Source organism: Apostichopus japonicus, chromosome 13 (genome assembly GCF_037975245.1).
Source record: "Apostichopus japonicus isolate 1M-3 chromosome 13, ASM3797524v1, whole genome shotgun sequence".
Taxonomy (NCBI): domain Eukaryota; kingdom Metazoa; phylum Echinodermata; class Holothuroidea; order Aspidochirotida; family Stichopodidae; genus Apostichopus; species Apostichopus japonicus.
In genome coordinates this window covers 8,267,480-8,376,209 of record NC_092573.1, presented here as the reverse complement: position 1 = coordinate 8,376,209, position 108,730 = coordinate 8,267,480, and the positions used below count along the sequence as shown (strand labels likewise).

The following is a 108,730-nucleotide window of genomic DNA, read 5'->3' as shown; positions in this document are numbered from 1 at the left end:
AAATATTTAAATATACCCCTCTCATTCCCCACTTTCAGAAGCACAAGGACGCCTTCGCATGAAAAAGGTTTTGTTTCCTACCCAAGGGCGTAGGAACGGGTGGGGGCTGGGGGCGCCAGCCCCCCCCCAGTGAAAAATGTGGAGGGGCGGAAGTATCATTCCGCCCCCCCCCCCCCCCGCTTCGCAAGTCAGAAAACCCCTTTTTCATTTCCAAATGAGAAAAAAAATCTCATTTGGAGCACCAAATTGCATCTAAGGCCAGGTGAAAATACAAACTTAAGTTTACAAAATGGAGTGGGTGTTGAAGTATGCTATATTGCACCAAATTGCATCTGAAGCCACCTGGAAATGCAAAAAAAAACCTCCCCCAGGCCGGCCATCAGTCTTCAGCCTCCCTCCCCACTCAAAAGTACCTTCCTACGCCACTGTTCCTACCAGTATGAACTGAATTTGTAAAACAGTCACAGGGACCCTGTCGAACATGCAAACAAACAACATTTTACCGTGCTTCGTGGAGGTAGCCTGGGTGGTTAAAGGAGGGGGTGGGGGAGGGAGTAACAATTGAAACAATAGTTTTGTAAAAGACATGGTTACAAAACGACGTCATTATTGACTCCAGTTGACGGGATTGTCACAAATTTTCATTTTTCAAAGAAACTTCAAGATGGTCTTCACCTGTTTTGCGTTTGTTTGTGTATTATTCGTATTGTTTTCCTTTAGTCTACGCACCTGTTTACTAATGTTGAGGTAACCGGAATGCTAAACAGTGTACACATACTCGGTAAAATCCCATTATTACCGGGTCACGTTTTCTTCTTTCAGACATGAAAACTCCAGGGGATTCTAGCACCGAATTTAAGATTTAAGTACAGATTCATGTCAAATATTGCCGATTCCATGTAATTTCTGTGCCCGCGGCCTTTTCATATCGAATTAATCAAAATATATATTTTTGTTATGAGAACTCCCGAAGATTTGTCTTTTCTAATGGTCACGAAGGTCATTCAATAAAACAGCACAATACCTTATTATTCCATTGTGTGCAAATCAGCTTTGTAAAAGATTGATCCTCGATTATAAAAAAAAAAACGTTTATGTGTGACGAGCCTACCGTGGCTGTAAAGAGACATTTCGAGACTTCGATATTTCGACTTTGGGGTTTCGATATTTCGACTTTTTGGTCTCGAGATTTCGATGTTTCGACTTTTTCGTTTCGCAGATTTCGACTTTTTTGTTTCGATGTTTCGACGTTTTGGTTTCGAGATTTCGACTTTTTCGTTTTAAGATTTCGATGTGACGACGTTTTGGTCTCGAGATTTCGAAACCAACAAGTCGAAACATCGGAATCTGAAAATGTCCTTTGACAGCCACGGTACGAACCTGTTGCATTCTATATATATATATATTTTTTTAAATGGATGTAATTCATAGACGTTCTCCACCCGGTGGCATGTAGTTTAACCCATGAGAGGATTCAAATATCACGGGTACTCTACAGGCGGTATATATATATATAGTATTGTAAGTAGAATGTACCAAAGACTCGCCGAATAACCCATAGTGAGCGGACTTTTATAAGAACGTGAACTTACAAAAGTTACGCGAGACATGCTGTTAGCTCCTCCAGGAAGAATTCACCTTGTTTTACAGTCTAACTTGGTCCAGGGAGTTGCCATAACAACTCCCTGGTTGGTCCATGTAAATACTGCATGGAAACATAGTGGAAAGGGTGGGAAGAGGGCGTTGTTCACTAGAGATAAGATGGGGGCGTTGTTCTCGGGGTTATGCAAAAGCGTCCCACAAGTCATATGTTAATGATATATTTCAAGACTCATACACCGATACCCCGGGGAGTGGGGAGGGGTTGGGTTTGGAGGTTGGGAACCACACTCGCCCAAAGATCCTGTTCATAACACAACATCCGCAAGAAGTCACCACAAACTTGTGGGTGATGACTGTCACGGTGATAGGACGCCGGCCACCCTCCCCTTCGAGAAATATTTGTTTGAGGAAGGGATCTTAGATTCACAATTTTGATATTATTTCCATCATTGTAAAGATATTATATAAAGATGGGTGTTACTGTTAGTGTGTGTAAACAATTTTGTGTGCATGTGATTTATATGTTAGCCGTTCGATGGAAAGTGGGGATTTGATATGAGGAGGGGGGTGGAAGGGAGGAGCCCGTGCCACCATCGTCCTCCCAGGCTCTCGTGGATGCTGCCCTGCCCTGCCCCCTCCACTCCACTCCCCTCCCTTTACACACACACACAGAAAGGCAAACTAACAGACAACTAAAAGTCAACATTCATTTTGAATTTTGTATATGGATACTTCCATCAATACGTATCCCGTCTACTTTCACTGCAGAACTACAGCAGGTATCAAGTTAAATTTTCAGGCAATACTGATATTCTCTTAGGTGAGGTTTTCAACCCCCATGTCATTTCAGGGAAGTGAGGGGACAGGGACTGTTTATCGTCGTTACCTTCAATCTGATCCCACCAACCCCCCCCCCCCCCCATCTTCCAACTAGACTCTGTTGAGTCTGCTCAGTGACGCGAATGAGTCTCTCTACAGCAAATTACAAAAATGCTACGGCTGTTATATTTCCTCCCCCATTTTAGGCGAGTGCAATCACAGGAATGAATCGCTCATAGCGTGATGAACAGTAAAGATCGACCCAGCGCATTTGGCAAAGAAAAAATGGTCGTTACGCCTTAACAAATGCTACCTTCCAACCAATCTCAATCCTCACATGTACGGCTAGACCAAATATTTTGCATATGCGACTCGCGCCTCTTGAATAAACGGAGGTGTACTTTACGCATGTAGTGAAAGTTGAAGGACGTATTTTCCCGCTGGAAGGGTGAAGGGAGGGGGGGGGGTGAAGAGTTTGGTATCGATGAGAATTTCATTCCGTCCAACACTATAACAAGAATTACATCATAACATACTTATCCACCTCCAAGCCCTTACACACCGTCGCATTAGCGACGTAATCGAACCACACCTGGCATGGCTTTCCCGCCATTCTAATTTATAAGGGGAAGATAATGGAGATTTTTGTCCTTCTTGCTAAAGCCAGTGACTCTCTTTGATGTGAGCTTTTATTATTTTAAAATGTCTGAACTTGTCTTATTCAGCTTTCTTATGCTGATATACAAAACGCGTGTTATAGAAACTCGAGTTATTTATGTGGAGTTTATTTGTACTGTACGGAAGCTTAAAAATGCCATCAACATAAGAAAACTTTGCCCCAATAAGTCAACATTTTTTCAGTAAATTGTTTAGATAACAATATAATATCTTATCAAAAATCAGAAAAAAAATGGTGGATTGCTCTGTTGCTCTAACTTAGCAATTGAAAAAATTTTGCAAATGTTGATAACTTATCAGATCTCGTCAATTCAACACTTTTCTGCAAAATGTTTAATTGTTCACTTCATTCCATCTGAGCAATCGAACAATTTCTGCAAAATGTTTAATTGAAAACTTATCATATGTCGTCAATTCATAAAAAAAATCTGCTAAATGTTTAATTGTTAAGTGATGAATTAAGTGATAATATATACTGAAAAATATATATACTGAAAAATGTCAACTTATGGGGCAAAGTTTTTCTTATGTTGATGGCACGTATAAGCTTCCATAGCACTGCATAAACCATAATGCTTTATATATATTGATATAGTACATGCGGGCTACTCTGAAAAGCACCTTCACGACTGGTACACATGTCAAAATCATATTGCTTGTTATATTGGTACGTGCCGTCCGTCTGCTTTACAGCTTATCTTATACAAGGCAATCTGAACTTTTGCGACCTTCCGACCGGGGGCGCTTGTCAATGTCGCAAAACAGCGCTCTGTGCGGATCACCGACATGCACATCGGATTTCGAAAGTCGAGGGGCCAAATTCCAATTTTCCCCCCACTGATTTTCGAAGGGGATGAACTTTATGGCGCCGTGCTGCAGACAGAATAAAAAAAATGTCGAATGATGGGTGTGGCTGTGGGGTCGTTGAATACAGCTCCCTTTTAGGGGATCTGTATGGGGGTCTCCCCAGTAAAATGTCTAAGTATTGAAGTCAAATTGTGCATTCGGAGGCATATTAACACCACTTAGCCTATTATAGATTTGGAATTAGGGCTAAACGCTAGGTTGTGCTAATAAATACCCTTGAGCTTGAAAAGGAAAACCCTAACGACTGAATGAGTTGCCCCCGACTGACGGTGAAGTGCTGTGGGCATGAAGGGTATCATGCCACGGAGCATAGGCCTATATAAGCCAATACAACCAAATGAGGGGGGGGGGGGAGTTGGTCTGATATTATGCAATATTATTAGTTGGTAGACCAATTCAAAGTGTTGAACCGGAAGAACAGAGTTCGCAATAACAGGTCAATTACAAGCACGTGCTATGTTCTCTGCCGGTTACATCACTTCCTGTTTTGATCAATTTATCAGCTGTACGACCAAAAAAATAAAAAGAGGGAGAAAAAAGGGAAATAACGGTAAAGTGTTCAACGCATGTAGGCCTGTATATTGCAAATTTAGAACCGTCAAGCACCCAATAAGAAGTTTTGCACACATTTGCAACCGTGTGAAAACCAAATAGGCCTACATTGATTTGATTGTATTTTTTTTTTAGTTTTTCTTGAGTTTCCGAATTTAACCAGGCTACTCTTCACTGATGACAAAATCAGCCAGCAAAACGTGTAATTATACCTTTAATTAACTTGCAACACGTCTGTATTGTGCCATCTTTACAAAGAACAATATCCAACATTATTTTGACACCGTGTGTTATACTGTTCATGCCAGACTTCCCACCACGTCGAAAACATGAAATAAATTATGTCGAGCTTCCAAGTAACATTAATTTTTCATTATTTGACACCGCAAAACACACACAGAATGCGCCCCTTTTTTTTCTACGTAGATACACACACATACAAATCACAACATTCGTTTACTTGTCAAGTTATAGCCTATACATATCAACATGATAGCAGTGAGTAAACCGGTGACAAACATACTCGATTGTCAAGATGTTGTCTTTCACAGGCGAAACGCTATAAGAAAACATGATAATTTTTGACATGTCAAAATATGCTAATATGACGTTCTGTCGAGATCGTGTGTTATATTAAAACCTTAAGTCTATTATCTCGTGCGTCCATTCTGGATTCTCATACATTCGTCCCTGCGCCCCCCCCCCCTTCTCCATTTCCCTAGTCCATGGGTTCATGTGAAACGTATACTTGGATATCCGCGTCAACGAGCAGAACAGAAATGGATCGTTCGTTATAGTTGATATACGTTTGATCACGCTTGTTCGTCCGCTTATGGCAAGCCATATGGGACAAACACCGCATAATATATCCGCGTATTAATTTGAATATATAATACGCGTATATATTATAAGCCAGTATAGCTGACATTTATCCTCTTATTAATTCGAATATAAACACGTATTTATTCGAATTCATATGAGGATTAATTGGAATTTATACACGTATTAATTCGAATATATACACGTATTAATTCGAATATAATATACACATATTAATACCGTGATTGTTGTCTAGATCAAGTACGTTTGGCCTGGGTCTGGGTGGCCTACGTCAATAGAGACTAACTTTGCAATCTCTCATTTATTGCACTGGCGCGCGGCTACAACGTGATAACTCTCGAAAGTCGTTTGCGAAAGCAGTTACTGTCTGATTTAATACGCGTAAATATTCGAATTAATACGAGGATATATAGTATGAGGTGTTTGTCTCATGTGGCTTGCAATAGACACAGGTGCCCCAATGATTCAAAGCAATGATTTTCACCACAGTTGATCTGACTCCTACCCCTCCCCCTGCTACCCCCTCCTACCCCTACCCTCCCCTCCCCGCCCCACATAATATATAATAATTTCAATGATATATATATATATATATATATATATATATATATATGCACTTGAAATTGAAGCGGCCTCCCCCTTGATATATATAACCACCTATATGTGGGCCCCCCATAAATCAGCATACCAGAATCCTACCAAAGTAAAGGGCAGACAGTTTACTGGGAAGACCTAGGAACACTGCAGGCCCATGGGATTGGCTTCGGCATACCACGTGGTTATATAGAGACAGCAGTATATTTAAAAGAACAATCCGGTGGCCATATAACTTGATAAGTTGAATATTTTAAAGCCAAAAAAAAAATAAGAAAAAAATAACATGAAAAATACCACTAGGCCTATAACAATAGTAGTTTAACATGTGGTATAAGCCAGATGAATTCAGAAAATATCACCAATGATTTGGAGAATTCATACCTGCGCCGAACAAAATGCTGCACATGACGATATTGTTTTGATTTAAAGTTCCAAGCAAATGAACTTTAACCACTGGAGTATCTCTCTAAATACTCGACAATAATCAATCGAGGGAAAGAATGCACAGTTCACCGAACTAGGTCTATACCTCTTTCAGTCCTCAGTGGACAATGCAGTGCACATGATTTCAAAGGTGGGAGGGGTGGGATTTTTGAAGGGTCGGTGAACCTTTATGGACGAACTGCCTGCAGACGGATCAGATGGTGCATTTCTGTGGCATATGTTAGCTATAAATTAAGACTATCATTAGGTGACTCTAATGCAATGTTGTGCTACTAGATAGACCTACATTTAAATGTTGAAGAAAAAATTCCACCGACTGAACGTTTTTCCGACTGAAGATGGAGGTGGAGGGGCCATTCCCCCCTCCCCCACCTCCGCCCCTTGCGCACGCCATGGATCGTTCTATCGAGAATGTGAATATGGTTTGTCTAAAGCATCATCAAGAGATTCTGTCTAGAACTCATGTCGCAAATGATATTAGCCAATTCGGCGTAGCTGTGTAATCCAATGTAATATATACATATATCATCGTTTGCGTTGCAAAGGCATGCCTTAATTAGCACTAGATAACGGGAAACTGATTGCTTTTATCTGAACTACGATAGCTTAGAAATGTGCGGGTATTTCCCTCACTGTCTGGGACAGTCTCGTTGTACATTAGTCATCTCTGTCGCCTCAATCCACTTCAAACCGCTCTGAACCGGTTCTTCAAATCGAAAGCCGCAAGCGCTATTCCGGTAACTGTGAAGCCTAGGCCTACACACTGTACATATTACAGTCTATGAATCAGCCCTGATATGAATAAGTGTAATGTCAATACAACTGTCCTGTGTATGATCTATAGTGGAATGTATACTGTGCATGATGCGCTCGCTCCCTCCTCATTGACAAACTATTTCTAATGGTTTCGCAATAACTTTGTTAAAGCGGAAGTGATTTGGGTTCAGTGTTTGACAAATGTATGAGTTCATGCCCGGACAAAATGGGGGTTATCGGGGTTCGAACTACCCCTATACCCAAGGGCGTAGGAACCGGAGGGCTGGGGGCGGAAGTATCATTCAGGCCAGGTGAAAATGCGAAAGTTTTTACAAGATGGAGTGGGTGTTGAAGTGTGTGCTACATTGCATCAAATTGCATCTGAGGCCACCTGGAAATGCCAAACAATTCCAAAGGGGAGGGGGACACCCCTTCCCCTTAGACCCCTCCCCCAGGCCGGCCATCAGGCTTCAGCCCCCCACTCAAAAGTACCTTCCTACGCCACTGCCTATACCCCCAATCATGCTGTAGATTCTATGTATATGTTGTGTAAATTATGAGATGTGTGTAGACTTTGACTGCTAAAAGTTTGATAATCTCAAAAAAATTAAAGAAATATTTGTAGGCCAACAGACGTATTGAAATTTCCTTAAAATAAAATCTTCTTTGAAGGGGAAAATATAGCACCATTTCGTATTTGAGCATTAATAATTAGGGTTAATTAACCCTAATAATTGTTTAATTAAATTGTACAGCCAATGGAGTAGGCCTATAGTAGATCTACAGGAACACTGGTGCGATTTTCAAGAGATGACTGTTCAGTCGCCCGGCCTTTAGACTTATTAGGCTACAATGATCCGGTCATCGCAATGCACATAAGTATTCCGGTAACTTCCAATTTATAACAAGTCTTAAATAGTTACCATACTTGGCCCCAATATCTTAGCATACTCATAGTATACATGCATGATTTTCATAAAAAGTACTTTGTCGATATATTACAACTCACTGTATAGCTTCAAGTTTTACGACGTACTGCGCCCCCCCCCCCCCTCCCACCCATTCCCTCCCTTCCCGTTTGTTTTACCTATAATGGGCTTCTAGCAGATTGAGACCACCAAAACTGTTCTACTTGGTTCATTCAAGCATGGAGTTAGAAGATCTCTTCTAACCCCATGATTCAAGTGATTCATCTGGTTATTGCACACCTCAGGAGAGCGAGAATATGACTCCCCACCCCCTCCATACCCCTTATAAAATGACAAGACAGCTGATAGAGTGAACGCCAGTATTATACTGCAGCTGGTATAAACTGCAGGCAAAATCCCACTACGAAGTCTTCCCACGAATGAGAGAGAACACGTTGCATTGACACTGACCATCAACTGGCCTCAAATTTTCCTCCTATATAAAAACCTTTATTCTAAAAGTAAAATAAAGTATTTTTCGCCAAATTAAAGTTGTCACGAGATTTTGTTTTTCCCGACCCCGGTGTTAGCAAGCAGCTATTGTTAACTTTCATTGAGGCATAATCACGCACACGATATTGTCTGCGCTGTTTACGTATTAATCTCAATGGTTGGCACGGCGAGACCCTGCCGCACCGTTACAGCCGTAGCAACACTATATGTCACACAATGCACAATGGTGCAACCTCATGAATATTTAAATTTCTCAGTCGTTGGAGGAAATTTCCAATCACATGCGGTAACTCTCTACAGCTGATCACACTGAAGTCTGTCTGTTCTAAGGATCGCAGTCGTTCGCTGTGCAGTGTAGCTACTGATCGTTTTTCGTGACTTAGTGTCGTAGTCGTCTGAAGAAAAGCCATGATAGTCAGAAGATAGCACTAACCGTCGAGTTGAAGTTAAAAGGGAATAGTTTGTGACAACAATCAAGTTCTCAACCAAGAGAAAATCTTGTTGGCTATACAGAAATCAGGACGCGATGGAAATCGACGGAATTTTCGATAAGCTTGGCCGAATAGGCAAGTTCCAAGTTTTGATTTACATTTTCTGTGGATTGCAAGGAATATCTTTTCCTGTATGGGATATGCTTTCTGTTACAAGTTTCATGGCACCATCGTCAGAGTATTCCTGCCGTACGATAGCCACAGAAGACGAAAATGTTGAAGATTTCACTGGTTACATTGCTAACAACAGCTCGTTGACGAACGAAATTTGTGAAGATGGAGAGGTGATGGTATTCAATCTTGATACATACGGCAGAACAATGGTTTCCGAGGTAAGAATTAGAGACGTTTAATTACAGTTTTCAATTTCATGGACCCTTTGTTAGCTTGTACAATGACTGATATAATTTATTCAATGTCTGGCCAAAGATTGTCCGATCGCATTTCCCATTTGCATAGACTATATAGTATTAGTACTTCGATTAGATAGTCTTAATTCTAAAGTAAAGATTATTCTTAACCTACTATAACTGGATTAGGCGAAACGCAATTGTTCCAATTGCTAATTAATCACATCCTTAAGCCAATGTGAAAATGTAATTATGGTCTCATTTCGTGGAGAAATAATATGATACATCATTCATATTTAAAAATATGTTATGGATTTAATAATATTTATCCCATCCCTCCGAGGAAGGCGCAAGTTTTAGTTCATTAAAGTTTCATGATTATTACCATATTAATACATGTAGCTAACGTGTGTATGACGTGTTTCTCATTATGATGTAGGCTATTTGAACGCTTAATCGTTACCATAAGTACAAGATTTTTCTTTCAGTGTATATTAAGGCCATACTCTTCAAATCGACCGCTGCTCAAAACATCAATGCAGTAGGCCTATATAAACGCCTTAACGCCTATATATATGATATCGTGGCAGCTTCGAACCAGTTGGTTTTTGCCATTTCTTGCGCAATGTCTTAATAAGTTACGAAATTGTCGTGATCCCATGTGACCGGAAATGTTGTAAACGCACAATTAATCGCTTTGACGATGGGCGGGATTCGACTTTTGTCTTGTGGTTTATATCTTCCACTAAGTCCACCTATAGTGATAAAGGTCTATATGCTACGTCACGCCAAACAAACAATAAATTGGTAACACCGCATGTTTTAGTCCCATTATTGATACCGCACGTTTTCTGGTGTAGTTGAACTTGTTCTTATATGCAACCCTTGTTAAATAAACCCGGGAGAACTGATACATTCTTGAGGTTAATATAGGCCGACATAAAATATATGCTTAAAATATCAAAATTAAGTCCACAAATTAAGTTCTACTCAATGCTCTGTATAATCCATTAAAAGTTTAAATAAAAATTGCTTTATAAGAAAATGTCTTCTAAGGTTAATTTCGTCTCTAATTCGTGGAAGCATTTTATCTTGTTTATTCAAGTAATGGATCTTATGATCTTAAGTACACATATATATACAGCCGTTGCTATAGTAGGAACTTCGTACAGATTATTATGCCGATGTTACATTGCTATTTCAACACAGTCAAATAGCGGTTTCTATTTGTACTATCTTTGAATGCGGGCATCTATACCGCTATATTTCATCATCCCAAGTGTACCGTTATAATCACTCCAAACTGACAAAGATCCCTGGGAATCGATCGTTTGCAGCTATTGAACAAAGAGAGTGATTTCGTAATAACAAACAGGAAATCCAGCTGAAACCGGTTCCCAACTGGCCTCAGAGCGTGGTTACTATGTAAAATGCAATACGTGTGCAAAAGGCGTGTCCCTGTTGCTACGACAGCAAAAGGTCATATTTCCCGTACTGTCATGTGATTGGTGACTCGATAAACCTGCTTGTAATAATTTATTACTTTTGTTCCTGTTGCGCTAAAAGTAGCTTTCTATGACGTTTTTGCATTGAAAGTAATACTTTGCATTGTTTGCGTGTGTGTGGTTTTTTTTTGTTGAAAGGTTCGTGACAAAGTGAATTTACAAGATTAAGCTCACCAAAGACAGTTGACTCAAAAGAGGTGTATTGTAAATTTTTGGTGTATTGTTAAGTTTCGTCCAGGGATTTGAACAATAGGAAATAAATCTAAATCAGTATAAACAGCTGGGAGTTGTTATGGAACAACTCCCTGGTATAATGGAGTAGTTCAAATAAGATGAGATGGTTTAAAATCGAAAAAGAATTTGACGACCCGCTGTCAATGCATAAAACAGAATAGCGCAAATATGTTATGGAGAGGAGAATGAAATAGAAACAAGAGTGCAAGTACTTCTGGTAGAGATTTTTACGTTGATTTAAAACCACATGCAGGAGCATCAGTTAGAAGGGGGAGGGGGGGGGGACGATGGTCTTCAGGTGGGGTCGTACAGAGGTAGAGGTAGAATGGGTACTACTGGTAGTCCATCTTTCAGTTAAACATCACAGCCCGGTCAACACACATTTTGAGCTATTACCATACGTGACGACCAGTTTCATGCATGTAACGTTTACGTTAATCTCGAATTTCGAAACAACCAATTCATCGTCACCAAATACAAAGAAATCAATGTCCAAAGAAATAAGCAGAAATTTGATGTGCACTTTTTGTGACATGTTTCTATGAGACCTCCGTGGTAGTTCACATAGGCGTGTATCATTTATACCGTGTCTGACTGGACCGTTTTTTTCATTGCCACTAGGATAGGAAGTTCACGTGGTTCTTGGTCGAGCCGAGGTTGGTTGTTTGGTTGGACCTGCGCGACACCGAGGTTTTACCCGTTATTGCCCCCTTCCCGGCCCCAATTACTATGATCCGTTGCTACACGAGGTTTCACACACTTGGTTTCCTTGAAGTAATTTGTACATGGCTTTTACATTTAGTTATAACAACATCTTAATAAAGTAATGTAATGTAATTGAAAGTCAAGTCAAAAGTGAAAGTCACTTTGTGAGTGAACAGCGCCACCCTTCTGTACTCTTCATGCATTCGGTCTCAATATTGTACAATCGCGTGACTACTCTGTTTTTGCGCACTATTTTGCGGTTTTCCGCTGCTGGGGTAACCCATTGTGCGCTAATTTATGTTTCATGGTAAAGGGCATCATAGACCGTAACAGGACGGGATTGATGTTACTGCATGTCATTTGACAAACAATGGCGACCTTTACAATTACATGAAAGGAAGCATATTCGCCTAATAGGCCTAAATTATACATCTTGTCTGGTCCAGCCGCTCCCCCACCACTACGCCCGCCCAAACTTCTTTAGCGAATAATTGTTGAAGTTTCTATAAAGAAGTAGTATGTACCTCAGGAATACCTAACCTAAGTATAAACCAACAATTATTTTTCATTTTATAAAATTGAATGAGATATACATCGTTTAAAAAAAAATATGGCAATTGTTTGCATATGAGAATGTTATTAATATCGGTCGAGGTGGTACGGTATTCATCAAGAAACGTCAAAATTACTAAATATTATATGAAAATGTGACAGTTTCGTATCTGCATATATATTTACTCCATCTAACGGTTGTGCTGTCTATCTTGTATTTCACTTCTCTGTATCCCTCCCCATACCATACACCTCAGACCGCGAGCATGTACCCCTCCCAAAACCATACACCTCATGCACCTCAGACCGCGAACATGTACTTAACTTGAGAACCCTACCAGCAATATTCTGTATTGATTAACATTAGGTGGACGGTTTTATTATCCTCCCCCCCCCCCTTTTTACCCTCTTTTTGTAAGTTAATACATTTTTGAGACGATTTTCGCGGAAAGACCGTCACATTGTGCTGCCTGCTGTGAGCAGTATATGCCCCATGATAGAACAGTCTTGTCACACTCCGGAAATAGGGGGAGGGGGGGGACCCTGAAGTAGATTGGAAAATGGTAACGGTTACGTACGTGATCCCGAACATAGTTATTTCGTAATTTTAATTTTGTTTTTACAATTGTACGGAGATATATAACACGTTAATTTATTACCGATACCTTCATATGGAATTGAATGGGCAATCTATCCTATAACATAATCTATTCATATAATACTAAAATGTTATTACTTTGTTCCTATTTTCAGTGGCAGTTAGTCGGGGACAAGGCCGTGCTGGTAGAGTTGTCCCAATCATTATTCATGGTTGGCATGATGGTAGGGTCCATTGTGTTAGGCCAGATGTCAGATTCTTTTGGAAGAAAACCGATCTTGGTCATGTGTGTAACGCTGTCTCCTCTATTCGGTCTTGCCTCGGGATTCGTTCCAAACATTTGGCTCTTTGCAGCATTGCGAATCCTTATAGGATTCATTTGTCCAGTAAGTACTCGGATGACGACTAGATGAAGATGTATATTTCACTCTCAAATAAATACCGTATAACATTGTATTTGGTTAGGTAAAGAGCCATAGCCACGATGACCCCCCCCCCCACCGACCCCCTCTCCCGGTGGCTTAAAGTTAAGCTAACATTTCTCGTATGGGTCCGAATATATTAAATATTTTCATTATGTGATATACTTGTGTCCATACTGTATGTATTATAAGGAGAGGCATTGGGTTGCAAAACAACGTTCGTGAAGTTACAATTGAGTACCTCTCAAAGAGTAACAAAAAGCATTTCCACTTCAGCTTGTGATCTCCCCTCTCTTTAATAATTAACCCCCACCACACCTCTTAGATAAAGTCGATACTCTGAGGTGTTATCATAAAATGGAAACTGGAATATTGATATAATCATGACTTTGATATAACGTATTCCCATAACGTTGAGCCCGACCGCCTACCGAACTATAATTTACCACGTGTTCATATTTCTGTATACAGGGTGCTATTCTCACCGCATATGTTTTAGCTTTGGAACTGTTTCCGTCCAAGAGGAGAGCTGCAGCTAGCATCCTCCTCTCAAGTTTCAACAGTGTTTCATATGTTGGGTTGGCCGCACTTGCCTACTTCATCAAGGACTGGCGTCATCTTCAAATCACCATAAGCGTGTTGAGGATCATTCTTGTACCGCTATGCTGGTAAGGATCAATTTAATCTGTTTAATCCCTTAAATTACACTTGAAAGTCTAAACGATTACTACAATCACAACCCTGAGGGTTTGGGCATTATATTCGAGTATAGTCTCCCCCCCCCCCTCCTCCCTTCTCACCCCTACAGTCACTTCACAGTTGTACACAAGTGGGTGGGTGCCTCTTTCAGTCACAAACGTCTGTCGGGGTCACTGTAGTCGTTAATATTCTATCGGGATAATGGAGGGAGGGAAAGGGGATTCAACTGATCCTCAATCCACTAGTCAGTATCAAGTAAGTTTTACTTTCTTTTTTATTCTTAATGGAAGCAAATACAATGGCTTTTGTATCCAACGTATATAGTAGGGGTTACCCTTTCAACTACTGCATGGATTGTAGTTCCAACTGTGTATACAGTATATGCTTTTATTCCTTCTCTTTTTTTTGTTACCATTTTAGGTTTGTGCCAGAATCAATTCAGTGGCTGGCATCAAAAGGCAAGTACGAAAAGTTGGAGGAGGTGCTGCAAAGAATTGCCACCGTGAACAAAATCGACGTCGCTTTCCCTATTTTGGAAATGAAGAAGGGCGAACTCACCGACGGAGCGACTGATTACGACGAACAGACTACCTCAGAGAGCGACCTGCCACGGAAAGAAACTGGTAAATCCGTAGAAGATCTCTTCATGTACGATTCCGCTGTCAGTCTGGACAGAGACTACATACCAGCAGAGGACAATTATAGCCTTGATAATTACAGCAGTGAATCGGAAACCGAAGAAACCACCCATCTGGCGACTTCTGCCAACCTGTCCTTTTCATCTACCTCCATGTCAAATCTACCTTCTTCCCGTTCTTCACGGAATGGACTTCAACAGTTTCCTGGACACTGCGAGAAAGTGAATGTCACCAGTGATTTGTACCGTGTCAACAGCTCAATCTCCATCCTGTCCGAACTAGTCGAGCAGAATGAAATGCTCCTCAGCAACGAAAGTCTACCTCAGCAGCAACGACGACAACCAGAGGAGAATGCGATTCCCTTACCACAGAAAGAACTCAAACAGCAGCCCAAATTGTCAGTAACCAAACCCCTTAGGAAAAAGTCAGTCTCTCTGTGCAATATTCCCACTTTTTACACGTACCAATCTGAAATTCATCAGGTTGATAGGACCAACATTGGAAACGATCTTTCAGTTGAATTGAACAATTCCGGCTTCTCGAGAACTAACTCGATACCTAACATTACAGTCTGCCCTTCTGAAATTGCAACAACAGGAGCAGCTGCCAACCCTCCCCAACACAAAAGTGACCACCGGTCAAAGGTCAATAGGAAGCCACCTAACTTGACCCTAAACGCAAACGACCAAGCAGATTCGTCATATTTGTTGTCAGTTCCCACTCTCGCATTGCCATTTGGGTTTTCCCAGAGCCTGTTTCCAAATATAGGGGCGCAATACGAGAATATGGAAAGTACTCAAAGCGAGGAGACGATTGAAGATGACACATCGGGCTTTAATTCCTCGACTAGTAACGTCGGCCATTTATCTGATTACGATTCCTTGGAAGAAGGATTCAGTAGGCAACCGAAGAGGGTTGGCTACACAGAAATAACGACAACATTCGATGATAAAATGACGGAGAAGATTACGACGGAGAAAGTTAAAGAATATAATGCCTTTGATCTGTTTAGAATGTCATCCGTTCGTCTAGTCACTATTTCGTCCATGGTTCTATGGTAAGTGTTAAAATGGTGATTTCGTCTTTAAGTCTGTTAGTTATAGCTGAAAAAGATTGAATCAAAATTAAAACCAAAAAACCAAAACAAAACAAAAACAAAAAAAAAATAGACACGCTGTACTGGCAATGGGTTTTCGAGAAACATGACGTCAGGACTGCGATTTGAAAACAAAAACGTTGATAATATCAACATTACAATTTGCTGTTGCTTTCATGTCATTATCAGCAGAGGTCAAGGAATTTGCAAAACTGCAAAATTAAATTTTGAACAAACTTTCAAATTTGTTATGTGAATCCACCTTTGTAGGTTCATGACCACTTTTGTTTGTTATGGAAGATCAAAGTTTAACAATGTTCTTCAGCGAAAAAACTGTGAAAACACCATAACTGCTGAAGAGTATAGTATGTTAACAGATCCGCCTTTGTGAGTATAAGCAACTGAATTGTTTGTATGTGAAGGTCAAAGGTGATTTTAGGTCAATATTAGAGTCTTGAATCGTAAGGAAAGTATAAAGCTAGGATGAACTTTATACTTGATATGTATTGCAATTATCTGCTGTTAACAACAGTAAAATTCTTGTGTGCATTGTCATGTTATTTGTTGGCTGCTTGTTGGCTGCCTGGTTTGTTCTATAATATCATAAGCGTAGAACTGTTATTCATTGCACCCGATACTCATAACTAGTACAGTAACTACTGTTCATATCCTGTGACACATGTTACCGTGTTACAAACACACAGTAGTAATTACTGATACACGGATGTGGGATTTGAACAGTAGTTGCTGTACCAACCTTCTAGTGTGAGTTCATTAATACGCGATTCTAAAATGAAGTATCTAATCGATTTATGCTATAAGGAGGCTTATGGATATACCCGAACATGGCCTTTTCTTCGTTCTCGGCAAGACGAATTGGCGTAATTTAAAGAGAGACGCGAGCTTGAATCAAGCGGTACCGTACCTCCTTTACTTCATCTTGTAGGCATTCTCATCTTCATAGACTCCTTGTCCAGTCGCGCAGTTCTTTGTCTTACATGGGAACATGTTAACAGCTTTACAGTTGTTAACTTGTTACAGTTTCACCTGTAACGCATGTTACCATGTTACTAACACAAAGTAGTAATTACTGATGAACGGTTGTGGGACATGTACAGTATAGCCAGTGGCGGAGCGTCCATACAGTCAGGGGGGTGCCCCCCCCCCCGACGGACTCAAATGGACTGCTGGCGCCCTTTTCAGCTTTTTACCACTTTTTACTTATTCGCGATTATTGACTTTTTTATTGCGCTCTCATCTACCTATTGACATTTGTCACATTTTGTTGGCAATGACACCTTTTATTCTTCGTTTATCTGCAAATTAGCAAGGCCAGGAAAGGGTCATTTCCGGCGATCTAAGAAGTATATTTACTCAAAAAATGTATGTACGCTCCGCGCCAATCTGTGGTGGCGCTCCGCTTAGATAGTGTCGAAAGCGCCCCTACAGACCATTCTCGCCCCCCTTGACCAATACCCCTAGCTCCGCCACTGAGTATAGCTGCTGTAACAACTATGAGTATCTTCTGTTCAATATCATTATGATACTTGAAGCAGGCAGTACGGCAAAAGCCTCCAAGTACCCAGCTGCTTTCGACAGTGTAATGGTAGATTATCTTTAAGGTAACGTTGGACATCAATTTTTGTTGGCCACGCATCTAAAATAAATAAAAACACTTACGGGTCCGCTATGGATCTTTTATATTCCCTTATTGCAGTGAAAACTTAACCTATAATAATAACTGCAACTGTTGATAATTGCATCATATTAAATGCATGTAATGTTTACACCCGCATTATATACATTTACCATCATTCAATTTAACGTATGTATACTCCTAGGTTTTTTTTAATTTATCATTATTCACATACATGTTCAAATGAATAAATAACATAAATGAAGGTATTACTCTCCCCACATTTTGATTGCTAACAAAAAGGGAACAATGAAAGCATTATGTAGATACTGGGGTGGGCTATGGTCTCCCCCATATTGTTAGAGCCCATTTTACCTCGCCGACCGTGGAGGTTTGGAAAACTTCACACATCTTGTATGCATGGTGCTCCATTTTTCGAATTTCTCAGGTTTGCAACATATTCCGTCTACGTGGGGCTGTCTATGAGCTCTAACGCCCTAGCTGGTGATCCTTACATCAATTTCTCTCTTGTTGGCTTGGTGGAAATTCCTGCTGTTATTGTCGCTGCAATTTCTGCTGTGAGGTATATTAACCCGTAGCGACTGGCTAAGTTTTACAGTGGATAACAAATTTACCCCATTGGTGTATTGTATCACGGGATAGTAAAGATCTGCGGGGGGGTTGGGGCGGGGATGGGGAGGGGGAGGGGTGCACCGTTATCCCCTGGACTTGTTCCCAGTAGTAAATGTTGTGCAAGATATTTATATATGATTAAGGTCAGTTGTAGCTTAGAAAAAAAAAATACTATGACTGCAATTCACTTAAGTCGTTTATGAGATTATAACAGTATTTAATTAACACACTAAACTGACTTGTGCGTGTGTGTATGTATGTATGTGTGAAGTGATGATGTGATGTGTGAAAATGACTTTCCATTAAAATAACCATGAATATATATATATATAAAAAAAAAAACATGTATTACTGACAGAAAGCGGTGGTGCAGAGAAAAGAATATTTTGTCCATGGTGTGGGACATTCAAATGAAAATCAAAGAGCCAAAGGAAAGAGAATGACTCAATTTTAAAATGGTTTTGTTTTGTCTTTCTTACAGAATTGGTAGAAGGATTCCTAGTGGTGTCTTTCACTTTGTGACCGCCTTGTCGTGCTTCGTTTATCTGCTTCTTCCAACAGATGACGGTAAGTTTAATTTGGTTTCACTGAATCCATCGCTATTACCACTCTATACTGTCCTCTCATATCATGGTTCAAAACAATCGTACTGACAGTATGAACTGTTCCTTACCTCTATCTAATAAAGACAGGTTATTTCTCATACTTTTCGGCACCTTATGCTAACTTCCTCCTGGATCCATTCAGTTTGCTGCTCTCGGTGTGATGTCAGCTTCCATGAGCCCCTTGCCGAATTGTCACTTTATGTTAAATTAAGGCATGTAGTCGTCGAAAAACTTTCCAACCTTCTGTCTGGAACAATCACAGTGTATTTTGTCGGGTGAATTATCAGCACACCCCCCACCCCTTCCACCTCGCCCATCCCGCAGTCGACGAACCATCGTCACCCCACCCCCACGATTTTATTCCTACTAGGGGTGTAACTATTTATTGTACATGTCGTTCATCATTTCAGTTCCAACTTGGGCGTCCGTGGTGTCCGTTGTAGCTATTCTACTTGCCAAATGCTTCACGTCGGCAGCATATAACGTGGAATGCTTGTTGACTGCCGAAGTTTTGCCAACACCTCTGAGGTATGTTAAGAAATATACTCCTTATAAGCCTGTCTGTACTCGTCTTACATCCCATTTGTCGTTGCTATGGAATTTATAGGATATTTGCAAAGGCTTTGTGTTTCTTGTTATCGCTTTTGAAATGTAGCTGCATAAAACACAAAATAACGTACATTCAAGCGAGATCTTCCAACGTCACCATACATTTTTTCCTCTTTTTTTATGAGTAGAATTTTGCTAAACTGAAAAGTTAGCTTTTTTCTGCAATGATTGCGTTGGAAGGTCTCGACCAGTGTTAAAATTGCACTTGACACTCTTAAAATGAATAAGAAAAAAAAAACATTAACTAACAACAAATTTTCTCTCCCTCTTCTCTCTCTAACTCTGACACTAATTTTACTTTGCAGCAAATTAAATAATTCCGGTAAGTGAGTTTCTCTGTAAACTGCTGTTCACGGTTATCACAGCAGTGGTTCTATAAAGAATCCATCGCTTTTCTCTTTTTGTCAATCGTAAAGCAGAATTTTTACCAGTCTAGCCCTACATATCTTTATACAGTACAGCTTTTGCCCCCTGGGTCCAAGCACTTTCCATTGAAGAGATCAACAAACACCATCGTCTATGCTTCAGCCACATCACCAAAGATGACGACGGTTGGAAACGAGATGACAGAACGTCATTCCTCTCCTGGTCATCCTCCCTGGATACGTCATCGGTGTGGTCCAATCAGCAGTGTCTCTCCTCATACAGAGTCTTCCTATGCATCATGGGATAAATTGTGAAACTCTTCCTCATCGCTGGGATGTCAGCATCTATACCACCAGTTTTCATCAACTCTGAAATATGTCACCAGCTGAGGGGTTGGTTGTAGTCAGTTTTCATGATCAACGGGCCGGAACATCTACAACGCCTCGACTACCACTCTGCCGTAGTCATCCTAACATCCTTTCTGGGAGGATGGAGTCTGTTAAATCGCCCATTCATAATCTGGCCATCATTCCTCACGATGTATATCTAAAACTTATCTTTCTGATAAACGTTATATGGAAGGTGAGCATATTCATATTGCTCGGAGGGAGGATGTCATCCTCTCACCGAGCAGCAGTAAGTCCCCCTGGTGAGAAGATGCATTTAAAGCAGCCACTTCAATTAGTGGCTTCATTTTGAGGGTTTTAAATGGTATCTTTGAACAAATATTCCTTTTCTTACTGTTTTGATATTCTTAACTTTATCCTTATCTGCTTTGCTATAACTCGTTCTGTACTGTAAACTAATTTTATCTCAAAAAGATAATGAAACACGTTAATTATAAAAATTCGTCTGCTTTTGTTTTGTCTTATTTTGCTCCTCCCAAAAACCCCTCAACCTCTCCGTCGTGTTTTACAGCTAACTTAAACGATCACATATCCCAGAATTCGTATACCCTATTTGGTGTGATGTCCACGTACATAACAATCTCCTCCTTTGAAACGTGATCAAATGACACCACCTATTTAGATCAAAGTAATGGACAATTTTTGCCTCCCGAATTTTGCATTGATTCCTGAAGAAGGAACATCCCATGTTCATAGTTTCCAGAGTACAATATATCTTAAACAATGTTAAGCACTATTACTATTACGTCAAAAATTGCTATGGTATTTGAATGCCTAGTGTTCTACCGCTGTGGTATATTATTTGGGTGTGTTTAAGGTAAACGACCACGCACGTAATGAATCAAAGCGCGTTCGTCTCCATGGTTACTTATTTTCTCTTTTATTATTTCTCGTTGCCTTTTTAGATCTGTCGGCATTGGTTTGTTTGTTCTCTGCTCCCGCATTGGTGGAGTCATCGTTCCTTTTGTTTTAATTTCGGTAAGTCTGGTTTTTCGAGTTCTTAATTCTCCGGTTTTTCGGCTACCGGGATATTTGAGAAATCAATGAGAGCATACCGATGTCAGAGAATAGTAATTTAGACCCAAGATAATCTGTAGCTAGCTAGAAGATTGAAGCCAGTGAAGGTGTTCCTTGTCCAGAAAGTCCAAAGAGCAATTGGAGACATGAACAACACATTTGTGACCTATCCCTGAGTTGTCTTTAATAGTGATAATGTAATTCTTCCACAAACAGACGACAGCCTTTTTCGTGGTATCTCATATCGCCACTGGTCAACGGGTCAGTTAATATTGGTCGAGTTAATATCGATGTGATGCTGGGTTTGATTACAGATAGGAACTAGTGCTTAAGTCTATGCAATGGTCCCCTACAAACATGTTGAAAACATGATTGACAAAATGTTCTAATTTTGTTTGTTCGTCTACAGGGAGAGTCATCGAGTAAATACCCAATGATGATATTTGCTGCCCTGTCAGTGATTGCAGTTTTGATGTTACTGCCACTGCCCGAGATGATTGGAATGCCTCAACCTCAAACACCTGACGACGTCAAAAGAATCAGAAAACTTAGCAAAGAGAGGAAAACGAGTAAATCACAGCCACCTGTGTCTCTTGTGTGAAGTCAAGTGCGTGGAATACCAGTGTGAAATACACCTTGCAAAAGATAACGCTTGCGCAGTAATGGATGTCTCAAATGGCGATATCATATTGTGGCGCAATTGGCCTTCCAAAGTAATATGGTCGGGCTATAGTGTTTCCAGAAAAGACAAACGTTTTAACTTGGAATGATCTATATTAGCACAGAGACATGGTATAGTAATGACAAACGTAAGAATAATATTTTTCTTTCAGTTTTAAGGTGATCATGTTCAAAGTTAGAAAGGTTAACAATATGAATATGCAGTCTGTACAGTGACGAGCTAAATCAATTAGTATATGTGATTAGGTTTGAAATGCGTTGCATTTAACCGGACATGGACATTATTTATATATCTCCGGTGAAAGTGATCAAATTAAAAAACTTAAAGCAACAACCACAGAATCATTGCACAATAAACGAAAGTTTTGCCATTTTTCATGTGGTACCGTATATGTTTGTTGTAATGGTTATTTGTTTTTAGCAAAATATAGAAAATAACATGAAAAAACCACTCTGGAAAAAATACATTAACGCAGCAAGTAGATACATAAATATAGAAACTAGATTAAGCAATCTTTTCCTTTCAATAAATTTCATCTCCTAAAAACTGAATAAATATATAAAATATAACTATCCTGTTTGATGAAGTAATCAAACAAAAACGTTATCATGAAGTTAGTCGTATTTAAAAAGAATAAAAAATCGTTTAATAATTACAAAATACGTACACCATCTAAGTGATATTATGACAACTTTTAAAGTTTGAAACAACTCTTTTAAGATTAATTTTTATGTTATTAATTTTTGTTTATTAGCAGACGACGACAATTGCCCCTTGATTGAACAAATTTTTTACTATGACACATTTATTCTGTCACATTGTTCCATTTTAACATATTTCTACAATTTTATCAAGACTGAATGAAAATTTAGCATCTTAACCTGTAAGTAAGAAGCCTTTATTTAAATAATTTTTCATTTATTGAAAATATTCGAAATGAAAAAAAAAGTAGTTGAGTAGAAGTGATTACCTTTACCATATGGATTTTGACGACAGTATCTTATTTGTGCATATCGAGGTCCAATTGTATGTTTTGATGCTAGTGTGAAAGCCTATATTTACATGCTTCTCAGTTGGTATCTTAGCCTAACACGTCAAAGTATACGCTATTATGCGGCCTAACCATCTCGTATGAAGTAAATAACGGATGTTCGGTTAGACATATTAATTTATTCGATCATCGTTTTAATTCTTTCATTATTTCCCATTTCCATATGTGAAACCGCTCGTTATTGCCTGATTATGACCGGCTGGAATCCAGCTACTTGTAAAATCGCGATAAAAATATTTATTACAGAAGTTTGATATAGTTTCCTCTATGAGGGGATCATAATGAAAACTAAGCATTAAAGTGCGCCAAAGGATTTATATAGAAATATATTTTGTGTCTTGCCACTTACAATATGTTACATATGTTTCCATTCGACTTTTCCATATATTTTTGTTGTTGACGGATATCCAAAGGTACTTTTATTTAGCATTTAATACCTTTCTGGCCGTAGCACGGTGAAATATGCAATACCATTGCTTTAGCTTTTTAATTTATTTTCGCAATTTTGGTTTTTGGATAGTCAGTTGTAGCTCTTCTTTCTCTGAAATTCTTCGTCTCATGTTAAGCTTTAATTTTGTATGTTCATCAGCGAAAAGCTTCGGTTTACTATTAACTGTTTTGACTTCCAAGTACATTCCTATAGCTATGCAATTATGGACTTATTATGTGTTCCGATAAGCTATTGCTGATGTTCTAGCATGATGTTAATTCTTTGTGTCTAAAGAAGGAATCACTGATATTAACACCAGAATCTATCGCATACAGTGAAATGCCAATAACTTGTAAAAAAAGTTTAACAAATGATTGCAAGAATAAGTCATGTGTTTAAAAGAAAATCGTCAGTTTGAACTTGAATGCTCATAAAATTTATGCCGTCATTTCAGGGACAAACCTCGGAATGTTGTGTGTGTGTAATTTATGTTTTTTTTTTCTTTCTATTTTGACATGTTATGGTTTTGAAGGTCGCAAGGAAACTCTCCTTTGTATGTTTCACACTTGTTTTCGTATTAACTCAATACTGAAATGGCTGCTTCATATTTAAGAATGCCAATCAATAGTTGAATATTTGTGAAGTTAACTAACCGGGCGTTTCAACCGACAGAGACATTTGTCAGTGATGAACCATTTCAGATTTGGTGTGAAATTTTATATTAACGGAAAGTTATTGAAATAATGTGGAGAAATTTGAAATCTTTCATATGCTTTTCCTTTCTGTTACGTCATAAAAATGTTGGTGACAATCGAGCAGCTGTTACTAGAGGCTTTTTTCTTTCTCCATAACGTCTTATAGAAATATAGTTGTCAATATTTGTGTATTTATTAATATTTTGTTTGTAGTATTTTAGTATTTAGGTTTCGGAAAGACATGTTTTAGCGGTGAAGAATCCTTTACTTTTATGTTACCGTTAGTTGTAGAAAAAAAGGCTTCACCCCCCCCCCCCCCAAGAAAAAAAAGGGTAAAATGGTGCTTTGCCTTTGTATCAAAGGTGATTAAATACGTTATTTTATTGAATAATTTATTTGATGTATAGCTTTGTCAGATTTTGCGAAGGAAATATTGCAAGGTAAACAAACTAACCAAAGCCCATTTTGTCATATTTTAGCGTTTTATGGTTTGCATAGTTTCGAGTACCAAACTTTTATCATTGGAATATTGGCATATAATTTAACATTCACGATTTTGCAGCATAAATGAATGCTTTAAGAAATCGGTGAATGTTAAACTTATGATAGAATGATGTCTTCTTCTCATTTTTATTCCTTTTGTTGTTGACTTTTTACAAGTTATACACATGTTTTTAATTAAGGTCTTTGTTCCAAATTTAAGGTGTTATTATTACTCGCTCTTTTTGTTTTATTTATTGTTATGTCTATTGTAGTTCGTGTACCTGTAAGAAGTTTGATAGTGATTATTACTAAGTTACTATGTAACTTTTACAAGGTCGTCTTTCCTATGGATTCATTCATATTTTTTTTTTCACGAGTCTATATTTTGCTCACTTGCTTTTTTAAATGTGACGTAGGCTTTATAACTGTGACGTAATCTTACAGACTAGGAATCCAAGTCATGGGCATATTCTTTTCTATGATTACAGAGATTTTATTTATCAAAGAATTGTTGGATGTGTTGAAATGAGAGACCAACAGTGGCAAATAAAAAAGAGGAAATTGCCTCTACCAGATGAAAATGATATTTCTGCTTCTTACGTTTTTTGCGTCTTAATTTTCATACTCTCCTGCAAACCGACACCTAGAGCTCGGGTGTAATAGCACTCTCTTAATGTTCAATTTCTAAAATACAACCCACATGCCGACGTATCAATCACATGATTTTTTTTATCATAGATATATTTATGTTGAAGGAAAGGGTAATCTCTTTGTCATTAATTCATCTCTGAAAATAATCCCACCGCCCCTATCCCTGTCACACAACGACAGTAAACATCCCACCCAGCGATGTTATTTCAAATGTACTGACCCATATCACTCATCGAACTTTACCCTTCCATCAACTATATATCCCTGCCATCCACTGACCACATCCCTTTCACCCAGCGACCCCACCCACTGACTCTAGTACTGCCACCCACTCACACCGACGCTGACTCTTCCCACCCACTGACACTACCCTCCAAACCCCCTCCCCACTGACACTACCCTCCAACCCTGTACCCACCGACAGTACCCTCCAAACCCCCTCCCCACTGACACTACCCTCCAACCCCCTACACACCGACACTACCCTCCAATCCCCCTCCCAACTGTCACTACCCTCCAACCCCCTCCCCACCGACACAACCTTCCAATCCCCTACCTACCGACACAACCCTTCAATTCTTCCACCCCCCACTGACACTACCCTCAAATTCCCCTCCCCACCGACACAACCCTTTGTATCAATATCTGACTTCTTACATCCAGTGCCTCAGATTTACTACAAGCCGTAGTTGTTTTGATTGAAATTATTGGCTGCACAGACTGTAGAATATAAAATCGGATTATTGAAAGATTAAGTCAAGTACGACATTGAAACCTCAATGTTTTTATGTCAGGATTATAAAAGTGGAGACGCTAAAGATGGACTTGGGATGGGGGAGGGGTGGGGATGGGCAACATACCCTTTATAAGCCGACCTAATACATTTTCCTGCTCATACACCTTCATAGATGACGATGTCAACCCATCATAAGAACATAGATACTCAGATGACATCAACATTATTACGTTATTTACTCTAATTCATATGGCTCGGGAAATATAGGAAAGTAAGGTAAAATAAATGAAATAATAAACTTATTATTATCGAATTATTATTTAAATCGAATAAATGAAATCGTTTTAACGCTTTGGTAGTAAAAAACATTACACCATGCATCTAATGCCTACGTAGGTTGTCCAAAATGATAGAAACCACTGACGTGCAACAGACGTATAGATGGCGCTATGTGTAAACCCAGGATCGATTTCTGATAACCGCAATCACAGGTTTGATACAATTTAAATCTACTCCTTACTAAATTAATACTAACCTACCCCTAGCTTACCCAGGGGCGGATGCAGGATTTGTGACAGGGGGGTCCGACTGGTCCAGCCGCGCCTGAACGTAAGACTATCTAAGCGGAGCGCCACCACCGGTTGGCGCGGAACGTACCATAAAATTTTTGGCTTTACAAACCCCCAGATGGCCGGAAACGGCACTTCCCGAGTATTCTAAGCTGCATGTACCTAGCCTGAAAATATGGATCTCATGTCTGCAATTTCTCAATTGATGAGAAAAAAAACAATCTATGAAATATGGTAATACATATCAGATGAGTTGAGATGATACAAAAATCATAATGCCTTTAGCCCCCAATCCCCCTCCCGTTCCGTCACCACTGTTTGATGCAGGGCCGGATCTAGGATTCTGGAAGGGTGAGGGGTTTGGTCTCCAGTGATCCTAGGGTCTAAGGGGAGTGGGTTTCCCTCTATCCATTGTGAAATTCTTGGATATTTAAGTACAACAGGGAACCCCTTCAATTTAGCCATGCAAAGCACCTACAAAAACTCACTCGAAATGTACCTGCATCAGTACGAGTTCCTATGCAGCTTATACCGCTCTGCCACCTCACCGCCCAAAAATATTCGAACAACACCTCAATATTGAAACTTTGCGGTCTGAAAATTGAGATTTTTAGGCATTTTTGCACGTGTAGCACGCGTGCACACTATAGTTCATTTGACGGAAAAGACACACCTGGCTGAAATGTAAGGATAACCGCCCTTCTGACGTCCTACATGTTTAAAATTGGCGTTTAATTTAATTATTTGTTTCTCTCTCTTTTTTTTTCTCTTTTTTATTTTGGCCATGAGCAGGGGGGTCCGGACCCCCTGGACCCCCCTCTGGATCCGCGCCTGTAACCCCACCCACCCACCCACCCACCCACCCATACCCCACCAAACCTAGAGATTCTATCAACCGATTACCAATTATTACAAACAAAAGTCGCTATTGTTATTATTATTATTATATACCAGATTTATATAGCGCTCTTTTCATGCTTAAGCATGTTCAAGAGCGCTTTACAATGACAACAAAATGACAAAACCCTTACAATATGAATAAATATGATAAATTGTTGTTTACTTTGTCACTTTCTTACATTCACCACAAAGAATAGTAGCTGTATTGATTTACAAGTATATAGCTATATTACAATAACGGTACTATAACAGACGGTTGCAAAATAACCTATGAAGACTTAATTATTTTAATTATTCGCATTTTTATCCAGGGTTGCTTATTCAGCAGAAGCCTGGTTGCCAATAAGGCCCTGCTTTTTACATTAAACGTTATACATAAAAAGTAAATCATAGCAATAAAATACAATTAAATGTACAGATACAAAAAAAATTAAAGCTGTAAAGTAGAGACAAATACAAAATAGATAAAAATGGAAATAAAAGAATTATCAAAATTATAAGAATAATCTAAAATATAAGAAAAATCTAAAATATAGAAATTATTTAAAAAATAAGAATTAGCAAAAGGTGTCAAATATTAAAACGATAGAACAGTATAAGAATATAAGACAAGCAATTAGCAATTAACAAACAGAATGATGAAACAGTACGAATACTTTACACACTTAACTATAAATACAAATATTTATTATTACACTTAATAAATGGCACAAATATGGTGGAATAAAATACAAACTTTGAATAGATAATAAGTTAATAAATGAATGAATGAATTAGTTTCGAAAGGTGCTAGTGTGAAATTCAGTAAAATTGAACATAAAAACCAAAACTGAATATAAGAGCTTATCATTGCAACGTTCAAGTGTGATTGCCGTTTAACCATCTATAGAGATAACTTGTCAGTAAACTGCCCTTTCTAAGCTTCGGTAACTAACGGTGTTACGCATTGCTTGAGGTCGATAACTGAAAATTACTTTTATTCCGTTACCGAATTTCCATGTTAACTATTTGATATGTTTTATGGAGCTTAATTACTCACGATTTTGTTCGCTATAGCGTCTATGCATGTCTTGCCTCTCCCACACCAACAGTCAGGGGCCGAACCATCGTTTTGGCCAGTACTGGTGGGGGTGGTGTGGGGGTGGGATGGCTAAGATGAAGAAAGTCCATATGAAGGGTATACGGTAAAGCGCTTGAGAATATGGGTTAAATTGAGCATGTTTCATAGCAAAATGGTGCTATATTTTGCAAATCTTGAAACAATGTAGACGAATTTTCGACTGTTTAAGTTGTACCGCAGCAGCAAACATTTTTTGTACTAAGGTACAGTATATACTTTTTCATTTTATTAGCAAGGGGGGGGGGAGGGTGTGGTGGTGGGATTCAAGCTACCATTGAAGTACACGTGGTTACACCCCTGTCAAAAATACAAATACTTCCTTTCTATGTCAAAGTTCTCTTCACCAGAAGGTTTAATATTTTACCAGATAAATCACTTAACTCAGACGATAACATGTCAGGTTTTTCTAACTCGGGTGTTCCAATAAAGAAAAAAAGGGTCACAAACACAGCATAAGATGTCGGGAAAATGAATCGGCAACATTGATCTATCTTACTCGCTATACGGTGGTAATACTGGTTAAGTGCATCTCTGTACGATGGACCGTCTTCGAATGTTTTATTAAAATGTGTACGGAAGAAACAACCTAACCAAGTAGAATCGTTGACAAATGCCGGCTTAGCAGCTTCATTTGTTTCCTTACCCGTGTCGTCATTGTCCATATTACATACGTCAGCATCTGCTCGTAGCTGTTTCTAAGGGTAAGAGAGATCAATTGATATGAAAGACATATCCAAAACGATATATCACACTCTGCGCCCGTACCCTACTGCCAGGGGGGCGTCCCCATACCCTATCGTCAGGGGTGCTTCCCCATACCCTATCGCCAGGGGCGCGTCCCCATACCCTATCGTCAGGGGTGCTTCCCCATACCCAATCGCCAGGGGTGCTTCCCCATACCCTATCGTCAGGGGTGCTTCCCCATACCCTATCGGCAGGGGTGCTTCCCCATACCCTATCGTCAGGGGTGCGTCCCCATACCCTATCGTCAGGGATTCTCCCCGTACCCTATCGCCGGGGGTGAGACTTCATACCCTATCGCCAGGGGTGCGCCATCATACAATTTCATGAGGGTATTTCGAGAGCGAGGATGAGTCTTTGGGAAGAATTACATCACCTTTCCCTTTTTAATGAGTGCGCTTTTTCGTTACGTATATTATGCATATGAGATACAATTTTCTGTACTTCATCTTCCTCTTAGATACTTTGATCCCTAGATCCCCCATTTAACCCCGGTCCCAGGGGACGTAGCCCCCTCTAACCCCGTTTTCCTTCACGTAAGGCATGGCCCATCGCCAATTCTGGTCTGGATTTCTGAACAAGACTGATCCACACGAAGTTTAGACCGAAACAGATAATGAGATGTCTTGGAGAGAGGAATACATGGATCGTCCATAATTTGCCAGTTTTGAAAATTGGTGACCAATAATGATTTTCTTTCTTTCATATTTGGGGCTATATTATATAATAACGTTAAGAATAGATTGTATTTGTAAATTATGCCATGCAATCTATAAAAAAATATTAAGTAAATCATGTTATTATGTTTCTTTCCCTATCATCATCATCATCATCATCATCATCATCATCATCATCATCATCATCATCATCATCATCATCATCATCATCATCATCATCATCATCATCATCATCATCATCATCATCATCATCATCATCATCATCATCATCATCATCATCATCATCATTATTATTATTATTACACTTACCTCGTATCTCTTTGTGGCCTGCAAATATTTTGTGGACGGAAGATGAATAGCAATAAAATGAACGACAGCGTATTCCATAAGAGCTCCAATCACATAGATTAAGTTCACAACAAACCATACGTCGATAGCCTGGTTTAAACAAAGAAGTTAAAACGGTGAAGCCTACTGTTCGTAAAGGAGAGAATTTTTACGTCTTTCCATCTCATTTATTCAACATTTATTTTTTGACGTAGTATTTCAGTTTCAATGTTTCAAAATTGAGTGTTTACAGTAATAACGAAGCATGAACATTATCTTTAAGTGGTATTTGTAATATAAACATAAAATTAGCATAAATTATGTATTAGTATTTACAGCCCTTAAATTATATAAACATGATTGTTAAACAAGATGAGAATTGTAGCAATTAGAAGTATAGGAAGGCGTAGAGAACCCAGAAAGCATAACAAGGGTGTGCCCTTGGGTAATTTTCCGGCACTTTATAGTAATTCATATAGAAATTATGTAAACTTACATCTAAGTGCAGTTAAAACATACGTAACTTCAAACAATAACACATACCTTCACGTATGCTACCTTTGGCAGGTCATTTTGTATCCCTATGGTCGTGGTCAGCATCGTCAGGACTGTGGTGACACCGAGGGATACCCTAGCAGATACACTAGTTATGTCGATCATAAATGATACCCAGGAGAGCATCACTAACATAACAGAAGGTACGATCGAGTGGAGGAGATAGTAACGGTACTCTCGATGAAAAAAGAATATCGCCCTCACACAGGAGACATTACCTGTAACGAAAGGGAAATATTCAGATTGCATCATAGCCGATGAGTAAACGTAGATATCATTTATATTGTATGTGGATAGATACAGTGGAAAGGTTAGGTAGAGGAGAATGGGGGGGGGGGGTAGGTATTCTTATTCCCAAAGAGAGGAGTGGGGAGGAATTGGAGCCTCTTACATATTTTTCATAGAAAAGTTGATCAATATGTGACCTATACTCAGTAGGCGGCCAGCGGCACAAGTATATATATCTCGCAAGAGTTTTAAATCCGGCCCACAATTTAGTCAAATATTCAGTCAGGGTTCATATGAGTACAATGTAAGGATGCACACCTCTACATTGTTGAGACACGATAAAATGATCTTACATACGATAAAGTTGCAAAAACTTATTATTAGTCAAATGTATATATGCTACATTGAAACTTGCAAGGGTTTCTTAAGGATTTTTTTTTTGTTGCTACATGTTTAGCCAGTTTCATCATCACAAGCCCCACTATGACTAGTCTTGACCAAGTCGTTTGTAATACTCTTTTTCTCGCGTGCAAACTCGACATGACTCAGAGTCCGTTTCTGCCTAGCACGAATGTGCTTGCCCAGTGTATTTTACATGCCCGAGCATCTGTCCGATATTAATCAAAATCGTTGCCGTGGCGTTCTCTGTGCAGTACAGCAAATAGATACGGGAAAATAGCTTTGTGAAAAAGAAAGGTACACTAGGCTTTTCATACTAGGTTCCTTAAAACTATCATATGCTGAGCTATTCGATAGGTCGTTTGTATAATTTTACAGACAATATTTTCTACCTATTGTAAAAGCAACGATGCAATCCCAAGTACTTGCTCCCCGAATCTTAAACTGCGGTAACTGCAAGTTTTCTTGGAACACGAAGATTGGCCGCTCTTCGAAATGAAACCTTAGGTCCTCAGTGATGTGCTCAACTGCAGAATGAAAACAAAACCCATTAATGGTGATAACTTAATCCGAACTGAAAAACTCTCTATATGAGTATGTCTATTTTGTATCAATACACATTATCGATAGTTTTTAGTAAAAAGTAAAACTATAACTCCCTTGAACTCTAAATGAAAGTTCCATATATCTATGGTAATGTATATATTCAACATAACAGGATATACGTTATCTTGGCAGTCGGCTGTTTTCATTAAGTTCTGCTCTAAGAAAAAAATTACTTCTATTTCATGTTCCTGTTATAACCTATCGTACATTTCACATATTACTTTCATTAGAATGACTTAGCTTTCCAAAATTCATCTGTTTTTAAGTGCAAGAAAAAAAAACTTGAAACAATTTATCATAAAGATGCAAGATTTAACTTTTAAGTTTTTTCGGATCTGGTTAAAAAACTAGGAAAGAATCCTTAAAAACATTACTTACAACTCGTCATTTCAATTGGACACAACTGTTCGTCGAATGGAAAATAAGTGAAATCCATTGCACAGGCCAGAACCAATCTTAATCTGTATAAATTAAGGAAAAACAAAAAATTCTATCTTCTCTTTTTTTTTGGTATCAAGTTTTTCATAACAATAATGAAAGTTTTTGCAAGTTAAAAGTCAAATTTATATGTAAATAAACATGATAGCTCGGGTAGGTTTTCGGTTCAATTATTTTTATTGATTAGAAAGTACCCTTATTAAAAAAATTGGAGATTTATCAGGTTATTGTCTGAAACTCTGAAACAATTAAACACAATGAAAGGAAAGCACAAGTCCAAATTCAAACTTGATACCTATATTGTTCACAACGTAACAAAAGAAATTTTTCGTGAGGTGGGGGAGTGCGGGAGGGGTGGGAGAGGGCGGTCTTTAGATATAGTTCACGTGAGTTGGTAGGATTGGGAGTAAAATTTCCACTTATTGGCAAAATTGTAGGTCGATAGTTGTAGGTCGGTTGATATTATTAAAAAAAATATTAATGGGTGATATGTTGCAAATTGTATTCATTGTGTCAATAAATATCGAAAAAGTAAGCCAAACTGACCAAATATTGCAGAAAAGAAAAAAAAATTAACAAATTATTTTCAATAAGTGTATATATTTATTTATGATAATAACCCAAAATGAACCATATTGGGAGCCAATTTGCCAACACAAAAACCTTAAAGAAGCTGATTTAAACTGATTTTGGTAGGTATGGGTGTCACGATTAACCACCCAAGAAATGCGGGGTGGGGTGGGGTGGGGTGGGGTGGATTTTGCCTTTTTTCGGGGTTAAATGGTCACCGACCTCATCCTAAAATTGTAACAATTGTATCTCGGGAACTAAATGCTGCACGTGGTGGATCTTGGTGTCCAAATGCTCAGAATTGTAATATGATGCGGATGCACAAAAACAAAAGCTGGGATCCAGTGTAGTTAACTGGATCCGTAGAGGGATTCTTATACTTCACTTTCAAAGTATAGGTAAATATTAAGATTTTAGGAGTAACAACGAAAGTAAAAAAAAATCAACTCCAAACTAAATGGGGCAATACATAGTTAGAAGATTTCGGTTATTTATCTCAATATTATAGAGTGTCATGAAACAAGTTAAAGAATGTTTCAATATAAAACCAAGAAGGTTTAAACGATTGAAAGATCATTGTTAAAGGCCGCAAGTAACTCGCTCTAAAGTCAAACTATAACTACAAAGAGATAAGGGACAACTTTCTGGTGGTTTTCCGCCTAAGCCTTGTGATATTTATGGGATTTTATTTCTGACACCATCGAAAATTTACGAACACTATATAAGCCGCGAAAGTCATCTTAGCCACAAATCAATATGGATTCATCACAGTCGACAATCATATCATGATCGCCGTCTGGTTCAGGGCAAAGTTTTTTTCCTTTTTTAATCCTTAAAGTAAGAAGACACATCAGTTAGTGATACTATAGGCCAAGGTATAAGAAAACAAACTCTCCGCAAAAATATACAGTGCGTACTTCTTGCATCATAATTACCATTACAGATTCACAAATGGTATTGATGATTATAGAAGAAGAAAAAAATATAGACGATTTTCACAAGTATACCTTTGACTGAGATAGACCAATCCATTCGAGCTGATTTGTACTACCCTGTTCTCCAGTGTGATCTGGTGTAAGGTCGCCATCTTGGAATTGATGAAGATGAGATCAGGTAGCCATAGTTCATTGTTGAGGTGAGAGGTTGGAGGTAACTCGAAAGGGGCAGTGTATCTTAAACGAGGGTCAATCCAATACTGGACGAGGTATACGTTCACCGTAAAATCCTGGTAATAAAAAGGAAAGGGCCAAAATAAAAAAAATAAAAAGTTGGTGTTTTGTGATAATTAACGACGGCTGCACCACATGCATTTGGGACATATTTATTTTATATACGGTACGCTCATCTAACGATTCGAAGCAAAATGAACACCATCAACAAAATTGAAGACAAAAAGGTCTCTTCAAGTTCAGGATAGAGAAAGCAATTGCCTTAAACTAAAACTCTTTAAACCATTCTATTTAAAACAAAACAAAAAAGCTTTCAATCGTTACTAAGGAGACGAACTATACATTCTATTTAACTCAACATTTCCACTTCATTAAACATCACAATTACAGAGAAATTGACAACCTGGCCTTTTTTTATATCACTATACATTAAACTGAAATTAAATTTACATGTAACCATACGACGCTGCTGCTAAAGGCTGAATAAGAATCGCGGCAATAATTCTTTGTAATTGCAACAGAAATGATTCAAGCAATGGGTTACATTGTACAAACAACGGTGATGCTAAATAGCCTAGTTTTCCGACCCGATAGTTTATTATAAACAATAACGTTCTTCTTTTAATGCTACTTATTTCTAATATGCATTTGGATGTAAATGTTACCATGACGACCATGGCTGTCACTATATCCATACGCAATATAAAAAAAACGTATCTTAACAAGTTTTATGAAAGGTGTGGTGATTATGATAATGCCTAATGTGTGGAAGCCCAAAGACACACGGAAATCCTATGACTAACAAAGTCCCTGCATAGGATATTGTCGAGAGACGATGTGTTTCTAGCAACTATCAATTATGGGAAACACGTTTTGTAGAAAAAGTACGTGTATAGACGGTGTAATGTTATACATGTAATGTATGTGTATACATATCTTCCGTTATTAATACAACGAGGACATCGCGTAAAAAAAAAGGCAAGACTTATACTTACTAAAGTCGTTTCACTGATGCTCTCAAAGTTAATAATACCCAGGCTTACGTTTACGTCAACTGGTGTATCGGCTATTTAAAAAAATAATGAAAAATGAAAAAGACAGTACAAACGAAAGAGAGCAAGCATAAGAATGGTCAGACTGAGAAGAGGGTCTGGGGAGGGTTAGTATGGCACTAGATTAATTGCATGCAGGGTGAAACTTCGTCCCACTTCATCCCACTGTATCCCACATCATTCCACTTTATTAATGTAGTATTGGGTTTTTGCAACTGGAACTTTTCTGATCATTTCTATCATACAAGTATCCAGAAGCCAATGAAAACAGCAAAGCCACTATTTTTTTTTATTTCTGCGGAAGAAATTTTCAATTCGAAACAAGATCGCTTGTTACAGCACGTACCAAGTTGACAAACTTTGGAAAAGGGCAAAAGTGATTATTTATCAATCCCACCAGATCGTCCCTGCGTCGTACCGATTCATCCACTTCGTTGCAACGTACCACGTGTATCCACCACGTCTCACGGAGGCCCACTCCATCGCATGTCCACTCCATCACATATTGTCAAATCCATATCATATCGCGACATAAGCATGTTGTTCGTTAAAGCAATATAAGGGAGCATTATTAGGACTTATTATATAGCGGAGGATAGTTCAATTTAAAAAAAAAAGAACGGTTCCAAAACCTAAAAGGGGAACTTACTTCCAAAATATGGTCTCATCCGTCGATCGTAGTTCTCGAAGAGTTCTTTCCAAAGTGAAGTTGTCCGGTTCTGTTTCTCAAAGTCTCTTTCTACCAAGTTGTCGACTGCCATGGTAGAACAACTGACAGAGAGACAACCAGAAAATGTTGACATACAGACAGAACACAAAAACAAATCACCAGAATTTGCAGACGTATTATGCCGATATAAGCTTACCAGATAGACAATGTGGTGTTTTAACTTTGTTATTTGTAGGTAAATATCATTTACTGATAATCTAATTTTTAAGGTTTATCTGAAAAATATTACTGATATGCTATAAAACTCAAACTGAAATGATGGCGTCTGTTACTCGTTTAACTAAAAACATGCATATCTTTAATGAAACCTAAAAGAGAAACTTGTTAAGTTTTTTGTGTTCATCGCCAAAGATAATCAGTTGTAAAGACCAACAATTCGACCGATGATGTGTTTGTTTCAGGGAAAAGTAAGGGGTCGGGAGGGAACTAAGGCGATGAATTCAAAATTCAGCCGACTGATTTAGGTATAGGAGTGAAACTTTATGGAAGGGCGTCCTGGGCCCGGAGGTTGTGGTCGTATTTTTCTCCGACTGAATGTAAACCCTTTCCCGACTAAACGTTTTCCCAACGCTGATTTATAATCTAATATCGTACGTCATGCATCTCTGGTCGGTATTATTCATGTCTACATAATCCTAATTAGGCGCGAGAACTGGGTTGTACAACCAAAACCACCCTTCATCCACCATGCACACAAAAATATAAAAGTAATCATTGCGTGTAAAACTAATTGTAGACAAAGTTATAGCCTCAATATTACTCAGAAGCACAATTTCAAGCCGAATCTTTTCTAAATACGGGGGTGCGGTGGGGTAGGGGGTGTGGCTCCAATGATCTCAAGGCCACACCCTCATGTTAATATCCTGGATCCGCCGCCTCTGTTAATAATCACAGGGTTTCTAAAGGTGGAGGGATGGGGAGAAGTTTCCTTCGACTGAGTTAAAGAGGAGCACGAGCCTTTATGGACGGGTTTCCTGGTGGATCAAATCTTTCACGAATGGAGGGGTGTGGCTGCGTGGCCGTTGAAAGGGGGTGGGGGGGGGGGTGGGGGGTCTTCCCGCAGAAAAGTAAAATAACAGTTTAGACGTCAAATGGTGCGTTCTTGGACATATTCAGACAATAAATGTGGTCTAAGGCAAGGTTGTGCTAAATAACTCTTTGAATTTTGAAAAAGTCCCCCAACTGAACTTGAAGTTTTCACTTACTATCGAAGAAGGTGGGGGAGTGGATCATGCTAATAATCCAATTCTGGTGTTTATCGTGCCACCTAACCATATATCATACTTTTGCTGTGGCAAATAATAGCATCCAAGCTAATAAAAATTAAAGAGCGCGACTTGTTTCTCTGTATTAAACTGCCTGGCATGTTTATAGCTCAAAAGTCAAGCACGAACTGACGTACATTTTGAAGAAAATGTTGCCGTTAATATATGATATATAATATGTATAAATATAATTTACTGTACTCTTCACATGAACGTCGTGTTTTTTCATTCACGATAGCCACAAAGTAATTTTGTAGGTTGACATGGCAACCGATGTTAAGTTTTGAATAGATCTAAATTTTCATGGTGTACCGTATATAGGCTACAAACGTATACAATGAGTATACACACGCACATATCAAGCGTATATTAGCTTTCAGTTCCTAGTTACGATATTAAAATTTCAAACAGAATAGACTCGTGATTTTGGCGACTTTAATCGATCGTCTGGTAATTTTCTCTATTGATACCATTGTACATGTAAACCTTGTAAGAGAAACACACTGTAGACAGGTGCGTATCCAGGGAGGGGGGCGTTGGGGCGCGCCCCCCGGGTAAGGAAAAGAGGAGAGAAAAAAAGAGAAGAAAAAAGGGAAAGGAGGGGAAAAAAGAAAAGGAGGAGAGGAAGGAAGGGAAAAGAAAAAGAAAAAAGAGAGAAAAAGGAGAAAAGTAGGGAGTAGAAGATAGCCAAGACCTCGGGAAGAGAAAGAGGAACAGTCATAGTTGAAGCGCTGATCCCTATTATATACACAGGGTAGCCAGTGACAGATCAAGGATTACGGAGGGGGTATGCGCCTCACCCTACCCCTTACACCGACAACTCCATTTTTGATGTTTCCATTTTTCCTCTCTCACTAATGTATCTATATAAATACTATATATGTTCTATCATAACCCGTGTGTGTGTGTATGAACGCCATAAACAATTGTACAATTCTGCTATATGGAACCAACTGTGGCTGGTCTTGAACTCGACCGAGTCGTCGGGGAACATGACGCATTTCGGGAAAGGGGCGACCGCCCCCCCACCCCGAGCAAATTTTCTTTATGACATCGCTAGTAATTTCAAAATAGACAATGCTTAGATGCAACTTACAAGGCCTGCGAATTTCCAGCGATCTGGGAGGCATTTTCGGCCAAAATTTTTCTTGTACGCTTCGCGCCAACGCATGGTGGCGCTTCGCTTAGATAGTTTGCCTACAGGCTTCGCCCCTCCCTTGGCAATTACTCACTACACGCCTGTTCGAATTTGTAAGCAAAGAACAGATATAACATCATATCAGTGAGCATTGAAATACATGTTACACGATGAACAGCCTCAAAAACTGTTTATGTGTGTAGTTAAAGGCGTAGTAGCCCAATTGGATTTGGGGGCTGTAATGACTTGCCCGATAAAAAAGCCAAAATTTTTCGCGCGCTGAGCGCCCGTTCAACATATCGATGCCAATATCATATAACCAAGCATCGGTCATTACATTGCATGGCATCGTGTACCGCACGGTCCGTGAAAGTTGCACAGTATACCGCTGGATGCTAATGTAAACAACGAAATGTCTGATGTAGATGGAGAAAAAGCATACAGATCCATTTATGTCAAAACTCTCTTTTACAGTAGTAATGTCGGCCAAGCTTACAACTTTATTTTAATTACCAAGGAGATCATTTTTAAACTATTCATTGCTATTTATTTTTCTTTCAGTAGGTGCCCGAAAAATGGGAAAAAAAATTGGTTGCGGGGGGGGGGGGCTGCAGCCCCCGCCTCCTACGGGACCTACGCCTATGTGTGTAGTGTTCGGTTTCGATATACCTGATATCTGAAATATCTGCTATTTTTCATTTCCTTCAACCAAGTTTTATAATAGCCATTATAAGAGGTTGCAATATTTGTACACCAATAAATTAAGTGTGTCTGAATTTTCGAAAATTTCCTCACCAAAATTCTTCATCATACTTTCCTCTACTGGTGCAATTTTGACCTGTCTGTTAGGGGTTGAATGAGGTTTTTCTATATTGGTTGTCCATAGATTGAATTTTGTGCAACATTATGGGTATGTTTTGAAGTGATTTTATTCACGAGAAATGTGAATTTTCAAATTCTCAACAAATAATGGGCTTAAAACCTTGAAAAGTGGGGCTTTCGGATATTGTGGGCCGTGACGTAGAATCACCTACAAAAGCAATGATCCATAGGACATGCAATGAGGTCGAACATGATGTGTGACTGGTGAAAATCTTCAAAAAGGTTATGGATGGAAAAAAACTTTTGGGAAATACTTGGTTCTCAGGCAAAAGTGTACATCTGGTTGGTCATTTTCAAGCCCGAGAAGTGCCATTTCCGGTGATCTGGGGGGTATCAAAACCAGAAATTTTCTTGTACGCTGCGCGCCAACTGATGGTGGCGCTCCGCTTAGATAGTAATTCGCGCCCCCCGGGTTAGAAAATCCTGGATATGCGCCTGGTAGAACTATAGGCTTACGTATTGGACTTATTTTGCTCTTCTGCAATTCTATATAAATGAACGACACACTTCCTCATGGTAGCCTACCATATCCGTTCTCAGTCAAAGGTGGAGCTGAGGGTGGGGTTGGGGGGGGGGGTAAAAGGTAGAGAAAGTGGTGGTATAGATAAAGTCCGGTATTACCTGCGTCACCTTTTGCACGACGTTCTTTATTTTAACAATCGCTTAGGTCTAAAAGGTATCAGTAGTAGTATATATATATATATATATATATATATATATATATATATATATATATATATATATATATATATATATATAGCCTAACTAAACACAGAGTCCTGTGGGACAGTTATCGACATAAATCGGTCCGGTGATTCCTAACAATGTCTACACGCTCCAACACAAAAGAAAAGGAAATCTCAGAGATTGTCACTCAAGTGGTTACAAAAGTAATCGCAAGCCAAGATTTCGAGCTAAAGCTGCAAGCTTGTATTGATCGAGCTCTGGATAAAAAACTGGATAAGTTTTTGAAGCAGATCGAGATCAATTCTGGCAAAATACATGACATCGAAGTGGAAGCCGAGAAAACTTCTTCAGAACTGAAAGCCATGCAGGACGAGATCTCGGAATTGACAGACAAACTCAACAACTCAACCAACCAATTGAACCAGCTGGAACAGTACTCCCGAAGAAACTGCATTCGTGTGTTTGGTGTGGAGGAGAAGCCGAACGAAAATACTGACGTCATCATGATGGACCTCGCATCACAGCATCTGGGACTCAACCTGAATCCAACAGACATTGATAGGTCGCATCGGATCGGTAAGAAAGAGCCGGGTAAACCCAGGGCAATAATCGTCAAATTCCAGAACTACAAAACCAGAGAACTATGCATAAAGAACAGGCGAAAATTGAAGGGCACCCGCCTTGTAATACAGGAGGACCTAACGAAGGCGAACCAAGCGCTACTACAGGCGACGAAAAACACCACCCTGGTCAAAGCAGCCTGGTCACACGATGGGAAAGTCATCGCACTGGTAAGCAAGAACAACACCGAGTTTACGAAACGAATCTGGGGGCTGAATGACTTGAAGCGTCTCTAGCTCTTTGGCACTGGAAAATGACACTTTAAATCAATAATTAATCCAAAGGATGTATACATTTACATATTTTTGTACTTTTTGTCTTCCTTTTTTATCACTCTGATCGAAAACAGGTGATGTTAGTTTGTGAAAATTGTAATCTTATCATAAGTGAAACGTATAATAAGGTTAAATGTGAAAATTGTGGTACTTTTCGGCATACGTGGTGTATCAGTAATAGGTGTAATTCTTGCATTTGTGATTCTTGTGACTCTGGTTTGCCCTTTCAAAATCTTTCAAATCACAATGATTTTTTGGAGGCACTACATGGACCAAGTCCGCAGTTCATGAATAATAATTTTTATGACTCACAAAACCTAAACTCACAAGTTCCTGTTAGTCTTTGTCGCTACTTTGACATTGGTTCCTTCAATCAACTCACTGGTAAACCTCATGTATTCTCTCTGTTTCATGTAAACAGTCGTAGCCTAAACAAAAACTTCAACTCAATAATTGACTTTCTTTCCCTTCTTAATCATGAGTTCTCAATAATTGGCTTCAGTGAGACGTGGTTAAGTGACCAAATATCACCTTTGTTACAAATAGATCAATATACTTTTATAGAAAGTCACAGGGATAGCAAGAGAGGTGGTGGTGTTGGTCTTTTTATATCGAATAATTATACGTTTGTAAAAAGGACTGACATATCTTTTTTCAATGAGGCGATAGAAAGCATTTTCATAGAAATAGCAATGAATAAGAATAACATAATCGTTGGAGTAGTCTACAGACCTCCACAGGGTTTGACATCTACATTCAATGAATATATAAATATTATACTCAATTTAATATCTAGTGAGAACAAACATGGTTATATCATGGGGGATTTTAATATTGACTTACTAAAAAATGGAACTTCTGACTTCATAAACACTGTGTTTTCAAACAATTTTTTCCCTACAATTTCCAAGCCTACTCGAGTAAGTGGAACCGTGGCCTCACTTATTGACAATATATTCACCAACAATATTACTGATATCACGCCTGGCATTCTACTAACGAATATAAGTGACCACTTCCCCGTTTTCATTCAAACTTCAGTAGAACAGAGTAAATCTGATTCTGGCTACTACGCTAGGAACTATTCCGACAAGAATACTACGTATTTTAATAATTTAATACATAATACCGACTGGAATTTCATATGTTCTATTGAGGACGTGAACGTAGCTTATTACAATTTCATTACAGTTTTTCAAAATATTTATGATGAATGCTTTCCATATATTTATATCAGTAACTCAAAGCGTCGTAAAAAGCGTCATCCTTGGATAACGACTGGTATTTTACAATCAATCAAACGTAAAAATAAACTCTATCGCAAGATGTTGAAAAACCCCAATATGGACAATTCCGACAAGTTTCGTACTTACCGTAATAAATTGACCCACATTATTCGTATTTCGAAAACTCGGTATTATTCTGATAAGTTCAATAGTTGCAGTGGCAATTCTAAACGTACTTGGGCAATAATCAATGATGTATTACATAATAGAAAAAGTAAGTCGTCTATTCCCGACACGATGAAAGTCAGCAACGGTAAAACCAATGATCCTAAGCAGATTACAAACGCATTCAATGATTTCTTTATAAATGTTGGGCCCAACTTAGCGTCAGATATTCATAGTGACACTAATCCAAATCATTACCTAAGAAATTCAAATCCTTCAACCTTTTATATGTCTCCTGCAAATGAGAGTGAAGTATTTAAAGTTGCACTTGCTTGTTTGAAACCAGATAAATCTGCCGGCTTCGATGGCATAAAGCCTTCAATACTAAGAAAGGTGCTACATTACGTTGTTCACCCTCTTACTCACATTATAAATTTATCCTTAGCAACTGGTACTGTCCCAGATCATATAAAAATTGCGAAAGTTATCCCTGTTTACAAAGAAGGGGATCATGATGTTATAGGTAATTATCGCCCAGTTTCTGTACTAACAGCCTTCTCTAAAATCTTTGAAAGAATAGTTCATAATCGTATTTATAATTTTATCAGTAAACATGATATTATGTACAAAAGTCAATATGGGTATCGGCCAGGACACTCAACCGAACTTGCTTTGACTGAGGCCTTGGAGGTATTGTATGATGCCATAGATAATAAAAGGATTTCCGTCGGTGTATTCTTGGACTTGTCCAAAGCGTTTGATACAATTGATCACCGTATTTTGTTTATAAAATTGTCACATTATGGCATAAGAGGCACAGGACTAGACTGGATTAGAAGCTATTTATCAAACAGAAAACAATTTACAAATTGTCTTCATACGGATTCTGATTGCATGAATGTTGTTTGTGGGGTTCCACAAGGATCTATATTGGGGCCCTTGCTTTTTATAATATATGTAAATGATATTTGTCATGTGTCAGATAATTGTACTATCATATCATTCGCTGATGATACTAATATTTTTTTCTCTGGCTTGGATCCTGTGGAAATGAGGGCTAGAGTTTGTCATGTGCTTGATGAATTTCATGCTTGGTTTTCAGCTAACAAACTTTCTTTAAATGTAGGTAAGACAAAATATGTTGTTTTCAATGAAGGTAGGAATAGGAATATTCTGTCTGACATACAGATGTATGGTAGTAGTCTAAAAAAAGTGTGTTTTACCACTTTTCTAGGGGTAACTATTGATTCTGGTCTGACATGGCGTCATCACATAAATACAATATCAACAAATATTTCTCGAGGCGTTGGGATTCTTTCCAAATTGAAGCACTACTTACCAAAACATATTCTTCGTTCTTTATATTTTACTTTAATTTATCCTCACCTTACTTATTGCATTACAGTTTGGTCTGGCACGGCTGCTTATAACATTAAGAAACTTTTTGTACTTCAAAAAAGGGCTATTCGACATATATCTTCTGCCGACTATAACGATCATACTAGTAAATTATTTGCCTCACTTAAGCTACTGAAATTACCGGACCTTGTGAAAGTTCATCTTGCTACATTCGCTTATCGCTCTATTAATGGGTATAATCCGCCCACATGTAAAAATTTATTCACTGTTAATAGGGAAATCCATGATTATAATACAAGACAGGCTGGTCACATACATAGACTTTTTCCCCATAGTAACCTGGGTAAACAGAGTATACGTTATCGGGCAAACACTTGCTGGAATTATCTACTTAATCATCATGATCATATACAAAATGATTCTCAGTCACCACGTTCCTTTAAAAGTCAATTAAGCGAGGTTTACATAAGTGATTATTGATCCATAATACTTTTTACGAAATCTTTGTTTGTTTATATCGTTAACTCTAATAACTTAATTATTTTCCTTTTTTAGGGAGTGGCTCTACTCGATAAGCCTTTCAGGTTTTTAGATCACTTCCTTTCTCTTTATACTCAATTTCATATCTGTAAACGTTTGTATGACATACAATGTACCGTATATTGAGAAAAAACAAATAAATGAAATGAAATGAAATGAAACTATATAGCCTCTAAGCCATTAACTATGGAAATTTACGTATTTCTATGCAATAGGCCTGACTATATGCTTTCAGTAAATTAAAAACCATCAAAGATAGAAAAAATGTACATTACCATCTGAGCGTATCACTTCAGCTATATATACACCGAAAAACTGCCATTCATTATTGATAATTCAAGCCGCGGTTTGATTATAATCTTACCTCTTAATAGACAGTACTAGTAACAGCACAAGAACGAACATCCTGTCAACTTGAAATTTTCTGTTTCGTTTTGTTAAGTGAGGCTTGTTTCTCTTGCACAGTTTACACACCGGTAATATTTGCTACTGAATGGTTTCTGTTCTTTCCGAGTAAGATATCCTGGTATACACTATAACTGTGCGGATCACGATTATCCTCATGAAGACTTTGTTGCTGTATATATAGACCTATATCAGCCAATCTTTTCGTACGCGATTTTATTATCATTGTTTTCCTGTTTTCTTTGTATACATGATTTGTACAAGAGTTTTCAAAATTCTCCCAACCCATTCAACGAAGTATTAATAATCTGCAACTCTTGATGTAAGATATTCATGCTGCACTCTCAAGGTCATCAATGATGTTGCTATATGTACGGGCTTTCGTGTCTGTAAATGTATGTGTGTGCGTGCTATGTGCGTTTGTTTTTCTATCTGACCGAGGACTTGAACAAAAGAATTCCAGGTCCTCGGTTGTGATTTGTAAAGAATCACCACGTCCTCGGAAGAATTCTATTGTTTGGGGTATTGTTAAGGTTAGGGTACGTGGATTTGAACAATGGAAAATGCAATGGGGTCCTCGGTCTGAATGTAATACAAACATATGTGTGCGCGCGCGTGTGACGCCTTGCTTGTAAACACGATATCAGAAGGGAAGCTCGGACCAATCTCATATTTGGTGTGTAAGGGAACCAAATTGAGTAAAAGAAGCCTATTGTTTTTTTTTGGAGGGACGGGGGGGGGGGGGGTCAAAGGCCATTTGAGGTCCCCATGGGTCAAATTGTTAAAACCTTGTAAACACGATATCTCAAGAAGGGAAGCTTGAACCAATCTCACATATAATATAACATAACATAACATAACAATTAACATTGATATAGAACTATTCCATCTAGATCATAGCGCTTGTGACACAGACACAAAATAGCATGGAAAGAGGTGAGTCTTAAGATTACTACAAAATTGAGAGATATTGTCAGTTTCTCTTATAGTACGAGGGAGATTGTTCCATGACTGTGGACCGGGCTGCACTGAACGATTTCTGACCCAAGACCTTGTTCGTTCTAGGAACATTCAAGCGGGTTATGTCATGAGTAGAGCGGAGAGTTCTTTGAGGAGTATATGGTGACAGTAGATTGGATAAATAAACAGGTGCAGTATTGTTCATGGATTTAAAGACAAAGAGACAGAGTTTAAACTGAATCCTTTCCCTTATAGGCCTCCAGTGGAGTTCTTTAAGTGTTGGAGTAATGTGATCTCTCTTGGATATGGAACATACCAACCAGTGGCGTAGGAAGGTACTTTTGAGTGGGGGGGGGGGGCTGAAGACTGATGGCCGGCTTGGGGAAGGGGTCTAAGGGGTCTTTGGAATATTTGCATTTCCAGGTAGCCTCAGATGCAATTTGGTGCAATATAGCACACTTCAACACCCACTCCATTTTGTAAACTTAATTTTGTATTTTCACCAGGACTTAGATGCAATTTGGTGCTCCAAATGAGATTTTTTTTTCTCATTTGGAAATGAAAAAGGGGTTTTCTGACTTGCGAAGCGGGGGGCCGAATGATACTTCCGCCCCTCCACATTTTTCACTGGGGGGGGGGGGGGCTGGCGCCCCCCAGCCCCCCGGTTTCTACGCCCTTGATACCAACCGGGCAGCATTGTTCTGCAATCTTTGAACTCTGTCCAATTCATGTTCCGTAGCACCAAAAAGAAGAAGATTTCCATAGTCGAGACGAGAGATGACTAAAGCCCTGACGACACGATGGAGAGTTTCTTTATCAAGATATCTCTTTATTCTCCGGATGTTTCTTAACTGGAAATGTGTTGATATGTGTTGATATTTGCATCAAACATTATGCCCAAGTTCCGAACCGACTGTGTTGGTTCAATATGTGCATCACCGATTTTCAGTAACACAGGTGGCAGTTTCTGAAGAAAATAGGGTGATCCAAAGCACAATGAACTCAGTTTTGCTCTCATTTAATTTTAACTTGTTGCAAGTCATCCACTCTTGGATTTCAGCAATACACAGTTGAAGCTTCTCAATAGCATGCTGCCGTGCACCTGGTATTTTTGGGTCAAAAGAACAGTACAACTGTGTGTCATCTGCATAGAGATGAAAGTCTAAGGCATGACGACGAATGACTTTATCAAGAGGGAGTGTGTAGATTACAAACTTTAAGGGACCAAGGATAGAACCTTGTGGCAGTCCATACTCTAAATCAACAGGATCAGAGTAGTTGTTGCCAATGGAAACACGGCTTTGTCTATCAGACAGGTAGGATTTGAACCATTGGAGGACAATCCCTGATATTCCCAACTCTGTATCATTCTCTTCAGCAGTACATCATGGTCTATAGTGTCAAAGGCGGCGGACAAGTCCAATGACACCAGAAAAACAACATGAGACTTGTCCATCGCCTTAAGTACATCATCTTTAACCCTCAAGAGTGCTGTCTCAGTACTGTTATGATAATATGTAGTTGTGACGCGTTTAAGTCAATGTAACCTATTGGTTTTGGTGGAGGTCAAAGGTTATTTGTAGTCACCAAAGGGTCAAATTGTGGAAACTTTGTTTTATAAGAGAGGCTGTTGGCAATTAGAAATTAGCTGAATAGCATCCGTAGATAAAAATCAGAAGTCTCGACCAAATCTCCATTGACTTAAGTGTTTGGAGTTGCCATGTTCGTCGCTTACGAACATGGCAACTCCAAACACTTAAGTCAAAAAAGTCATGAAAGTTTACTGTTGGTACATACAACGTTGCTATTGGAATGGACGATATCATTGTGAATCATCGGTATTATATCATTTTGCTTCCGCTTTTGAACTTTTCCGTCGTATTTCGCAATTGTCGAGATTCAGTGCCAAATACAAATTTCAGGTTTGGGTGTAGTAACATTGGGGAAATGAACAGGCGCCGTTAACGAAAATGAACTGTCGCCTAGGTAGATTATTTAGAGGCAAACCAGCCGCAAAAATCTTAGGGACCAGGGAGTACAAATCGCCTGGCGCCTGTTAAATTGACTGTTTTCCTATGCGAACGTAACATAATGGTTCTCCCGTTGGTGATTTTATGATAGCATTAGAATAACTCAAGTGTATACTCAGACATGGTCTCATCAAAGGTTGATTTTTAGCCGAAGTTAGCCTCGTTAGTAGCAAACATATCGCTGACTTCCACAGCTTTCCGCACCTGTGAATATAGACGATGATAATGGGCAACGTTTTTTTCACAGCGGTTTGTTGCATTGATAACATTCTCAAGTAAATATGTTATACGATATTTGGAATAGGCCAAATTATATCATGGTCAACCATTTAATAGAATGGAAAACATCATCAAAACAATTTGTACTTGTTATTTGCATGTTATGTACCTCATATAATTCCAGGCCATTGTCGGTTACGTCACTAGGCCCCGCCCACTTGATCAGTTCTCTTGGTCTGATTGGAACGGGAGGTAGCAATTCGACAAAATCGTCGCCGTAGACAAAAGCTGTTGTGAAAAAATTAAAATATCGTTATCATTCAAAGAAGCTAGGAAATATTGGCCTGTCTGTCAGTTAAATGTTCGAGACACTTAACTCGATGGTGATGCCATCATATACTCGGCATGCTGTGACACTAGAAAACCCGTCGCAAGTTTACCCCAACCCCCATCCGTCACCAGTAAAATAAAATAGTTAGATATTAATGTTATATATATATATATATATATATATAGATATAGATATATATATATATATATAGATAGATAGATAGATGCGTGGATTACTTGTTATTTCTATTTAATGCGATGGCATGTACACACTTCAGTATATATAGGCTAGTTGACGTGATTATAATTTGATTACATTGTTGTAGGTACTCTGTCATCAAGTGACCGCACATAGGCAACCAGTATCATTAGAGTCGCAAGTTATAGACAAAATCCTACAGGTGACAACATTTCCCAAGTTGACAAAGTAATTGTTAGAGAACGAAAGGTTCATATCCATAAGGAGAATGGCTGATGGGCAAGAATTTAGACAGAGGCTCGTGTTGGTCGTAGAAGTATTGTTACTATTTTTTACGTGGTAAGTATACATTCAAATCATTTCCCTTCAATGTGGTTTGGACTCCGTAGGGTATATTAAAGAATAGTTAGATCATCGGATTACATATAGGTAAATATGGTTCCATTTAGCCTTACACATGAACAATCTGTGTGTCTCTTAGTAATTAATTAAGTACATCGAAATGTTAACAACGGAGGAGCGAACAGAAGGAGGGGCGGTGCTGAGGGGGGGGGGGGGGGTAAACAGTCAACAGTGTAGACGCATATATGAATGGGGCGTTGGAATTTTGTAAGCCGACCTTTGTGTCATCTTTATCGGTTATTTCCATACATATCGTGGATGTGTTCCTTTATAATGTTACCACCCCATCCCTCATCCCTTCCTCGTCTTCGACCGTCTTTCTGATTATTGTTTGTTTTGTTTTTACGACTTCATCAAATTTCCAATCTTTAAAGCAATACGTTACATGCTTCAGTCTTTTTTTTGTTTTGTTATGCATGCAAAATTTAATAAATTTTGAAATTGAAAAAGCTACGACTTTCTGACCAAAATATGTGTCATATTGAACATATACACCTATGATCAAGGCTTCGTGTATGTCTGTTTGACAGTTTGTCTACTGCAGCTGATGTATACTTGCATGAGCATAATGTCAGTGTAGAAGAGGAGCAGACAACAAAAATCTGGACGAAACTTTTCGAGAATTACGATAGACGAATCAGACCATATTTTGGAAGTAAGTTTAAGGTTTAACTAATGTTTTTTTTTTGTCTTTTGGACAACATCTTTTAGTTTCGCATTGTTTGTAATTTGCATGCCAAAGTTTAGTTATGACTATGGTGCGCATGCGCTGAAAAAACCTCCCCTCCCCTCCCCCCCCCGGCCCTCCAACGACATATACTTTACTTTGCTAAAACATGCGTGGATTACACTCTGATGTCTAATTCGTAGATTACACTTCAGAATTACAACTGACTCGCAAGATTACTAATTTGGTCATGAACATGCATGTTAGCCTATTGAATCAGCCTATTGAATACGCATGTTAGCCACACTCTTGCTATGAAATATCCTTAGGAAATGTTCTTCTTTATGAAGGATATCTGCGTAGGAAGTGTATTATTTTGTTCATGGAAAAAACCACGTTCTATATAGTCTGGATATATCTTTGCCATTAAGCCTAAGCTGTGATAATAATTAGCTGGTAATGCAGGAGCGGGGGGTTACTTCAAACATCATTCTTGCCGAAGTTTCGAAATAGCTATCATGCAATTTATTGTTCTGCGTAGATGTAAAACTAAGACCAAGTATTAGAAAAGTTTTACACATAAGTACTAAATTCTCGGCCTCTTGGCTAATATCATGTGTAGTAGGATTCTGTTCCCTTTCGAGGGGAATGGTGATGCACACCCGACGATGAATCAAGATAAGCTGCACATCACGAAACGATAACACGGCATCTAAGAAAGAAGGAAGCCCAATCGATCAACATTGCTCTACTGCGGAAAAGATTTTTTTTCTAATGAACCACTTCCCAGAACAGCTAAAGGAAATCTACTTCTATAAACATTAGCACAATTTAGACCTTCTTTCCATACACACGCGAGACTGAAGACTTGAGTATGTCTAAAGATGACATCATCAAACAACAATGCTTAAATTGTTTAACTGTTTCCTTATTCTTTTCTTTTACTACTCTGTTTAAATTGAGTTATGGCAAATAACCTTTGGCAAGTTCCAAAAGTGACCTTATGGCTGACATTGGTTTACGTGTCAACACAAACCATGAACAGAAAACAAAGGAACAATTAAAATGTTGCACTTCATTAATGATCCTCATTACGTGACATCACATAATGAAACAAATGTAGGCCCTTGAAACGACCTACATTCCTTCATATCTCCATAGAGGTGCAATATTTCCCTTACATATCTGGGAGAGCGTTAGTTAGGCGTGAGAGGGGGAGGGGCGGGGGGGGGGGTGCGTGGAAGGGGACGCAATGACCGTCAGTCCGCGCCTGCCGCAGAAAATAACAGTCACGTCATTGAAAGTTGAGAGTCAAACCAGATATGTATGTAACTTCCTCTGAGCGCTATTTTGCTTTCTTCTTATAATCTGCACGAACATTTATGTAGGCCATTGATGTGTGCTTCAAAGCATTATTGTGTTAAATCTGGAATACCAAAAGGCATGTCTTGGTGCCTGGGATTTTTTCCAAAAAAGTTGTTTATAAGTTGCCTGGACTGGTAGTGTGAAGTGCAACCAGATTCGAGATTTTCGTGCTTACCGTGCCAACAACAAAGACAAAGGTAACTGCAGTGTACCAGTCGTGATTGTCAGCATTCCACATGTTTTCACATCTCAAAGTTCACTTTGATGTGTATCTTCCAGTTTCTGTTAAAAGGATTATATCCTTTCATTTCACCACTACTTGTTTTGATTGGTTTGAATGCTAATTCAAATTAAACTAATAATGAACAAATCACTGTGTATGTAAAGTTGTTGCTTCTTTTCAATTGACTTCAGGAAGAGTTGTTTCTTTGTCATTACATTTTCAGACCCGTCACATCGAATGACTTGAGGGATTGTTGTTATTGTAAGAGTGTTTAGATTCGTTGTGCTTAATACTCAGCAGTACAATAATAAATCCAATCAATGTGATGATTGTGTGTTAAACATTGTGAATGTAAAATTTATTACACAAACAGTAACATAAAATTGATATAATGTCATAGCATTCAGTGTCCCCAGAATGCTAATGATCAGGTTAATGCAAATATGTTTCATGTCACAAAGTTCACTATTGTTCCATTTCTGTCAAGAAGATTATATCGGTTCATTTCATTTTTCATTCTTTATTTGGTACTGGTTGATTATTGACTCTTAATTGAAATTAACCTATTATCTGCAGCAGATTATGAAAATACTGCTTATATATGGGTGACTAGAGGAAAGGTCTTAACTTTGTCATTGTCTTCATGGCCGACAGTTGATTATGATTTAAGTTTATCTTTAAAATGATATTTACTATAAACGTTGATGAGGTGGGGTATTGATATGAAAAGTGAAGGCAAAATAATTTCAGTGTTTAACTGGCTACCACCAAATATTCAAGATCCTTCCTCTTACTTGAGGATGTATAAGTATTGATCCATTGTGCTTAATAGTATTACATCATAATCATGTCAAAGAGCTGATAGTACGTTTAACTTGTTGGAACAGTACTATACAGTGCTCAATTATATACCAGCATGTTTAAGTTGCAAAGCTCACATGACATAGAAGATTATGTTTTTATTTAAATTTTATTGGAATCTTCATGGGTTGATGTTTTGTAATTGAACCTAAAGTAACAATGAACAGATCATTTTTTTTTATCTATGCAAGAAATTTTAGCTAATGCTGCAGGTAGAGTTGTATCTTTGTCAAATTTTACAATCAGACAGTTGATTATGTTAATTTTGGTGAGCTTTCAAATATCTATCTACATGTCGAGGGAGTTGGTTGAGAATTTCTAAGTCGACCAAATGCTTTTTGTGCATGCATCTCAGAAACTAAAAACTTAAATCATTAACATTTTCGTAAGCATGCACCTTTAAGAGATAGTACCTCTTGTTCATCTTTTTGTTATTACCTTTTGTTTATGTTTATTTTTTATTTTTTATAATGGGTAAAAGTGGGAGTTACATTGCTGAAAGATTTCAACCGTTTGAAAGTATGCTATCAATGTCGTTACGACCGCCATGTATCTGATGCAAACTGTCATCCATTACTGGACACAAAAGTTAAAATATCATGGCCATAGTTCACTATTCATGCATCATTGTAGATATACAGGATACCCTCATAAGTGTTGAAATAAAAGGTTTGAATTCATCAAATGTTCTGACTTATTTGTGTTGTCATTCCTTTTTGTTGTCTCTTAAATGTGCCTTTCTGTTTTGATTGACTTAATATAAAAAAAAAGGTGCATCAAGCTGCATTTAACAATTAACCTGATACATGTGTAAAACGCTTACTGAACGGGTGCTATGTAGAAATCGCTGGCAAAATTTTACATAATAATTTTGTAGTTGCGTTGCATGCTGATCATGTTAAACTTTACAAAACAGCACTTAAGTAAATTTTACTTTAATGTTTTAATGTTCTTATTTGACATGAAAATCAAGTAAAATTTTACTTAACCTATGTAAACAGTTTTCTGAGTGTATACATTAGCACAATTTCAACCTTCTTTTCATACACACACACGAGACTGAAGACTTGAGTAAGTCTAAAGATGACATCATCAAACCAACTATGCTTAAATTGTTTAACTGTTTCCTTATTCTTTTCTTTTTATTATTCTGTTTTATATTGAGTTATGCAAATGACTTTTGGCAAGTTCCAAAAGTGACCTTATGTCTGACATTAGTTTACGTGTCAACACAAACCATGAACAGAAAACAAAAGAAACAATTAAAATGTTGCACTTCATTAATGATCCTCATTACGTGACATCACATATTGAAACAAATGTAGGCCCTTGAAACGACCTACATTCCTTTACATATCTCCAAAGAGGTGCAATATTTTCCTTACACATCTGAGAGAGAGTTGGTTAGGCTTGAAGGGGGGAGGGGTGCGTGGAGGGGGAGGGGTGCGTGGAAGGAGACGCAATGACCGTCAGTCCGCGCCTGCCGCAGAAAATAACAGTCACGTCATTGTAAGTTGAGAGTCAAACCAGAGATATGTATGTAACTTCCTCTGAGCAATATTCTGCTTTCTTCTTATAATCTACACTAACTTAAGTTGTGTAAACTTACAATGTTTATTATTTAGAAACAGAAGAATACCTCATTAGCCATATTTCATTTCACCTTTGAATATATACATATTTCATTTCCAGTTTGTTATATTGTTACTTGATCTTGCTTATTGTTTGTCTTTTCCCTGACTTATAGGTCATTACAATATACGTCATATACACATCTGCTCACACGCATTATTTCCTTGTTTACTTAATATTTTTCTTCTTCTTTTTACTTTAGCTTTGTTGTTCCCTTTGATTTCATTTCCTTATTTAGGTTATAAATAAATATGAACATAATGAGTTTGAACTATAATCCTGTATCACTGATAATCGTTTTAATTAAATAAAAAAATGATTAGCTAGAATCGATTTTCAAGGAACGAATCCCGAGGGATACAAATAAACGCATCATAGTTATCAACGGAGCTATCGTTAACGCTCCATAAAGTTGGTTACCCTATATGTGTTCACTATGACGCGTAGTGCAAACACGGGTACCGTTACTGACACTAGCAGAAGCCATAGTATAGTGTATATTGGTGAACTAGTGATCAAAACACAGCTTATTTCCTATCAATTTAACAGCAAACTGCAAGCTTTTCATTGCTTTATTATGCTGCATGGGATATATTCATATTTGCATGAGAAAATATTTCCATATATACAATTATTGTTCACTTCGAGGTCCACTCACCTACTCCTTCCCAATTCATTTTATCTCTCTGCAAGTCCGTCCTCTGTACCGCCCTGCATTGCCCCTACCTCTGCCCTTGGCCCCATCGAGTGCCCACACTCCCTACCCCTGTTCTCTGCCCTTCCCTATGCTTACGCCTCAACGATAGAGAAGTATGGGAGCGGGGGGGGGGGGGGCGGGGTGGCGGCTCATGCTTCTCTCTCCCAACTCTTGTCGATTCGTATACGTACACTTCTGTGATATTAAAGCAGGGTTGTCCAACCTTTTGCTGAGGAGGGCCATATGTAATAATTATGATGAAGGAGGGGGCCGCATGAACCCTACGCTCGATATTTCGATTTTTTGCCCGAAGCCCAAGGCAACAAAATGTGAGCACTGCGCGCGGAGCGCACTGATTTATCTTCCTTCCTGATAAAACAGATGAATAAAGTCCAGCCGCCCCCTCCCCTCCGCTGAGAGTGTCACACAAACTGACCTGTGTGCAGTTTTTTGGACCCAGAAGGTTCGAAAGATTGATTATAAAGCTTCAAATTGTTATCAATAAATCTGCTCACTAAAATTTCGCACCGTACAGAATCTCTGGCGGGCCGGACGCAACCCTGCGGCGGGCCGGACTGTGGCCCGCGGGCCGTAGGTTGGACAACCCTGTATTAAAGCCTTCCTTCTTTTGCCTTCCATTAGCCAACAGATCCGTTGATGTAGATATCAGCTTAGGTGTTGTCAACTTCGAGAGCGTCAGTGAAACGACTTTAGTAAGTATACGATCAATTTATGCTTTTGTCGTATATTGTACCATAAATGAACATAAACAAGTATCATTTACACTATCACATTACGATTTAATCCGGTTCAGTGTTATCTTAGTTTGCTATCAGTTTTTTAAAGGAAAAAATGCCCTTATTCACGCTTCTAAACTTGCTACAAATGTCTGGGACAATAATAACGTTAGCAGCACATTTCCTTTGAAATTTAAACAGATAAATAAAAATATCCAAAGTTTTGTTTCCAGGTGTGAGCTTGCCTCCAACATATAAAGTTTTGCAAAACTTAAAGCAGTTTATTGCATTTTAGAAGTATTGTTATTTTCTTGAATTTATGTCACAGCAGATTGTTAAAGGGATATTAGACAACGTGATATTTGATATATGGAATCGAAAAAAAAAATGTTCTGCACTGTTAAATACATCCGTCTCAATATCTTTCATTGTTTTTCTATTTCTCTATTAATGTTTTATTTGCTCTTTATTGCTCTTGACATTACAAACTACATACAGTGAATTTCAATAATTGATAACATGAATTAAAAACAGTAAATAAAAAAGATGAACTTTATATTAAAAGGGAATAATTAAAACCTGGAAGCCAGTATTTCTTCCAACAAATACCTTCTGATATATATTTTTTTTTTTTGCGAAATATATTTTTTGTAAAACAATCTACTTCCCGAACGTTAGTGGAGACGTCCTCGCTTATGAAATTCTCCTTTGCCCCCTCAATAATTTACCTCTTAATGTCTTTCCCGCAGCCTTTAAAACTTTTTCTCTATTACTGAATCTTAGAAATTTTTACGTGAAGTGGGCGCAGTTTCATTGCTACTGTTGGTGCTCCTACAGGGGTCCATGTATGCTCGTTCTATTTTCCACATTCTGAAACCTCATCATCATGTTGGCTAGAATATTAACTTTAATAATTTCTTCAAATTTTTCAGTAATGGCTTCTGGCGCACTATGGAAAAATACGTTTTTGTCGTATTGATCTGTTCAAGTCCAAGTATTATATTGATTATGATAGCTTTTGTGATAAACGCTCCGAATCGTATACACTTTCTCTTAGAGATTCAATGCCCCTCTGTTTCAGCCTTCATCTTTAGCTTTGCTTTAACAGATTCGACTTCATTTTCCATAAATTCTACCGACTCCCGCCATATCGATTACAGCTGCTTTGAGTGCCTTCATTTCAGATTTCATTTCTGGAAGTTGTGATGGAAGTGTCTGTTGATCTATAATAATAATAGGTCGTTTGTTTTCTATAGCGAAGTCATGCCGTCGCCAATTCGTTCCGCGATTGCACTTGTCGTTGGTGTAGGCCTGTGCTTATTAATGTTAGTATTGCAGGGCAGTTGTGTTCCCGGAACGAGCTGTCCTCCCTCTGTTTATCTCTCAAGAAGTATTCCATTGAATTGTCTTTCCATGCAGGTTATATTACAAAGTTTATTTAACCAAAATCATTCTACAATCTACATAAACATGTTGAAAAGTCAATCATAAACATCCATTGAGAAATATATGATGACAAATAAAGAAATGAAAAAACCGTAAGCGCATTCTCCACACTTCCTTATACCGTATGGGCGGCGCCATCTTCCTTTCGCCATATATTGTTCCTAACTTTTGATATGATTAATTGTTTGAATGAAAATTAGTTTTATCCAGAAATACTCTTTACAATGTTCTAGTTGATTTCTCCTTGAGAAATGTCATACATTTTTTTTTTGTTGCTTAGTTATTAACCTTCTCATCATTTGTATTCCTTGCAAAACATTTAGGATACTCATAAGTGAGATCATTAATTTCTGAAATAGCGTCATCATTTTCTTCTTTCTTTTTGCTATGTCACAAGGATTTTACGGTCAACGTTTACCTCGTCCAGCGTTGGATTGACCCTCGTTTAAGATACACTGCCCCTTTCGAGTTACCTCCAACCTCTCACCTCAACAATGAACTATGGCTACCTGATCTCATCTTCATCAATTCCAAGATGGTGACCTTACACCAGATGACACTGGAGAACAGGGTAGTACAAATATTCTCGAATGGAACGGTCCATCTCATTCAAAGGTAATAGTAACCAAAATCTACTCTTGGTTTTTTAACTCTACCAGATCTAAAGTTTATAAGTGTCACATATAAATGGTGGTACTTTTCGGAATAAAAATATTAATATATAAGTATAACCTGATATTTTCACAGATTAAGATTGGTCTTGGCTTGTGCTATGGATTTCACTTCTTTTCCATTTGACGAACAACTCTGCCCAATTGAAATGGAAAGTTGTAAGTATATCTTTAATTTGAAAGATATAGTTAACCGAACATTAATAATAGTAGTGAAGTTTCATTATCAAGTCACTGCTTCATAATATGGATAATTTGTACTATTATTAGTGTTACATTTATTAACGGATGCAGGCACTGGTAAAGACTTTTTTTTTTAGTTGCTTGAGGAAACGGACAAAAAAAAAAGCAAGGAAAAAGGGCACTCTAGTATATATTAAATAAACAATAACTCCTAGACTGTCTCCCCCCGCCCCCTCCCTCCAGTTTCAACAAATGTGCCATAATTCATATACCCGAATTTTACCTCTCTGTTAGTGAAACGTAATTCTATATCTGTAGAGAAAAGAATGGATGAGTAATAAAAAAAATAGTAATAAAGAAATAACGACAGTTTTGTTGAAAAACATTAAAATCCTGGGACTACTGATAAGTAATACACTTCAGAGGGTCTCTTTGTCGGAGCAATTTGAGGTGATTTTTTGTTTTGTCCCCTCATATCAAATCATGTTTCCCACTGCCCTTCGAAGTTTGTGTCCCCCCCCCCCCCCTACGTTCACTCCACCCCACCTTCCGAGATAGAACCGTCTTCTACCTCCTCTGTGTAATATTTTTATGAGGTAAGAACTCAAAATTGTTTCACAGCGTTCGCACACGGGAATATTACATTATTCAAACTCTGTATCATTAGGCTATACTTACGGGACGCTGACTAACACACATGCAATGCAGTTTACATAGCCCTAGGCCAAATCCTACTTTGAATAATGAAGTGAATAAGAAACTCCGCTGTTTTAGTTGCGCAATATAGGGAAAAAAGATAGGATTTGTTTTGCTTCAGTCATTCATTTGCAAGTAAGGGTTTCACTTGGCTTTATTTTCAAACTTAAATCGAAAAGATGATTGGATGACTTTCAAATGAATATTAGGAGAGATTTCAGCAAACTGTTATATTTTATTATACGGCATTTTTTTTTACGCATGAGCACATTTGAACGGCTTAATTTGAATTTTATCCAAGGCTTTTAAGTACCTCCATTCATTCATCCCTTTAAGGTAACCTAAATGGAATTTATTATTCATTTTACAAATAATTGTTGACTTTTCGTGCGGTGAACGCTTTCTGTTTTTCTTATTGTGACTGCCTCTTACTGAGAAAGAGAAGAGGAGAAACAGTAATAATAACAATTTTATAACGTTATAACACGACACATTCATAGAGATGGATACTATTTGTAATTATCCACATATAAATAGGCGTTATAATATATACACACATAAATATATATATATATATATACATATATATATATATATATATATATATATATATATATATATATATATATATATATATATATATATATATAGCATAATAACTAACAAGAACTGTACTTTCATGAACCTGATAAAACGGGTAACTACTTGTCAACGCACTTTTTTATAAGACCTTTCAGATCAGTTTTGTTCGGTTAGAAGGAAAAATTAAACGGATGATCTACAGAAAGGGATGCATGCATCCTGTTATATTTTAAAAAAACTACAGTAATCAAAGCCGCTTTTGAGTAGAAAGAGATATAGTTTATTTCTATTCTGAATATATATATATGTATATATTTTATAGTTGAGTACACCACCAAGGATCTGAGATTTCAGTTTTATGAACGGTTACCAATCTTTGTATTTGAAGAAGATCTAAAATTATCGCAATTTAATCTTCGTGGAGCCAGTCTGGAAGATTGCTCTAAAGACCTCAAAATAGGTAAATATTGTTATTATATATATATTTTTTTAATTACTTACGATTTGATCTTACTTAAGAACTTTGTCTTCTTTATAATTTGTTGTTGTTATCGGTGAAGGAAGAGGGTGTGTCAGAGAGGGGATGTCCGGGTCTAAAGCAATGGGGCCCAGGAACAATTTAAGGCGTGTAAAAAAAAAATGAAATATCGAGGGGCCGGAAAAGTATCGGATACAAAAAATTATGTATTCTCGTTTTGCCAAAGATGCTTAGACAAAACTTGAAAGGGTGACCGATGACATTATTGTACCGTGGGCCCTACCTGGCTTGCGACGCCACTGGTCACGTGAATACAATTTTGAAAATTAGGGGTGGGGGGGGGGGAGAATAGTATATCTCGGCTAGGGATACCTACATCCCATCCTATGTAATCCTGCCCATAAATACATCAATATAAAGTACCGAGATCCTGTTACTAAATTTTTATGATTAATCGCAGAACCAATACTCCCTTGTTACAGGTAACGTCTCCTGCGTCCGAGTGAAATTCTTCTTTCACAGGGAGTTTCATTACTATCTTCTTCACGCCTTCATACCCTCCATTATGCTGGTGATGCTCTCGTGTGTCTCATTTATGATCGATCTAAGGAGTGTAGCTGCTAGGGTATCCCTCGGTATCACCACAATTCTGACGATGCTGACCACTACCATAGGGGTACAAAATGACTTGCCAAGAGTAGCCCATGCGAAGGTATGTCAAAATGTCATCCGAAAGTTATCTGTTATTTTATTCTTCAATTTGACCCAAATAATAATGGTAATAATTGGAAAACAATCTTCAAATAATTCATTCGCCGCCATAACTGAACCAATAAGTTTTGTCATTCATAATTTATTTTCTTCAAATTGCTATGGTCGGTGATCAACTGTTGGTATATTGGCTACTCACGCCCCCAACTGTTTGATATTTGATTTTTCACTTCATTATAACATATGTACTTATTCTTTATAAAACCTGTAAATAGTGTGGAGGAAAGTTTTAAGGAAGGAGACAGGGTGGGGTGTCGCATGTGGGGGGGGGGGTAGGGTAGAGGTACATGAGGAGTATGAGGGACGCTTAGACACATGACCAGATCTCTTTACGGTACACCATTATATATGAGAATAAAACTGAAATAGCCACGGTGCCGTTGTCCCGATATAGGTTTTAGCATTTTCTGTAAATCCACTATACCTGCAGCTCAGCCTTGGCATTTTTCTTCTCCGGTATTAGTGAGTTTCAAGAATGGTCCAACCGAACCTGCACTTTTTTATCTTTGTTTTTTTTTGGTGGGGGGGGGGGGCGGGGGGCGGTCGATCGTGAGTTATTTGTCATGAAGATATTGCAAAATTGTTCTACCTTTTGTTTATTTGTTTGTTAAACAGGCTATCGATGTATGGTTTCTGGTCAACTTTGTGTATGTGCTTGGTGCCCTTCTGGAATACGCTCTTGTTCATTACATTGGTATTCAACTTCCATCTGAAAAACATTTGCAGGAAAGCGAGGTAAATGCCAGTAACAAAACATTAAAGATATATTGACCTTGCAAGATTTATCGCTATATGCAGAATTTAAGTGAGTAACATTAGACCATTTATAAATGCAGCAACTTTGAGAATGCTTGTTCGTAACATAATATAACAATGGCGCTAGTATACGTGGCTGTCACATGTCATACATTATTTAATACATTATAGTTGTAGTGTACACTAGTGTAAAACTGTCCCTGCACTAATGTAACACTGCCCCTTCACTAGTGTAACACTGATTCTACACTAGTGTAACACTGCCATTACACTAGTGTAGCACTGCCCCGAGTACAATAGTGTAACACTACCCTTACAATAACACTGCCCCAAAACTAGTGTAACACTGCCCCAACTCAAGTATAACACTGCCCCTACACTAGTGTAACACTGCCATTACACTAGTGTAGCACTTCCCCCAGTACACTAGTGTAACACCCCTACACTAGTGTAACAATGACTCCACACTAGTGTAACACTGCCATGCATTACACTAGTGTAACACTGCCCACTACACTAGTGTAACACTGCCCCTTCACTAGTGTAATACTGTCCCTACACTAGTGTAACACTGATTCTACACTAGTGTAACACTGCCATGCATTACACTAGTGTATCACTGCCCCAAGTACACTAGTGGAACACTGCTCCCAGTACACTAGTGTAACACTGCCCCTACACTAGTGTAACACTGTCCCTACACTAGTGTAACACTGATTCTACACTAGTGTAACACTGCCATTACACTAGTGTAGCACTTCCCTTAGTACACTAGTGTAACACCCCTACACTAGTATAACACTGCCCCAACAATAGTGTAACTCTGACTATACACTAGTGCAACACTGTCATTATACTAGTGTAGCACTGTCCCCAGTACAATAGTGTAACACTACCCCTACACTAGAATAACACTGCCAATACACTAGTGTAACACTGCCCCAACTCTAGTATAACACTGCCCCTACACTAGTGTAACACTGTCCCTACACTAGTGTAACACGGACTCTACACTAGTGTAACAATGACATGCATTACACTAGTGTAGCACTGCCCCCAGTACACTAGTGTAACACTGCCCCTACACTAGTATAACACTGCCCCTACACTAGTGTAACACTGCCCCTACACTAGTGTAACAATGACTCTACACTAGTGTAACACTGCCATGCATTACACTAGTGTAACACTGCCCCAGTACACTAGTGTAACATTACCCATACACTTGTGTAACGCTGCCCCTTCACTAGTGTAACACTGCCCCTACACTAGTGTAACACTGTCCCTACACTAGTGTAACACTGATTCTACACTATTTTAACACTGCCATTACACTAGTGTAGCACTGCCCCAGTACACTAGTGTAACTACCCCTACACTAGTATTACACTGCCCCTACACTAGTGTAACTCTGACTCTACACTAATGTAACACTGTCATTACACTAGTGTAGCACTGCCCCAGTACACTAGTGTAGCACTTCCCCTACACTAGTATAACACTGCCCCTACACTAGTGTAACACTGCCCCAACTCTAGTATAACACTGCCCCTACACTAGTGTAACACTGTCCCTACACTATTGTAACACTGACTCTACACTAGTGTAACAATGACATGCATTACACTAGTGTAGCACTGCCCCCAGTACACTAGTGTAACACTGTCCCTACACTAGTATAACACTGCCCCTACACTAGTGTAACACTGCCCCAACTCTAGTGTAACACTGTCCCTACACTAGTGTAACACTGACTTTACACTAGTGTATCACTGCCATTTCAGTAGTGTAGCACTGCCCCCAGTACACTAGTGTAACACTACTGTTACTTTAGTATAACACTGCCCCTACGCTAGGGTAACACTGCCCCACATCTAGTGTAACACTGTCCCTTCACTAGGGCAACACTGTCCCTACACTAGTGTAAACCTGCCAAACTGTAGAAAAGTACCACCGGAGATAATATACAAATGGTCCACTGAATGTCCCAATACTGAGATTAACAATATCTACATGTACCCTTATATATGATATGGTAGCTTAATCCATACATAGCAATGTTCCTTGTCGTCTCGTTGGCACTTTTAATCAATTCTTGAAGAGAGTGTTTCTTACCTGGAAAGGAAATCAAAACAGGTTGAACATTATTATCAGTGAAGCAGTCATAATATGAATTGAGCTGGCCACATACGAGGAAGATTTATTCAACAGTATAGTATCTAACCCACCCACCTTAACCCACCTACCTTAACCCAACTAACCCACCCTACACCTAACCCACCCTTATACCCCCTTCTCGAGTGGAACCAAACTTTTTAGCATTAAAGTCTAGGGCACCTTTTATACCACTTAATTTATACCTGTGTGCAACAAGGTATAGAAAATATTGTGATTTCTCTTGAAGCTTTAATGGTGTATGCTCATGTGAAGATGTTGTGTGGGGTGGGGAAGGGGAGGGTCTTTGGGAACAGGGGAGTTTATGGCAGAATCCATTTGACTATTGATAGTTATTTTCTGTTTCGTTTCTATCAAAACAGATTCAAGGAGATCCGAATTGTATCAGTCCCGAAGCTGAAGAAACACAATCGGATCGAAGCCCAGCAGCCAGCTCACCAGTATTGTGTATCAATTCTGCTTGGTTTCCTTCTTTCCTTCGATCACGACTTGACAAAAAGTTCGAAGACGGTCAATCGCACAGAGATGCCCTAAATCATTATTATCGCTTTATTGGTATTACTATCGATAGGTGCTGCCGAATCATATTCCCGATCACTTATACTTTATTCGTTATCATATTCTTCTGTGTTGCAACACCAGTTTTGCACGAACCTGAGATCTCGTCGGACGAATTACAAGAATTCTTTTATATTTTGTAAAAAAAAAGGTTTGGCGAAATTAGAGATTCGATTATTCAAGACAAGGCTTTTGTATATAAAACTGATATGGTGAGGGAAAGATGGGTGTTGGTCGGAAGAAGGTGCGGGGGGGGGGGAGATGGAATGGGTAAGGGTGGGTAGGAAGATGGGAGTAAGTTATGTATGGTTAATTCTGAAAGCACTCAGTTCAGAGGTGCAGGTGATGGCGATGTATATAATATAAATTGACTACGATAAGTGATTTGTTTTAACTGTTGTCATAGTGACAATGAATACACCATTTTCTTTTCCCCTTACATCAAGATTGCATGTGACCACTATGAAGAAGATTGTATTTATACGAGAAAGGAATATCAACAAATAAAATCTGAAAGAAGTTGACTCCAATTTGTTTCAAATAACTTGTATCACGCAGAGATTCAATTATTGTACGCAAATGGATGTGAGGAGAAGGTTGAGTACTGCCCAACGCGCGCAACTTTTCTCCTACCTTCTACAAACACCCCCCCCCCCCTCTCCCTACTCAATTCCATCATGCAACTTTTAAACATGTCAAGTTTGCGCAGGCGTCTTTCTAAGCGGAACTGCAGTACACCTCTGATTTATAACATCTTTGCGTTTGACCCCACAGAATTATTCATGGGCGTTGATTCAGCATCTCTAAGTGGCGTGGGAAACTATCAAACAGTGTGTGTGTGGGTAAGGGGGGGGGGGTTGGTCAGGAAGTCGTTGGGTTTGGGAACTTATGCAGATGAATGTTAATATTGTAGATACTATAGTTTACATTTTACTATCAAGAACGTTTGACTATTTAATCTTCACAATTTCATATCCTGAAATTTTTTATTTGTCTGGAATTTTCTCCTTTTTTTTCATTTCACAATATCGACTATATTCTCGAAATTACCACATTTTGTAACGAATTATCGACATTGTATGTATATCAAAATTTTAAGTGACGTTCTTCTGGAAATTTTATTTTTTCAATTTTGATCTCTTATCTCTTCAGTATAAATTTTAAAACTGTCTCTCATCAGAATATTTGTGTGGTTAAAGGTAACGGTAAATTCATAATTGACGTTGGATTCTCGATGCAAGCCCACTGCTGTTAATATTTTTAATCAGTTGTTTTTAAAGTCCAAAATGACTCTCCCAAAGCAGTAACTCCATAAGAACAACGTATAATATATTTATACGACATTTAATCTGTCATTCCTAAGCTCATAATCCATAAACCTTTTGATAAATGTAAGTATAACATCTATTCTTACAAGATCGTTACGGGATCTCTTTGAAAATGACGTCAAGGAATTGTTTAAAAAAAAACCCTCTCGTGAAAGATGTTGAAAAGTGCTAAAAAAAAAGAAGAAAAAAAAGGAACGTCAATAAGCCTGTGATATGAAGTATATATTTAACATTATATACAAACACTCAAATTTACCGTAAAATACCTCCTCGGGTTGCTTATCGAACGTTACTTCAAGTATAGCAATAAAATGTCAATGTCAATGTTTGTAAATAAGACTTATACTGGATGACTGTTAAAACAAGGAAATTCACATCTTTTAAAAGGTATACATTCCGGTGTTCGGTCATTAATGTAGCACATGTCTGTTAGTGTGTTAGTCTGTCTGTTAGAGGAAAACCCCATCTCAATATCTTGTCCCTAATTCGAGATATAGTTGATTTTTCTGGCTTAACCTTCCACTTACTTCAGAAAATATAAAGGGTAGTAGTAAAAAGGTATAGTCTGTGATATCATCATATAGGTAAAGTTGTTACACGAATTTTCTTTTTAATTCCCTGTGGTAATCGTCTCGTTGATTTATTCTTGAAAATTTGATACAAATCCTCTCAATGGATTGAGATATATTGGGGACAATTTGAAGCTCAATTATTATCCTGTGGACTTCATTCACTCTGCTTATTGACAAGTGTATTTACAAAATATCTCCGAGATAACAAAATACAACGAGACGGTGTGTTTGACCTTAAAAAAAGATGCAGAAGATGTTTTAACCATTTTGCTTAGCAACCAGATTCAACCACCAGAAGATTAAATTGCGGAATGAGTAGCACGACAGATAAATGAGATTATCATGTACCTTTTTCATCAATCAATAACTCAATTTTCTCTGATATTTTTTTTTTGGTGCGTTAGTTAGTCGAATGATATAAATCTAGACTGCGTATATACTTGTCCAGGCTCTGCCTGTCGTGTAATCATTACGACATTGCTACCAACATTAATCCGGGGTTACCGTGTTACAAATATCATTCAAGCTTGGAGTTATGCTACACTAATTATGTTTGTGCCTACTTCCATGATAGAAATAAGACCGCTGTTGTCAATAACATATTTAAAAAAATATATATTCCGTATCTGAATTTAAACAAAGCATGACCATCTTACAAACCTCCATTGTCAGCAACCCATGTGACCAGAAATGCGATCCAGACAAAGCGACGTAGATCATCCATTATTCTACTGTATTGTGGGAAACATATAGCTTGAAGTATCGACTTTAAGGCATGGGAATTCTCGAAATTGTGTGCTTTATTTTTGTTTTGTTAGTCAAAAGTCCTTTGTTTGCTTAAAAAAAACCCAACAAAATATGTCCTCGAAGCTTTTAGAGAATGCGTCTGCGCAGGTAAATACGTCAGGTTACTATGGGATATGTTATGATCAATGGAGAGATATAAAGGTACATGTAAAACTGTTGTGATAGGTTGTTCACTAACTTGTTGACGTCGAATTTTACTCCATGTATGCGCTTGTGCACTTACATAATGAATACCCATGTGTATGTGACATTAAAGGCCTACAGGGTAATACTTCCATGCGAAAAGTATACCACGAGAAACACTTGACCACGCCATGACCGCCGTTTGACGGCATACCGTACATACCTATACCAGGGTCTACCCACTCCACCCCCTATACATGGGAGGCGGCTGCAAATCCTCATGGCCACTCTTCCATCTTTTTAAATCCCAGATCCACCCCTGAACTAACTTCATCCCTTAATGACCACGTCAAATACAGTTTGCAGTATAAACGGCACATAACCCAGCAAATATTGCTCTCTCTCAGTCCTAATTAAATTCGGTTGCATGCAAATCCTAGAATTCCTATGTTGTAATTATTTTGTAGGCTTGCTAAAAAACCAGGGTCAAGCTTCGAGTTTTCAAACCCTACAAAAAGTATACATTAACTAAATTTATACAGAAAGGTGACCAAGTGGTTTCCTATTGTTGAATGAGGGTCTGTGCAAACATGTTGCACTTACATACACATAAAGGTATCTCTGCTTGTTACGTAATCCATTTCCCTCCTCGATTCAATGTTATTGCAAATTCTCAAAAGACGTTTTAATGTTTATTCATATATTTTATGTGTGTGTGTGTGGAAGCTGTGTTGATTTGATATTTTTCATGTGCCCAGATAAAAGTTGCATTATGTAAATGAAAATACTTGTAATTTCTTTTTCTTTTTGGCCCTTAAATATATTTTCGAAAGTGAAATCCTCGTCATGGTAACCACACCCATGCGCATGCTCTGACAGATGAAAGAAAGTACTTATTTCTGTTTGTTTTAAGCAAACATATGAGTTAAATTGGTATACTCGCGAGATTTTCCAGAATGGATGTCACACCCTCAGCGATGCGTTGCTCACAATAAAGTAAAACAATGGCCGATATACATCGATTTATCTGGGTAGTCTTGTCTCTCATATTGGCGGCCTCTATCCCAGGTTTGTAAATTTTTGATATATTTTATTACATTATTTTATTAAAATCCAGTATGAATACATGAAAGTACATAATGATAAATAGGATATGAAAAACAGTTAAGAGTTATAAAGCTTGAAATAGTCATGTACTCACCCACTCCTGTGTTGCCATGTTGGAGCGTAAACTTACAGTTTGTAGAAATCTAACACACGTGAAGGGTTCATTAATTCGTTTCCACAATGTTATATCGTGTATATAGGTGTTGTCTCTAACTCACAGTGTGGGACACGAAATGTCGATAGCAGAATTGTCAGGACCAACGCAGATTTGGGCAGTTGGCCCTGGATAGGATCTTTGGGTTTCTCTGGTGTTACTCACAGCTGTGGAGCTACATTACTGGATCCATACTGGGCAATAACTGCGGCACATTGTGTGTATGTATTGTTTAAAATTTAAAATTTATACCCGGTATATGATCATATAGGCATATAGGCTAGGTATTGGTTTACGTCGACACCTTGTCATGCATTATAATACGCTTTTTTTTGTATGTAGGTTACACAACCCCTCCCCATCCCATATTAACATAGGATACATTTTAAAATTGACGCAAGTGATTATGTTAACTTCATGCGTAGCACTCGAAAACGTACCTCGAGCACAATGACTCTGCATATAATGTATAATCGTTTTATTTATATCAGGTACATGCATTCAGAACATGTAGGCTATATATATAGACTCTCTACTTCTGCTTCTTCTTCGGTTATGTACTCGTTAAAAATCCCCTCTCGGGTATCACAACGAGGATGTTGGTGCGCAGCGCAGCAGTGCTAATAACAATGCGTGGGCAATCTTGTCTTAAACACCTCAAGACTAGGGCTCTCTTTAACGGCCAAGGACTTAAGTTTACAATTAATATTTTTTCTATTTACAACCGAATTTGGTCAAACCATTGATGAAATCATATAGCTGAAGGAAAGAACTAAGCCACTGAGTAAAATCAGCGAGATCGTCAGTAGCTAACCTTTAAAAGAACATTATTGCCCTCAATAATGTTAATGTTTACCCTACACCATCATACCGTGTAAGTTTAGTAACACTCTGGTGCTACCGGCCTACGAAAGCCAGGTCGCAGCTAGGTCCAGAACGGGAAACAAAATATGGCAGATTGTTACTTTGAGGTGCGAAAGATTACGGTAACTTTTTATGAGTATATATAGGCGTATATTGCAAATATAAATAAGGTGCACTGAATGTTGCTCTAAGTGGTAACAGGATCACAATTAGTTTCTGAGAACACCATATTTTCGTGAAACAGGTACACTTGAGAGTCTAATATAAAGGTCGCGCCACGGCGTACACTACTCCCTATATTAATTTAATCGCCTAACAGTATCGGCCTGAGTAACACGTCGCGCCTGTTCGTCCGGGAATAAAAAAACACATATCAAATTCATTTGGTCATCTATCTTGTACATTCCAATTATAGGTAACATTTGCAAATATATTAGTCGTACAGCCACTGAGAGAATTATCCACGCCTTCACGAATTGAGGCGGAGTGTATAGCCAAGTGGTTGACGCCGGCGTCTCCCAGTCATGAGATCCCCGGTTCGATTCCCCGCCGACAGCAATGTGTGTCGTCTGGCAAGGGTGTTGTTCAATAACAACTTCCTGACATGGACGTTAAATGGATGTGTGCCGAGAGATTGGCTTCGGTCAGCTTGCGAGTCTACAAGCCTCCATGGCTTCTTTCGCGAGTTCCTGCTTGCGGGAAGATCACATATACATACATAATGGAAACGCAATGATAGTGGAACCTACAACTCGTTGAATGGCTTGGCTCCTTCTTACATCTCTGACATGCTCCAGACATACACTCCGATACGTCTTCGCTCCAGTAACATACATTTACTCTAAAACCATTGGCCTAAACATATATGGGGTGAAAGATTGTTCGAAGTAGCTGCTCCTCACCTCTGGGATTGAGTACCACTAGAATTCAGATGTTTTGCTTCCCTTACTTTGTTGATTACCACTAGAACTCAGATGTGGTGCTTGTTCAAAAAACTTTTGAAACTCATCTTATATGACAAGCATTTATGAAGGTTAACCAATAATTCTTTTGTTCATTCGTATGTTCTTTCTTTTCTCTTTTCCACTCCTGTGCCTTGAGTACCCTTCCGGGTATATATTAGCACATTAATAAAATCAATATTATTAATAAATTATTCTAAGCTAGTAGTACTTGCATATATGTTATAGCTTTATACAACTTCTCTTGTATGTATTTCAATGAACAGTGGGCATTATAAGAAAGTGTATCTGCTATTAAAAGAACCATTGTTTTAAATACTTTATCATCCCTGGGCAAATATTTGGCATAAATGACAGTTCCTAGCTAGCGTTGCTATGATCAGGTCTACTTTCAAAATGTATAGGCTTAAGTAGGCTAATGCTTCTGCAACCAATTCAGCATGCAGCCTTTAGTAGATAGGGGTAACAAAACAATTCCTTGCAACATTCTTATACATTATTTGACTTGTACAGACTAGAAATATCTCAAAACAAAGTCAAACTAGATTATTGTTAACAACATTACACGTTTAAATTTCACAATGTTAACCCAACTTAGTCTGCCACAGCCTGTAGGGTTAAAGCATACCATACCAATTAAAACTTTTATTGTGGTTCTTCATGCTCATGCAATTTCTTTATGTTCAAATACATTCAGTCTATGGAAAAGATCCTGCTAGGATCGAAACGTCAGGCCCACTGACTCTTACACATTTATAAATTTAAAAAAAGTGTTGTCACTTTTTTGTGTCTCACACTGAAAGAGAAAAATGTTTTACATAGGAATTCCCTTTTCCTCTGCCCATTTTTTGGCTCACTCCTCCCAATACTCCTTAGCCCCCCCCCCCCCCCCATCTCCTCTCCTTTATCCTTTAAGCTGCTCCCAATCCCTCAGATAAATAAACCATAGTCCTCTTTCATTACCTTACTGAGATAAAGCAGAATAGCTGATTGTATAATGAGTATTTAAAGTATGTCTGTTAACTGGTGAGAATTGTGAGGACGTGTTCCCTTTTATACCCTGCAACCTTGTCTCTGGGTCAGAGGTTAAACTTTACAGCTTGCTTCATACATGCATTCAATTGGTACATGTAGAACAAACAGTTCACTGCACGTACAAAGTTGACGAGTCCCCTTAAGTGTAATCAAAGGCTGTGATGACATAATAAAGTTGTAACGTACAGTTTAACATATTGAAATAGACACACCCTTTAGGTATGGCATGTTTCATTTCAAATGGAAGAAGGTAATGTACATGCATGAGCTGTGCTTTTCACCCAAACAAAACAAGCACTTCACTTGGCTGAAGCTTCTCAATATTTACATGATTCTAGATGAAAACAGGTTTGTTCAAATAAAGATCTAAGAGGTTTGTCAAATATCAGGAGTGTTTCAGCCTTCGTTCATTTCTTGATACATTTTAACAACTCCCTGGGAAGATGACTGGCTGAATTGACTTCTTTTTCAGGGGCACCTTTGACACCATTGTGGTTGGATTCGTCAATTTTCTTGAGAGCTCTAGTCACAGAGAGGAACGGAGAGTCATAGTGCATCGCCATCCAGAGTACGACAATGAAACTTTGGTCAACGACGTTGCAGTCCTTCAACTTCGATCCCCTGTTGAATTTGACGATTTTGTAAGACCAGCATGCATTGCGAGGTCAACACCAGAGACTAATCACTACAGTGAATGTATGGTTGCAGGATGGGGTTCACTGCCAGCAGGTATTAAACCTTACTCCCATCACATTAAAATTGCATCTTTTGATGTTAATTTGATCTGTTTCTCTTTTAGAAAATTATGAATATTACGAAAGGGAAAGAAGAGTTAACTTTTGTCACTTGTTTACTGTCAGCAGATAAATTAGAGATATGGACTATTGAGAAAATCATTTTTCTTTGCGTAGAGACTGGTTTTTGCACAAAGAATAATTATTGCAGTGCATATGTGCCAAAGTTTTTGAAATGCTCCATACAATCTGTGAAATAGCCATCTAAATGTATGCTTCATTTTACCTGTAAAATTTTTAAGTTTCTATTGAAACAGTTTACCATCAATCGCCATTTTGACTAAATGATTGGATCTTTGTTGTAGAATACATCGGTTCATCTCGACCTGTTCATTTCAATTAAGATTTTTGAAGCTCAAATTAGGTTCAATGAAGCAAAAAAAAAATCTCTTGTCAGTTTACCATCTTAAAAAAGCCTCTAGTGGTTTATTAAGAATCTTTTGTATTTTTTCAGAGAATATGGTAATAATTTCTGATACAATGGATGGAACAGATTTTGCTCCTGTTTTTAGGGAAGAGGGGGAAGGGAGAGGTGTTCAATGGTTTCATAATTTTTCACCAAGTTTTCGAGAAATCCAAACAGGATAACGATATTGGTTACCCTACTGTACTTGCTTTGGTCAACCTCTGCTTGCATCACCAGAGAATTTGGTTGAGTTTCTTTTCAGCCATCTAAATATCATCCATGAAATATTGTACTGATTTTGTATATAAAATACTTAATTTTGATCTCTTGATAACCGGAAGGGGGTTTTTCAAAAGTTGGTTAATAATGCATTTCTCGGCATTTTCTAGATCATGGATTTTTTCCCGCAAATTAATTCCTCTACACAGATTTCTTCCCCATTCAGCTGCGAGAAACAGGCATAAGTCTTTTGAACCAGTCACAGTGCATGCAGTCACTGGGTGATGAAAATTTTAAGGAGGATGTGATGCTCTGTGGCAGTTTCAAGGATGGCAGCTCTGAGTTCTGTCAGGTAAGTTCTGTACTGAAAAATTGTGGTAGATCTGATCAGTGGTGGAGCGTACCTACAGTCGGTGGGGGGTGGGGGGGCAGATGCCTCCCCCTGACAGGCTCAAATGGACTGCTGGCGCCCTTTTCAGCTTTTTACTTATTCGCGATTATTGACTTTTTTATTGCGCTCTCATCTACATATTGACATTTGTCACATTATCTGCAAATTAGCAAGAGTCATATCCGGCGATCTAGGGAGTATCTTTTACTCAAAAAATTTCTGTACGCTCCGCGCCAACCTGTGGTGGCGCTCCGCTTAGATAGTGTCAAAAGCGCCCCTATGGACCATTCTCGCCCCCCTGACCCCTAGCTCCACCACTGGATCTGATATTTCATACAGAAGGGTCCAGTGAAAACTATAACTGACTCCCCCTTCCCCCCTCCCCTTTGTCAGGCCTGCAAAAAATGAAACACTTTGTGCCACTGTTTTGCCAATGTTTTTTGTTTGAAGTTTCTTATAACCATGATGACTTTTCAAAGAGTCATCAAAAGATATTACCAAGTAGACAATTAAGAACCTGGTGTTAAGGGGGTATTGAATGATTTGTCAGAGGGGAGCCGTAAAAATGAGTCTATCTGAGAAAATTTTGTACGTCACTCTCGGCTTTTTGAACAGAACCTATTTTGCTCTTCTCATAATCTTTGCGTAGATAGGAAGAGTTGATTTTTGTTTCATTTCAACAATCAAGGGGATAAACAAACAAACAAACCACCTAACAATACTTTCTCAAATAATGACAGGCCTCGAAATTCAGGTTATTTTTGTTACTGGCTAAGTGGCAAATTACCAGTCCTTTGTCAGCTGAGTGTGAAGCAATTTATTCACATTTAGAAGTTACGTATATTCAACAGGGTGATAGCGGAGGACCCCTCATGTGCAAGGATGATGAAGGGTTATGGAATGTGGTTGGAATTTCTTCCGGGGATTCTGGATGCGAGGGACCATCGACAGCAGTGTTTACCAGAGTGACGGCATATACAGACTTTATATCATCGTTCCTGAATAAAGGTATGTTGAAATCATTACTTAAACTGCTGAGTTAGTTTGTTTAACATCGCTATGACATGTCCTTTAGTAAAAAAAAGGTCTGATGATGTTAAAAAAAAAACATAGGTAAAAAGAAGAAGATTCTTATGGAAAAAATTATGATTACAATAAAAACAATCATTCTTATACTAATTCTGATGAATTACCCAAGTATTAGGAATTCCTATCCAGGGCAATCAGATGTCAAAATTCTTTAAAAGCATCAGGACGAAAATATTTTTCATTAATGAAAAGCTGTTGAAGATTGAAACATGGAGTTTAAACAGGCTCATTTAATTAGATGATGACAGCAGTGATCGTGGCTACAATGTTGACATGGCAACTGTAGACTCAGAAACAGTCATTGTTTTTAACGTCAGTAGGATGGTCGGGTGAGCAAAGATGGTCGCATTGGCAGGAATGAAATCACCATCTTTGATTCGCAGGTTAGAGCCCGGCATGGCCCTGGTGTTAAACAGTTTGAGGCATACTTGACCAGGGTCTTATATGTTGTGATAGTCAAACCCAAACTGGAATAACTTATATGACTTGGATTGAGACCTGAATGTGGAGTCACAAGCTGTAACTTTTTTGACATGTATTGACATCTGCTTTAGCACTATGATTTGCAAAGCAGTTTGAAAATAAATTGTTATTACTTTATTTTCTGCTCTGTCAGGGCCTAATTTCATGGCATGCTAGGCTAATACAGTATAACATACACTTATGGTACCCCTGTTACGAGCTACTATATCACATAAACTCAAGGCTTGCTAGCCTGCTACCCTATCACATACACTTATGGTACCCCTGCTACCTGCTACTGTATCACATAAACCTATGGTACCCTTGTTACGTGCTACTGTATCACATAAACTCATGGCCTGCTAGGCTGCTACTGTATCACATAAACTCATGGCCTGCTAGGCTGCTACTGTATCACATAAACTCATGGCCTGCTAGGCTGTTACTGTATCACATAAAATTATGGCCTGCTAGGCTGCTACTGTATCACATAAACTTATGGCCTGCTAGGCTGCTTCTGTATCACATAAACTCATGGCCTGCTAGGCTGTTACTGTATCACATAAAATTATGGCCTGCTAGGCTGCTACTGTATCACATAAACTTATGGCCTGCTAGGCTGCTTCTGTATCACATAAACTCATGGCCTGCTAGGCTGCTACTGTATTACATAAGCTCATTTTTCATGCAACCACAACACTGGTATATAACACAGAAATACAAAGATTGTAGCCCGTATAATTTTTTTTCTGTGGGATGGGTGAGCACTGTGTAATCAGTACTTTGTACATTTGTATGCATACCTATCTTTGAGAATTTCCAAGAGCTTAATTAATAACAACTACATTTAGTATTTTTTTTTCATTTTCCATACTGGTTTTTTTTTTACAGAAATACACACTTGTGAGGAAGGTGAAGTTCTTTTATCCGATCAAATTTGTGATTTTGAAGTTCACTGCAATCGATCAGTCAGTGATGAAAGAGACTGTGGTAAGTACCAACAGCTAGCTACTGGCTATGTTTATTTTGCAAACTTATAAAGTCTGCAAAATATATCGTAGAAGTAGATGTGTACACAAAATATTTTGCAAATGCATGTATAATGTGTACACAAAATATGTTACGAAAATCTGTGTACAAAATAGTCTGAAAAATTTATATGCACGCACAGATGCACATTTGTTACAAAGTGAAAGGATAAAAGGCAACCATCATAGTACAATTAAGTTACAGGTCATTCCAATACTCTTTAAGGATATATTGGTTTATGAAAAGACTTTCTATGTAAAACATTTGTCATGTTGAGTTTCTTTCATAAATCTGATCAATGCTTATATTTTCCTATCTCCGCTCCTGCAGATCACCTTGAGATTGGTTTCGAGCTAAACTTGACTTCGCCAAATTATCCGCGAAGCTACAGAAACTCTCAGCATCAGGAATTTCTCATGATCTCCGAACGCGGCTCGCATCTAAGTGTCCGTTGGTTACACTTTCAACTGGAAACCGGCTTTGACTACGTGCATATCAGTTTCGACAGGGAGCGGTACATCAGCTTCACCGGTAACTCGACGCTGGACGACTTTGTTTCACCGTCCAATATCCTGTGGGTGCTGTTTACCAGTGACTCCAGTGTAAGAGACGAAGGGTTTGCCATGCATGTGGAAGTGGTTCCTGGAAATGGTGAATATGCGAAAACTTATTTAAAGAAAAATAGCAGTTTCATTAACAGAACGTCATATATTTAGTTTGGTGTAATTAACAATAACATGTTATGTCTCCAGATGCAGGCAAAAAGTGTTTAATCTGGATGGGGATGTTGGGGGGGGGGGGGAAGGGGGTGATGTGACATGTGCCTTTGATTTGAGGAAGTAAGCTGCAAATTAAATCACTTTAAAGCATATCCCCCCCAAAAAAAACTGATGAAGGGTCCTTTAAGCATTATCTTTAACAGTGAAGGATGTTATTACCCAGATTGTGACAATTTTTAACACAAAATGTACGTAGCTTTAACGATCGGACAGCAAACTGTATTTTTAGATGATTAATCTGCCGGTTCCTAGAAGTAAAGTTTGATGAGATTGGAAAAGTTTGCAATGACAGAGAACTATTAAGTTTCCATAGTATGGCATAGCAAATGCATTTTCAGTTAGTTTTACAATATTTCTCTTCAAATTCCAAAATACTCTGTAACAGGTTAAACACTATTAATCAGCAGTTCACAAACTTGAAAGCCTACCACCCAGGTGCTTCTACGATCTTCTGAACCTTGACACAACAGACCCCACGCTCTGCTCAGAATCGATGTGCAGAATGCGTGAATGCTAGACTATGGACATCGGCGAGCTCCAAAAACTGTAGAAAAACTTTGCAATCCAAATGAGAATTTTTGTACTCCCCCCAGTAGGTTTTTGAACCATCACTCTAAGCTACTCAATGATATGATGGTATGCTACAAAAATTTATAATAATATGTAGTATTCTTTCATTTACTTCTTTATAACAGGCACATCGAACTGCACAGTCGATAGCGACTGCTCTGGTCATCATGAAATCTGCAACATGTCCAAATGCCAATGTTTACCTGGCTTCTTTAGAGCATTTGACATGTGCTTGGGTAAGTATATAGCCGAAGTCTCTGGTCTTGACAGAATTGTCATCAAATTACAAATTTGAATACACTTTCTGTTGTTGTAGTGTATAAGACCATTTCTGCATGTAAGTTGTTGTATAGCGCCACCCTACTCTTGTTGGTTAGTCTATAGTCAATAAGCAAGTCCATATTATCATTCACCTCTAGTTTCTTTTGGCTATACAAACCTATAACTAAATATTTCTGCTTGTTGAACCTTTTTAGTAGGCTTGATGATTCTTATCAGGCAACGGATATTCCGTTTAAAGACTTTTTCAATTGAGAAGGGGAGGGATGTAGTGCATTAGACCTTTCATACATGTAAGTTGTTTAATAGCACCACACTTCTGTTGTTGGTCGATTAGTCAATCAACAAGTAAGATAGTTAAATCTGGTGGCAAAGTTTTTTTGTTCCTAAAATCCTTGAATCGAAGGATACGATACCATGTAGGAATGATATATATTAAAGATAACTTTGCAGTGATAAATTTCTAAATTTTGGATGGCTCGTTAATCTTCCCACAATGCACCTAAGTTTCTTCCCTTTCTTTGTGAATTTCTTAATACAATTGCGTAATTGTTTCCTTTTTATAGATATCGATGAATGTGCAGAGTTTCGACCTTGCGAACACAAAAACAGCGAATGTGTGAATTTAGAAGGAAGCTACCAATGTTCTTGTAGATATGGATATGAAGGGAATGGAACCAGCTGTCAAGGTATGGCATCTGGGTTTGAAATTGGTTATAAAATATTGGCCAGTTTCTCTTGAACAGACATGCTTGTGCCTTGTTACTTTTATCACACAAATCATGTTTCACTTTACCGATTTGTCATTCTGTTATTTTTATAATTTCAATGCGGCATATTTGACTTATTTTTTCATGGAGGCATTCACTATACAAACATTAACATGTTATCTTTGTTACGTAACTATGTCACTATTAAACTTGTTTGGGTCGATTGCGTTAAAGCGTGTTATTTCTGTGTATATGTGTTTCGTATGTTTAAGATGTGCAATATGACGAGTGTATTTTTATTACAGAGGTATCTGTCAATTGCGGTACCATAACTGATGGCGCCCCGAGATCAAGGATTGTTGGTGGCACAGATGCTTACAGAGGCAACTGGCCATGGATGGGATCCCTACAGGGGTACTATGGTAATCACGTGTGTGGCGCTACCCTTATCAATCCAGAGTGGGCAGTAACTGCAGCTCATTGCGTGTAAGTTTATAATTAATATAAACAAAGCATTCTTTGTTTTGTTTAATTATTTTCATTGAGGTACATCTGTAGATCTTCAAACATTCACGCAGTGCATTGACACATTAAATATAGGATATTGAAAAGAGCTGTACATTAAAAACAATATAGGATTTTATTTAAACCGTGTAAATATTAAAGGAGACAAAAGTATATTGTTGACTTGCTGCATTAATGTCACAAAATCTTGGCAATATATCTTTGCCATTGCCACCTTGGAAACTGCTAAATTTATATTATGTATAAATCAATAGAGCAATTTATTATTTATTGTTCTGTATGAAGAGAAACTTAAAAGAGTGGAGATTCATGAAAATGTGTGTGTGTTCTTTTTCTTTTCACAGTGGCTACTTCGAAAAGATTGTCTTTGGCGATCAGAAACAGTACGAATTCAGTCGATACCACCAGGAGTCCCAGGTGCAAGTCTTTGTCCATCCTGAGTACGATGGTGAGGTATACAGGGACATAGCGGTGCTACACCTTCAGAGACCCGTCCGTTACTCGCATCATGTATCTCCAGTCTGCCTGCCCGATCCAGAAGCCGGCGGCCAGTATTCAAATTGTTGGATAGCCGGATGGGGAACCACAGAGTTTGGAGGAGGTGGTAGGTCTTCTGTTTTAATAGTCCTTTCCTTAATTGTGCAGGATCTGACTTGTATTTTACATTTACATAATTTACATTTTCTGGCGTTTTACCGTCTTGAAAGAACAAAGTTGTGAATTACTTTGTGAAAGGAAGAAATAAAAAATATTGCATAATTTGTTCTTTGATATGAAAAAAAAATTAACCTCACCATAGTTATATAATAATTTTGACCATATTATATAACAGTTGTGATATTCTATCCGTGTGTTCTTTGAGGCAGGCATACCGTTGTAGCACCTATTACTGCTCATGGGACTTCCATTTAATGTTCCCATTTGATGGATAAGAATATACATTACTTGGGTACTTTTGGGTTAATGGAAATTTAGCCAATACCATCATTTAAAAAAAAAAAAAATTATATTTTTTATTCTCCTTTAGAGACACCTGACATCCTCCAGGAAGCTAACATCAACCTCTTCAATGATTCTGTTTGTGAGGAATATCTTCAGGCAAATTTTATCTCCGATTACATGATTTGTGCTGGATTGATAGAGGGCGGCAAGGACACCTGTCAGGTATAAACGCTGACCTGAAAATTCTCATCTTACTTCTAGAAGGATGATATTTCTCTCCAACCTTTGTCAGCATATTAATGTTTCCAAGTTTTGCCTTGATATCTGATATGTTTCAAGGCACTTTAAATCAGCAAAATATGGTTTAGCTTTTTGCCATACTTCTGCCCATGCAGAGTTTTTGCTGACCATTTAATTCCAGAATTCTCACAGAATAAGACCATGAGATTTTTTATGTTTTTGATAGACTGTCAGTTAACATTTTCAGAACTAAAAATGAAAAACAGTATAGATCAATGACCATACAGCTATAGGGACCTCTAGCTAAAATCTCACCATTTCTTAAATTTGCTATAATGATGTGGTATTAGTTCATGATCTTTAGCAGTATTTGTCACAGCTTGGCTTGCTGTGGTTAGTTATCCTTTTATACTGCCTATAGTGTTAGATTCAGCACACCCGATTAGATTGTTGGCTTGTTTCTTCGCTGGCCAGAGTAAAATCTGTTGCGGGACGAATTTGGCTCTCGGACCTCCCAGTGAGAGCCATGCAGTCGTAACAGATCAGGTGATAGTTTATAAAACAGATATCAGGCAATTTAGACTGTAAAATAGACAAAAATTGCCCGTTTATATTGGCCCCTTAAAACAAAGTTTATTCATTTTTGTCTCATTTATTTATTCATATAATTTTCAACAAATTGTATCATGATTTTCTGCTGCAGTGGAAAGTGATGCATTTATGTCGTTTTAAATGTTTCATCTGATACAGGGAGACAGCGGTGGTCCGATGGTGTGTGAGGGCCAGGACGGTAGCTGGCAATTGGTTGGTGCCACCTCTTGGGGTTTTGGCTGCGGTGACGCTAGGAGCCCTGGGGTCTATACCAAGATCGAAGCACATTTAGAATTCATTCAGGAAACGATCAACGAAGGTACTTTTCATTTGGCTAGTAAAGCTATATGATGGATGCCACATGATACCATGTTATGCTTTTACACCTGTGTGCTGTTATAGCAATTCACTGGGACTTCATTCTGGCAGCTATCTCTCAGGGTGGTCACTGCTTTGTCCAGATATTGCTTAGTATAGGAACACTACGCAATATCTGTACCCCCCCCTGCCCTTTTCTTTTGTAAGATGTGTCTTCTATCATGATGATCAACAAACTATGAGGGGTGACCTTAAAAGTCAGTTCGGAATAGGTTTGGTGGGTCGCAGGAATTTTACAAATCGCAAATATTTCATCTACACTTTTCATAGCTTTCATGCATATCGACCATTGATCCTTAGGAGTGGGGGTCTGGTGGGTTGTGGCCCAGTCCTCGTGGAAGATTCTGGGCTGTGGGCCGAAAACGTATTAGAAAGCTGTTCATCATATTCATAAACACGCTACATCATATTGTGTTTATATCATTGTTACAGAATATTTCCACTGTGATAATGGAGACATCATCGCCCGCGACAAAAAATGTGACTTTTATGCAGACTGCGCCGATGAAACTGACGAATCCAGATGCGGTAAGCTTCTGTTTGTCAACAATATTACGGAAGATAATATTTTGAGCGTTGTCATGTCCGTGAAAAGAAATCTTTGTCGGATAGTTTAATCACATAAAAATGATATGATGGAAAACGGCATACACAATTGCTCACATCACTAATAAGATGTTTTTCAAAATTTGATGGAGGTCAAAGGTCATCTCAGGTTGAGAGAGGTCAACATGTGAATTCCATATTAAACACTTGACATCTGAAGAGTGTACATGGACAGATTTCATATATGTACAAGATTTGTAAAGTACATAAGTTTAATATATTGATAGCTGTATCTTTGTTTTATAATTCTGTGATATGCAGTGTGTGGTTGTATTGCATTGTCTGATTAATGGGAATGTGGGTAATGCTGATTTGAATCTATAATTAAACAAGCTATAGTCATGTTTAGAGGAAAATATGCAGGTGGCTTCATCCTACCAAAGCCTTCTTGAGGCTATAAGCTTAATTCTGTTCACAGCAGAGATAACCACCCCCTGTATCTGGACTGGGCATTAATCCCTGTTAGTGGACATATTGAGAATATACCATATGCTGTAACAAACCAACATTAATCTTCCTTTATCCTGTACTGTATTAAATTTATTTTAACAATCGTTTTATCTGTTAAGCTTTTTTTACTTCGTCTTGCAATTCTTTGTTTTGTATGGATATTACCTTTCTGATATTTTAGTCATCATTTGGTTGGTTTTAGTTTCTTTTGAATATTTTTACTTTTTCATGTAGACTAATTGTAAATTATAAGAACAAAGTGGAAAATCAAATCAAATCAAATCAAATGTCATATGTAGCTTTTTGTCACATTTTGTACAAGAACTTTAGAGTTAACATGTCTCGTGGATGGTCGTGTGGGTGTTACATTTTCCATAAAAGTTTATTATTGTGTTGGTTTAAACTGCAATTATAATGGTAAATTCATCTAAAGTTATACATAATTGGTTAATCTCCAATCTAATAATGAGTTTTGTGTTATAACGAGCATTTGAAATGCCATTAGTCAAGGAATCAACAGTAGTTGTTTTTTTCTCTTTGATTTCAAACAGCACCCCTGAGAGACGGTGAAGATGTCACCATCTCGTACACCGGTTGTAGGTATGGATCTTCCCCTCAGTGGATTTTCCGTGCCGACCGCGGTTTGCTACTGCGAGTTTCCTTCATATCTCTCGAACTCGGTTCCGATTCTCTGGAGATCAGCTCTAATTCGTCTTATACTGTATTCACTGGTTCCTCAATTCCGGAGGATAGAGCCTTCCCAGGACCGTTGATAAGAGTGTCATACTTCTGCGAGGGTTTCCAAGACTCTAGCTTCTCCATCAATGTTTTGGCAACGAGTGAAGGTAAGTTTTTTCTGCCTTTAAACAAGGCAGGACATTGTCAAACTTTTTCATGGGTACCACGTATGATAATTTTGTGTGTTTTTTTTCTTTAGTTTTTCAAAAAAATATTTAGTTGTTAATATAATGCAGTATGTTGTCAAGTTATTCAGATGAATCCACTTTTGCAACTGTTTTTTTTTTTTTTTTGGGAAGTATAGTGTTTTACAGAGATTTATGTATACAAATAGATTTATGTCTTTATTCAGATGAAAGCACTTTTGCAACTGATTTTTACTTTATAATTGTTTTTTTTTTATTGGAAGTGTAGTGTTTTCCAGAGATTTATGTATATAAATAGATTCATGTATATAAAACCTCACATGATGTTTTGCTTATTCACTTTCCGCATGATAATATTGGTATATGCAAATGATTTTATTATTTAGTTTCATGCAAGCATGCACTCAAGTGATGTGATTACACCCGGGGTTAGTTACATATGTAAATTTACACACATTCTTAACAAAAGGTACTGTCTAAAAGTAAAATTGTTACTTATTGGTCGCTAAATTCTGAAAAGAACAACACTAATTACAAATGAATTATCGTTCAGGATGAATAGATTTTCAAATTTTCTCTCAATCCTCAACATCTCATGAAATAGGAGAGACTTTATCAACATTGCGACCATCACACAGGTTCATGAAACAGCCTTCGTCTTATGCTTAACGATCGTCAACAGCACAAAATCGCAAGTTTGACAAAATTTGTGATTGATGTTTTCTCTTTTGACAGAGCTGGAACTTTGTGATGATGGCATCATCTTCTCTGAAGAGATGCGCTGTGACTTTGTGGTCAGTTGCTCCAACAGAGAAAGTGCCTATTATGATGAAAAACATTGTGGTAAGCAGAGAGAAATATGATATGTAACAATGTTTTTAAGCTTGGCATTGTAAATTACAGGGTCATGCATATTAACCTGTTTGGTGATTCAGGGCCACACATAAATTATCCGTTAGGCGATCATGCTCAGTTAAACATGTTAAACATGCTCAGTGGATCAAGTGCATAGTAATATAAAATAAAATATAAAAGAAAATTGTGAAATTTTTGTGATAGGGTCTCTCTTTCAATATTTTTCCTACTCCCAGCAATTGCTTTGCCTCAGGGGCCCCTATAGCTACTTTGGGCCCCATTTGGGCTAATGGTACATCCCTGATCCATCCATTTTAAATCAAGTCAATTAGAAAGTTGTAACTCATTATAGTCATTACTGCCCAGCAGGTCAAACTATTGCCCCTATTATATCATCACATTGATCAGATATGGGTGTATGTGTGTGTGTATGTATGTATGTATTTTGATCCTCCTGCAAGCAGGAACTCGCGAAGAAGCCATCATTGGCTTAACAAAGCCGCAAGCTGACGGAAGTCAGTCTCTTACATTCATATTTAACATCCATGATTATGAATTGTTAATTGTCAAAAACTCTGTAACTGAACGACATACATTAATCTTGGAGTGACTCAAACTCGGCACCTTATGATTGAAAGGCACCGACGTTAACCACTGAGCTAACACTCCACGATATTTGAATTTATATGTTCAGTAATTATCAGGAATACAAACCTACCATTATTAGCAAAGCACACAATGCTTTGTATGTCTCATTGTGTGCTGCTGATGTATTGAATAAATTAGAAATGAATCTTTCTTGATATAACAGATCTGTGTCAGATATCATATATAACAGGCCTCTGAGACCCTTATAAAGCATGTTGAGGTCTGAGTGATCAAAATGTGGTCATTCATTATAACCATCTTCCAACGACCATGGATTTCTGACTCTGTTCTCATTGTCTTGGCCCCATGCAGATATCTCAGAGGTTTATGCATCCTCCTCCTCCTTTTATTTATCCATTTTTCAGATTTGCTCTCGGACGGGGACACCATCACCATACAGTCCCCGCAGTACCCTGCCAGGTACCCCAACAATACTGTTGTGCAGTGGCTATTCCAGGCAGAAGAAGGCCATCACTTTGAGTTGACCTTCCCGGAATTTGACTTGGAAGAGTTGTACGACTATCTGACCGTCGGTAACGGAAGTCATATCGGGGAGTGGGACGAGACGGTGTTCTCCTTGACCGGACTCAGACCGGAACCGGTCATCGCCGTGAACAACAACGTAATGTGGATGGAATTCTCCAGCGACTCCATCATCAGTGGTGATGGCTTCGTGGTGGAGATTCATGTGGTCGAGGACATACGTAAGTTGGACGTATGATACAATTAGACTCCACGTGGAGAGGAATAGCTGCAGCAGCTGCAGCCGTATATCATCCTCTGCTAGTATATAAGGAAGAGTCAATATCAGCAGCCTTGCAGTGACTATATTGTGTGAATCCATGAAGCACTGCAGCTAAGCTGCATAATGCTGCAGCCCCTTTGACATCCTACTTTTAACATGGTATCTTAGAGGCACCGGGTCACTGTTGGCAGAGTGTTAGTCTTGATATTATGTCATAGTCCAAGGAATAGAAACAAATTACTCTATACAGAGATAGTGTACACTATACCCTGCATGTGATACTTGGATATCTAAACATAACAAATTACCCTATACAGAGATAGTGTTTACCCTTGCATGTTGTAGTTGGATATCTGTACATAACAAATTACCCTATACAGAGATAGTGGTTACCCTTGCATGTGATAGTTGGATATTTTAACATAACAATCTGGAAAATTAGCATACAGATCTTTATCAAATGTTTCATTTAACATAATTTACTATATCCAATTCTGTCACAGCTAGGAGTGTGTACATCTTTAAACGTTGTGGCCCAGGGGATTGGGCGCAAATTGTCACTGTTTTCTTGTCCCTGTCGTAAGATCTTTAGGATTTAGGTTTTACAGATTTTCGAATCGTAAAAAGAGCCCAAGTTTCTCTTTTGTCAAAGACTATACACTTAAATATACTTTGAACATATTTGCACTTAATTGTCATGACTGAAAAATCCATACTTTTGTTCTAGATGAGTGATTAAGTCGAGGACGAATCAATACGGCTATGAAGAGATTATTTATTTGTTTATAAACTAATTTCATCTGCATTTTCTTTTTGTTTTATTCCAGGTGAGGTTCCTTGTATTCATTACATCGAAGGAGAAGATACAGGGGAATTGTTCTGTCTGTCTCCGACACGTGACGACGATTGTCTCCTGGTCCTGGTAACTTCAAAGAAGGAACGCTTCAAACTCGAGTTTGATGTCGATGTAGACTGCTCAGCAGGTATGTGGTTAACTAAATTCTGACCAGATGCATTACTTTAGTTTCAAGTCAGCATGAAAATGTCGGGAATTAAATTAAGAATTCATTTCCACGTGTTACTGATATTGCGGTATTGAGCAGAAGAAGCAAGGCTGTCACAGAACAGCATTCTTGGTAGTAGAAAGAGAAGTTATATCAGGCAAAGTAAGGGCTATACTATGCAACCTCTTATACCTACTGTACCTTGATCCCCATGATAAGGTGTGTTGTAATTAACATTCTAAACTGGCAGCTCCAGACCCATATTATGCCATACAACTTTAATTGTCAAACAAGTGTTAGCTCAGTGTTAGCTCAGTGGTTAACGCTGGTGCCTTCCAATCATAAGGTCCCCAGTTCGAGTCACTCCAAGATTAATGTTTGTTGTCCAGTTACAGTGTTGTTGACAACTGACAATTCATAATCATGGACGTTTAAATATGAATCTAAGAGACTGACTTCGGTCAGCTTGCGGCTTTGATAAGCCATGATGGCTTCTTCGCGAGTTCCTGCTTGCAGGAGGATCTAAAATGTATACACACAACACAAACAGCAAGAGGGTCATTTTTACTAATCCACACAAAAAGGTTTTCAATTTTCTGTCTTATAAAACACATGCAAACAGTCAGTCCAACACTATAATGCAACAATCTAACAATATATTTTGGTTTTGTAAAAGTAAGAGAGCCTGACAGTTTCGATCCTAGCAGGATCTTCTTCAGAGGCTAAATGACAAGTAACAGTAACAGAAGGGACAAAAACACGCACATAATACAGACAGGTTAATGAGCATGGTGAACACAAAAGAGATAGATGTAAGAGGATTAGTAGACAAGGGATGGAGAGAAGAAAGAAACCAACAGGGGGAAGAGGAGAGGTACGTAGGTAGGAAATATATTTTAGTCTCAACATTTGTAAACATCAATATTACTGTACATTACACTTGTGTATATAATTTCCATTTTCAAAATGTTTCAATCCCTTTATTTCTCTTTGATATTTAGGTGAGCACTTCACTCTGAGGACAAGCACCAAAGAGAATTCTTACTGCGGGGTGAAACGAAACCGTGCCTGGTGGTCCGACGACAATGTGGTAATCATCGACTACCTCTTCACCAAAGATCGTCGTAGCGACGGTATATTTGCACTGAGATTCTCTGTGAGAGATGATCCTACACCTACCATTGGTCAGTAATGGAATGGTTTATTTTGTTTTATAATTTAAGATATACAGTACTTTAATCAAAATTAACTTAAAAATTGTAAGCAAGTGTTTTAACTTTATGACGATGGTATCATCCTTGACAAATGTTAGTGACATTAAGACGAGACATAACATAAAAACATAAAGCATAAAACAGGAAAAGAGAAGAGTAGTATATTTTTTAATTTTTGTTTTGGAGTTTTGTTTTCCTTTCACCAATTTCTCTCAAGTATATGTATATATTTATTATATTCAAATCGGGAAAACATTCTATAAGCATTGTACTTCTTCTTTTCTCCTTTTCCATGCAAATGTATAGCTTAAATATTGTATATAAATTATCACGATAAATGTTTCGTTTTCTTTGTACCTGTCTCTCTAGATTGTATTATTATATCAAAATATTCGTTTTTACATTGTTAAACATTCATAAACTGTAAACAATTGCTGGCAATCAATTGCTGTCATTGTCATTGTAATATTAAAAATGATGATTTAGAGAATGAGGAGAGAGGGTAGTCAGGAGGCGAGAGGAAATAAAATAAAGAATTAAAGCAACACTTTAACTTCAGACTTAGGAAGTCTCATAAGGTAAATTTGTCAAGCAATATTTCCATATGATTTCCATATAAGTATGGGCATTGGAAACTAATCTATTAAAGGGTGTGACGACTCGTGCAAAAAGAAACGTCTAATGCCGGTAATCTGACCTAGTTTCAAATGAGGTGTAACCGAAGTGTTAGACACGGTACCATCGATCCCAGAAAATACACACACAGCTTGCTACCGTTGGTAATTAGACACTAAGTGTACAGTCAGTACATACAGCTGCGGTCAATACCCACAGCACAGTGTACAAACGATACAGCGATGGACATCTCAGGTCCAGCTAAAGATAACAAGGTATCATGTTTCATTACTGTCTGCATTTTGTAGCGACAAGAGAATAAATTCACTTGCAAGCAACGGAAAATTAACTTTTTAAAGATGGCGGCTCGCTGTTTGGGGCGAGTCTTCAATGCCTTTAAAGTCAGGAGATTTCCTTTTGCTTAGAGGGTGAATAGGTATTAGATTTCTCTTTTATACATTCAGATATAGCCTCTCCTTCTCATGACATCTGTGATTGACAGATTCAAATCAGTCTACTTCAATATATATGTGATTACCATACAACCTCTCTACATGGTACCATGTTGCATTTATCTAGTATCAAGTCGTCTATTCATCATGATTTCTGTCAATTGTTTTATTCTACCAAGAAAGAAAATGTAGTAAGTCTGCATCTTTTCACTGTATCTCCTTTCATATTGCTTGCGGCTTTAGATGCTAACATAGAATACAATCTATGCATTTATAGGTACAAAGTGCAATATATGTGTTGTGTATTGGTGTACAGTACATGTCCCCTGTATATGCACCACCTCAAAGTGGTTCGAACATATCTCAGTTTTCTCTCCCTTTAATCTAAAGAAGGATTACAGTTATCAGGCTTTGTGCTTTATAGATAGCATAGCCGAGATAATGTTTAATATTAACAGATTAGGCTTGGGTGTCAGTTGATCAACCAGATGAGACAATAGATAAGAGAGTATATAAACACATTAACTGTTGGGAATGATCGACATATACCACAGGTTAAATTCCTAATTGCTGGATCTTCTAGTGACAGACAATGTAACACTTAATAATTGAGGAAAATATTCCAAAGTGTTGCCTTAAAAAAAAACATCTTACTACTTTTTGAGAAAAGCGGTTGATTGAATGTAACCTAATTGATTGGCTAAGAGGCTTACTCCAGGAAGTGCCGGATTACAGCACTTAATTAGTAGTCTGTTTTTAAGTCATTACCGGAAATGTTCATCAAAAGCTATAATTTCCTTACATATAATCTTCTTGTTGGATTTATCCTTGAAAATTACTTTTGTGATGTTTTCTTAGCTGTCAATGTTCTTTGTGTTTAGAATTTCATAAAAATCATTAGTGCAGAATATTTATAGAAATATTATTTTTCCATGTTGATAAATGACTAAAAAATATCATGAAAAAAAGAAAACAGATTTACAGCCAAGCAGTATTGCCATGACGACATCATTCACTCTGTTCGCTGTTGCCAGATGCCAAATGTGGTTTAGATATAAACAACTATAAAGATAAAACAACTATAAAGATTATAAACATTATAAATAAAATGCAGTATACCTTCAACAATTTTAATAAACAATCAAGTTTGCCTTTGCCATGAATAACACTTTAAAGCTTTCTATGAAATACTTTCTGGGATCACTCTGATCCTCAGATCTATTCCAAGGCACTTTTTTTCAGAAATTTGATTATGAGGTACCACTTTTTTCTGTTTGTTTTTCATCATATTTAAAGGGCAATACATGCTGATCTTCAGTGCCAAATATATCTTTGCTGTTGTTACAGGTTGTAATCGCTTCTTCTCTGGACCCAGAGGATCAATAAGCTCTCCACGTTACCCTGACGACTACTCCGATAACAGGGTGTGCGAAACCAGAATCTTGGCTGAACCAGGCCAACGCATTTCACTCAGCTTCGAACATTTCAGGATGCAAGGAGCTTACCCGATCTGTGGGAATGACTACATGGAGGTACAGTATGGATAACAAGTAAATTGTTTCTGAATGGGCTTTAATTGTGTCTACAACAAATTGAGCTAAACTGCCTCATTGTGGGTTGAAAAATTCAATCAGCACATAAGGTACTAGGTTGAAAGTTTGTTGGTGTTACTTCTTTATATTGTGGTTTGTAATAGTCAGTATTATTAGAAAAAACCATTCTAATAATTTGAGAGTTACACTTGATTGGACTCGGGCCAAGTTAATGATTCGACTGGACTCATCTAAGTGAATGACTTGACTTGACTGGTATCAACATGGAAAGTTAAATGCCTTGGACATAACTTGGACATAACTTGGACTGGACTGCTCAGGACTCATCTTGTAGTGACATGATATGGCCATCCAGCTACTTCAATTTCAGCACAAAATGGCAAATTGTCCAGTTTCAATCTTACATTGAGATTGAACTTTTTCAGTTTTATTACGATTGTCATGTGGAGGTACCTTTACAAAGCAACTCATTCCGACATAACGGGAGTGGGGACATCTCGTCTCCAACCCCCTTTCCCGAATTGCAATAAACTTGTCTTCATTGGGATATATCCTGAAAGATGAAATTTCTGCTGATCATTATTCCTCAAAAGTTTCTGAAAAATCACCCAGCCCCAACTCTGATATGTAAATTAGGCTAAGCTAAGGTTCGTGTGTTTGAAATCTAAGTACAGCTGTAGATTAAAGGTGTCGTTTTTTTTACTTAATGTTGAGATAGACTCACACCTTGCAGAAGATACATCTTGTCTGTTTAACAAAATATTTGTGAATTTCATTAAAATGCCACTTTTTCTTTAGAAATTTTAATTCTCTCTTTGGGAAAAATAACTTAAATACTGTAAAGATGATATGCAACTCAATTGCCATTGCCAGATGCATTTAAAAGAATATCAAAACTTTGATATACTACTGTACATATCTTCTTTCTCATTGGTAGATTGAGGATCTCATCAGTGGCGAAAGCGTAAAATGGTGCGGAAACCAGCGAGACCCGTCTGTCATAGACCTCGTGTCTGACAGCTTCTACCTCAAGGTCACCTTCTCCTCAAACAGATCAAAGAACTTCCAGGGTTACTATGGAAAATTCTCTGTTCTCTAGTGGTAATATTTATACCACAGAGACATTCTTTTCCAGACATGACTATCTGTCCTTATTTATCATATGTAGTGGTTAGTTTGCTTGTAGATTTGCTTGTAGTAGGAAATCCAAAGTTTACACCTTTTGGTCAAATTCTTGCTCAAGACTGAATGATGTTCTAAAAGTTAAATTCTCTATAGTGTTTTTGCATCAAAATTAAACTAATTAAAAATGCAAATTATGGAATGTGCTGTCTCTTTAGAATAGGGGTATGGCATCCTTGAGAATATCAGAATAAAACCATGATACCAATTCTTCAAAATGAATACACTGTTTTAAAACAAGTGTGAAAAAGATAATGATAATAAGTTTATTGGATCAGTTTCATCTATATTACACTTAGTAATGAGTATAGAATATCATGCAAAGATTTGATATCCTTGAATAACATGCAAGTTGTCATTTTCACTTTTGGAGATACAATACAGTTCTAAATTGTGCATACAATTTTTCCAATTATGTGTTTTTCTGTCTTATTGTCCTTAAGAAAGCAGGAAATTTTTCCTTGTACTTCATTTATTATATTCATATATTGGAAAGACGGATGCAAACAGGCACAGATCCGGGGGAGGGGGTGAGGGAAGGTGCACCCATCCTCTTTTCAACCCAACATTAAAAGTTACATTTCCTTTTTGCACTACCTCATGTCTAAACTTGTCTGCACGTGTTTGTACTACCTTGTGTCTATCTTAAATCACTGCCTTGTGTCTAAACTTACTTACACATAGACCTAATTTGTAGCTCAAATATGTCTCAGAGTGCCCTATTTCATATCTCAAGTTGTATTTTCGTTCTGGGAGTGGATCTGTAGGGCCACACCCCTTTTTGTCTAGATCGACGCTTGAAGACATTCATAGTCCAAGATAGCTGACATCCATAGTCCAAGCTAGCTGACCTCCATAGTCCAAGCTAGCTGACATCCATAGTCCAAGCTAGCTGACCTCCATAGTCCAAGCTAGCTGACATCCATTGTCCAAGCTAGCTGACATCCATAGTCCAAGCTAGCTGACATCCATAGTCCAAGCTAGCTGACATCCATAGTCCAAGCTAGCTGACATTCATAGTCCAAGCTTGCTGACATCCATAGTCCAAGCTAGCTGACATCCACAGTCCAAGCTAGCTGACATCCATAGTCCAAGCTAGCTGTCATCCATAGTCCAAGCTAGCTGACATCCACAGTCCAAGCTAGCTGACATCCATAGTCCAAGCTAGCTGACATCCATAGTTCAAGCTAGCTGACATCCATAGTCCAAGCTAGCTGACATCCATAGTCCAAGCTAGCTGACATCCACAGTCCAAGCTAGCTGACATCCATAGTCCAAGCTAGCTGACATCCATAGTCCAAGCTAGCTGACATCCATAGTCCAAGCTAGCTGACATCCATAGTCCAAGCTAGCTGACATTCATAGTCCAAGCTTGCTGACATCCATTGTCAAAGCTAGCTGACATTCATAGTCAAAGCTAGCTGACATCCACAGTCCAAGCTAGCTGACATCCATAGTCCAAGCTAGCTGACATCCATAGTTCAAGCTAGCTGACATCCATAGTCCAAGCTAGCTGACATCCATAGTCCAAGCTAGCTGACATTCATAGTCCAAGCTTGCTGACATCCATAGTCCAAGCTAGCTGACATCCATTGTCCAAGCTAGCTGACATCCATAGTCCAAGCTAGCTGACATCCATAGTCCAAGCTAGCTGACATCCATAGTCCAAGCTAGCTGACATTCATAGTCCAAGCTTGCTGACATCCATAGTCCAAGCTAGCTGACATCCACAGTCCAAGCTAGCTGACATCCATAGTCCAAGCTAGCTGTCATCCATAGTCCAAGCTAGCTGACATCCACAGTCCAAGCTAGCTGACATCCATAGTCCAAGCTAGCTGACATCCATAGTTCAAGCTAGCTGACATCCATAGTCCAAGCTAGCTGACATCCATAGTCCAAGCTAGCTGACATCCACAGTCCAAGCTAGCTGACATCCATAGTCCAAGCTAGCTGACATCCATAGTCCAAGCTAGCTGACATCCATAGTCCAAGCTAGCTGACATCCATAGTCCAAGCTAGCTGACATTCATAGTCCAAGCTTGCTGACATCCATTGTCAAAGCTAGCTGACATTCATAGTCAAAGCTAGCTGACATCCACAGTCCAAGCTAGCTGACATCCATAGTCCAAGCTAGCTGACATCCATAGTTCAAGCTAGCTGACATCCATAGTCCAAGCTAGCTGACATCCATAGTCCAAGCTAGCTGACATTCATAGTCCAAGCTTGCTGACATCCATAGTCCAAGCTAGCTGACATCCACAGTCCAAGCTAGCTGACATCCATAGTCCAAGCTAGCTGTCATCCATAGTCCAAGCTAGCTGACATCCACAGTCCAAGCTAGCTGACATCCATAGTCCAAGCTAGCTGACATCCATAGTTCAAGCTAGCTGACATCCACAGTCCAAGCTAGCTGACATCCATAGTCCAAGCTAGCTGACATCCATAGTCCAAGCTAGCTGACATCCATAGTCCAAGCTAGCTGACATCCATAGTTCAAGCTAGCTGACATCCATAGTCCAAGCTAGCTGACATCCATAGTCCAAGCTAGCTGACATTCATAGTCCAAGCTTGCTGACATCCATTGTCAAAGCTAGCTGACATTCATAGTCAAAGCTAGCTGACATCCACAGTCCAAGCTAGCTGACATCCATAGTCCAAGCTAGCTGACATCCATAGTTCAAGCTAGCTGACATCCATAGTCCAAGCTAGCTGACATCCATAGTCCAAGCTAGCTGACATTCATAGTCCAAGCTAGCTGACATCCATAGTCCAAGCTAGCTGACATTCATAGTCCAAGCTTGCTGACATCCATAGTCCAAGCTAGCTGACATCCACAGTCCAAGCTAGCTGACATCCATAGTCCAAGCTAGCTGACATCCATAGTCCAAGCTTGCTGACATCCATACTCCAAGCTATCTGACATCCATAGTCCAAGCTAGCTGTCATGTATTCTAAGCATCCATTGTAATAGGTGGTGATCTGGTGGGTCATATGACTCAGTACTTACGGAAGCAAAGTGGGTTGTGGGCCCTAAAGTTAACAATTTCAATTGAGCTACTATCGACCTCCTAACCCTGAGGATTCACTGAAATTTTAACTAAAACTCTGCAGAAAGCATCTCCCTTGTTCCCATCCCACACCTCATATGACGTTCACTCTAGTGCTGTGGCCGAGTGGATAAAGGCGGTGGCATTTGAAGCAATGAGGCTTAGCAATCGGGAGGTTCGGGGTTCGATTCCCAGCCGGGTCATTGTAAGGTGGGTTTTTCATCCAATAGCAATCTACGGTTTTCCCATCTGAAATGACTTTCTAAATTGAAAAGATTCCAAATTTGAGTTAAAATGTTGAATTGGAAGCCACCCGACGTGTAAGTTGTAATCCATAAGCCCTTGCGGGTTTCTCCCACATTTGTGGTCGCTTAAGCGTCGTACGAATAACTACTGATTATGATTATGAGTTTAACCTCTGTATCATAACACACATACAACACATACAAAACAAATATCTGATATACAATATGAGTCCATAAAATAACAGACCATGTACCAAAGTTAATGATGACTTTATCAAACCAAATAGCCTCTCTTTGGAATGACTACAGCATAATGTAATGAATGAGAACAAACAGCTAAGATAAACAACAAATCATTTATCTATAATTATCTGTGACAAAATTAGTAGAAACTAAAGTACTCCAAAGAGTAAACAATCATCTGTAAACTATATTATATTTTGGAGAAAGAGAAACACTAAATAACAATTTGCATGTGTTCAAAGTGCAATGTTTGCCAGTTAAAATGTGCTATCAAATTATTAAAGGGGAAATTTAAGCACAATTTCATGTATGGAACTTTAAGTACATAATCTTCACTGATTACATATGACATAATGAACTTGAGTTTTACTCTCTATTAACAAGGCTTATCCTTTGAAGAACTATAAATGTTACTGCATAGAAACTGAAATTGGCAGACCAAGCAATGCTTTGAGATTGCTGGTACTGTGAATTTGCTGGTACTGTACTTGGAAAAGCAATTTCAGATTGACCTTACCAAAATAAGGATATCACATGATCCAAGAGATTAATGCAACAATCTAAACACTCGCTAAATCTGATACAGATACCAGATTTCACTACTAAATACTGTTGCATATATTTGTACACTTTTCACACATTAATATATATATATATATATATATATATATATATATATATATATATATATATATATATATATATATATTATATATATATATATATATATATATATATATATATACACACATATATATATATATATATATATACACACACACACATATATATATGCTATTCTATGCTTAAGTATGTATACTTTTCACACAATCATATATATGTGTGCTTTTGTATGCTGATTTACATATACTTTTCACACATTAATATATATGTGTGCTTTCGTATGCTTATTTACGTGTATTTTTCACACATATGTGTGCTTTTGCGTGCTTAACTATGTATACTTTTCACATTTAATTTTGAAGGTGTATTTCATTTGGAGAGCCTTTACACTACATGATTCAGAATTCTATGGTCAATCCGGGGTTCTGCCAGGATTAAAATCTCTCATGATCCTGCTAAACAATATTTTCTTTACTTTACACCAGACATGGAGGATTTGTTTTCCTGTTGATCACAAACCTCTTTATATTTCATCAGGAATTTAAGGTTTTAATTAGGCACTCAACTATAGCAGCATAAAAGCACATAATGATACAGTAGGACAGTTGTTTATACCACACCTTCCTCCATACATGATGTTTCTAATGAGATGGACTGAATTTAGTAACAAATAAGCTTTACCCCCCGTCTCTTCCCCATCCCTCTTTGCCCCCCTAAAAAAAACATTTCCTTGGCCACTTTCCATCCCCCATTTTCAGGATACCCTACTGCAAGAAATACAGGTTTCATTGTCTTGAACTTAATGGAAATAACAGCTTGAAAACAAAGTTTGAGTGATCACCTTCAATATTATTCTTTAGGTTTACAAAATTATGGAATTAATACAAGTATACATGAAAGGTTAATCTGTGATTCAATACTTTGAAACATGTTTCAGTACATACAGTAGGCCATTTAATATATATGGGTATTTGCCAAACAATGGATGACGAGCCTACACATTTTGGCCTCTTTCATAAATAAACATGAATGCGACATTAAAAGTGACACAAACCCAAGGATCATCATTGGTCTATGTGATAGAAATGACTGTTAGGAACATCTTCTTCCACAAATAGCTACGAAAAATCTTAATCCACTGTGGAGATATCACAGATTGAATGATCCTTTTAAACATAGGACAGAAGACTTGATCAAGTCTAAATATGACATCATGAGCCTAACATGATGTTTGGCTTTGTGTCTCCTTCAAGGAGTTGCTTCTTGTACACCTCCCAAATGGTCACCAAACAAAAACAAATTGCTATTGATATTCACTGTCAGTGTTCATTATTAAAGGGTGTGAAGACTCGCGCACAAAGTAACGTCACATGCTGGTAATCTGACCTAGTTTCGAATGAGGTGTAACAGAAGTGTTAGACACCACCATCGATCCCAGAAAATACACACACAGCTTGCTACCATCGATAAATGGGGCACTAGTGTACAGTCAATACATACAGCTACGGTCAATACCCACAACACAGTGTATAAGCAGCGTGGACATCTCAGGTCCAGATAAAAGATAACAAGGAATCACATTTCATTACTGTCTGCATTATGTAGCTACAAGAAGAAAACGTCATTTGCCAGCAACGGAAAGGTTAACTTTTTCAGAGCGAAGACACGCTGTGTGGGGCGAGTCTTCAATGCCTTTAACAATGATACGAAAATCAAGGCCAGTGTACATTTACAATATATCTCCACAAGTTCCAGACTAGCTCTTCTAATTGGCTACTTTTAAATCTTCATACATCATCATTCGATGCCACTGCATACATAGCCGTTCATACATGTGTATACATGCATGACATTAATTGCCATGACAACAGAGCCATGTTCGTATACATGCATGACATTAATTGCCATGACAACAGAACCATGTTTGTATACATGCATGACATTAATTGCCATGACAACAAGAGCCATGTTCGTGTACATGCATGACATTAATTGCCATGACAACAGAACCATGTTTGTATACATGCATGACATTAATTGCCATGACAACAGAGCCATGTTCGTGTACATGCATGACAATAATTGCCATGACAACAGAACCATGTTCGTATACATGCATGACAATAATTGCCATGACAACAGCACCATGTTCGTATACATGCATGACATTAATTGCCATGACAACAGAGCCATGTTCGTATACATGCATGACATTAATTGCCATGACAACAGAACCATGTTCGTATACATACATGACAATAATTGCCATGACAACAGAACCATGTTCTTATACAAGCATGACATTAATTGCCATGACAACAGAACCATGTTCGTATACATACATGACAATAATTGCCATGACAACAGAACCATGTTCGTATACAAGCATGACATTAATTGCCATGACAACAGAGCCATGTTCGTTTACATGCATGGCATTAATTGCCATGACAACAGAGCCGTGTTCAAGTTCAGAAACAGTTTCAGGTCCTTCTGGATACTGTCTTGGAAACGCTTTCGATTTCAAATCGACCCTCCGGTCCAGATGAATCATAGTGACTGCGCCCGGCCGACATCTCCGGCCAAATTGCAGGCTCATTTGATGCTGATGAGAACTACAACTGTGGTGTACCCATGGACGACTTCTGGCAGTTTATAAGACTTGGTGTCCTCCATTAGCGTTAGATTTTCACGGCCGATCTCTCCATTACCAAACAGCCCGAAGAGTGGCGTGTCGGGAAAACATTCACGGAATACTTGACTCTCCACGTTTTCTTCGCAGTAGTGGTTCAGACCTCTGCCGATGCAGGCAAACATGAAGCCTATCGTCCGTCGTCCCTTTTCGAGATTGAGATTTTTTAAGGGAGCCAATTGTCTTTTAATGTCTGCTTTGGTAGAGACAAACTCGTTGAGAAGAACCGACGCTGCTTGAACATTAGCTCCGGAGAATACCAGCCCACCCACACTCAATGGTCTGAAACAGAGGAAGAGAAACGATGAACGGCAAATCCGAGTGAAATTCGACATCAAGCAAGACCGATCATCTCTCCCGAGCAGGGAGTAATTTATGCCAGATATGTGCAAAATCGTTACACACATGCAAGACATGTATAGTAGCTTTTCTACTACTGTATCAAGCATAGAATAATTCATTGCTTGAAAAAGATGCATTATAAAAAGGCAAACTAAACAAGGAGTGAAATAGTCATTATCCACTACCGTTATCGACACATTTAATAGTTCAAGTTGGTTCATTTTGTGCTAAAGTTGAACTTCAAGCAAACAGGTGTGCTGTTGTTCATTAATATGAAAAGGAAACACTCCATTTTCCATAGAGTGCTGTTCCCTCCCAAAAGGAAAACAATTCTTGAAAGAGACGGCCAGAAATACCATATATTCTGTCATATCACACAAAACATGATTATATATTACATGAATATTGCAGTAGTTAACTATACACTTACTCTGTTGTTTTAACCTTCCGTACCAAGGCCCCTGCGATGACTGGAACTTTGCCAAGTTCTTGGTAGAAGGCTTTCTGCAAAGTTTCCGCCGTCCACTGACAATTATGGTGAGACATCCCTCCAAAGAGTAAGATACATTTGACTTCATCGGCAGCACATCCACCACAGATTTCAGTCATCAGTTCCTGTGGGTATTTCTTTTTCAACTCTTTGCTGTGATTGGTCGTGCTGCTAAACTGAAGAATTCTTACGTTCTCCATCTCCGGAAGTAAGAGGCAGGAAATTCCGCCTTCGGACTCTGATTCTTCCAACAGCTTCAGGTCTCTCTTTGTTCCTTGATGAGAAGAATGGAACAGTTAAATATATGAAAGCGCCACCACCAGAGACAAGACTTGGAAAAGTGTCTGCTCGCTGTCCCTAGATAATCTTGACCAACCCAAAGCAAGGTTTTGCCATGCAGCAAAATAGAAGTCATTTTAAATCTACTTTTGATCAACTAGGACATACCCAACTGGTTACAATTCACCTATTTTTTTCTTCTACAGACAACAGGGTCGCCAGAGAAATGATTAAAGCAATGTATTGTACTTAGTCTTTTCAATAATTTTTCCATATTAGTATCTACTCAGCCCTTGCAGGATGAGAACAGGGTGAGTTATAAAATATCACAGTAGTATTGATAGGCTAGTCACTACAGTGATCACAGTAACATGGGAAACAACCCCCCCCCCATTCTACCCCACCCCTCAGCCTCCTGTCAGTTTTCATTGCGTTTCCTATTGAAAAAGTGACAACTCATGCAACCTTGCAGACTCAAATGTTTTGAATTTAATGCAAAGTACAGATATTATCAGTCAGCCATACGTCAACACTTAACTACCGTAGAATTTGATATCATTTAGCCTTGACACCTTTTACTGATCCTCTAAATAGCAACATGTCTTAAGTAATCATACATTAATTACATTATCATCTCTTCCTATACTAGTAGAAAACTTTGAATATTTAAAACTGATACATGGTTATCATATTGTGGCTTCATTCATGAAAATTATATGCATATTTTTTTAAAGTGCTCTTAAGTTTTGGAGATACATTTAATTACTTTTAATGAGATGTTACAAAGAGACAAAATATGGAAGGTATTAAATATGAAAGAGCTTTGGACCAAAGGGATTAATTCTTTGCTGTAGTACGACAAAATGTAAATTTGACAATGATTAAGACTTAAGAAACGTCGCAGATATACATGTATCTAAGGCTTACCAAAAGTCCCTGGAGTATGCAAACTTAGTAATGTGCAACCTTCGGGTAATTTTGACCTCACAATGTCTGTAAGCTCCCGCAGGCCTCGACTGGAAGCATTGCTTTGGCTTCCATTGAATTTTGCACTCTCTTTCCATGAGAGAAACTCTGTGAAGAGAAGAGCGTGCTTAGGAATGCTCGACATGGTCTGAAACAGAAAAAAATATAGATCTCCTAAATGAAAATGATAGAAAGGAAGTAAAAACATGGATAATCCAATGCACGTAAGAATGTTGCCATTTGCACAGCCTTCGGTGGTGAAATTCATTTTGGAAGGGGTGGGGTGGTGATAGGGGGGGAGGAGGGGAAGGTAGGGGAGGTATTTAAACCACTGGACTTACAAGGAAGCATATATAGTTTCACAACACTAAGCTGCCTTTGCACAGCCTTCGGTGGTGAAATTCGTTTTGGAAGGGGTGGGGTGGTGATGGGGGGGGAGGGGATGGTATGAGAGGTATTTAAACCGGTGGACCTTCAAGGAAGCATACAGTATATAGTTTCACAACACTAAGCTGCCTTTGCTATAAAAATTAAAATTTATATAAATGATATAAATGAAGCAGCCCACAAACTACTGTAGAGTTACTGCTCAGTATATGACAATCCCTATGGTTTCCGACAAATTGTTTATTTTTTTTTCCAACACAAGATTCTATTCTCCAATAAGTGCATGATATATATGCTATCAATTTAAGACTATAAATGTGTGGTGAGGAGTAAGTAGAGTTACATACTGTAATTAAAATGATATTGTAGAAAACTACAGTACGGGACTCATAGAAGCCTTAAAGCTGAGAAACTACAGTACTGCATTATTGGCAGTAAGATAAACAATTAAGATCATAATTGAAACACAGAATCAATGCACTACAATGCATGTCAGCTAATACAAGAAATCAACAAAATCTACGTACAGCAGACACACTAAGTGACAGAAGGAGCAATATTAAGGGTGATATTAAAGGTACGAGGCACCCAAGTTAGCTCTTTCATATTTGGTATTGTGAGAGAAGTGCACAAGTTCCTGTGTGTATGGCATCCCCTATGTACATTGAGTGACATACAGTATAAAGCTCTGTACAGTGTGTGATGCCTATAAGGAAAATTGGGTATAGAGTACAATAGCTTCTCATATTATATATATATGTTAAATGACCAAACATGTGGACTCTCTTACACTAAGTACTTTAAGTAAATTAAAAAGGAATGTACATACAACCAGTCATAAGCAGTTAAGTACCTTTAAGCACTCATTAAGATCCACCTCAAACGTAGCCATAGGATGAGCCTGTGAGTCACCACTTGGTAACATGCATGTGTTATCTTCTAAGCCATTCACACATGACCAGCTCATCTCGTGTCTGTTTTTAATAAGTCTCTGAGATATCTTGTGCCAGGATTTGCAGACCCTGTAAAAGCAAACACATAAATTAAATACAGAAGGGGCTCTGGCTGTTACAAAGGGGGTGTGACCCTGTGATTGTTGAAGATGACTCCCAATTTATGGGGTCTAGGGTACCCACCAACCAACCCCCCCCCCCCAAGTTTACAGTACATGCAAGTTATACTAAAAATTACTTTCAAATTATTGAGTGTCATTGAGGGGGAGTCGCTTCTGCTTTAATTTTTTATTCTGCTTTCAGTCAACTTTTCAACCTTGTTCTTGTCACTGTCATCAATTAAGGAAATTGTGAAATTTCACTACAGGCCTTTGGGAACTAAAATCAAGCACTCATTATGAAGAATTTGGCAACACTGTACCTTGCACAACTACAGAGACATTTTGCTGGTAGATATGAAAGAAGGTTGGTAATGAACTCATGAGATTCAGTCATAATGAAAGCGGCCATTTCCATCCCTCCCTGGGAAAGTTCATTCTCGACATCCATTTTAAGTTTGATCCACGGCCAACCTGCATGATAAGAGCAAAATGAGATGTTCAAATTAAAAACTACATGAAGAAAATGTAAGATAATGTAAATGATTGATTTATAAGTAAATTTGGTACATATCCATCCAAAACCATTTTGAACATTTGTAGCAGACAGCTTTCTGTGTTTGTTTTCTAAAAGTTCCAGACAGCTGCTACTACCCCTCCTCAAATATTTTTACTTACCTTTGTTTATTTTCAATCTTGCATGCTTCAACTTTGATACTCCCTTTGTTTCTATTATTCTCCACTTGTTTTCATCAAATGTACACTTGCTTCCTTAGTATGCATAACTTCCTTTTATATTCTCATTTGCATAAATTCTTGTTATGTAATATACCTTGATTAACAGATAGTTTGAAAAATAAAGATTCATTCTGTTCCTGTACACCAGCCTCAAAACATCTCTTTTCTTTCCTTCAGTACCTACCTGTACAAATATTAGTTGGAGTTAACTTGTCCTATTTTCATTTATGGACTTATTTTCTCTACACATTGTTGACTGCTCGATGAATAAAGGTTTAGTGGTCTTGGCACTCTCAACATCCATGAAATGGTAGTCTTGGTTCTACTCCCTCTCTCAATTTACAAATACACAAGTTTTTACATAATATATATTTTATAATTAGGGACTAATTTATCAAGTATCATATAGCAACATTATGCTAATACAAAATGAGCCTGCACAGATGCAAGGTATATAGCAGAGTTTTGTATACAGTACTTCATACAACATCATTTTAGGTACTTCATTTTAGGAACTTCTCTTTAGGTACTTCACAAAGTAATGAACACTATTTTACTTGATTTATAGGGCCTGTGCAACATGTGCATCATGAAAACAGAATCATGAAACCTCTGTGTTAAGGGAACAGTGAAAATATTGTGTCAATGTAACTTTGGACTGTCAATGGCCACTCCCCCCCCCCCCCCCCCCCCGAGATGATGATGAACAACAGATAATGAAAAGTTTTCAACAGTGTCAGGTGAACATGGGATAATTTGCCATGTTTCTTCATTAGTTGCAGAACAAAGAGTTATGGCTTGTGCAAGGCTATTTACTTGTTGCATCTATTATCATCATGTAGCCTTACCTTACATTCCTTTCATTAGTTCAGCTGAACTGGAACCTATGCCACAATTCCATTTCATTTGAAATTACCCAACCTGAAGTACATTTGCAGTATCACAAAATTATTTATGCACCAGTTTCTAGGCATGGACTATGTGACTAGAATTTTTTTCATGTAGGTTTTTAGGTTAGGTTAGGATTGTTATACTTATAGTCCTAACGTAAGGCCTACCTGTTAGGCCTTAAGTCAAATAAAAAAAACAGTGAATCTGCACTGTTGACAGCTGAGCAATTTCCTGTTTGGCTTGACATATTCGTCACAAATTGCATTTGTGAGTACTGTGATGTACAGTACTGTATGCGTGGGCTAATGTCTTGGTCAGAATAACGTTTGTAATTTAGTTGCGAAACCTCACCTGTTTTTATCTCTACAACTGCGTGTCATCAAATTTCACCTGCTAATTACTGTCACTAGCCTAGGACGTATTAAGTACTATAAGGTATTTCTTGTTGTTAATTACAGTCTGGGTTACATTACTTACGATCTCACACAACGCTTGCACGGTCAAGGTTCTATGTTTTTGTAATACGCAATGTTGTTGTTGTCGATGAACAATTTGATGCTGGTCAGTCAGCTGGTGCCCTTGCTCAAGTCTATTGAACGCCAAAGAGGACAAAACAATTGTACATGGAATATTAGCATGTTGAACTCACATTCACCTCCTCGTATAGTATATGAGGAACGATTTTCTAGGATGGGTGATTCCATTTTGGGGGTCGGTGATTTTGTTTTGTTAACCTTACGTAATAAGTCATCTTATCTCAGTCAGTTCTTAACCATATTAGATACTTTGCCAGTGCTAGTTGATAGGAATTTAAAAGTAATCAGCACTTTAATGATGTGGTTTGAGTGGAGGCAATATAGTAAATATAACTTAGTTATTATCCTACCCAAAGTTGTTAGGATTCGGTAGTTTTAGTTGTGTAAAAAGGGAAAAAGAAAAAGAAAGAAACCATTATTAATAATATTGTGAATGTAATTCAGTCTCGTTTGGTATCATATCTGAATAGCAGCTTACCCAATTCTCTTTTTGACACTATATCTGAGCATATGCATCGACTGATCATTAATTTCAACACTATATGGCGGGGTTAGTTCTCTATAAGCGCCCGGGCTAAATTCACTGCCATCGAAATATTTCAGTTCGGCCCATGGTTAAAACACATATCATCTCTTGCATCCGTCAAATGGACCTACCACTAATATTGTAGGGTTGTCCTCCCCATCCCCAACCCCATATATATATATATATATATATATATATATATATATATATATATATATATATATATATATATATATATATATATATATATATATATATATATATAAAATAAAAAAATTGAAAACACCACAGACTTTAACTTATACATCTATTTACCAAAATTGATACAAAAAGAACGACATGTTTCGAAAGTAGCGACTTTCATCATCAGGTTACATACGCAAAATGAACAAGTAATAGCAGACAAATGTACACTAGCAATAACACACAAGGAAAAGTAGATTAACTCAACAAAGATAACACTGGACAGTCAAGCTGCTTGTTGAGATTGTTGAGCAGCTTGACTGTCCAGTGTTATCTTTAAGTTTACCAAGTCGTACTTCCCCTAGCTCTGTCCGTTTAGTGTATACTTGAACAGCATTGATCGCATGCCATGCACAATGAATGCAGGAGATAATTATGCAACGAGGTTATTTTATCCGGTATTTTAAACTAAACTAGAATATCCCCCTCCCCCATCCCCTGGATAGAATAGTCAGGGGAGATTTTACACTGTTTCACCGACATGAGGGAGCCAACGTTATCATCAATTTGACAATTTGAGTCAGAGATTCGTAGCATATATTAAAGATGATTATCTAGAAAACCAGTCAGAGATCGAATAGCTTTAGAGACATTACTTGCACCCATTGTTTCTTGTAAACTATAACATTTAAGACCAGTGAGGACGAGCACAGTATTTCAATGATACGGAGGCGGAGGTGAATTCCAATCCTCCACCACGACTAATTGTTGTCAGAGACGTATGAAAACTGTTATGAGAGGACTATTGACGGATAAAAAAATGTTATGTAAGATGACAATGTTTGTGTGTTCATTGAATACGACTCTCACGTAGGGTGGAAAGTTTAGTCGTCAAATGGTGCATTCTTAGGCATAGGCCTATTTAGACTATAAAAAGGTCTTTAATTAGGTGTATGTTAACAAATCCTTTCGAATTAAAAAAAAACAATCCCCCGACTGAATGGTTTGCCCCTGACCCGAAGATGTATGTTTAGGGTGGGGGGGGGGGAGGGGTTCCCCACTCTTCCACTGATAGACTAAAATTTTGCCTAAATAGTATCATCCTTAAGCGTTGAGCTTCATACTCGCGGGTGCTCTACGCATTGCTCAATGTAGGTAAAGTAGTGAGAATTTTGCTCCAAACAAACATCCCAGTTTGCCCTTCGAATAAGAAAATCACTTGAGACCCCCTATAGTGCCAGGTGGAATTTATACTAGCTCAACGATTCCAGATATCCATTCCTTAAAATTTCCATAACCATTATTTTATTCTGGAATATAATAAATAAAGTGAAAAAAATTATATGTCATCGTTCGACCTGTTTTACTAATTTCACCGGAGGGCACGGAAATAACTTGATATGAACTATTAAGTCAAAGCATCATCGCTCGATGCAACTTCTCCATATTATGTAAATATTTAAAACCATTGCGTTTGCAATTTTTTCATATGTATCATCGTTTGACTTCCTTTACTAATTTCACCGGAGGGCACGGAAATAAGATATGAACAATTAAGTCAACGCATGAACGCATGATTCAACTTCTCCATATTATGTAAATATTTAAAACCATTTCGTTTGCAATCTTTGCATATGTATCATAGTTTGACTTGCTTTACTAATTTCACCGGAGGGCAAGGCATAATGTATGAACAATTAAGTCAACTCATCATCTCTCGATGCAACTTCTGCATATTATATAAATATTTAAACAATTGGCGTCTCGTTAATTTCAATTATGGATCATCTACTGATGACGTGTTCATAGACATGATTCATTCTCATTGGTCCAAGCTTCCATGTTTGAATTTGGTTGCCAGGAATGACATCACGAGGAATTAGTTTACGTAACAAACTGTATATCAGAAATTACCTAATATGAAAATGAGGGACGCTATATCAGTGTAAGAAATCATTTCAAATAGTAGACAGTAAGAGAACCTAACGGAATTGACGTTCAGGATAAAAATTGCAATCAAGTGAGGCATGTAGCAATGGATGAATATGCAAACTGTAATGGAATTTTATCAAAAGTTAACAAATTAGTTTAAATATAAAGAAAACGTTTGTCATTTTTACTCAATTCCATAACAACCAACAAAAACAGTTAGTGACAAAAGCAACTCCGCTATAACCGTCGTACCCACTCAGACGCCTATTTATTGTTTTGTTTCCGAGAACAATTTGCGTCTGCTACTTAACCGTGTCGTGTCATTGAAGTAAATTGAAGTTTTTTGAGATGATTGAAATAATTTTTAGGAGCGTAAATTAAATCAATAAGCTATTTCGTATAGAGTCTTTTCAATTTGGGGGCAGATTGAATTTATAGTAGCAAGAAAATTGTGCTTTATTGAATAAAGAAAACTGTAATTAAGAAAAAGGATGAAACCAAATTGAAGATTGACATTCAAAAAGTGACGTGACAGTTCATATATCTGTGTTTATGTATATGTGTATTTATGTATGTGTGTATGTATATGTGTATGTATATGTATATGTGTATTTATGTATGTGTGTATGTATGTATGTATATGTATATGTGTATGTATATGTGTATGTATATGTATATGTGTATTTATGTATGTGTGTATGTATATGTGTATGTATATGTATATGTGTATGTATGTATATGTGTATTTATATATATGTATATGTATAATACTAGATTGGTACGCCTACACTTTGCCCGTTTTCGGATCATTCTCTTATGGGAGACGAATTCTTATCAGTTTAGGCACTCCATCCAACCCCTCCCCCAACCTGCGCCCCTTCGACACACTATGAACAATTTCCACGCCAGTAGCCTACACTCTATAGGGCACCGCTCTTTAAACAGAATAACCAATATCAAAGAGTGACATATAGGTAATAAAGTCACAAATGCCAGAGCGCAGGCGCCATACTATCCATCACCCGATTATCGTATATTCGATACAGTAACTACTGTGTAAACTGATAAAGTAGATCAACAGCAAGAATGTGTTAAAATACAGGCGCGTATCCAGGGGGGCGTTGGGGGCGCGCGCCCCCCGGGTAAGGAAAAGAGGAGAGAAAAAGAAAAGAAAAAAGGGAAAAAGAGGGAGAAAAAAGAAAAGGAGGAGAGGAAGGAAGGGAAAAGAAAAAGAAGAAAGAGAGAAAAGGGAGAAAAGGAGGAAGTAGAAGAAAAACGCCAAAACCTCGGGAAGAGAAAGAGGAACAGTCATAATTACAGCGCTGATCCCTATTATATACACAGGGTAGCCAGTGACAGATCGAAGATTACAGAGGGGACGTGCGCCTCACCCTACCCCTTACACCGACAACTCCATTTTTAGCTCATACCAGCATGCTGGTGTGAGCTATTGTTACAGTGCGGCGTCTATCACTCTATCCGTCAACAATTGGTAAAACCGCTCCCACTCACATAGTATTTAATGGAATTTCATGAAACTTGGACACAAGGACCATTGGGTATAGGGCCATCAGAGATGGTCCGAAATTTGGGGTCAATGGTCACCTGTGGGCCGTAATGGGCCATTTTGTGGAAATACGCAAAATGCTTCTTCTCCTACAGATTCCATGGTACAATGTTGAGGGTTTGTCACGATAGTACTATGGAAGTTTTTCCTTCAGGGTGTTCATGAATTTGAGATCAAAGATCAACTAGGGGTCTTTTGTAGCCCGGGCCGCCGCCCTATATTTTCAAATTGCTCCTGTGCGTACAGTGTATGGCCAGTTATAATGAAACTTGGTCACAACGTTCCTCGGGATGAGGGTTATGAGGGGTGTTCGGAAAATTGAGGTCAAATGTCATTTAGGGGGTCATCAGGGGTCAATCTTTGTAATATTTTCAAATATCTCAATCTCCTCAAGAATTTGATGGATCATATTCAAAGTTGAACTGATGATTGTTGGATTGTGTATGAATAAGATGATTCCTAATAATTTTTGGTCAAAAGTTAATTAATTACAATTAATCCCCATTGTTTAAAAAAATCTGAGCCTTCACCATTTGCCAAAGCTCCTTTAATTTGTCTCCCAGTCTCTGCAGTGTTTGTTTACATTTGTGGTTAAGCTCTGCAGAGGCTGTTAGTGGAATTAAAGCAGAACTGGGAGTTGTTATTAACTGTTGAACTGTAAGCATGAGAGCCCTATAGCCAAGCAGCACTTGCCGATTCTTAGAAGTCTTTGAGCCTGAGGTATGTAGGCAGCCAGCCAAAATTTTGGCAAGGAGTGCTTCAGTATGGAACGCGAAAAGGGCAACCATATTTCGTTGTCTAAACTAAGTTTGTTGCAGTCTAAACCAAAGTTGTTGCTGCTGTTTTACCACGTTGTTGCTCAAACTCACGTTATTATTTTAACTTCCGTTGTCTAAACATACGTCGTTGTCTAAACTTACGTTGTTGCTATCGGCGCTGTTCAAAATTGCTCAACCGCGTAATGCAAACCAGAATGCAAAATGCATTGAGGTTTCGATGACTTCAGTACACTAGAAAGGTGTTAGTATAAGCAGAACTAGCTGTTACTATAGAAATGGCCCGAACCACCATTTTGATACATTAAATAAACACAGGTCAGTCTACTTTACGTGGTTATACACACCTGCACCAAAAACAATAGGGGTCTTGGAGGTCCAAGTCCATTTGGAGTCACCAAACGCAAACTTGTGGAAACCTGGTTTTATAAGCTACCGTATCTCCCACAGCCAGCCTATCAGATAACATGTGCGTTAGTACAACTCATACGAATAGGAGGCTGCACGGTAAACAACTTTTAAAATGTTATAATTTTATACTTATAGGCTTTGCATATACGCTGTGAATGTCGGAAATCAAGTACAACGTCGAGTGTCTAGACAAAGTACCAGCATAAAAATACTGCACTTTTAAACTGATTTCATTGAGCCCCTCCAACAATGTGTAGAGATAATCTGGGAATGTCGGTAATCAAGTAAAACGAGTGTCGAGACAAAATGCCAGCATAAAATACTGTACTTAAAATTGAATTATTGAACCATTACATGATGTCTGGATATGTTGTGAATGTCGGCAATCAAGTAAAACGAATCACAGTAATATTACTAAAGACAGATGTTTTCGAGCCGATCGAACACCAATTGCGTTTATTATATGACCTATACTTTTACTAGTGTTTATAGTTGAGAAGATGCGATCTTATCACTGCCTGTACTTTGTGAATGCTCTACACAATATATATATGGCGGATGCCATCCAGTGCCCTAGCTTCACTGTTTTACAAGGGCGGCCGTCCGACCTTCATTTCCCCTGCCCTGCCCTGCCACTCTTTCCTCCTCTCCAACTCCGTATATAGTACCTCGATGCTTTGACCTGCAGCGATTTCACCAGCTACCCCAACTCTTCAAATATCACCGCAAATGTAGTGTGCATATCTCGCTAAATTCCACGCAATTTGTATTAGGCCTGTTGAAACTTCGGAGTTTCAACTGCACATGCGCATATCCTGAAAATTTGTGGAGAAAAGATCATATCACCTTACCTACAACACATAGCCTTAGTCAAAACTCGAGTGCATCTTGGATGATTCGTTTCTTGCATAACATGTTAGCGGGTTTTTTGGTCTAAAATTCTTAACAATGCTGAGCGAGGTTTGTGTATATTCCATTTACAACACAATCCCTTTCGCAAATCGAAACTCCGAACTGGATTGGTGTTACGAATGAACTTGCTTGGCGGGTTTAGTAAACTAGTTCTGTGAGTCATATTGCCTACGTACTTC

At 38.2% G+C, this 108,730-nt stretch overlaps 5 protein-coding genes across 9 annotated transcripts; 3 read left to right on the top strand and 2 right to left on the bottom strand.

The window, feature by feature from the left end:
• The first annotated feature begins 8,860 nt into the window (after positions 1-8,860).
• On the top strand, positions 8,861-25,064 carry LOC139978946 (uncharacterized). Of its 3 annotated transcripts, XR_011797055.1 has the most exons (10): positions 8,861-9,399; positions 13,167-13,397; positions 13,905-14,101; positions 14,553-15,827; positions 17,951-18,085; positions 18,617-18,702; positions 19,151-19,268; positions 19,806-20,297; positions 21,028-21,100; positions 21,549-21,615. XR_011797055.1 is itself a non-coding variant. In XM_071989531.1 (9 exons), the coding sequence occupies exons 1-9, from the start codon at positions 9,103-9,105 to the stop codon at positions 21,738-21,740; spliced, it is 2,604 nt and encodes an 867-aa protein (XP_071845632.1). In that variant the 5' UTR covers positions 8,863-9,102; the 3' UTR covers positions 21,741-25,064. The 3 variants fall into 3 exon arrangements, 2 of the variants coding, with proteins under 2 accessions (XP_071845633.1, XP_071845632.1); XM_071989531.1 differs by lacking the exon at positions 19,806-20,297 and having other exon boundaries at positions 8,863-9,399; positions 21,549-25,064; XM_071989532.1 differs by lacking the exons at positions 21,028-21,100; positions 21,549-21,615 and having other exon boundaries at positions 19,806-20,562.
• Positions 25,065-27,362: 2,298 nt separating this feature from the next.
• LOC139978945 (glycine receptor subunit alpha-4-like) lies at positions 27,363-45,099 on the bottom strand. Its single transcript, XM_071989530.1, has 9 exons — positions 44,471-45,099; positions 35,868-35,989; positions 35,162-35,232; positions 34,005-34,222; positions 32,368-32,450; positions 31,776-31,910; positions 30,745-30,974; positions 30,184-30,312; positions 27,363-29,151 (listed from the first exon to the last, which is right to left on the bottom strand). The coding sequence occupies exons 1-9, from the start codon at positions 44,509-44,511 to the stop codon at positions 28,780-28,782; spliced, it is 1,401 nt and encodes a 466-aa protein (XP_071845631.1). The 5' UTR covers positions 44,512-45,099; the 3' UTR covers positions 27,363-28,779.
• A 3,271-nt stretch (positions 45,100-48,370) lies between these two features.
• On the top strand, positions 48,371-63,673 carry LOC139978944 (glycine receptor subunit alpha-4-like). The gene is made up of 9 exons (XM_071989529.1): positions 48,371-48,588; positions 49,182-49,306; positions 54,739-54,809; positions 56,677-56,894; positions 57,027-57,109; positions 58,734-58,871; positions 59,372-59,601; positions 60,276-60,395; positions 62,954-63,673. The coding sequence occupies exons 1-9, from the start codon at positions 48,518-48,520 to the stop codon at positions 63,290-63,292; spliced, it is 1,395 nt and encodes a 464-aa protein (XP_071845630.1). The 5' UTR covers positions 48,371-48,517; the 3' UTR covers positions 63,293-63,673.
• A 3,036-nt stretch (positions 63,674-66,709) lies between these two features.
• LOC139978943 (ovochymase-2-like) lies at positions 66,710-90,109 on the top strand. Of its 2 annotated transcripts, XM_071989527.1 has the most exons (21): positions 66,710-67,047; positions 67,287-67,461; positions 70,574-70,830; positions 71,730-71,872; positions 72,763-72,919; positions 74,354-74,452; positions 74,822-75,142; positions 75,966-76,076; positions 76,686-76,808; positions 77,135-77,315; positions 77,699-77,958; positions 78,382-78,518; positions 79,287-79,446; positions 79,938-80,033; positions 81,113-81,406; positions 82,181-82,288; positions 83,314-83,652; positions 84,521-84,676; positions 85,699-85,881; positions 88,326-88,510; positions 89,469-90,109. In XM_071989527.1, exons 1-21 carry the CDS (start codon positions 66,984-66,986, stop codon positions 89,628-89,630), a joined length of 3,711 nt encoding a protein of 1,236 aa, XP_071845628.1. In that variant the 5' UTR covers positions 66,710-66,983; the 3' UTR covers positions 89,631-90,109. The 2 variants fall into 2 exon arrangements, with proteins under 2 accessions (XP_071845628.1, XP_071845629.1); XM_071989528.1 differs by lacking the exons at positions 66,710-67,047; positions 67,287-67,461 and adding an exon at positions 68,084-68,226.
• A 3,916-nt stretch (positions 90,110-94,025) lies between these two features.
• Positions 94,026-102,315, bottom strand: LOC139978705 (F-box only protein 22-like). Of its 2 annotated transcripts, none has more exons than XM_071989135.1 (6): positions 102,186-102,315; positions 100,403-100,553; positions 99,882-100,050; positions 98,603-98,789; positions 97,337-97,670; positions 94,026-96,846 (listed from the first exon to the last, which is right to left on the bottom strand). In XM_071989135.1, exons 2-6 carry the CDS (start codon positions 100,528-100,530, stop codon positions 96,468-96,470), a joined length of 1,197 nt encoding a protein of 398 aa, XP_071845236.1. In that variant the 5' UTR covers positions 100,531-100,553; positions 102,186-102,315; the 3' UTR covers positions 94,026-96,467. The 2 variants fall into 2 exon arrangements, with proteins under 2 accessions (XP_071845236.1, XP_071845235.1); XM_071989134.1 differs by having other exon boundaries at positions 102,060-102,200.
• Between the last annotated feature and the right edge of the window lie 6,415 nt (positions 102,316-108,730).

Excerpts from the sequence above, each read along its gene's own strand:
- LOC139978944 (XM_071989529.1), top strand. The coding sequence starts at position 48,518 with ATGGCTGATGGGCAAGAATTTAGACAGAGGCTCGTGTTGGTCGTAGAA. Across the intron at positions 59,602-60,275 it reads CAAGAGTAGCCCATGCGAAG|GCTATCGATGTATGGTTTCT; the intron begins GTATGTCAAAAT and ends TTTGTTAAACAG. Across the intron at positions 60,396-62,953 it reads AACATTTGCAGGAAAGCGAG|ATTCAAGGAGATCCGAATTG; the intron begins GTAAATGCCAGT and ends CTATCAAAACAG.
- LOC139978943 (XM_071989527.1), top strand. The coding sequence starts at position 66,984 with ATGGCCGATATACATCGATTTATCTGGGTAGTCTTGTCTCTCATATTG. Across the intron at positions 71,873-72,762 it reads GCAGCTCTGAGTTCTGTCAG|GGTGATAGCGGAGGACCCCT; the intron begins GTAAGTTCTGTA and ends TATATTCAACAG. Across the intron at positions 81,407-82,180 it reads TGTTTTGGCAACGAGTGAAG|AGCTGGAACTTTGTGATGAT; the intron begins GTAAGTTTTTTC and ends CTCTTTTGACAG.
- LOC139978946 (XM_071989531.1), top strand. The coding sequence starts at position 9,103 with ATGGAAATCGACGGAATTTTCGATAAGCTTGGCCGAATAGGCAAGTTC. Across the intron at positions 13,398-13,904 it reads TTATAGGATTCATTTGTCCA|GGTGCTATTCTCACCGCATA; the intron begins GTAAGTACTCGG and ends TTCTGTATACAG. Across the intron at positions 21,101-21,548 it reads TTCCTTTTGTTTTAATTTCG|GGAGAGTCATCGAGTAAATA; the intron begins GTAAGTCTGGTT and ends GTTCGTCTACAG.
- LOC139978705 (XM_071989135.1), bottom strand. The coding sequence starts at position 100,530 with ATGGATGTCGAGAATGAACTTTCCCAGGGAGGGATGGAAATGGCCGCT. Across the intron at positions 100,051-100,402 it reads TGTCTCTGTAGTTGTGCAAG|GGTCTGCAAATCCTGGCACA; the intron begins GTACAGTGTTGC and ends TTGCTTTTACAG. Across the intron at positions 98,790-99,881 it reads ATCTTAATGAGTGCTTAAAG|ACCATGTCGAGCATTCCTAA; the intron begins GTACTTAACTGC and ends TTTCTGTTTCAG.
- LOC139978945 (XM_071989530.1), bottom strand. The coding sequence starts at position 44,511 with ATGTTCGTTCTTGTGCTGTTACTAGTACTGTCTATTAAGAG. Across the intron at positions 35,990-44,470 it reads CTAGTACTGTCTATTAAGAG|TTGTTCTACCATGGCAGTCG; the intron begins GTAAGATTATAA and ends TCTCTCTGTCAG. Across the intron at positions 31,911-32,367 it reads TCCAATTGAAATGACGAGTT|TTGAGCACATCACTGAGGAC; the intron begins GTAAGTAATGTT and ends TTCATTCTGCAG.